This window comes from Uloborus diversus, chromosome 2 (genome assembly GCF_026930045.1).
Source record: "Uloborus diversus isolate 005 chromosome 2, Udiv.v.3.1, whole genome shotgun sequence".
Classification (NCBI taxonomy): domain Eukaryota; kingdom Metazoa; phylum Arthropoda; class Arachnida; order Araneae; family Uloboridae; genus Uloborus; species Uloborus diversus.
This window is the reverse complement of record NC_072732.1, coordinates 188,204,416-188,348,594: the sequence shown is the minus strand read 5'-3', so window position 1 is coordinate 188,348,594 and position 144,179 is coordinate 188,204,416. Positions and strand designations below refer to the sequence as shown.

At 34.0% G+C, this 144,179-nt stretch overlaps 2 protein-coding genes across 4 annotated transcripts in view; both read left to right on the top strand.

Moving 5' to 3' along the window:
- Nucleotides 1-27,473, top strand: part of LOC129217573 (calcium load-activated calcium channel-like) — a 46,925-nt gene extending 19,452 nt beyond the window's left edge. The window contains exons 4-7 of the mRNA XM_054851899.1: nt 1,020-1,066; nt 3,597-3,664; nt 4,746-4,890; nt 27,351-27,473. Of these exons, the coding sequence (XP_054707874.1) occupies nt 1,020-1,066; nt 3,597-3,664; nt 4,746-4,890; nt 27,351-27,443 (353 nt within the window). The 3' untranslated portion in view covers nt 27,444-27,473. The remainder of the gene's footprint in view (nt 1-1,019; nt 1,067-3,596; nt 3,665-4,745; nt 4,891-27,350) is intronic.
- Nucleotides 27,474-73,525: 46,052 nt separating this feature from the next.
- LOC129216208 (protein PRRC2C-like) lies at nt 73,526-138,904 on the top strand. Of its 3 annotated transcripts, XM_054850396.1 has the most exons (31): nt 73,526-73,692; nt 75,971-76,142; nt 76,224-76,474; nt 77,678-77,903; nt 82,732-83,057; nt 86,921-87,030; nt 87,151-87,303; nt 90,046-90,105; nt 90,864-91,068; nt 93,015-93,221; nt 93,404-93,625; nt 93,709-93,828; nt 93,901-94,195; nt 94,695-94,862; nt 95,231-95,354; nt 95,442-95,586; nt 96,175-96,326; nt 96,746-96,882; nt 96,970-99,034; nt 100,246-100,343; nt 102,329-102,471; nt 109,830-109,992; nt 125,939-126,276; nt 127,672-127,788; nt 128,357-128,485; nt 128,574-128,801; nt 128,882-129,072; nt 132,690-132,963; nt 134,206-134,496; nt 135,701-136,567; nt 137,062-138,904. In XM_054850396.1, the coding sequence occupies exons 2-31, from the start codon at nt 76,028-76,030 to the stop codon at nt 137,356-137,358; spliced, it is 8,217 nt and encodes a 2,738-aa protein (XP_054706371.1). In that variant the 5' UTR covers nt 73,526-73,692; nt 75,971-76,027; the 3' UTR covers nt 137,359-138,904. The 3 variants fall into 3 exon arrangements, with proteins under 3 accessions (XP_054706371.1, XP_054706373.1, XP_054706372.1); XM_054850398.1 differs by lacking the exon at nt 93,015-93,221; XM_054850397.1 differs by lacking the exon at nt 127,672-127,788 and having other exon boundaries at nt 73,576-73,692.
- Nucleotides 138,905-144,179: the final 5,275 nt, after the last annotated feature.

The window sequence follows — 144,179 nt, the reverse complement described above, 5'->3', positions numbered from 1 at the left end:
GAAAATGAACCCTTCACAAAAAAAAAATCACCATCCTAAAAAGGGGACTGTTTTTTTAATACAAATAGATGTAAAAATGTTTTGTTACTTCAATTGAAAATATTTGACCTGAAATGGTTGACCAAGAAAATGAACTGTACAAAAATCAATGGATTGAAAGCATGCTGCCGTAGGGCAATATTATTTTTTAACAAATAAAGAAATGCGTGGTAACTACTCTTGATGACTAGGACTTCGATTCTTTGGTAGCCATTTCCAGTGAAATTGTTACCCGTTGGCGACTGGCAACTGCTTAATCTAGAGCTTTACAACCCTTTATGAGTTTCAGGTACTTCAGTAGTTTTGCCCTGTGCTTGCTGCCTGGGGCTTTTTTAATTGAGGTTTTTGGGACGTAAATTACATTTTCTCGGGGGGAAAAAAAGATGAAAAATCATTGCATCAAAAAACGCGTCTTACTTAGCTTGCTTCATTCAAGATCAATTTTTTCCTGCCACCTACTGTGTTGCTTCCCCTTCAAGCTGAGAAGGAGAAAATGAAATTATTAGAAACTTGTCATTAGCAAAATATATGATTTCCTGGGAAGTAAGGAGGATAGAAAAGGGCATTTAATTAATATCTCCACTAATTAAAGTTGCAGAAAAACAAAAACCCGCCTAAGCATGATGTAGGAAAAACAACAAATTTAAGTATACCAGGTTCAATTGTCAATTCTCGGGCAGTCCTGAAAAGTTAAGTTGACTTACACACATAGATAGATACACTCGGATTTTAATAGTGTAGATTTGCCTGTGATGCATATGCACCCCCTCCTCCAACATTGTGCTCCAATTTCCTTGAAATTTGAGTTGCAGGAAATATTCAGAATTTATGTACCTTATTTGTGTTTTTCATCAACTCCATCTGAAGTGTGTCACCCAGGGCAGACTGCACCCTAATAGTGTCATTACTGATATACATCAATTGTATTTTTCTATTTTTAACAAGGTGATTTTTAATCCAACTTGTTTTTTATTTTGTAGAAAGAGAAGAAGAAAAGTTGAAAAATAACAACAGGGACTTGTCTTTGGTAAGATTGCTTACTTTTACAATTTGTATGGTCTTGTTCATATTATATTTATATATTAGCGTGGCCTATTTGCAGTGAGATATTTCTGTTGTATATAAATTTTAACTGTTATAATGTTTTTTTTAAACGTTCAAATACATATATTATAGACATATATAGAAGTCTCCAATTTAACAACAACACGGAGCTATTTAATTAAATTTTAAATTTTACCAATTTTATTCATAAGCAGTGTTCAAATATCCGTCTCTTTTATGAGTGGAGCATTCTCCACTTCATCCATAATGAAGGGGGCTCCACTGTGTAGCAACTTATTAAAATTATGAATAAGTAATTTTGAATGGATAAAATTGCAAAAAGTCTTTGCTCTACATCAAGAGTCATAATCTGTAATTGAAATTGATTTTTATGCACTAATAAAGGGGCCCACTGTAGTCTTGTGATTAGCTATTTGCAGTCTTTCTTGCCATAATTTGAGCTCTATTGTCCGACCCCGCAAAAGTTTGGGACCTGTTGGTCATCTGAGGAAATGAGTTTATTCCTTAAAATAGGAAGAGATGAAAGGAAGGGTGTGTGCCATATTTTAGAGTTCAGCAACAATTGGCGATATAAATGTTTTTAAACAAGTTTTATTAAAGAGGAATATAATTATTTGACCATATACAAAAACTCAACTGAGTTCTTGAGAGCTTTGTAGTAGTGATAATGTTCTCATTCACCATGTACTACCTCATGTTTTTTCTCCGGACATAGTTGTTCGTCTAAACAAGATGGAAAAAAAATCTTTGACTGATTTTTGCTGTAATCTTCCTGTTGAAACTGTATTAATCCTCCCTACCAATGAAGTGTGGACATGCTTTGTTGTTTGTGGATTATACTCATTTGCATATGAAGGCAAAAAAGGGGCAACATTGTAGCCAACCCTTCAAAATTGTAGTCATGGCCAATTAGCACCTTCACACTTATCATAAAGATTATATTTACACGATATACCATCGTGTTATTTTTATTTCTTATCAATCTTAAATGATGGGAAATAGTAATCTAAAAATTTTGTATTTAATTAAATTTTTGCTTTTTAAGTTCATCCATATACTGCCGTGCTAAGCTCAAAACTCTTATTTGCAGCTAAGTACCAAATGAGGCAGTGAGAAGCAAAGGGATGTAAATGGTCATTTTCAAGTTTTGAATAAAACAAGTTTAAAGATGAGGTTTTAGATAGACTTTCATCGATTTTTTTTTTTTTCTAAATCATACTGTGTAACTGCACCTACCAGGTCTACAAGTACTATCTCTTGCCCCAAGACAGAGGAGAGGTTCGCCTACTGTTTATACTAGTTATCTCCAAATTTTTAATTTTGCCATTTACATCCATTTGCTTCTCACCGCCTCAAATGAGAAATTGCAGTTTAAAGTTTTGTGTCTCCTTGCATTTGACTTCAATGTAACTTTTTCAAAATTTTTTTTTAAATATTTTCATTGACAAATGACCACAAAAAATTGTATTTAAGTGAAATGTCAGACAAAGAACCACTTTCTGACCATAACTCAATTTTTATACAAAGTGCAGATACGACGTTTTTTACTTAGCACAGCCGTAAAGGTGTTTTTCCTGAAAAAACATGATTTTACACAAAAAACCCCATTTTTCAACTTAAAATGTGCTTCAGTTAAATCTTGATTGAACTAACACCATAAGAGGATTTGTAACCATGAGTACAAAAATTAGTCTCTCTAAATAAATATAAAAAACAATGAGGTAGACTTATTCTCATCGTCGTGGTAATCTGAAAAATCAAAAGAGCATCAAAAACAGTCAAGTGAGGATAAATAGCAATTTGTCATTGCTCAAAAAAAAAAAAAAAAACTCCTAATATATTTTTATTATGTGATTATTTGGACCTGAAACATTTAAGTACACATGAGGCAGTGAGAAGCAAAGGGATGTTAGTGGCCTTTTTATAATTTTAAGTAAAACGCGATTAATGTTTGGATCCCGACTTCCATTGAAAAGTTTTTCTAGATCATGCTGTATGATCTAGAAATCGGTACCAGGGTTACTTAATACTCTCTCATGCCCTAAAACAGAGGAGAGGCTCACCACCATTTGTACTGGTTATCACCAAATTTTTAATTTTGGCACTTACATCCCTTTGCTTCTCACTGCCACACATATTAATTCACTAAAAAGTTTTTATCATATTTTTAATTTTTGTAGCCCTATTTTTGCTAAAAGGACCCAGATTTACAAGAATATCTGTTTGGGACCCAGATTGAATAAAACAATGACAGAACCTTGAAATACATATTTAAAATTGAGAAAGACTAAAAAGTTTTTATTTCTTACTATCAGTGTAGCTCTACTTTTTACTTTTAAATTTTAAGAAAGATGTACTTGAAATTTTTAATCTTTTTGCAGTGATTGTACTCTAACAGCTTACACAGTAAAGTTATTTTTCCTTTTCATTTTGATCGTAAAATACATTTACTAATTGCAATCTGATTTCACTCATTTGATGAATTTTTTCAGGTAAAAATGAAATCCATGTTTGCTATTGGCTTTGCCTTCACGGCTCTTCTTAGTATGTTCAATTCAATGTGAGTTTGTTTTGATTGTTTATTGCAAATATTTTTTTATCTTTTTTTAATGTCAAATATATTTTTCCTTGCTCTGTGTGTGTGTGATAGCATACGAGTTTTTGTATTTGTGCAACTTTTTTATATTATACCCTTAAATATTTCTGGTATTCTTACAAAAATTTGTTGAATTTTACATTTAAAAAAGCTTTTGTACTAACAATGCTTTCTTATATTGCTGCATTCTTTTTATTCACTGGAATATATATTTTGATACAAATTTCATTAGTTTGCTTCATGATAGTTTCCAATATTCATTTCAGTGTTACCTTTTTGCAAATAGTACATTATATTATGTTGTACACAAGATTTTAAAAACTATATAGTTTAACTAGCAAAAATACCCGGCATTGCATGGGTCAGTAATAATTGTAAGACGCTATTGCTACTTTCATTCATTTTCTATTTTAACTGAAAGAACTTAAAACACACTGCTTTGACGTGATTGAAAATTGAGCTTCCTCCTTACCCATAAAAGTAAAATAGTAATAAGTATAAAGAACGAAATAGTATTCAGTTAGAAGCGAAAGTACGACATTTAAGCATATAAAAATTTGAAGATTTTTTTAAAATATGAACTAACAAAAAACAAAGATCACTAAAAAACTGGGAGCTTTATTTATTAACAAAAATAGTACACACAAGCACACACACACAAAAAAAAAAGCTCGCAACTATGTTTCCCTAAGTGTGCAAAAAGTAGTTTCCAAATGTTTAAATGACTTTAAATTCATGTTTGCTCCTGAGAAGTCTTAATTCAAAATTTTCATTATGATTACTATTAATATTTCCGTTGTTAGGCTACGAATTTTTGTAACAATGGGTTTTATATTTAATCCTTTAATGGGAAAATTACATGAAACTTACTGTTTTTCATCATAACTTTTTTAAACTAAGTTTTTTAGGAATAAATTATAGCCTAAGTTGCTTCTTGCTAATGTAGCTATCTATGGTGAAAAAATGGTTAAAATCCATCCAGTAGTTTTGGAGATTATAATCATATTCTTGTTTTTATAAGTTAAATGTACTCTCATTTTCTCAGATTTGATGGTCGTGTTGTTGCCAAACTTCCTTTTATTCCCATTGGTTGGATTCAAGGACTTTCTCATAGAAATCTAATTGGAGACGATTATAGTGACTGCTCTTTTATTTTCCTATACATATTGTGTACAATGTCAATTAGACAGGTATGTTCACTAATTAAACTTTGTACTGATATTTTAGCAATTTTTTAACCCTTCGTGTACGGCCTTTTTGAACTAATAATACTTAATATAAATAACATGCATGAACTTTAGAGACATAACCAGTACTCGGTAACTACTCGGTACTCGGCTTACTCGCCCAAATTTTGATCAGATACTCGGCCAATACGAAGTAGTTGTAAAAAATTGAATATTGTTCAAGACATATTTTACAATTAATAAAAAATGTTAAGCATATAATTTACTGCAATCATTTATAATTCAAATTTACAAGTCAAACTTAAATTTCGAGAATAATGAAGTTTGTTATGCTTTAATGGTGTAAATATTTAATTTAATGTCCCCAAAGTTGATAAAACATATTTATTAAAAATGGGGGGAAAAAAATAAGTATAGAAAATATTAATTTTTTAATTATCAAATGAATTTTTGCTACAAACAAAAATTATTTATAAGAAATATAAAAATAACTTTGCTTGAAAAATAAAAGAAATAAAACAACGTTATAAGCACACATGTGCAGGAAGACTGCAGGCATGTGTTTTGGTGGTACAAGGAATGCCTTTTTCGATGCATAAAATTCGAGCTTATGGATTTAAAGACATCTGACAAAAGTTAGATTTTTTGTTGGATGTCTTTACGTTCATTAGCTCACACTTTATGCACTGAAAAAGATTCCTTATAACCCAGAAACACCTGTCTGCAGTGTTCCTGCACATTTGTGTTTTTAACATTTTTTTATTTGCTTTTAAAAATTATTTATGTTTGGCAGGCTAGAACTATAATAGATTGATATAATTTGTTTCAATTCCAACTTGATTAATCATACCTTATATTTATTTGTTTATTTTTAATTTTAAAAATAACTCTTTTGTAAAATTTTTGACACAAACAAAATCTTTTAAATAATGCGTAATTAAATTTCAGCTGGAATTTTGTTTTAAAAACTATTTATAGACATTGAGGTCTATACTACTATTCCAGTGAGTTCAAAATTCATCATGTGTGTGTCGGTGATTCTTCTTAAAACATAATTAGTACTCGATACTGGACCGAGTAGTGAAAGGCCAAGTATTCGGCTACTCGGTATGTCTCTAATAAACTTCTCATAAGAACAAAATAACAGAATTTTTTTTTAAAAATTCTAAGCATTTTTCTTAATGCACTCAAAAGGACAAATAACTTTTCTGGGACAAAATAGACTGTTTAAGTATTCCTATAGTTTTCAAAAATTCTAAGAAAATGACACTACAAACAAAAAATCCATTTCTAGTCATTTCAAAGCCAACTTTCCCTGAAAAATTTACATGTTTCAACATGTAAATTTTTCATTTCTCTCTCTCTCATCATTATCTAGTTTTCAATGTTATGATTGAAAACTAGATAATGATGAGAGAGAGAAATTTTCTACGTGACTTGAGCCGCGCTTTTCTTCGCTTGTGGTGCCATTTTCTTGGAATAATTGAAAACTACAGAAATACTCAAATTGTCCATTCTGCCCAGAAAAGTTATTTTGTCCTTTTGAGTGCATTGTGAAAAGTGATTGTTATTTTTTAAAAGATTCTGTTACTTTAATCTTTTTAGTGTAAATATATTTCAGAAATATAATGACGTTACCATCACGAAACGTCATCTTTTTTTTAAATATAAATGCTCCATACTAAAAAAAACCTATATACATGCCTAAAACTTTAAGCAATTTGTTTCCCAAACTAATTTATGGTTAACAACATACAAGCCCTCGTGAAAATGATCCTAATGTCTCTTTACTCAGTCTCGTTATCGATTATTGGCATGGATGAGGATGAAAATCCTAAGAAAGAATTGATAGTGAATAAATTTCATGCTTACTCCAGACCAACATTGATTCAAAATTTTTATTATGATTACTATTAATATTGCTGTTGTAAGGCAAATAGTCAGAGTTCGAAAATATCCGATATTTTGATATATATCAGATATTTTGATATATGTCCGATATTTTCAATTAGCACAAACTCAAGTCTTCGAAATAGTAAATTCATCCTCAAATCACTCTTTATTATCTTACATTATAATTACAATATGTAGACTTAAAATTAAGGTTTCTTTCATTATTTAAATCTAATATTTTGTTTTGCATTTCTATCAATTTTAATGGAATTAATTTAGCATTAGCTGTTTTACTCATTTCTCTTCTGTTAAATACTTTTACACAGTTATATAATTCATCAGAAACAAATAACATGCATTACTCAGATATTTTCTTCTTTACTGAGCAATGTTTAACTTTGAATTAGGCACTTTTAACATGAATTAAAATTGCTATATTGCTAATAATTTTATGGATAAAAAATACAAGTAAAAAAGCAATACGGAACTACTTAGTTATATAATTGATGTATTAATATATCATAAAATATTAAGTATTAATATATCATAAAATGTACTGTGCATACTACAAAACCTTTTGGATATTTTTAATAATAAATGAACAATATTACTATGACTAATGTACTGTAACGGATCCGCTGCGGCTTCCAACTTTCTCGAAAGGATGACACAGTTCTTGATTAAAAATACAGGAAATTTATTTACACTATGTACAGGAAATATCATCAACAACTGCTAAATTATTCATCAGCAATTAAGCAATTATCACACAACACCGTAAACTCAACGTTTACACACGTATTTACTTCCAAATACGAAAACAACACAGTGAAATGCCTCGCAATAAACAGAGCTAATACACTCTCAGAACAAATTCTCAATCGAAACTCCCTTTTTATCATCGCTAACGGCTTATATACACACCGAAAAGAAATCTCTCAAATATTCCACATGCTTCTGGAAAAAAGTAGACCGTTATCAAATTTTATCAATGAACAAAAAGGAAATAGGGGGGTCGTATACTTTAGCCATATGAAAAGGGGTTGTATATTCATTACGGGAAACTATTTACAGGTTACGTTACTACAATAATTACTATTTACAGGATTCGTAACACTGCCCCCTTCCTAAGGACTGCACGTCCCGGGCAGTACAATCCCCAGAAAGGGTGCCAAACTTCTATCACATGTTCACAAATACACACATTAAATAATAACCAATAGTGCAAAGGAAACACAATTATAACAAGAAATATTACTAAACATTAAAAGCAAAAAAAATTATTTACAACTTTATGTTATCAACCATGGTTGTTTATGTAATACTCATGAACTATGGCCATAGTATGGGGCTAACCGATCATAATGCACAACCCTAGGTTTTGCATTAGGTGATTTTTGGATCCTCACTACGACGTCATTTAGTCGGTTAAGGACTTTGTAGGGTCCATCCCAATGCGACTGCAATTTGGGTGACAGACCTTTCCGTCGGATGGGATTCCATAACCAAACTTTGTCGCCTTCGTTGAATTCATGTCCAGTAGACCTTGTGTCCTAACGGGTCTTCATCTTCTCCGCCGCGATGTTGATTCGCTCTCGTGCGAAGTTATGAACGTCTTCCAACCGGGCCTGGAGATCCTGGATGTATTCCTCAGGCGATGCAGGCGCATCCGGAGGACGACCGAAGACGAGATCACAAGGTAGCCGAAGCTCTCGTCTGAAGAGCATCTGAGATGGGGCATATCCGGTAGTCTCGTGGACAGCACTGCGGTAGGCTAGCAGGAACAAAGGTAGCTTCTTGTCCCAATCCTGTTGATTTCTGGATACCATAAGCGAGAGATTATTTAGGATTGTGCGGTTAAATCTCTCCACCATGCCGTCCGATTGTGGGTGTAGTGGTGTTGTCCTAGTTTTCTCAATTCCGAAAATTTGACATAGGCCCTTAAACACAGCAGAGATGAAATTCCTCCCTTGATCGGAATGAATCTGTAAAGGTGTTCCATATCTCAAGATCCAGTGTTGGACTAGAGTCTCTGCTACGGTGGTAGCTTCTTGATCTGGAATGGGATACGCTTCGGGCCATTTGGTGAAATAGTCGAGGGAAACAAGAATGTATTTGTTCCCATCAGCAGTTCTTGGTAGAGGACCCAGGATGTCGATCCCAATTCGTTCGAAAGGAGCTCCAACGTTGTACAGATGTAGCTTCCCTCTGCTTCTTTTCTTCGGTCCTTTACGAGCAGCACAGGCGTCACAAGAATGGCACCACTTCTCCACGTCATCCTTCGCCTTGCTCCAGAAGAAGCGCTCCCGAACTTTATTGAGTGTTTTCAACACACCAAAATGTCCTCCAGTCGCACTACTATGTATTTCTTTCAGAACATCTGAAATCCTTGATCGGGGAAGTAGTAACTGCCACCTAGACGTTTTGCCGTCATCAGATTCCCATTTTCAGTACAGTACGCCGTTCCGTAGATGGAGTGAATTCCATAAAGCCCAGTATCTTTTTGTTGCAGGACTAAAGATGGAAACGTCCTGCCAGCTAGGTCGCCGACTGTCACTTTCCATGAACTCCAAAATTGGTTTTATGTCGGGGTTTTCAAGTTGATCTTTTCGAAATTGGTCGTCACTCCATGGATCAGGTTCTGATGATATTGGAGTCACTGTCACCTGATAGGTGGTAGGGCTAGTCGTTCCATACTGTTTCTCGATTCGGGAACAATAATGGCAGTTCTCAGGACAGGGTCTCCTTGATAAAGTGTCAGCATTACCGTGGGATAACCCTTTTCGGTGTCCTTGATCTCCATGTCATATTCCTGGAGTCGCTGTATCCACCTGGCTATCTGGCCTTCCGGATTTTTGAAGTTCAAAAGCCAAGTTAACGAGGCATGATCTGTCCGAAGCAGAAACTTTCGGCCGTAGAGGTAATGATGGAAGTGTTCTACATGGCCAGTAACTCCTTTCTGGTGATGCAGTAATTTCACTCCGACTTTGATAAGCATTTGCTCCAGTAAGCGATGACATGTTCATTGCCGTCAATTTCTTGGGATAAAACAGCTCCAATGCCCTCGTTGCTCGCATCTGTGTCCAGGATGAAGGATTTTTCAGGCTGAGGATAGGCATTGATGTTAAAGCCTCCTTCAGTCGTAGAAATGCATCTTCGCATTCTTTGGACCATTCAAACTTTTGCTTGCTCTCCGTCAGTTTATGCAAAGGTCGTGCAATGTTGGAAAAACCCTTTACAAACTTCCTGTAGTACGTGCAGAGCCCCAGGAAACTTCGCAGCTGATGGATGTTTTCGGGACGACTCCAACTCTTGACTGCAGATACCTTTTCTGGATCGGTTTGTACACCTTCAGAAGAGATGATGTGACCAAGGTAGTTCACTTCCCGGCGGAACAAATTACATTTGGACGGGCTTAACTTCAGATTGGCTTCCTTAAGCTTCTGCAGCACCTTCCTAAGATTTGCCAGATGTTCTTCGAAACTGCGTCCGACGATGATGATATCGTCTAAGTAGACCAGACAGGATTCGTAGGAAAGTCCTCTTAACACTGTCTCCATAAGACGCTCGAACGTAGCTGGTGCATTGCAGAGGCCGAAGGGCATCACTTTGAACTGCCATAAGCCTTGTCCAGTTGTAAACGCTGTCTTCTCTTGGTCCTCAGGGTGTATCTCAACCTGCCAGTAGCCGCTCTTCAAGTCCAGGGTCGAAAACCACTTGTGTCCGGAAAGAGTGTCCAAGGTGTCGTCTATCCGTGGAAGAGGGTAACTGTCTTTCTTGGTGATTTCATTCATTCAGTCGTCAATAATCGACACAAAATCTGGTGGAGCCATCTTTCTTTCGGACCAAGACGATGGGAGAGGCCCAAGGACTGGATGAGGGTTCGATTACATCATTCTCCTTCATCTCTTTCAGGAGGGTCTCAACCTCTTCCTTCTTGGCAAACAATAGTCGTCTTGGATGCTGTTTAATAGGGGGGGGTGTTCTCCAGTGCAGATCCTATGCTGCGTTAAATTCGTCCGGCCCACATCCTCCGATATAGATGAAAACAGATGCTTGAAGTCGTCCACCAATTGTTCCGCAGCAGTTCTTTGATCTTTCGTTAATGTTGCACTCCCAATTAACTTCGATGTCAAGGACTCAGAAGACACAGTCTCGGGGGAATTGATTCTTCTAATGATGCAGTTTACTGGAGTACAAGTTGCTAACACTTCACCTTTCTGGATATTCCTTGGCCTTTCACTCACGTTGACGACTCTCACAGGAATTACATCCTTAGAAAGGTCCACAAGCGTAGATGCTACCAGCACTCCTTTTAGGTTATTGCTTAGGTTAGGGTATTCAATGAGTCCAAATCGAAAACTATTGCTTCCTTCAAGGGAGCCAGGTATTGTTGGCATAAATATTATTTTATTTTTATTCTCGGTCCACAGCCGATAATTTAAAGAAAATAATTTAAAGTTAAGTGTACCTACTTTAAGCCCAGTCTGGTAAAAGTAGAACTTGTCAACTAGTTGGTGCTAACACTTCAATCGACAATTCCCCCACGCCATAATTAATGGCGACTGTTTACTGAAATCATCGAAGATTGCATGTCTCGATGTGTCGATTCAGAAAAAGTTGAGTTGTCACCTAATTGATTCGAATTAATTCCACTTGTTGACCGCACGTGCTATGGAGAGGAGTACGAATATTCGCGGCAGTGGAATAAACAAATGAGTGATGGTCGAAGTAGAAGTTAGTGTGGTGACGTCATCGAGGCATGGAATCTCATTGGCTGATAAAACATATATATTGTGGCGAGTGGCAGCACTCGGGGAGCAGTCTCTCTTCTCTCAACGATCCCCAGTTGTTGTTTTGATCGTGAAGCCTAGTCCGGCTCACGTGTGGGGGGGGGGTTTTCCCCGCGATGATAGCGGGGTTTTTTTGTGGTGTGTAAATCTCTTCCATGTCCTGGAATTAGTATGAGTCCAGGTGAAGAAACACTTGTGTTGTGTCCGGCCAATTAATATTGCCGGGGAAGTGAGTTCCTATGTGTCTACCTGAGATGTTCACCGATCTACGAACTGTCTAAAGTTGCCTTCCATTACGGACATTCCTGAAGTGTGATCCGGGCGACCTTTTGTGTGTCTTCAAGTTGATCCTTTGGACTTGCCAGCGACTACATCGATATATTGGTGACATTTTTCCTTTATTTACTGGAACCACTTTTCTTATGATATTTTGGGGGTGTTATTTTATGGGGATGTTATAAAATTCTAGTCATATTTAATAAATGTATTTTTCTGAAACATGTTTTTTGCTTGTCTCCAACTTGACATTACACGGCCAGTTAATGTTGGCTTAGTTTAAATATCTTAACTTTTGGATTTTAAACTTAACTTTAAGTATGCCAACACAGTGGTAGCAGAGCGTGGTCGAATGTCTTTTTAGTTGGAGACAAATTTGCAAAAGTTTTCAGAATAATGGAACGGGATTATCGAAACATTAAGAAACTTAACTCCTGCAATTGGGCAACATGGTCGAAAAATATGAAAATGGTATTGATAGAAAGAGATTTATGGGAATTAACCCAAACAAAATTAGAAGCAGGTATTTCGGCAGAAATAAAGAAACGGAGGGGCCAAGCAGTGGCGATTATTTACCTCAACATAGAGGATGAGTTAAAACAACTAATTGATGATTTAGACGATCCATATGCAGTATGGACGTCATTAAAGTTGAATTTTGAACCTCCGTCTTTAGCCTGTGTTGCCGGATTGTGGGAGGAGTTTTTTTCTAGCAGAATTAATGAAAAAGAAACTATTGGAATGTTCGCGGCTCGATTGAAGTGTTTGCTCCCACAGTTGGAGGAGAATGGTTATAAAATGGATGAGAAATTAAAGGGATTTCAACTAATACGTAGTTTAGATCAAAATTTCAGGGGAATAGTACAAAATATTTATAGATGGGATGAAAGTAAATTTAACTTTTCAAATGTTTTGGATGAACTTTTGGCAGAAGAGGGGAGATTAAAATTTTTAGGAAATGAAAATTTTGGAAATAGTCGTTCAGGTGTTAATGCTTTTTCTGTTCAAAATAAACACCAGACTGGGCGGAAATTTGAAAATGTAAATAAATTTGAAATGAGCGTTTGCTTCACATGTGGCAAAAAGGGGCATATTTCGGCTCGGTGTTGGAGCAGAAAACCAAATAATCAAAATAAAGGTAATCGTAATTTTTTCAAACAAGGTAATCCCCCTAAGGCTGGAATGTTTTGCACCATCCTTAAAGTATCAGGAGTACAGGCCAAAAACACAAATTTGAAGGAGGAAATACCAGTATTTTTACTGGATACAGGTGCCACGGCACATTTCTGTAAAGATAGGGACCTATTTTGTGAATTGAGGCCTGTTAAAAATACAAAAATGGAGGTAGCTGTGGGCAATGTAAATAGTCAAGTCGAGGGGGTAGGGAAAATTGTTTTTGAAATTAAAACAGATGGTAAGCTAGTAACCATCACATTGAATGAGGTCTATTATGCTCCAACACTTAGACGAAATTTGCTTTCCGGATCCAGGATAGACAGTCTTGGTTTTTCTTTAAGGTGGTATCCTGGTAAAATATGTATTTTTAACAATGATGGTATCAAACTTTTTTCTGCATTTTTAATTGATAAATTGTATTTTGTAAAACCCACCTCATTTTTAAGTAATCAAAGTAGTGACTCACCACCAAATGTAAATGTAACCGAGGTCAAAGGATTAGACCTGGAGTTGTGGCATGAACGGTTTTGCCATATTAATTATGACAGTATCTTGGAAACTGAAAAGAAGAACTGTGTCAAAGGACTTAATATAAAAGGTAGAAACCGGCCAGACTGTGAGCCTTGTATTATTGCAAAGAAAAGAAGGTGTTCATTTAAGCCCACTCCAGGGATAAGGTCTAGAAGACAACTTGAGCTTCTTTTCATGGATCTAGCCGGGCCATTTCCGGTGGAGTCACTAGGGGGGGAAAGATATATTTTTTCCATAATTGATGATTTCTCAAGGAAGTCCACTATTTACTTTCTAAAGTCAAAAGATGAAGCTTTTGGATATTTCCTTAGATACCAGAGGCCTGTAGAGAGAGCCCTCAACAAGAAAATTTTGGCCATAAGGTCTGATAATGGGGGGGAATTTACAAATTCTAATTTTGAGACCCACTTAATTAAAGAAGGCATCAGCATAGAGAGAACCAACCCTTACACTCCCGAACAGAATGGAGTAGTAGAAAGATACAATTTGACCTTGATGAATGGGGTTAGGGCGATGCTGAAAGACTCTGGACTAAAGGAAGAATTTTGGGCGGAAGCCGCCTTATGCTTTAATTATGTCAGGAATAGAACAGTTCTAAAAGAAAGGGGGAAAACCCCATTTGAGCTGTTCTGGGGAAACAAGCCTTCAGTAAGGCATTTCCGGAAGTTTGGATGTATTGCCTACAGAGGCATGCCAAAACAAAATCTAAAGAAATTTGACTCAAGGAGTAAGAAGGGCATAATGGTGGGATACGCAACCCAAGCAAAAGGGTACAGAATTTGGGACCCAGAGCTAAAGAAAATTTTTGAAACTATCAATGTGGACTTCAGGGAAAATTTAATTTGGGGGAAATCAAACTTGAATGGGAATGTAGACAATGATGATGATTATTCTTTTATTAAACCTATGAGTGAAGTTCTCTTAAATAAAGAGATAGATGAAAGAAAGGCTCCCACCCCTTGTGAGGAAATTGAATGGGTAAGGGATGCAGTAAAAAGAAAGACAGGGGACCGTACTGATATCTACTACTATGAAAAGGGAAATAAAACAAGGTTGAGGTCACCCAATGATGTAGAAAAATATTGTAAGAAGAATAACATTGTTTACAATCCTGAGCTATTTGATTTCAAAAGTAAAAATGTACCTTATAATCCTTTGTTTGATATTTTTAATTCCTCTAAGGAACAAATGGAACCCGAGCCAGAGGCAAATTTGTCAGAAGTGCTAATTCCCCAAAACTATAATCAATGCTTGAAAACCCCAGAAGTAAAACATTGGCAAGAAGCCATGTCTGAAGAAATGAAAATGATTCAAGAAAGGGGGGTGTGGCAGTTAGTTCCCCAGCCAGTGGGTAAACCAGTACTTGGTAATAAGTGGGTCTATGACTTGAAGAGGAATGCTAAAGGGGAAATTGCCAGGTTTAAAAGCAGATTGGTTGCGATGGGAAACAGGCAGGTGGCAGGAGAATCGTATTCTCAGGTTTTCTCCCCAGTTATCAATTTCTCCCTGATCAGAATGTTTTTCTCAATTCTGGTGATATTCCTGGGTTGGAGCCATTTTCAATTAGACGTAAAAAACGCATACCTTTATGCTGATTTGCATGAAGAAATCTATATGCGACAACCACAGGGTTTTGTAATCCCGGGAAAAGAAGACTGGGTATGCCGTCTAAAGAAATCGCTATATGGTCTCCATCAATCGGGGAGAAATTGGTACCTGGAAATTGATAAGGTTCTCCAAGGTCTAAATTTTTTGAAATTTAAATGTAGTAACTGTGTCTATACAAGAAACAGAAATGTGTTTTTATTGATGTATGTAGATGATATAATAATTTTTGGAAAAAATGAAATCATAATTCAGGAAACAATTCAGGATTTATCAAAACATTACGATATTAAAGAATTAGGGAGAACTAAAAAATTATTAGGGGTAGAATTTGAAGAAATAAATGGGGGAATTTTTATACACCAAAATTCTTATATTAAGACAGTTTGTGAAAATTTTGAAAAGTATCAATACCCATACTCGACCCTCCCAATAGCGAAAGGTACAATTTTGTCTTTAAGTGATTGTCCAAAAACGGACCAAGAAATAAAAGAAATGGAGAAAGTACCTTATCGCAATTTATTGGGATGTTTGTCCTATATAGCAGGGAAAACTAGACCGGATATTGCCTATACAGTTAATCTATTATCTCAATTTCAAGCAAATCCGGGTAAAAAACATTGGCAGTGTTTATTAAGACTTTTAGGTTATTTAAAATATACAAACTATTATAAATTAAGTCTATCTGCAATAAATGAAATTAAAATCAATGGTTTTTCTGACTCAGACTATGCTGCTAATAGGGACGATAGGATTTCGATGGGGGGAATTATTATTTACATTGACAAAGTACCTATTATCTGGCGAACATTTAAACAAAAGTGTGTTTCATTGTCCACCATGGAAGCTGAGTATATCTCTTTGACAGAAGCTGCAAAAGAGGTGGTGTGGTTAAAAAGAATTTTAGAAGAAACATCACATTTTGAAATAGCTGGATATAAATTTAACGGGTCTGTAATTAATTGTGACAATATAGTTGCAAATGAATTTTCAAATTCCCCTATAGAAAATTCCAGAACAAAGCATATTGATGTCAGATATCATTTTTTGAGAAACTTAGTAGAGGAGAATACATTTGAATTAAAATATGTGAAAAGCACAGAAAATCCTGCGGATACGTTTACCAAGCCTCTGACTCGGGGTACATTGAAAAAAATGTGCAAACTCATTTTTGGTAATTATGAAAATGTAAAAGTTTAATATTCAAATGTGTAAAATATTCAATGTTTCTCAAAAGTGTTTAAAATTTTTTAAATTGTTGTTTGAAATATGTCAGTTTTCATGTCGTTTTGAAGTGTATCGTGCTGTGTGACCGAGAAGGGGGGAATTTGTTGGCATAAATATTATTTTATTTTTATTCTCGGTCCACAGCCGATAATTTAAAGAAAATAATTTAAAGTTAAGTGTACCTACTTTAAGCCCAGTCTGGTAAAAGTAGAACTTGTCAACTAGTTGGTGCTAACACTTCAATCGACAATTCCCCCACGCCATAATTAATGGCGACTGTTTACTGAAATCATCGAAGATTGCATGTCTCGATGTGTCGATTCAGAAAAAGTTGAGTTGTCACCTAATTGATTCGAATTAATTCCACTTGTTGACCGCACGTGCTATGGAGAGGAGTACGAATATTCGCGGCAGTGGAATAAACAAATGAGTGATGGTCGAAGTAGAAGTTAGTGTGGTGACGTCATCGAGGCATGGAATCTCATTGGCTGATAAAACATATATATTGTGGCGAGTGGCAGCACTCGGGGAGCAGTCTCTCTTCTCTCAACGATCCCCAGTTGTTGTTTTGATCGTGAAGCCTAGTCCGGCTCACGTGTGGGGGGGGGGGGGTTTCCCCGCGATGCTAGCGCGGGGTTTTTTTGTGGTGTGTAAATCTCTTCCAAGTCCTGGAATTAGTATGAGTCCAGGTGAAGAAACACTTGTGTTGTGTCCGGCCAATTAATATTGCCGGGGAAGTGAGTTCCTATGTGTCTGCCTGAGATGTTCACCGATCTACGAACTGTCTAAAGTTGCCTTCCATTACGGACATTCCTGAAGTGTGATCCGGGCGACCTTTTGTGTGTCTTCAAGTTGATCCTTTGAACTTGCCAGCGACTACATCGATATATTGGTGACATTTTTCCTTTATTTACTGGAACCACTTTTGTTATGATATTTTGGGGGTGTTATTTTATGGGGATGTTATAAAATTCTAGTCATTTTTAATAAATGTATTTTTCTGAAACATGTTTTTTGCTTGTCTCCAACTTGACATTACACGGCCAGTTAATGTTGGCTTAGTTTAAATATCTTAACTTTTGGATTTTAAACTTAACTTTAAGTATGCCAACAGGTATTAATGATTCTGACCTTGAGGGAATCGATAAATCTGTTTGGGCTATTATTTGATGAGCGGATTTTACATCACTTTCTGCAGGGAAAACGGCTATGTCTTCTCTCATCGAGTGCAGCTCATTAGTCTTGAAGTCGAGAGTGAAGTCATATTTCTTCAAAAAGTCCAATCCGAGAATGAAGGGGTCCATGATATTAGCGACGAATGCCGTATGATGGTAGGTGGCATTCCCAAACACTATTTCCAAGTCCACTTTACCGTCAATCTCGATTTTGTCACCTGTCACAGTCTGGAGACTTACGCGTGGCGATGTCCACAGCAGTTTCAATCCAAATTCACGAGCCACATCTGTCCTAATGATTGTCACATTGGCTCCAGTGTCGACAATCAGTCTGCAGGGGTTCCCATTTACATGTGCGTAAATGAAAAGTCCATCACTGCCACTGCTAGAAGAGGAAATCTGTAGAGCTCTGGTGGTGGTGATTTCCTTCCCTCGCGTAGCTTGGCGAGCCGGACAACTCCTTCGCAGGTGTCCTTCACTACCGCATTTCCAGCACTTCTGCTCTTGTTTCTTTTGGGCTGTTATGCTGCTCAGATGTCTTGCCAAGTCACCAAGTTGTCTCTCAAGTTCAGCGAGGTGGGACGACCTGGAATCAGACTCATCAGCTTCCTGAGTCCGGATTAGATGGCGATCCACACGGGTTGCTTCTTGGGCGGCCTCGTATCTCATCGCATACACAACAGCAGAATTCAGGTCTTTGACATCCGCCATCCGTAGAGCTTTCTGGATTTCCGGATCTCGAACTCCGTCGATGTAGTAGTTGAGTGCCAGGTTGTCTCGAACATCCGCAGGACAGTCGCAAAAAGCAAGATGAGACAGTCTCTCGACGTCCGCCGCTAGCTCTTGCAGGGTTTCCCCGGTTTTCTGGAAACGGGACTTCAACTGGAGTCGACTGAAATCTTTCTGGCACTTCTCACCGAAGCGAAGCTCCAACGCAGATGTGAGGGCGGCGAAATCCAGGCGCTGGCTGTCCGGAAGGGTCTGAAGAATGTCCGCTGCGTCACCTCTCAGGGATGCTGCAAGATGGCAGGCCTTGGTAGCAGAGTCCCATCCGTTCGCTTCCGCTACTATCATGAATTGGGTCTTGTACACCTGCCACGAACTTTTCCCATCAAATGTGGCCAGTTTAATGGACGGTCGAGCAACAGATGTGGGAGCGCCAAACTGTACAGAGCTGCTTTTCACGGTCGCCAATCTCCTTTCCATGTCTTTAATTATTTCTTCCTTAAATGAAGTAAATTTCTTGTCTTCTTCTTGCAACTTATTTTCCACATTGGCGATACGCTCTTCCGCAGTATCAAATTTTTCTTCCAGAGCATCAACTTTATCTCCCATGGTGATTAGTTATTCTCCATCATGGTTTTCATCGACGTTAGGTCACTTTTTATTTCATCTTGACTTGTAGTAATTTTAGCAGTTAAATCACTATTTAACTGTTCTTGGTTAGTCGCCAATTCATTTTTCAATTGTTCTTGGTTAGTCGCCAATTCATTTTTCAATTGTTCTTGGTTAGTCGCCAATTCATTTTTTAATTGTTCTTGGTTAGTCGCCAATTCATTTTCCAATTGTTCTTGATTAGCCGCCAATTCGTTTTTCAATTGTACTTGATTTGCAGTCAATTCATTTTTTAATTGGTCTTGATTAGCCGCCATATCATTTTTTAATTGTTCTTGATTAGCCGCCAAACTTTCGGTCAAGTCACTTTTCACAGCATTAATTGCTGCCAGAAGTTGATTTAATTGGTCATCCATTGCGCGAGTAATCACCATAAAAACAAAGTCTATAAATTCAAACAGTCTTTATGAAAAAAAATGTCCAAAGTCACACTTACTCCAAGAAAGTCCAGAAGAAGCCCCACGTTAGGCGCCAAATTGTAACGGATCCACTGCGGCTTCCAACTTTCTCGAAAGGATGACACAGTTCTTGATTAAAAATACAGGAAATTTATTTACACTATGTACAGGAAATATCGTCAACAACTGCTAAATTATTCATCAGCAATTAAGCAATTATCACACAACACTGTAAACTCAACGTTTACACACGTATTTACTTCCAAATACGAAAACAACACAGCGAAATGCCTCGCAATAAACAGAGCTAATACACTCTCAGAACAAATTCTCAATCGAAACTCCCTTTTTATCATCGCTAACGGCTTATATACACACCGAAAAGAAATCTCTCAAATATTCCACATGCTTCTGGAAAAAAGTAGACCGTTATCAAATTTTATCAATGAACAAAAAAGGAAATAGGGGATCGTATACTTTAGCCATATGAAAAGGGGTTGTGTATTCATTACGGGAAACTATTTGCAGGTTACGTTACTGCAATAATTACTATTTACAGGATTTGTAACAGTACTTTTTATATTGAAAGTACCCTAGTTGAAAAAATAAATATTGAAAGCATCAAAATATCACTATATTTGCAAAATAAATATAAGATATCAGGATTCGGGTTTACTCGCTATAGCTGGTTTTTTACGCAAATTCGCCTTAAAGAAACGCAACTTCTGCGAAAAATCGGGTCCCAGAGACCCAGAAAACCCAAAACATAAGAACCAGAAAAAAAATTGGAGAAAATGCTAAAGATCTATTTAATAAATGCTTTTAAGCTTCAATGACCAGATTCAACAGAAATGGATTAAAATGACCCTATCTCTTTATCAGCTATTCATACACACCCCTATTGTTGACCAGTCAATGGAAGTTTAGTGATAAGACTGGAGCTTACAGTGACCTCCTGGGCAGAGCTCTGGAAGCAAAATATTGCATGTTCATAAACAGTCAATTCTACTGTATTCTAGGATTTCAAGAATAAGCTCTCCCTCAACTTTTATCTTGAGGAAATTCCTGAAAACAGCAATAAAAACTAAAAGTAAGAGTGGTCTCAATGCAATATTCAGGATTAATATAAGACAACTGCACAGTAAAAATATAGCTATTTTGCATTCATGTAACCAGAATTACTTTTGAAAATCATTATTTTGCATCCCCAATTAAAGGAGGGGAGAAAAAAAATGGTGAACATTTTCCCAATTAAGATAAACACAAAGTTCTGAACTTCACATTTTTCTTGTTAAATACAAATACAAAAGTGATGACCAGCAACAGGCTCTGGGCCCAGCTAGACTCGTTCCTAGTCAATTTACAATCCCCAGTGAAGATCAATGGCCCTCTTAAAACTGTCTACTCCTTTGCTCATTACCACCTCTTCCGGTAAACTGTTCCAAGGTTCCACTACCCTGCTAAAATAATAATTTTTCCTAATATCCATGTTAGCCTGAGATTTAAATAGCTTACAACAATGACCCCTTGTCCTGTTTTCAGTGCTAAACTTTAGCCCCGTAACATCTTTCGTTTTAATAAATTTAAACAGCTGAATCATGTCCCCTCGGTCTCTTTTTTGCTCAAGACTGTACATTTTTAGCCTTCTAAGCCTGGAATCATAATCTAAGTGGGAAAGTCTACTTATTAGCCTTGTAGCCCGCCTTTGAACTCTTTCCAATACATTAATGTCTTTCTTAAGATAAGGAGACCAAAACTGAACAGCATACTCCAAAAGGGGTCTTACCAAACTTCTATATAAGGGCAGAAGAACTTCTTTAGATTTATTTGAAATAGATCTATTGATAAACCCAAGCATCTTATTGGCTTTGTTGCTAGCAATGCTGCACTGTTGGCTAAACTTTAAATCCTGACTTATTAAGACCCCCAGATCAGTAACTTTGTCTGCCTGACTAATGACTGAAACTTGCAAATAATAACTTGTACACTTATTTCCATGCCCTAAATGTAGCACTTGACATTTCCCAACATTAACAGCCATACCCCATTTATCAGCCCACTCCGTAATATGATCTAGATCCTCTTGCAGCTGATTTGCTTGTTCTTCATTTTCTACAGTCCCCATAACTTTGACATCATCAGCAAAACAATTCATGTTCCCAGAAATATTTTTGTGAATATCGTTCATAAAGACAATGAACAAAACAGGCCCTAACATTGATCCTTGAGGAACTCCGCTTAAGACCTCACTCCAATTAGAAAAATTACCCCTTACAACTACTCTTTGTTTCCTTCCGGTCAGCCAATTTTTTACCCAAATGAAAGTTTTCCCTCCTATTCCTATATCAGCTAATTTGCTAAGTAGAGCAACATGCGGTACCTTATCGAAAGCTTTTTGAAAATCAATGTAAACAACATCTACAGGCTTCTTATTGTCCAAAGCTTACAAATACTTAAATTGCTTACAAATACTTAAATTTGATACAAAAGCACTTTAACCTTGTTCTTTTCTAGTAATTCATCTCTTTCTGATGGGCTATTTTTATTTGGACTTGCAAAAGTCAGGTATTAATCGATCGCGCTATTTTAAAAATGCCGCGATTTTAAAAATAGCACAAAAGCCAAAACAGATATTTTGAACTAGTCAAAATATAGGGTCAAATATACTGATTTAAGATTGCAAATGAGCAACTTTCGCACTTATATGAGAAAATGTATTGTCTTTTCGATCACGATTTTTGCGTTGGGTCATTTGCTTGCGATTTTTTTTTATTATTATGTAATTGCTAATGATAATGGGAGGGGGGGGGACTGTTTCCATTTTTCAATAAGAAAAATTTCCAGGAAAACAAAGGTTAAGGGAGTGCTTTTTGCTTGATCAATTATAGGAACTTGTTTTTTATTTTATGGTAAAATCCATTTTTAAAGTAAATTTTGATTTAATCTCGTTGTAACGGACCAAATAGTTTCACACATAACTAAATCTTGCACATGTATTATTTGAAAATAATTTTACAAAAAAATAGGGCAAAATTAACCAATTTATTTTATTTCATGCCTTTTTTCCCCCCAAATATAAATTTTTTTTATATTCATTTATACGTTACGATTTTCTGTTTAAAATTTAAGGGACTCATTTTTTCCACCAAAGGACCCAAATCTATTTCAGTAATGGGTCCTTGGGACCCAGGTTACGGATAGTTAAGCGCGAACACTGGATATATATCGTGATATATATCATGATATATATATTGGCAAACCCTGCAAATAGTATTTGTTACAATGGGTTTTATATTCAATCATTTAATGGAGAAATTACATGAAATTTACTGTTTTCCATCCTAACCAAAATAATTTTATTTTAGAATTTGATTTTTTAGCGTTAAGTTGTACCTTAAGATTAAGTGAATCCTTTTGTGAAATCCTGAAATCTTAATGGTCTAGTTGCTGAAATATGAGCAAAAGCAGGCCTTTTATAGTTTTTGCTGTGTATTTCTAACTTCTGTCTAGGATCTTACCGAAATAATAGCTGTAAAGAGAGAGACATAGAGCAAAGTAACATCTTTTTAATTATTTTTTCTGCATACAGTCGACTTTTGGTATAAGGTCACCCCTTGGGACTTCTCGAAACTGACCTTATAAGTGTGGTGACCATATAACCGATTCAGATATATTTATTGATAAATAAGCATGTATATATATTAATTCTTTGCAAAATTTAATACATTCAAAACTATCAGTTAATTAGTTTATAATAGTTTAATCAATTTGAACCAATTTAGATTTTTAAAATATTTTTTAAAACTCTTATTTCGTATAAAGCTGCATACAAATATGCTCAAACAAAGTACTGATGTGTTACGTACCTTTCTTAAAATTATAATCAATGCAGGATTATATTTTTTTCTTTAATTTAAGCACAGTGGTTTCTACGTATTTTCTAAAAAATTTCTTTGGCTTCTCATGGCTGGTAAAATAGGGTATGTGCACGCTGGGTGCCCGCGTTACTGCTTCATATTTTAGTATCACTGTCATAATACTCACTTTCTACAGCATTCTGTGCACTACAAACTGCATGCCATGTTAATAGGAAAAATGATTTTTTTCTATTTAAGAACTGTATATTGCGAAAAATTCATTGATGTGAATAGTGATGTAAAATACACGGGTATTTATTTTTAGGGGTAAATACCCAGGGTATATACCCGGGTAAATACCCAAAATGGGTATTTACTCGGGTATTTATTTCAAAAATTTATATTCAACTAAAATACTTTTCTGTATGTATTCCACAATGTATATATATATAACCAACCCAGTGGTTGGAAAAACTACATTTTTTTTGTAGCGAACTACAACTACAACTACTTTATCACAAATGTAGTTAACTACAACTACTTTTTTCAAAATGTAGCAACTACAAACTACTACAAACTACTTTTAAAATGTAGTCGCTACTTCGCTACTTTTTAAAAAATAAATAAACAAATAACATCCACATACACACCATTTGAGGATTGAATAATAAAAATTAAAAAAATTGTTTAGATTGATATATAGGCTCATTTGAACATGGAATATTACTATAAATTATTTATTTTTTCTTTCCTTCATTGAAACGATTCCTCAATCCAAACATTTTTTACAATTTGCAAGAATATTTCCTGCAAGAAAGGGTTTAAAAGTGGAAGAAATTCAACCTTCAAATTTTTAATCTTTTCCTGGCAGTAAATATTTTATTTCAAGAAGTGTAACTCGGCTACTTGAAACTGAGATAAATCCAGTCATAATTTCATTTAAATTTTATATATACATACATATACATAAAATTGATTTAGATGGTGAAAAGCATATTTTAAACAAAAGAGAAAAATTTTTAACTTCCATTATAGGAGTTAATTGTAAAGGAAGTTATATTTCGTAAGAATTAATTGCTTTTGAGCTTCAAGCTGGGGGGGGGGGGGGCGGACCTGGACGCCATCTCTTTTCTTACGCCCCTGATAAAATGAAATAAAAGCATTTTTCAATTTTACCGAATAACCTCAAAAACTCACAACATTTAATAATTGAAATTTCAATATGTTAATATATCGACACTCAATCAGTAAAAAAGAAAAAATAAAGAAATAGGAAAAATATCCCAAACGGTACTACTGACTATCCGAAACATGAAACATAACTAAAAATGCTTACTTGACTTCAATGTACAATTTTTAACAACAGTGGACTCGGGATACAACGCAATTTGACAAACGCAAAATGGCTTTATAGCAAGTTTTACCCGAGAAACGAATTTTGCAGCTGACGCGAATTCCTCACCCGCAACACGAAAGTTTTCTTAGCGGAAGCGCAGGGCTTATATCACCTTCTTTCTGGGGTACTAAATATTAGTTTCGTGAATGGAATTTCCATTTAGCATCATTGAAAGTCAAAATTCTCCGCACCGTACTAGTCGAAACATTGGATTGTTAACGTACAAATCGCCGCCCCGCATCTTTTATGTTCTAAATATGAAGTTGATGAAACATAAGTGTGCTACTCATCTAAAGTTTGAAAATTGAGGGGAAAACAAAAAAATTCTGACAAATGAAGAAATGCACAGAGTTTCGATGTACTTTTTAGAATAAAATTACTGTATCTACTGTACAACAGTACTATTGTTGTGCTGCATTTTATTATTGCTACATACTATACGTAACGTACGTACTGTTTCATTTTATGCCATTTTCTTCCGTTGCTTTTGTGCATCCTAATCGTATTTTCATTCAATAACAAAGCTTTTTCTAAGAACAATGGGCTAAAACAGTTTGAGGGGTGTTTTCAAGAACTAAAAATAATTGGTATGTTCATAAAAATTCGCATAGATTACTTTTCCACAACGCGAACCTAGAAGTTTTGAAACACATCCCTAGCGTAAGTTGAGATTCGGCTGCATGTGCATATGGCATTGATATCGAAAGCTTTTTTCTTAATAGGCAAAGTTTGCATGAAACGGAAAAAATTCTTTTCTTTCTTTCTAAGCCATGCTATATTCAAGGCGAATATTGGGAAAATGTGAAAATTTATATGCCAAACAAACTAATGGCGTCAAACAGATAGAACGTATGGCGCCAAAATAATATGTCAGAGGTCAGTTCGTATTTTTCAGTCTTACGAATCTGATTGATGCAAGTTTTACTCTCTTAAGATTTGCACCAGTCAGATTCGTTTGAAAACGCGTTTTTCTTTCTTTCTTTTTTTATTTGAAACTTTGTACAAAAGTAGTTTCCAGAAATCGCTACAAACTACTTTTTTTTTTGTAACGAACTACTCGCTACTCTACTTTTTTTTTAAAGTAGTGCGCTATACTACAAACTACTAAAAAATGTAGCTACTACAGTAGCGCGCTACTTCCAACCACTGAACCAACCATATACAAAACAATAAATTTTTGCCCAAAATTGTATTTTGATCACATATTTAAAGAATTATTGTGTGAAACAACTTAGCAATCAAATATGATATTCACATTAAATGTGTTGGATATGCCTAATCAATGTTGATAACCAAATTTCAGAAATAAAAAGTCATTCTACAAAAAGTAAAAAGCTCAACTGGTTACAAGAAAAGAAAGAAACGTCAATTTTTTAAGGTCTTTTATAACAGAGTAATATGTCCCTGCATGACATCAAAATGTAACAAAATGTCGCTCAATTTATTATTACTATTTATTTACCTATATCTTTTACAGAAATTTCCTCCAAACCTATCTCAAGTGTTCAGGCGTATTCTGCTTATCATTTTTTTTATAAAGCCTTAGATTTCATTAGGCCTTTAATTTAAAAAATTATAATACATAATTTTTTAAATTTTTAATTTTTTTTTTTTTTTTTTTAAGAAACATCACATTTTGAAACCATTTAAGTTTTTTTTTGCAAAATGCTCAATTTCTAGGGGATTTACCCTGCCTTCGGATAAATACTAAAAAAAAAAGTTTATCTTCCCACCCTACATCACTAATTGGGTGCATTAAAAATAGTTTGAATAAATTTTCATCATGAAGTATCGGGGAGCAAATGCAAATAAGCAAGGCAACAGAAAACAATATTTTGATTTTTTGTTTTTTGCTTATTAATGTGAAAACTGTTTCTATATTTGCCACGTTATCACTTAAACAGCAATAAAATAAATAAATACCATCATAGTCTTAATAACTTCTCTTTTTATTCTTCCAAGTTCATCATTGAATTGCTTATACTTCTCCAATTATGACATTGAAAAGAAAAATTCTTTGGTTCACGATATGTTTCTTTCATAATTTCATCAAGTCTTTCAATTAAAAATATTATAAACTGTGTAATACATATGTATGTATCAGTTTTACCAATTATTTCATATTTAGATTCTGAAAAAAAAATTTCCCATTCACTTTTTGCTACATTTTTTTGTAAAATACCCAGTTTTTGGGTATTTACCCAGGCCTTGGGTAAATACCCAAAAAATATTTACCTACCCGCTGGGTATTTACCCGATCCACATCACTAGATGTGAATCTATTAAGTACTGAAATCATTCAAAGAAATCAGACCAAAAATGACCTTATAAGCAATTAATTTATTAAGACCTGACCATATATCCGATAATACATTTCCTTTAATGTAGTTTTAGCTCTCTTTGGAGTATTATTTGCACCTTAATACTTGCCAATTTTTAGATCTTAAATCAGACAGCAAAATTTTTTGGGAATATTGAGGAAATAATTATGATCAAATTCCATTATATATGTGTATTGAATTAATTAAAATGAAAAATAATAATAATAACAATATGGATATGATGAAAATTCTTACTCCAATCAAAAACGCATGAAATAGTAGACATGTACAATCATTTATTTTCATGCAATTTTCTGGTACTAGTTTATCATAAGTATAATAAATGCTTCTTTAGTGTGTTAATGTGCTGCAAATGTATGTAAGAAACTTATGTTTGTTGTATTTTTTTCTATTTTACAGAATATTCAAAAGTTACTAGGATTTGCACCTTCAAGAACAGCAAATAAACAAAGTGGCAATATATTTTCACCCACTGTTCAACCTATAAAATAAAATTTTAATAAATGTTTCTTTTACTGACTATTTCAGTTTTTTTTATTATTATTTGAAAACTAATTAATAAAATAAAAAAAATTAATATACCATGCTTTAAAAATGAACTAAAAAGTATAAAATAATTTTTTTTAACTTCATGTAGATTTAAAGCCCCACACATTTTCAGAATTTCTTACAGATTGTCTGTAAAATTTAATAATTGTGAGTTTTTAATGGATATCAAAATATTTGCAATCTCTAAAAGGAAAAATAGGAAGCACAAGCGACAAACAATTAATGGATTTATATTTCAACTAACAATTTTATCACTTTCAAAATAGTATAAACTGAGGTGTAAGTTTTTTCATTGACAACCTTTCTTTACATTTGAAGGTATATATTTTGCATTCGCCCATTTTTTTCCTTTTGAAGCTCACAAGTATTTTGATAGCTATTAAATACTCACAATGGCGAATTTTCCAGACAATCTGTAAGGGGCTTTAAATCTTATGAAGCTTAGAGAAATTATTTTATACTTGTTGGTTCGTTTTAGAAGCATGGTATATTTCTGTTATTTCATTAATTATTTTCTACTTTTCAGAATTGTGTGTGTGTGAAATGTTTCAATCGATTTTAAATACTTCGATCAGACAGTGACAGAGACGGTTAAATTAACGATGAGGAGTTCCATAAATTTATTTAGTCAATAAAATAACCAGCTTAAACAATAAACTGCACAACAGATAACATTGTAACACTAAAAAACATATATATTTATTTACATTTCTATGTACAACATAAGTTCAATGCAGGATATTTTTGATGTGGTAATTTTTACAGATATCATAAATATATCTGTCTCTGAATGATCTGGGAACACATAGTTAATTACTAATATAAACCAGAGATGAGCTAAACAGAAATAAAAACACATGTCTACTAAAAAGTTGCTACTCAACCTAAACATTTTATTTAAAAGTTTGCCAATCTGTAAAGTGTTTTGCATATACTAATTGTCATATTTATTGTGCTGTAAAAAAATTGAGATATCTTTACTAATAATAAAGCTGAAAGTCTCTCTGTCTGTCAGGATCTCTGACGCGCATAGCGCCTGGACCGTTCGGCCGATTTTCATGAAATTTGGCACAGAATTAGTTCGTAGCATGGGGGTGTGCACCTCGAAGCGATTTTCCGAAAATTCGATTTTGTTCTTTTTCTATTCCAATTTTAAGAACATTTTCCCGAGCAAAATTATCATAAGATGGACGAGTAAATTACCAAGTTATCATAACGTGGAACCGTCACATGGGCAAGCCAATTGGCGAGAAATTCATCATACATTATTTGTAAATATGCAGGCGAACCAAAAGACCTTTTAATTTTCTACTTAGTGTGTAGGGTCTTGTGTGTAGTGTCACGGGCAAAGCCGTAAGGTTGCCAGTAATGTTTTAATAAAAGTATTGTTCAACAGTGACTGTGATCAACAATGAATTTGCAATTGAAGGCTTACCTACATTTTTAGCATGAAATTAGTTTAAAACAATTATAATTCACGTTATGATTAACTTGGAACATTGGAACAAATTTTATCTGAGGTTAAAAAAAAAACATTCAGTTGTTTCTATGGATATTTAATTTTTATTTGCAGGCATCTAATTCAAATTTGTGTGAAACTTTTGCTCAACCTCATATTAGGGAAAATGCAAAAATGTTGATTAAAATAGGAACAATCTAATAATTAATAGTTAATTAGATTGTAGACTATTGCATTGTCATCGGGTCTGAGGTCGCTTATCAAAAGAATCCGAGCACAGAAAGTGGGTGAACATTGAGTGGCGTTCCCTGTAACGCCGAAACACATGTCTGCAGTAATCTGCAATTTGTGCTTTTTACTGTTCAGCACATTTATCTGAACTGAAAACTGTTAGGAGATTGCTGCTACTTATCGGAAACATTAGAAACCAATAGTGAAGAAATATAAACTAGTTCATTTGAATGGATCTATTGCCATAGCAACGCCTTCGTTGGATGGCAGCAGGGTAGCACTATTTTCCGGATTATTACCGTATATATGTAGGTAATTCACTTTCTTAGGCAAATACGATGGACATTTAAAAATAAGGGGGCATTGATTTTACTGAAGGTATTTCCTTCTTCATTGGATCCAACGGAGGAGTCGAAAAACATGACCCGCCTTTTAGTGAAAAAAGATAACCTTTAACTGCTTTTTGAGAACTTCCATTTTAAGGAATATCAGGAGCAAAGCTCAACAATGAATAGCATTACAATGAATACTTCCTCCAAAACTAGAAGCTGGATCTGCCTTTGATATGTTTTCCATGTTTTTATAATTTTTCGTCAGGGATGGGATAAATGTGCCAGTTGGTGGTTGCTGCAATTGTTCCTTAACTTTTTTTGTGCCAGCCTGCTCAAACAATAATTTTTCGATCAAATTGCGCCAGTTGAGCCCCTGCTCCCAAGTAGCGCAAAAATCTAAATCGACGTAGGACCAAAATAGGTCGACGTTTGAATTCCAAATAATAACGGATAAGGTTCTTCAACATAGGATTACGTCGGAGAATGTTTCTCGTCGACTAGATTTTAAAAAGTAGTTTCTACTTCTCATTTTTACGTTTGAAATCAATTAATCGTTATTAAAAGTATTTATGTATAGTAATATACTTATTTATATGTACATCAGAAGCAAATAGTAATTGCAAACATTAAAACACTTTTTTAAGAAAAATATTGAAACAGTATGGATAGATCTTTTAAATTGTTTTCTATCTGTATATTAGTGTGGAGTTGATGGCGGAGGGGAGGTTCTAGCGGAAACTGGTGTGATTAAAAAGCAAAACAGGGAGGATGGGAGTTTGGCAGATACTGGACGGGCAAACTAGATATATAGCCCGAGAGGCACCCACGAACTCAAATTTTTAGGAGGTCAGAAATTCTCAAGTTGCCGAATAGAACTCCAAACTTCGCCGAATGATGATAGTATTAGCCAATGTCGCAAACAAGATCTTTGGAAGATTGGCCAATATCCAGTAACGTTGGGTTGCCTGCCTAGAGTCCCTATATTTAAAGCGGCAAACTTCAATATTGATAGATACTTGCTGTGGTATTGGGCCAGTGCTGCCAGAACAAAATTGGCCAATGTTGCCAGCAATATTAAAAAAATGTTTTAAATATTTTAAAATGGAAAAAGAATATGAGTGCGTGTTGCGATGTTGTCCGAACTCTCAATTTGGGGGCGTCCCGGGGGGAATTTTTGGGAGGGTGGAAAGTCTCAATTTGGCAAATGGAAACTCCAAGTTTTGCCGAATGATGATAATTTTGTCGAATGAAATTCCAGATTCTGCCGAATAATTATAATTTTGCCGAATCGTCAGACAAAATTTGCTACATAAGGAAATTTTTGGGAGATCATTTTGTGATATTAATGGTATGTCATAGTGACAAGCCATATTTAAAGAAATCGTGGAAATTATTGCGTACAAAATTCATCAAGATATAAAAAGATGACATGAAAAAAACATGAGTTAAGTTCATGAAATATACCGCCAGCTCAGTCATTTCCTTGGCTGGAAATGACTAAACTGGCGGTGTATTTTCATGAATTTCTGCTTTAGCCCTAGCGAATGGACGATAATTTAAAGTTCTTAAGACTTGCGTCAATTGCTTCAATGCTCCAAAACCAACTCAACAAAATTTGTACTTTTCTTTTTTTTTTTTTTTTCATTTTTTGCTACCGCTGAAATGGCTTTTTTTTTGTGCGCCCTTCAACCTGCGCACCTTCGTTATTTTTTTTTTTTTTTTTTGCTGCACCGCCCCCCCCCCCCGTTTTTTGAACCCCCCCCCCTGAACGTGTGCGCCTTTGTTTTTCTTCTTTTTTTTGAGTCTTCGAACCTTTGCACTTTACCCAGAAAACCACAAATATCTCAAAGACGTCCAGACGTCTTTTAGGGCCGCCATTCACGGGCGCTCCATGCATCCGAATGGCGCGGCAATACTCCAAAATCCGCCCGTGAATGCCGAACCCCTCATCCATTTGGATGGCATGGCGCGGCTCGCTGGATATCCAACCGAGCCGGAATCCACCGCACCGCGCCGATTTTCGATCGCTCCATCGCATCGTGAATGTGATAACCCGTTGGAGTGGAGAGTCGAGATAGGAAATAGTAGGAAATAGTGGTTGATGATAATCTCATGTACCTGACGCGACTAACTAATATCAACCAATTAGAGTATTTGGTTTGAGCTCCCTGGGTTTGAGAGAGGGAGAGGGGTGAAAATCGTGATGCAATGTTTGTTTTCGGTAGTGAAATCATGTTTCCTCGCGTAATGGATGTAATTGTTTTTTTTTTTTTTTCAACTTTTCGCTCTACAATTGGAAAAGAAAGCAAATTGAATAAAAAAAAATGTTGCCGTTTAAGAAATGCATCATATATTCTACATGCATATTGTATTTGTTTCGAATAAAACGCATGATGTTTAAAGAAAAATGACAATTTGAGAATCATCGGTTAAGAATGAATCTCTGACAAGGCAAAGATTTTCCAATAATTTACTCACAACAACAACTGAATAATACTTAAGAGAATTTTGAATTTAAGTTGCAAAATAAAACAACAGTATTATTTAAACCAATTATTGTTTGAAAATGCGTTTCGTTAACAGAGAGGTAGGAGAACAAGAAATTGGAAATGAAAAAGATTAACTGGTGTGACTTCTACTAGCGAGCCGAATGGAGCCAAGCCATTAGGAGTCAATCCATTTGGAATGGGATAAAATTGTGACCGCATTCACGACACGACCGCACCGCGCCAATGTTTGTTTACAATTTGAAAATCGCTATTCGGGCATCTGTTTTTGTAATTATTTGGATATCATTGGTGAAATAACGTCAATTTAATGATAGCTAGTCCTCAAATAGGTTTGTATACGTTTATCTCCTGACTTTAGCAGACAAATTTGTTCATTTATAAGTTCTTATCGTGTGCGCTAACTTCATAAAAAAATTCATCTTTCTTTTATTATCCATTTGAAAAACCTGACACATATGTACATATATATTTACAATCACTCAAAAAAGCAAACAGCTTGTCACATTTGCTTTAATGCTGTAAAATATAAGTTGTTAATATTGAGTTACTCGACTAAAGTAAAAGTTTTTACTTCATTAAGTAATTATGATTTTTATTTCGTATTTTTAAAAATTCGAAAAGATAGATTAACCTTTCAAACTCTGACAACTTATTTCACAAATCGCAAAGATTTAAATTGTTTAAAAAGCTTTATTCTTGTAAACAAACTGAAAACGCAGGCTTTCTTGATTAAACCAGGTGTGCGCTCATTAATTTACAGCTACACGAATAAGAATGAATTCGGTTCAAGTTCAGGGGTTTGTTCTTCTCATTACTGTGAAAGGATTTATTTTCCTAAGCTGCAAATTTTTGTGGAAATGACGACGTGGGTGATTTCTTGAGATGAAAATGTTGCAAATTTATGTGAACAGAGCCTAAAGTCAACAAAGATATTTTGCCTTCCCGTCTGCAGCAGTAGGGTCAGGTGGGGTGAAATGGGTCATGGGGTGAAATGGGTCATGCTCTGTATTTTTATTAATAAAAATTTTTGGTCTGGCTGAATTTTTCCCAAACTTTACACAAGTTATGAGGGGCTTTTTGGCTACAGTTCTGATTTTTTTAAAAGTTTCTGTGTAAATTGCTGGGAGCACTACACTGACATTTTGTTTCTCAAGTCACATGTGGATTTTTAGAAAGCCTGACAAACTTCTTAAAATCTTGCTACACATTTTTTTTCAATTGAAATTCTCAAGTGTTACCAGTTAGAACAGACTTTCATCTACAATTTGCAAAGAACAGGCAGAAAAAGTATCAATTCTTTCTTTTTTTGTTGCTATTTTCATGTGGTGGGGTGAAATGGGGCACAGTTAGGCTTAGCAAATTTTAATTCATAATGAGAGTAAATTGACTTTTAAAATCTATAAATAGGTCTTAAACGGAAATTTAGAAGATTTTTACATGTAACAAAAATAAAGTATGTATTATTAATGTGTAGAGTTCAAAAGCTAAACTTGCCATCCATATTTACAACCTATTACCTACCTACTATTTCCTAATTCAAATTTTTTATTTATTCAATGAAAATGCCTGGGGTGTATGTAAGAAAAAGGGAAAAGAAAAATTCAGACTATGATTTAGAGACTGCACTAATTTTAAGTTGAAGGTGATTTAGCAATTCCTGCAGCTGCAAGGAAATATAATATGCCAAGAGAAACATCGAGGAGATGGGTCTCCGGCGCACGAAGTCGAAAAGTTTGGTTAGACGTACAATGCTAAGTGAAGAAGAAAAATGTATTGCTTCAGCTCTACAAAGTGCGATTCCCCATTTGATAGAAAGATACAATCATTGTTGCTAAGCTATTTATAAAGACTAATTCTGAAAAATGCAATTGTGGCACTCTTGGCATAGAGTGAGCCAGGAATTTTGAAAAAAGATCGGCATTCCACTTATGTAAGAGAAAGCAAGAATTGCTCACGAAAGCAAGAGCCTGGACATCTTCTAAAAAGCAGCAACCGAATGAAACCCAACTCTTGGATGAAGAAATGTCTGAGTTACTTATGCAAGAACTAACACCTGGTAAGTGGGTTCTTGTCTAATACACGGGCAAGAAATCATCAAAAGAATTTGTTGATCACTTGACATGAAGTCAATGACCAAGATTACAACAGCGTAAATTTTCTTAGAAAAGCCAACTCAGGCAAATACTACATCTTTCCTGAGTAGGGAGATACAGACATTGTTTCTAGAAGTCAAATTCTGAAGACATTGAATGAGCAGAATTCAATTGTTGCGGACATTATATTTTTGAGTTTTAGTTCAAAATATTTTAGTGTTGAATATGTTAAAATAAATAAATGGTTCTTTGGAAACAATTTCTCTCAGCTATTGTACGTGTTTTGGTAATAATTTCTTAGTTATTGTATGTTTCTATTGCAATGACCCATTTCACCCCATTAAAACCCATTTCACCCCACCGTGGGGTGGAATGGGTCAGATACTTTAATTGCAATTTTCAGATTGTCAATGACAACAAGATTCAATGAGGAGCAGCTTAAATTAAAGGGGAAGAATCAGATGTAAAGAAGAAATTTTAAAAAAAGTACAAAAAAAAGTTTATGGGTTTGCAAATGGCATCATTGTAAAAAATAGACAAAATCCGCCCCATTTCACCCCACCTGACCCTATTATGTTTTTAAGGACAATATTGTTCTCTGTGTGTATGTAACTTTAAATATACATAACACGTTTATAGTAAGTAACATAAAGGGAATTCGTCCCAATGGTCATACGAGGGTGATTGCCTGTTAATGTAAATTTGGCTTTCGCTTTTGTTGGCTTTTAGGATATATCCCTCAGTAGTGGAAGTAAAAAAAAGAAGAACGGTTTGTATAATTTTTGCATTGCAATAATTCCTTTGCTTTTATCATGTACTTTCATACTACTCTTATATTTAATATTTTGAAATGTTGAAGTTATGCAATTTTAATTTCCAGGAAAACAGTTTTTCTTCGTTTAATTATTTCTGCACATAAAATTATCTTTTATAATTTTATGTTTCCTTTAGTTTGTGGCAGGACTCTGATCACTTGTGATTGAAAATAGGATATTTACTAAAACTATTTTTATGCAATGCCAATTTTGGTTTTAATTTTTAAAAAAATTTAATTTAGTGTATGTACTTCATTATTTTTGTCTATGAAATTGTTTCATTTATTACGATCAGGAGGGGATGGGGAATTGTCATAAAATCCTGCTTTTCAACTCATGTAGATAATAAATATTTAAGACTTTCTTTAAAAACTTCACATATGTTTTGTTGTTTTGAAACATTGCATTAAGAACACATTCCATTAAGTTTTTGGAAGAAAAAAAATATTTTATTCTTTTTCTTTTTCATACGTAGTTATGACCACTTTACGCTAAGAAGTGGTACATTGGGCAAGGTGGTCATGTTAAACAATAGATGTACGCCTATTTTAAAGATCAATAAAAGTGAAAACACTCGACACTGCTAGTCCTTTGAAAGGAATCAACTTCATTTAATTAAATGATACATTTTTAATGCTCTATAGTCAAAAGTTGGCCCATTAAGGATTTATAGGTAGCTCATGCACCAAAATAGATACAGGAAGGGATGGTTAGGGGGAACTCTTCTATCATCAACTTTTAATAAAAATTAGGCTACGTTGGATTTTAACGTGATAATTACTTAAATGACCTCATACATTTGGGACATGATCTCAGAAATCGAGGCAGATGGCCGCAGTAGAGACTTCTTCCCTCCATTTCACAATTTGCATGAAATTACATGAGAAAAATATTAATCATATTTAGGTCGGATTTTTTTTCAGTAAACATGATAATCGATCTATACTATTATTTTATGATTAGTTGATATTTCTGAAGTTAGAAAAGTGGAGGGCAATGCCCCTTTACTTTTGAAATTATCGAAACAGTCCCCTCCTTTGAGACACCTGTGTAAGACAATAATAAAAAAGTAAATTAATTTGAATTCTGAAATTTTGAATTCAAATTATGTGTTTCACAATCACGAGTTGCGACAAGACCCTACCAAAGGTGCTCATATGCAAAATTTTAGGGGGGGGGGGGGTTCAAAAATTTGCCCCATGGTTTACAAAATATTTTCCCCATGGAAACCGATTTCAGTACAATTTTAATCCCCCCCCCCTATATGGTTGCCTTTGGGCCCTACTCATTGGAGTTATTGTTTCTAGAAAAGGCTCCTGTCCCCCCCAAGCCTGCCCCTGGGTGGTTACATGTGTATAGTTGTGTGTGTGCATAAACCTATGTGTATGCACGTATGTGTATGTGTACGAGTGTACGTGTGTGCAAGACATGGACGCCACCGACCAGAAGAAGCAGATTCTGAAGGACAGTGCTCAGGACCAGAGGAGCCGCGCCTGCAAAGGACGGTGGGTGGGAGTGCTGCAGAGGAAGGCGGGAGGAAAATAAAATCAGCGTAACGTCAAGGACAGTCAAATGAGAACAATTAGCAATCGTGATTGCCCCCCCCCCCCCAAAAAAAAAACAGTGAGTAGTAACTGATTATCTTGAGTATTTGCAGTTACATAATTAATGTTAAATAGAAACTTTTGCTCTCACGCAGTATTTAAGTCTTCCATATAGTGCTCACAAATATTGATTTCTGTAAGTTTCAGCTAATTTTTTCATTTTTAACATATTGTTTTTTATTATTCATTTGCAAATGTTGATTCGCAAGTTTGTTAGCTAATGTATTTTTCAACTTGATATTTTCTTTAGTATGTTTGATTTAAAAAAAAAGAAAAATAGGAAGAAATAATGTTTTGAAAGAAGATGATCAATTTTAGGCTTTGTGCGAGATGCCTAAATTTTTTTATTTTTTTGGATATTAATGATTTTGTAGTACATGCGGGGTTTATAAGGGTAACTTTTTATGCACTTTGAATTTTGAATCTTCAAAAAATTTTTTTTCGATTTGGCTTAGTATGCAAGGTTTACCCAAGGTTGGTGTAGTACATAAGGCATACTGGTTCATGCTTTTGGATGCAAGTTGGCACAGGTTGTCGTTGTTCAAATTACATAACATTTCTTTTCTTTGGATATCAAAGAAAAGAAAATAAGAGGGAATGCGACAAAAAAGATCTACTTTAATTTTTTTAGGACACCCTAGTTTTCCATCCCCCAAGGTCCTAAGTACCACGTGAAGCTTTCTACACATTCAATTTCATGAAAATTCTACAAAATTTGAGAGAAAATTATACCGTTCAGATTTTAAAATGTTGTATAAGTAAATAAAACCATTGCGTTCACTAAGTAAAGCATTGCCTGCAGTAAAATTTGGAATTTAAAATTTAATTCCTTATTGATAAACTCTAAATAAAAATTTTACATTTATTCCACTATTTATCTGTCAATAATATAATCTTCTATTTGATGTGCGCAAGTTAACACCACCTGCCCTTAATGTTCGCTTTTAAAATTGAATGTATATTAATGCTGTACAAATAAAGTTATTTTGTTGTTATGAGATGTTTTCTTATTTCAACTTTTTTCTAACAAGAGTGGTAGGTGTGAGCCGATAAGAATGAGACCACGTTGCATTTAAGCCGAAATAAAATGTGAAAAATTATTTCTTGCTTGTTCTGTCGCTATAGTAGTAGCTGCTACACCTGCTGACTAGAAATAATATTTCGGCACATAAATGCCGCTCTTCCATTCCTCTCGGCTTGCCCTTACTGACATAATTACACAGCCGAGAACATCTTTACAAAGGGTAATCAGAGAATTTAGCCTCAATTTTTCGAAGAATGCCTGGAAAAGACGAAAAGAGGAAGAATGCAATTCCTAAATCAATATTTAAAAAACATGCTTAAATGTTACCTTATAATTTCAAAAAAAAAAAAGTAAAGCTGATTTAAATTTAATTGTATGTAGTGGTGTAACTAGGGGTAAGCAGGAGTGGCTCTTGCCAGGGGGGCGGCATTTCAACTATTTAAAAAAAAAATTAAGAGGTTTTTTTTTTTTTTTTTTGACCAGAGAATTTGAAAAATGCTAAATAAAAAAAAAATAACCTCGCAAGAGCTAGAGTGGGTATATATATAAAGTAAAACCTCTCCTAACAAACACCCTTCAAGTGCGGACACCCCTCTTATACGGACATTTTTTAATTCCCCCCGATTCCAATGCGAATAACATTTAACCCCTGTCCTGCGGACACCCCTCTATTATGGATAAAAATATTTGTCCTGTTAGTATCGGCATTAGAGGGGTATACACATACATAACATCTACTGAGAATGAATATTGGGAATAATTGAAAACAATTCTAAAAAAGAAAATAGGAAAAAAAATTACAATGCTGCCTCCTACTTGTCAAATCAATATATCAATGTTCCAAAAAAAAATTCTTTTGGAGGTCACGGTGACTTCCCATGTGGGCCACCCTAGGGGGAGGGAGTGCAATTTCTTTAGTTCGCCTGGGGTGCTAGACCCCATAGTTACGTTACTGATTGTATGTTATTTTATAGCTATCCACATGTAGAATTTCAAATATGTAATAAGAGTTTATGACTAAAAATCCATTTAAGATCTACCATAATGATACGGATACAGATCTTTTTTCTTTCGGATCTATCTGCCACATCACTCTCAATCAAAGACAAATAGTTAGGGCAAACCTAACCTGGCAGCATTGTAAAGGCTACGCAAATCTCAATCCTACTATTACAATGCTGCCAGGTTAGGTTTGTCATAACTGTAGTGATGCAAAGAAAGTCGTGCCCCTTCTCCCCCCCCCCCCCCCCACAGGAACATATGGTTTTAATGTATATTGTCAATCCTAAACTGTTATGACCAAAAAAATGCCCGCAGAAGGTAAATTCTATCTGCACTAGTGCAAAATTTATAACATATGTATTTCTTAACATGAAAATATACACTTGATTATTCATTTAATTGCAAGAACCTGTTAAATAAAGTCTTTGTAGGAAAATTTAGCTGAGCGCTAAGAACCATCAATATTTGCTATTACTATTAATTTCAATGAAATCTTTCTATCACTAAGAAAAAAAGAATTCATATTGTTTTGTTTGGGTTCAAAATATTAGACTGACTTTCTTTTTTTTTTTTTTTTTGAATTGAAGAATTTAGGCATGTAGGATTTTTTTTTCTTTTTAAATTAATGAAACTGAAACATATCAGAATATGCAGTTTTTAGTGCTGCATTATGCTGCACTAAAAAATGCTTACATTACAGTTATGAAAAATATATTTAAAGTATGCTGTAAAAAAAGTCAGTTTAGTTATTACTAACTAAAGTTGATAAACAGATACGTACAAAATTTTTATTATTATTATTATTATTATTTTTTTTTTTGACAAGTATGAATAATGTGCTGCGCAATAAAGTTTTAGCCTTATAAAAAAACCCACACCTTCAATCTACTGAACCTAACAACTGTAAATAAAACCTATTAATATAAGTATTACTTTATTTTCTTACTTTTATAGGCTCTAATATTTGAGAGTAGAAGTCACACCAGTTAATCTTTTTCATTTCCAATTTTTTGTTCTCCTACCTCTCTGTTAACGAAACACATTTTCACAAACAATAATTGGTTTAAATAATACTGTTGTTTTATTTTGCAATTTAAATTCAAAATTCTCTTAAGTATTATTCAGTTGTTGTTGTGAGTAAATTATTGGAAAATCTTTGCCTTGTCAGAGATTCATTCTTAACCGATGATTCTCAAATTGTCATTTTTCTTTAAACATCATTCGTTTTATTCGAAACAAATACAATATGCATGTAGAACATATGATGCATTTCTTAAACGGCAACATTTTTTTTTTATTCAATTTGCTTTCTTTTCCAATTGTAGAGCTAAAAGTTGGAAAAAAACAAAAAAAAAAAACAATTACATCCATTACGCGAGGAAACATGATTTCACTACCGAAAACAAACATTGCATCACGATTTTCACCCCTCTCCCTCTCTCAAACCCAGGGAGCTCAAACCAAATACTCTAATTGGTTGATATTAGTTAGTCGCGTCAGGTACATGAGATTATCATCGACCACTAGTTCCTATCTCGACTCTCCACTCCAACGGGTTATCACATTCACGATGCGATGGAGCGGTCGAAAATCGGCGCGGTGCGGTGGATTTCGGCTCGGTTGGATATCCAGCGAGCCGCGCCATGCCATCCAAATGGATGAGGGGTTCGGCATTCACGGGCGGATTTTGGAGTGTTGCCGCGCCGTTCGGATGGATGGAGCGCCCGTGAATGGTGGCCCTTAGAGCCTATTCGCAACTCCAACGAACTATAGGGGGCACTGAAGTCACTGTCTAATGGCGGAATTGAAAACTAAAACAAACGCACATGGTAACGAAGAAAATGCTAAAAGTGTTGTGATTTTTCTTCGTACGTATGATTTTTTCGCTTTGTTCTTTTTAAATTAATTTTCAAAGTCTTGTGGATATTCTGGCCCACGTAGACAGAAATGAGAATTCAAGAAGCATTACTAAACGTCAAAGATTAATGCAAACTACGCAGTTCGTAGTTCTAAGCAGCTATTTCCACGATGTTGAATTCGATATTTATCAATTCTTGATAAAACTAAATAATAATTGTGGCCTGACAAGAATAACAATTAACGCTAGAAAATTCAATGTGACATTACAAATTGTTATCGAAAGAAGATGATACTTTTTTGCCTTGCTTGGCTAGCGCTTATTTTTTTTCCATTTGTAGCTGAGTTATTTCTTTCGAATTCCCGAATCGGTTAATTTAAAAATTTTCTGTTTCGATTTTTCTAATTTCTGAGTTACGATTTAATTGTGTCATGTTATGCAAATCATCAACAAAATTCTCACGGATGGTGGTAGTTTTCTTTTCAGTTGATTGACCATTATTTCTTTTCACTTATCGAATTCTGTAATCTTACTACCATTTTATTCCACTCATGATAAAAATTAAAAATGGTTTAACTAAAAACGCGAAATCTCGCCAAGGCTACTTTGCTCGCACAATTCCAAAACTATAACCCTAAACAAATTTGGCGAAACCTTTCAGCTGAGAATAAAAGGAATAAAGTAAATTCTTTCTCGGTTATTCATTTTGTTCTACGATAATAAATCAAAGAAAATATTTTGCATAGTGTCCATTCCAACTAAATGCTGCTGTAAAATATGATTAGTTAAATTAATTTAAGATTAAAAAAAACTCATATTCTTACAAATTCATACAAAACAATAAAATTTTTTACCTTGTATAACGTTATCCAAGTTTGTTATTCCAGAATTTTCGCTTTCACCAATTATTAAGGAAATAATGAAAACTAACATTATTTTGAGAAGCTCGAGAATACTACTAAGGGACGAATTAATTTCTGTAGCTGAAAGCAAACTAAGACTCATCGATTGCGTTAATAAATACTCAGAACAAACTGCCTGTGTTTACGTCAACAGACAAACGTGGAACGCAACGTGGCAATGTTTTAGTTTCATTTGCAGTTTTGTAAATCACCGCAAGGTAGCGTATTCGAGCGCTGGAGTTCCGAATAAAAGTAAGAAAATGAAGTAATTAGTAATAACTAAACTGACTTTTTTTACAGCATACTTTAAATATATTTTTCATAACTGTAATGTAAGCATTTTTTAGTGCAGCATAATGCAGCACTAAAAACTGCATATTCTGATATGTTTCAGTTTCATTCATTTAAAAAGAAAAAAAATCCTACATGCCTAAATTCTTCAATTCAAAAAAAAAAAAAAAAAAAAGAAAGAAAGAAAGAAAGTCAGTCTAATATTTTGAACCCAAACAAAACAATATGAATTCTTTTTTCTTAGTGATAGAAAGATTTCATTGAAATTAATAGTAATAGCAAATATTGATGGTTCTTAGCGCTCAGCTAAATTTTCCTACAAAGACTTTATTTAACAGATTCTTGCAATTAAATGAATAATCAAGTGTATATTTTCATGTTAAGAAATACATATGTTATAAATTTTGCACTAGTGCAGATAGAATTTACCTTCTGGGGGCATTTTTTTTGGTCATAACAGTTTAGGATTGACACAATATACATTAAAACCATATGTTCCTGTGTGTGGGGGGGAGGGGAGAAGGGGCACGACTTTCTTTGCATCACTACAGTTATGATAAACCTAACCTGGCAGCATTGTAATAGTAGGATTGAGATTTGCGTAGCCTTTACAATGCTGCCAGGTTAGGTTTGCCCTAACTATTTGTCTTTGATTGATAGTGATGTGGCAGATAGATCCGAAAGAAAAAAGATCTGTATCCGTATCATGATTGGTAGATCTTAAATGGATTTTTAGTCATAAACTCTTATTACATATTTGAAATTCTACATGTGGATAGCTATAAAATAACATACAATCAGTAACGTAACTATGGGGTCTAGCACCCCAGGCAAACTAAAGAAATTGCACTCCCTCTACCTAGGGTGGCCCACATGGGAAGTCACCATGACCTCCAAAAGAATTTTTTTTTTTTTTGGAACATTGATATATTGATTTGACAAGTAGAAGGCAGCATTGTAATTTTTTTTCTTACTTTCATTTTTAGAATTGTTTTCAATGATTCCCAATATTCATTCTCAGTAGATGTTATGTATGTGTATACCCCTCTAATGCCGATACTAACAGGACAAATATTTTTATCCATAATAGAGGGGTGTCCGCAGGACAGGGGTTTAATGTTATTCGCATTGGAATCGGGGGGGAATTAAAAAATGTCCGTATAAGAGGGGTCTCCGCACTTGAAGGGTGTTCGTTAGGAGAGGTTTTACTTTATATATATACCCACTCTAGCTCTTGTTTTTGCGAGGTTTTTTTTTTTTTAATTTTTTTATTTTTAATTAGCATTTTTCAAATTCTCTGGTCAAAAAAAAACCCTCTTAATTTTTTTTTAAATAGTTGAAATGCCGCACCCTGGCAAGAGCCACTCCTGCTTACCCCTAGTTACGCCACTACATATAATTAAATTTAAATCAGCTGTACTTTTTTTTTTTTGAAATTATAAGGTAACATTTAAGCATTTTTTTATATTGATTTAGGAATTGCATTCTTCCTCTTTTCGTCTTTTCCAGGCATTCTTCGAAAAATTGAGGCTAAATTCTCTGATTACCCTTTGTAAAGATGTTCTCGGCTGTGTAATTATGTCAGTAAGGGCAAGCCGAGAGGAATGGAAGAGCGGCATTTATGTGCCGAAATATTATTACTAGCCAGCAGGTGTAGCAGCTACTACTATAGCTACAAAACAAGCAAGAAATAATTTTTCACATTTTATTTCGGCTTAAATGCAACGTGGTCTCATTCTTATCGGCTCACACCTACTACTCTTGTTAGAAAAAAAATTGAAATAAGAAAACATCTCATAACAACAAAATAACTTTATTTGTACAGCATTTATATCAGTGGCGTACCAAGACGGATGGGGGCCTGGGGTGCTACTCGAAATGGGGGCCTATCTGGTATTGAAACTGAAGTTTCTCAAACTATGTGTACGTACCATATATTAAAGTAATTACTTTAAGTGGTACATTTTTACATATTTCAGGTAGTGTTGGTTTGATTTCGGACACTATTGTAAATACCACAGTAAAACACATGGTTTTTAGTGAAATTAAGTAAATACTATATTTTTAATAAAATTGTGCTTTGTCGAAAAATATCAAAAACAGAAAAAAGTCTTAAAATCATATTGTATCTTAAAAATTTATTGCATCTGAACATCCATATATATTTAAAAACATATAAAACAAATTAAAGCAGCTAATTCTAATCTAGTTGTATAGAAGTTGCAATTCTTCATTACAAAATTAAAGGTATTATGCAGTCAAGGTCAAAAGTCCCGATCAAGGCCGATCCTAGCAGGTGTGCAGAGTGTGCACCGCACACGGGCGGCCAAAGCAAGGGGCGGCCGCAGGCCGCGTATTATATAGTTCTTTTAATCAAGCAAAATTCCTCCAGAATTTCTCACAAGATAACATAATAAGTCGAATAAATAAGCTGAATTTTAAATGTTCAATTATCAAAATAAGGGCCAATTTTCCAACAGCATAGCATATTAAGAAAAATGGAATGTTAGAGCACATTGTGTTGCTCCATTATCCATTAATATCAACTCTTCACACACAGCTTCGGCCAAGATCGACGTCATCATTTCTATTGTTCCCCCGTACGCGAGTTTAGTCCAAGATTATAGCTTCCGAGCAATAAAGTTGGGTAGAGTTGGTCTTTCGACCAATAGGAAAGCATCTGAGTGCACGGGCAAATCCAACATGGCTGACTGCTTGAATCCGAAGTAGAAGACTAAGAAATTTATTAAATAATGGACTTTATTAGCGAGAAAAAATGTCTATGAGATGTTAAAAATCCCTTGTACTGCATGAAGATTTATAGGATATGGTTAATGAGGGAATATTTTCAAGGAATTGATTAATCAGCGATTTCCGAAAGCATGCATACTCCTTACATACGGTAAAGATATCCTTTTCGATGTTTATTTATTTGCTTGATATAGTGCGTGAAAGAAAAATCTTAAATGCTGTGATACCTTTAGTTTTATTGTTGTTCGTGCTGAAATTTCGCCTGTAAATTTGGCTAATTCTTATATTAATTCGTAGTTTTGGTTAAAGGTACATTGGCGACAGTACCGGTACATATCGACGCCAAATGATTGTTTACATTTTACTGAATCCTTGTCAAATTACTGGAAAAAGTAACAATCTTAATTTGATTATTTGCCGTATTATTTCTCATAGTGCGTATGTGCGAAATGTAAAACTGTTTACATAAAACAGTATCATATAAAAAGTAGGCTGATGCTTGATACATAATTTTTATATTAAATGTTTGTAAAATATTTTTTGAGGTGTTCTAGAATAGTGAAAATTCTTAATTCGCAACTCCAACGAACTATAGGGGGCACTGCAGTCACTGTCTAATGGCGGAATTAAAAACTAAAACAAACGCATGTGGTAACGAAGAAAATGCTAAAAGTGTTGTGATTTTTGTTGTTATGTATGATTTTTTCGCTTTATTCATTTGAAAAGATTTTTCAAAGTCTTTTGGTTATTCTGACCCATATAGAAAGAGATTAGAAACCAAAAAGTATTACGAAAGTAAACAATTAATGCAGAACACACAGTAAGTTGTTCTGAAGCAGCCATTTTCACGATGTTGAATTCGGAATTCATAAATTTTTGGTTTGCTTCGAACGGCATTTTCATTTTGTACCGTGTTTTCTATACATTAGTACATATTAAGTTCAGTTTCGTGACATTTCCGGCATTTGTTGACATTTTTGTCACATAGTGCACATACGTGGCAGACTGTCAAGAGTAACGTTTAACACTAGATAATTTATTTCTATGACTATATGATTGGATATCTAAAGAAATCATGCATTTAATTCATTCGTCATGGAAATGATTTACCTGATATGCGAAATCTTGTCAAGATACATTATTCTTTCACACAATTTTAAAACCATAACCCTATAAACAGATTTTTGGCGAACTTTTATTTTTTATTGTTCAAATTCTTAACGTTCTTTCTGGATTTTTTCAATCTGTTCTGCGATAAATATTTTCAAGAAAATTTATTTGCATACTTTCTATTTCAGTAGGATACTGTAGTAACAAAGGTTATTTAAATCATTTATGTGGAATTAGGTTAAGGAAAAGTGTCCAGTCAATAATGTTAAGTTCGTTTTTTTTTTAATCGAATTGAAAAACTGATATTTATTCAAATTCACTCAGAACAAAATAAATAAAATGTGTACTCACAGTTTATATATGGTGGTAGTTTTCTTTTCAGTTGATTGACCATTATTTCTTTTTACTTATCGAATTCTGTAATCTTACTATCATTTTATTCCACTCATGATAAAAAATTAAAAATGGTTTAACTAAAAACGCGAAATCTCGCCAAGGCTACTTTGCTCGCACAATTCCAAAACTATAACCCTAAACAAATTTGGCGAAACCTTTCAGCTGAGAATAAAAGGAATAAAGTAAATTCTTTCTCGGTTATTCATTTTGTTCTACGATAATAAATCAAAGAAAATATTTTGCATAGTGTCCATTCCAACTAAATGCTGCTGTAAAATATGATTAGTTAAATTAATTTAAGATTTAAAAAAACTCATATTCTTACAAATTCATACAAAACAATAAAAAATTTTACCTGGTATAACTTTTGTTAATCCAGAGTTTTCTTGTTTACGCTTCCACCATTTAATACTTTTTTGGTATAACTTTGATATACACCCCCCAAAAATTACGCGCCAGATCTGGCATTTCCTACGGACTTTTTAGGGTTGCTGTTTCTTATTTTGGTGTTGCCAATTTAGGTTTTTTCAGCTTTTAGGTTTTTGCTGTTGCCAAATTAAGTATTTTCTTGTATTTTGTACCATTTTTTGAGTTTTTTTTAAAGTTTTGTGGCAACAATTTTGTGGCAACGAAGTTTTGTGTGAACAAAAACAAAAAAAGTCGCCAAATTTCCGATTTGGGGGGGTATATCAAAGTAGTTCCACTTTTTTGAAAGAAATAAGGAAAACTAACATTATTTTGAGAAGCTCGAGAATACTACTAAGGGACGAATTAATTTCTGTTGTTGAAGGCGTTCTTAGACATGTTGAATGCGTTAAGGGGTGGTTTCCAAGGCTGCGTTTTCCAGCGGATTCGCATGCGCCACCGCTGTTCGTAACGGAGGTTCTTCTGCGCATGCGTGCACCGTAGCGTCCGCCACCATTTGCGCAGAGCGGCGAGATCCATACTTGTTTGGTTTGTCCGTCATCCGCTGTCTGCTCCGCTACCTCGCCATATTGTAGAGAGATAATTTGAACATGGCTGAATTTGTGGATGAAGAGCGATTAATTGAATTGATTCGAGCAAATCCAGTGATCCATACAGTGTCAAAGAAATCCTTCAAGGATGTCCAACTTAAAGAAAACTGTTGGAATGAGATTAGTGCCACCTTAAGTGTTCCAAGTAAGTTCTAACCACTTTTGTATTCTTAATTATTATCATTTTCAGTTTTTTATGTATCGATTTGATTTATACTACATGGGAAAGAAATCTATCAAGTTGTACTTGTATACAATTGCCTTCAATTGTACAACTGTTATTTATTGCAGATGTGACCTTAGTAAAACTTACTCGATTATTTAGCAAAGGGCATAAGTCCAACTAGTGCAACTTTTCAGGAATCAATAAAAAGTGATTATTTCAATCAGAAATGAACTAAATTCTGCGAAAATGTTTCTGACTAATCTAACCACAAGTAGGATCATTATCACACCTTAAATTACGTTTCATTTCATCACTGGAATTAATTACATTTTATAACACTATTTAATTAAAGTTAATTTAATAGTGTAAACAGTAAATTTGACAGAAATATTAATAAGTTTTCTTTCAATGCAAAATATCCATACTTGTCATTTTTTGAAAAAAGTAATAGGCTCTATTGTTAAATTGTTGCTCATTAATTTTTTTTATTATTCGATGTTTTTCAATGAAATCCATGTCGTCTACATCAGAAAAAAACCTCATCTCGGATTTTTTAAAAATATTTCATAATATTTCCCGCAACAGCCATAGTTCTTTCGCAAATTCTTTCTTGTATGTTTTCTCTGAGTATAATATTATACTCAGGCACCTGTGGTTGAACTTTGCTTCATAAGCATATTTTTTAGCAGTTTCTATTCCAGATACCTCCTCTGAATAGAAACTTTCTTTTTCCACTATTTTTTATATTCTTGTTTTTTAATTCATTATTTTTTTCACTTTCAACTCTTAGCCTTTCCAAAATATCCTTGTTAATACTTCCTGTAATCGGCCAGCATACATTTAAGTTGTTTTAAATAACTCGTGCAGGTAGTTGTCAAATCTGAAGCTCTTGGTGAAATTGCAGAGAATATTGCGCTTTTTCAAATCTTTATAAGGTGACGAAATCGTGCTGATGTATATTTTCAGATTGAAACTGGGGTGTGTTCTGAGAATTCAAAGGTTCATCAGAGAAATTGTGAGGCATAATAGCATCTGATTGCAATCGAATACAAATGTGAGGACCAGCAGTAGGCTGAGAAAATTGATATTTTTTTGCGCGAGTACACACAACTCTAGAATAAGTATACCGCTGACTTATTATTTTTTTTGATGGAGCAAAGTTTATTTTTTTGTCATGGTGAACTCATGTCTCATGGTAGTGATATGTTTCGCAATGTAAAAGCAAGAAAAATATGTACTCTTTGCCTTTGTTCCAATTGTCATTTAATTTGAAATAGATAGGTTCTATTGTATATAGATACTGTCAACCCCATTTAATCTGGTAACGGATAAACGAATACCCCGCTCATGCAAATAAAATCTCCCGGAACCGAATATTTCCCCATAGGTGTAATGTTAGAGATCCCCGCTTAATCAAATAATTTATCGAATAATAGTGATCAGCTTTCACATATATTTCTCCAGAGTCTTTCCTAGTCTTTTTAGCTTCAGTAAAAACCATTCAAGTTAAGTATATTGAATTTTTACTTTTCTCTCGATTATATTGTCAAAACGAAATTCCCCTAATGTTGCGGATCATGTTAATTGCAAAAGAATGAAGATGTATGACGGCGCAAAAATGCAATTTCTGTTAATTTTTTAATTATCAACTTTCATTTAATCCGATTCTCGTATAAATAGAAATTGGGTTTCAGTCACGAAAATTAGCTCAAATTTTAGTATTTTATTAGATTTGTACGATATTATAAGAATCGTTTCTATGTATATCGCAATTTCTATATATGGTAAATTCCATTTGTGACAGACATGACATGAGACAACTTGTTTGTTGATTTTCAAGTAGTAAATATTAATTGAGAAGGAAAAACTTGCCATGGGGTGATGTGAATACTGACCTCAGTTGTAATAAACACTAAAATTTCGACCTGATAAAAAATATTTGAAATTTATTGGGTTAAAACCTGCTGTGACAGACATGACAAAATTGCGACATAGATTTTGAGTGACCATATGTTATTATCATTTGCTCTTAATTGGTATGCATGTCAAGTCTAAATTTTTTTGGGAACCAAGGTTAGACTTGGAAATGTGAAGCAGAAAGAAAAATATTAAGAAATTTGTAATCAGTAAAATGATATTAATTATTTATCAGCGTGACAGACATGACAAGGTTTTGCTTGTTAAAAAATCTATGTGGTATTTATATGCATCAAGGAACATGAAACTAGAGGTTAAAATAACAGATTTTCAGTTTCTAAATAAGTCTTGAAATAATTAGTTCTAAATAATTATTTATACAATTATTTTATCATATATTGTTATTTTCTTAAAATTTGACTTCTTTTCTATCAACTAGAACAAAAAACAGTTGATTTAGTTTAAATTTAAAAAATGATGTCTGTGTCGCATTTTCATGGAATTTACCATATCGAATTTATTTCCGCCAATTTGCTACTTCGATATATGGAGGGTACTTAACAATTATACTATTTTGTTGATTACTTAGCTTATTTAAAATAAAATGCTTTTTAATAAAAAATATTTTTTCTTTCTATTACTTAGATATTGATTTATTATTAAGTTTTAAGACAGAAGTTGTCAACCATGAAAGGAAAATCAAATACCCCGCTTAATCTAATAATATTTCTTGGAACCAGCGGTATTCGTTTAAGCAGGGCCGACAGTATATGATTGGTTATTAGAGCAGAAATTCTTGTGGCATTGCTGAAGAGCACATGCTTTACGTTTTCATTTCAAATTTTCCAATGAGCATCGGATACAAAAAATTGATGCATAGGTATGCCAATTAATTGATGTCATGTGCACCATTCATTTTGTTGTTAAAACCTAAAATGTTCTATTGTCTTTCAGCGGAAGCTTGCAAGCAGAAGTGGCGATATTTGAGGGACTATTATACTAGAAGGAGAAAAAAACCAACTGGTACTGCCGCTACATATAAAACTCTCAAGGAAATCCAAAGGATGGAAGCACTTTCCTTTCTGGGGAACACATTGTGCATAGAGAGACCGTAAGTTTCAATACTTCTACATTCTTTAAAATGGGGGCATAAATATTTAGTAGAGGGGCTAATTTAAGTCTAGATTCTCGGTCTGCATTTTGTGGAGAAAGTTATTTTCAAGAACTTTTTTAATTTTTGTTATTTTAAACTGTTTTTAAATATTTTTGTTTTGTTTTTTTTTTGTATTTTTTCTGAAAAAGAAAGCTGTTTATGGCATAAAGAGAATTTTTTGCAATCATAGTCAGGGTTGGCTTCCACCTCAGTGTGCTTCCTTTGGATGGAAGCACTTTCCTTTCTGGGGAATACATTGTGCATAGTTCTATTCCTCTACTCCTGATCATAGTTCCATTAAGAGATCCCTTTGACTTCAAAAATTTTGCGGACTAGGTAGAATGCATTTATTACTGATTACATGTATGAGCACTTCTAAAAACTTTTTTTTCCTGAATGGTGCATAATTGATTTAATCCTTCAGAATTGAAAAAAAGAGGTTTTCTTTTGTATCTTTCTTTTTTAAATCAATGCAGCTTTCCTATTGGGGACATAAGTATACAAGGGAGACCAACTTAGTGTTTCTAAAATTACATGGAGAAAAAATCCACGTAGCTCTTTTTCTATTTATTCAATTCCTATTATCTTTTACATTTCAAAATATAGTTTGAAAAACACATTTCAACCAAATATTCATTTACTACCTAATTTGCTTGATTACTTAAGATTTATTGAGACATAAATTGTAACACAAGAGAAAAAAAAAAGCTTAGGAAGTCCAAGAACATTTATAGTAGGCATAAAATTCTGCTTATACCTGATTTAAAAAAAACTGTATTCTTAAATGTCTTAAACTTTTTTAAAGTTCTGTAATGTTACATTCCACTTGTGATTCATCTGTAGATACTGCAAAATAGTTTCCGTGTTTAAGAATGCGTGATTTTAACTTTACCTTTATTTTTTTATTCATCGTAGAAAGCTATGATTATGAGGAAATTAATTTATAGGAATTTATTCTTGGTTATTTGTAATAGTTAATAATGTCTGAACTATCACCGGAAATGAATTCTTTGATTATTTATATCAAAGCCCATTTATATCTAGGTATTGTATTTTTTATAATAGTTAAAGATTTTCAAACAGTATTCACCTACAGCAATCTCTACTTATGGGGAAATGAAATGATAATATTTTGCTCTTAGTTATGTAATTAATTACGTCGAAATTAGGTACAAATCTGAATATTGAACATACCTTAACAGTTAATTGATAAAATATTTATGATTTTCTTAGAATGAAATTGTTTTTCTTACAAATAGTGAAAAAACCAAATAATCCCAGTTTAAACCAAAAAAAGAATGGTATATACAAAAAAAAAAAAACTTTTTTTTTTTTTTCCAACCCTGCTCGTGGACATTCCAATTTACTCTGAGACAAAATTGTTATTTTTCCGTTACAATTTACTCTGTGAATCTCAATTATCATCTTCCTTCTTCAATATTATAGAAAATTTGAAATTTTGATAATTTCTTTCTAAACATTTAATTAGTATTATAAAAATGTCATACTAAGTAGGATTGTTTAGATTCTTCTTTTTTTTTATAGGACACTAACAAATGTCAAGTTGCTGAAGCCGGATTTGGATGAAAGTCCTAGCTTTGACAATACGGAATCATCGCAAGATGAAATTGAAATATGCATTCCGACCGAAGACATTTTGGTTATAGAGCAGGAGGAGAGTGACGAAGGTGATACTCCCTGCAAAAAAAGGAAGACGGTTGAAAGTCCGGCTCCTAGCTGCAGCAAAAAATTAACTGCACGGGAAAGAGTTTTAAAGGAACTCAAAGAAAATAGCCAGGAGAGAACAAAATGTATTAAATCTCTCTTGACTGAACAAAATGAAAAAAATCCAATTGACGATTTTTGTAGATCTGCGGCGTCAAGCCTCAAAACTTTGCCCCACCATCTGATGCTTGCAGCAAAGCATGAAATTTTTTCTGTGATTGCCAAGTATGAGATACAGGCCTTGAATGATAATAAATAATTTTTTTTCCTTGTTAAAATAACTTGTTTTATTTGCTTTAATAAGTTAGCTAACACACTATTATGTTTTCTGGGTTGTTTGGTGACCTAGTGATTCATTTGTTGGTACTGTAAAAAGACTTTTCATGCTTAAGAATACATCATTCTAACTTTACTTTCATTCGTGGTATTCTCATCAAGTCATTTTGAGCTTCTAAGTTAAAGAAGATAAAACCTTTTTATAAAGATCAATATATTTTAGTTTTCCCTCACTAATGAGAGTGACTAATTGATTCAAACTGTGTAGTTATGTTTAGCTCAAATACAAGAGTTTATTTGCATTCAAATATCCTCAAACATGGAGGTAGCTTATGGTTAATCAGTTTTCATGCATTATTGTCTTTATTTTTCTGTACAAACAGAAGTGTGGGAATGGCAGATTTCAATAAGCCCTCATAATGCTTAGTAGTAATTAATGAAATGCATGAAGTATGTTCATTACTATTTAACATTAACTGCTAACTTTTCATATAAAATATGCAGTGATAAATATAACAGGGAAAACTCTTGGATATTAAATATTGCCATACTTTATAATTATTCTTTCTTATAACACCATATGAAAATTTAAATATTGTTTAGAAACAACCTAATTAATATTAATCATTGTAATCAAACTCTCAGTATTTCAAATCCATACCTCAATTTTAATGATACTTGTGATTACTTAATGATACTTACAATTATTTACCAGTTTCCGAAGAGATCATACCAAAATCAGTGGTTTAAACAGCAGTTTCAATGATATTTTTAAGACATTTGGCTTGTATTTGTATATAAGATATGTGAAAGATGTTTTTATTCATGACATAACATGTTACCATTATTATAATTTAACAAATCATGCCAGAAATTATTTGCCGATCAAGTGTAAACCAAACGAAAAAATTATTTAAACAAATATTCGGTATTCAGCAACACTGCACAGAATACATTTCAACTATGTAAAACTGAAAATATTTATTTATATGTATTTTAAAATGTGTAAAGTTGTTGGTAGCTCAATGATCATTTCAATGCATAGGAACTAAGTATTTAATAAGCATAGACCAACTTTTAACCAGAAATATATATCTGAATAACACATAGAAAGGGTAGACAAAATACATTTTGAAGATACAGAAATTAAAAAGTAAAAAATGTTTTCACTTTTAAACAGTAAGTAGCACTAGTCTTGGATGCATTATTTAGATGCCTATTTATTGCATAATATAGATAAGTAAAATACTCAGAATTTAAGAATATATAAAGCACTGAGAAAAAAAAAGCAATAAAGGAAAAAAACGCTTGTTTGATGAAAGCATAGGATAAGCAGATAGATGGTTAATAACAAAATCACAATAGTAATTTTTTCAATGAATGATATTTTATATTTTTATAAGGTTAATGTGCCAAATGTACACGGTCCTCGGAAGAAAAACTAAAATTTTGCCAAGAAAGGGTAAATAAGACAATGAAAGAACTCAAAAAATAAAAAATTGCGAGATATTAACTTTGAAATAGATATTATTAGGCTGGTGTATATTTAAATAATATATTTTTTAATCTAGGTAATAATTTATTTTTATTATTATTTACATTTTGTCAATGATGATAAAGAATTTTACCAAAAGCAATTAAAATTTTAAATATTGAAAAAATATATGAAATTTTAAAAGTAATTGTTTTGAATTTGATACACATTTAAGCTGTTTTTTTATTCAGTCATGAGAATTTCTTTTTTAAAGATTAATTCCACATATTTTCATTCAATGGGCCATTCTACCTCATGGGTGGGAATGAAGTGGCTGAATTTCTATATTTTTCGTTTTCTATCATAGACATTTTCTAGTTCAACTTTTATGACTTTAAAGAGTTAGTTTATAGAAACAAAATAAGAAAAATTACAAACATTTTTGATTGAACATATTGCAAGAAAAGTTACCCTGTTCTATTGACATGGGCATCTTGCCAGGGCACCCGACCATGTTTGCTCATAAAATAATTGGAAAATACCTCCCTAACATTTGAGGGAGCAAAGCTGCTGCGTCTATTCTGTGTTGGAGCTATTCGCTTCATGTTTTTTGTTGGAAGCCTTAGTTTGCCTCCATCACAAGGTACTTTAATATTGTGGTCCCTCAGCATGTTATGCAGTATGCAGCATGCCATTATCAAAAGATCTGCAGTTGAGACTTTCAACGGTATGGGGGTGAAAAAAATACGAAAAACTTGACAAAGAATGCCAAAAGCATTCTCGGAGGTTCTTCTGGCCCTCGAAAGCCTGTAGTTGAACACAGCCATTTTCTTGTTTTTTTGTGCGGCAGCTACAGGATAGGGTTTCATCATCGTTTCAGTTAAGGCAAAAGCTGAATCTCCCAGCAATACATGGGGAAGTAGTTTATTTGAATGAGGAAGAAAACTTGGGAGCGGGAAGGGAAATTGGCCACTTATGATTTTCTGCCCCATCTTAGATTTAGGGAAAATTCCTGCATCTCCCTCTCTGCCATAGGACCCTACATCCACTGCAATAAACTTGTACTCTGGGCCTACAATTCCCAGAAGCACAACTGAAAAAAACCCCTTGTAGTTGTAAAAGCACGACCCGGATTTTTTGGGACATACAACTCTCATATGTTTGCCATCGATGGCACCGCAACAATTGGGGAAATTCCAGTTCCTATGGTACTTGGCAGCAGAATCTTCGAGTAGCTCCTGTGAAGGTTCCGGTAAGAATATGGGCATCAGCTTCAGTACTATTGCCTGAAGAACTTCTCTGACTATGTGGCTAATCCAGGAATGTTTGATCCTATATCCAAAAGCCAGAGACCGCAATGACTCCCCAGTAGAAATGTACCTAAAATGAAAATGTTTCATTTTTAATATAACAAATAAGAGAACAGCAAATTACACTGCTGCTCTGAGGCGGCAATATAATAAATGTTAGTTAAAAGTAACGCCTCAATTAAGTATATTAATATATATTTTATGATTAAAACCTGACGGCACAGACGCTATATTAGCTTTGGCACTCTTGGTTTCCTTAAGAGGTTTTCTATCTGTAGGTAATGTACACATACTTTTTAAAGAAGTTATTAGAAAAATTCAGAATGAAACTCAAATGTCAAAGAGAAGAAAAGGGACCCGATTTATATTTAAAAAAAAAAAAAATGAAAGGAACTAGGAATTAACAAATATATCACTTGGAAGCATTGCAGTTTGCATTGGCCTCTTTTATGCCAATATTTCTAAGTGCATAAAAAAGCATGCGCCCATAAGTATGATTACAACACCTGCTGTTGTACCTTTCATTGTGATATATGGAGATAATGTATCAAGTTTTGCACACTTGAAATATTTTTTGTAGTGTCCTGATTTTTTTTCAAAGCTATACTAGGCTGTAAAAAGCATTCAAGATATTAAAATTAAAAATTTTGCTGCTTTTCAAGTTTTCAACATCAACAGTACTATAACAAACTCATGTAAACAGAAAACCTGTAACCAGAAAGAAAATGAATAGTGTTGAGTATTTATAAAATATATAAAGTCAATTGATTGCGAATTCTTTTAAAAATATGCAGATGAAAAATAAAATATCATCACTTTACAAATTTAAAAGAGGTGATTAATAACAAAATATATAAAGGAAACTTTGAATATTAAATTTTGCAATTCTAAGCTATAGTGTTTTACACAATATGAAATATTAGTTGAGAACACTTTAATTAAATGTCAGCTAGTATTCAAAGTTTAATAGCAGTAGATTATAGTGTAAGGAACATTAGGGGTTCTACAAAATTCTGTCACAGAACATGATACCATGCTGATCTGTTATCAAAAATAATTTTTATATTATTAATGCACTAAATGATTATCGATAATTTAAATGGAAATAAATTTACGTTTAATAAAATTACCTTTTTTAAATTAGCATATAAAAAAATTCCAATATTATAGTTAAAATTGATCCTCAGATGTTATTCAAACGCATTGTACTTGAAATTATAAATGAAAAAAAAAATGCTTACCTGAGGGTCAGAGCAAGCTTTTCAGAGGGAGAAATCGGCTTTTTGTGTCTGTTGCACACTGTACTGGCAATTTCTGATGCTATATTATCGAGAACAAAATTGAAAAGTTCAGGAGTTAGTCTAAAATACTCTCTGAATTTAGTAGTATCGTTCCACAGATGTCGATCTATGAGAATATTATATGCCCCTTCACTTTCTCTATTCTGATAGATGGGATTTATTCTGTCACGAGGAAGTACCTCAATTTCCATGAGTTGATCACTTTCTTCCTCATCAAGGAGCAGACATATCAAAATACACCTTTTCGTTTGCGGATCCATGTTCGCGTCTGACTTGCTGAATGCAAAATGCAATCTCCCGCGCACCGGGAACCTTGTTTGGGCAGTTTTTCGCGTGCGTTTAAGCGCCGTCTTGGAAACCACCCCTGCGCTGCGAGACGCATTGATTCCCGTCGAAACGGACTCTGACGTCATCGACGCGAAGCGCAACGGAGAAAACGCAGTCTAGGAAACCAGAGCTTTACTCAGAACAAACCGACCGCGTTTACGTCAACAGATACACGTGGAGCGCAACGTGGCAATGTTTTAGTTGCATTCGCAGTTTTATAAATCACCGCAAGGTAGCGTATTCGAGCGCTGGAGTTCCGAATTTCATAAGATTCAAAAACAACTTTTCATTTTGCAGTGCTAATAAATCAGTATTAATCCTACTTGCAAATAATTATCATTTTGTCTTGCTTTTAGTGTTAAAAAAAATTAAAATTAATCTATGTTATTGCTTTATCATGATTTAAAAGTGAGTTTCTGAATCATTTTGTAAGAGAGCTGTACATAATTTTTGCTTCTCAGTTACAAGGATCCCTTTCAGCCATTCATCTGTGCAAATGAATGAAGAAGGATATGAGAAAGACCTTTCAGTGAAATCTTACCATTAAACGCTAGCTGGTTTGTCGATATTGACAGGTTAAATAAATTAAATTATCTGTCATATTGGTTAACTTGCTGGTTAATCTTTTCATCCTTTGCGTTCCGGTGCCAAAGTAATTGAAGAAAACCACAAGTCACTGAGGCATTTACAATTGTAATAGTTCAGTTGGTGATGGCTATGTTTTAATTCAAGAAAAAAAAACCAAGTTTTTCCCATTTGAAGAGAATTCATTGCATTTAACCAAGAAGAAATGAAGATTTGAACCCAAGCATCATTACTTTGAAAAACCTAGAAATGTATTCCCTCTACCAATTTTTATTACGATTTCATAGTATTTTTTTTTATTCTGTTCTTTTATTATAGTTTATGCTATTTTCTTAACGAATAGTTCTTACCTGAGTAAAGCATGATTGGAACATTTGCTATAGTTTTTATATTTAAAATAAACATTGTTATTCAATTTGGTGTACTTGCTGTTCATGTCATTACTTTGCGAATATGTTAACAATGTTGCACCAATTATTTGGGAACTATTCGGTTTCCGGCTATTTTTTTTAACAATCCGGTATCTGATCCAGCCAGCCCACACCGTACGGGATATCTGACAGATTTTTGCAGGATGTCCAGTAGTTAATCTGATATTGATATGGGGGTTATCCGGTATATATGTGGGGATTATCCGGTATGAAGTGGGGTTTGATGGAAAATTTTCAATTAAATGGGATGATGTAATAACTTTTCATGTTTCCTTCATCAAGTTTTGCCTTTAGTAGTTAAGATAATAATTTGCATTTTTTAAGACTCTACATGAATTTTTTGAACACAGTAAGATTTCTTAAAGTTGATTTTTTAATTATGAGTTTATTAATTTCTTTTTTAAAAAAATAAACATTTTTAGCACAACTCTTAATGATGTATTTTAGATGTTATTTTGCATTTTTTTATGACTATGTAGGGGAAAAAGGGGCACATTTGAACATGGATACTAAGATAACCTCAAGCAAAAAATATTTAAAATTCTCAAAATATGACAGTACCAGTCCTACCTCTTGGTGACAAAATCTTTGTTTTAGCGGGTGTTGTATATAATTTTACCAATATGTCCTTTCCTTGTAAAAACATATTTTAAACTAATTATGGAGCTAAACTTAGCTGTTGCAAACCATTATATGAACATGCAAGTGAATTTATGACATAACTTTTTAAATTGAATCAACTTCTTTTGAAAGTCAGCTGTAAGGTGGATAAGATGGGGTTACTTGTGAATATAACATCTTCCTGCATATGTGAACACTTTCCATACCTCTTCCATAATACTTGTACCTCAGAGCCAGACTGATGTAAGTCCAAAAATTGTGATTTTCAATTCGTTCATTATTATATTGTACGTAGAATCCTATTCATTCCGCATCGAGCCATGTGAATGCAATTCTAAAAAAAAAATTATATTAATTTGAATTTTTGGCATCTTGAATTCAAGTTATGTTTTTCGCAATCACAAGCGTGTGTGTGTATGAATGCGCGTGTGTGTTTGTGTAGGCGCATGTATGTGGGTGCGTGTATATGTGTATGTATGCATGTGTGTGCGTGTTGTGTATGCAGTGCTGTGTGTGTAGGAGTTCGTGTGTGTTTATGTAGGCATTTGTGTCTGTGTTGAGCGCATGTTCAATCTTTTGCATGCGGCAGACAAAAGTTTTTCCTCTCGCCTCTAAAGTTACAATTATATGACTTACGTTGTTCTGACCTGAGGTACAGATATTAATATTAGGGTAGTATTAGGGTTGAAAACACTACGTACTGGTGTCGGAGTACAACTAGTTTTGGGATACAGGAGTCAGAGGACCAAAAATGTTTTCAAAAAATTCTGTGTACAAGCATGGAGAAAGAAAATCATTGAATTAGTAATTTAAACTTTTTCATTTTGTAAAATTTTTGACCTGAATAGGGAAAAAATCTTTTACTAATAATAAAGATGAAAGTCTGTGTCTGTTTCTGGATCTCTGTACGTCTGTTACGCGCATAGTGCCTAGACCGCTCGGCTGATTTTTATGAAATTTGGCGCAGAATTAGTTTGTAGCATAGGGGTGAGCACCTCGAAGAAATTTTTCGAAAATTCCATTTTGTTCTTTTACTATTCCAATGTTAAGAATATTTTATCAAGGAAATTATCATAACCTGGACAAATAAATTTCCAATTTATCATAACATGGAACCGTAACATTTGAGAGCAAATGAACACAGGAAATTGGCAAGAAATTCATCATCCATTATTTGTAAATATACAGGCAAACCAAACCACCTTTTATTTTTCTACTACTGGCAAAGCCGTGCCAGTACCGGTACTCAATAAAGTAAGACAAAAGGGATGAAAATAAGGAATTTCTGCCGAAGCTGCAGAGTGGAAGTACGACTAATTTTGGGGATGCAGAAGTCGGAGTTGGAGGCCCTAAAATTTTCTCTAGCATTTCTTTGTACATGCATGGAGAAAGAAAATCATAGAACTAAATTATTCAAACAATTTTCCATAATGTACATTTTTAATTTTAATAGGGAAAATATAATAAATTAACTTATGAAGTAAAAAAAAAAAAAGATGGAAGTAATGAATTTCTGCCACAGCTGGGGAGTCGAATTACGACTAATTGTATGGTACAGGAGTCAGAATTGGTAGCTAGGCATTTCCCTTCAATTCCGCAGCATTAGTAAAACCATTTGCATTTCATATTCCTTTCATTTTGGTTCAGTCATGTTTATCTCTTGTGTCAATATTCGGTCTACGAGATATGGCATTTCAATTTTAGTGATAGCTTTTTTATCTACTCCTTGATACCAAAAATTGAGAATGTATTCAAAATCTGCACAAATCCCCCCCCCCTTAATTTTTTTTAGGTGATAAAAAATAATGTTTTCTGTCATTCTGAATGTTAAAAAATTTTCAGTTGTTCAAAAAATACTTTTAAAATAGTTAAATTGACAAATACCTTTTCTATATACATGTTCATCACCAAGAACTTTTTCCAACTGTTTGTTTGAAGCAAATTCACCTTTAAGTTAGGGATTTATCTTTGCCTTAAATTTTCCCTTAGAGGCTAATGTTACATTTCTTTGATGCGTAAAAAATGGAACAAAATATATTTCAAATCAAAAAGTAAAATCTGGAAATGAGGTGTGCTCGCTGAAATTTTTCAAACAGAAAGTTTGTTCAAATCTGACTATTCACTCAAAAGTTATGTGTGTGTGGGGGGGAGGGGGGCGGCAGATTTCTAAATGTATTCTATGGGAAAAAAAGCCTTTTTGTTATTATAAAATTGATATAAAATTAATTTTCTTCTGCTGTTAGTCTTTAGTTAATTAAACCTACATTAATAGCACTTTTTTAGGAAAATTTTAAATTCAATAAATTTCTTCTGCATTTCTGCGCACAAACGAGGTGAAAAAAAAAATCATTGAACTAAATTATAAAAGCCATTTTTCATAAGGCATTATTTTGAATCTGCATAGGGAAAAATTAATAACCAAACAAATGAAGACAAAAAAGACAATTTTTATGCAGTTAAAATTCAGCACCTTTTTTTACTTGAAAGTGAACAATGACAAGATTTTTATTGAAAAAAGGAAGGAAGTAAAAAAATAGCATACGGAACAAAAAAAACAATGTATCAAAATAAAGCCTTTTTTTTCAAACATTATTTACTAAAACTATCGGCGATGAAACAAGTAAAAAAAAAGCCCGCATGAAGAGATAAAAATTATTTTAGCAAACCAAGTATTTGTTTTGAGAGCAGACGATTCGAACTTTTACGGCAACCCACAATAGTAACGATGACGTCATGGTTTAGAAACAAGTCTGAGCTCTGCCAGTGTTGGCTGGTATAGAGGATAGCGCGAACTTCAGCGTTGCTTGGACTTGTCTCATGTTGGATCGTGTGATAAGCGCTTAAATTTGAGTTTTAAACTTCAATTTCGAAAACTTCTGACAGGAGACGACTGAAACTTAATCCCTCCAGCAATTTCAACAAAGATAAGGGTTTGTCACAATTCGACGCGACCGTTTCGGCGCGGCTGTTTCGGCGCTGACCGTTTCGGCGCCGGCCGTTTCGGCGGCAGATTTTGGCATTCTGAACTTTATGAATTTCAGAAATTTTAGTACAAAGAAGGAAAAAGATTTCTGGAAGAAGAATGTGAATTTAGCGCTCTAGAAGCTAGTTAAAATTTATTTTAAAATTTACAGTGGGGGAAAAGAGGGGGCATATGTGATCCACGTAATGTTTTACTGCGATAACATAAAAGAAAATATCTTGAAAAATTAGCAAATAATGCCAGTACCAGTCCTACCTCTTTGTCGAACACGTTTCAAACTAACGAAAAAGCTCAACTTAACTATTACAAACCCATGTATGGACATCAAGGTAAATTTAGGGCAATGTTTGATTTTTTTAATTGACTAAAAAATCATTTATTTTTTAAAGTTAGTTCTAAACACTATAATTTTTATGCAATAAATTTATAAATTTTTTGTAAATTACTTTTTTTAAAAAGAGTTTTATTACTATTATTATTTTTTATTATTGCCTTTTTTTACGAAATAGTCAGTCGACAGTTTAGTGCTATAGAACAGTTACAGGAACTAAAAAGACACAAAATATTTTATTTTTATCTAAAAAAAGTTTTAAATGTTTTTTGTTCATTATATTAGTCTTTATGAAACTTAAAAGCAATAAATAATAATAATCTTTACATAATAAAGTTTTTTCTTGTCTATCCTGTGTTTAAAGCACACTACACAACTTAACTTTGTAGAGAGCAGGGTTACGTGTGAGTTTCTCAACACGTTAACTTTTTCCAATAAAAAATATAAAAAAATCATCTTATTATTAGTTGACATTTTTTAATTTTTTACAGAAAAGATATTTAAGTAAGTGCACAAACTAATGATCAGCAACGGAAAAAAAAATCAATTTAAACTGAATGAGTTTTATATTTACATTTCATAGAAAAATGTCAATGCTGTTTCCTAACTTATCTACTTCGAAAAATTATGAAGATGTTTTTAAACTTACATGTTATCAACTAATAATAAAAAAGAAAACAAAATACACCTTTAAAAATTTTACTTCATAAAACTTTTTACAAAACTTTAAAAAAACAAAAGTTATCTTGAATTTTGAAGCAATGTTTGGCAGATTTACATGCTGACAATTTCAATTTTTGAACAGGTCGTATTGAAATGGGCCGCTCCGAAATGGGTTTCGCGCTGATATGGCCGCGCCAAAACGGCGGCGCCGAAACGGCCGCGCCGAATAGTTTCATTCCGACCTCGGGTGTTCCCGACTTCGTTGTCCGTGCAACCAAACACAACCAAAGGTAAATTACAGCTATTTTTCATACGCCAATTTCGTAAATTTTCTGGAGACGATCCCCCCCCCCCTTCCTCTGATGTCACCAAAGACAGACTATAAAATGCGTTGTTACGACTAGTAAATTTCGGTATCTTTTACTTTCTTCAAAGATATAAATTGTACCTAAGGAGTTTCTAATTTTTTACATAAATTCATCCTTCTTCTGTTTTTTTTTTTTTTTTTTTTTTTTTTTTTATGATTAGAACTTGATAGAGAAATTTGGAGAAAGATTTATATGGGCGTTAAGTATTAGTCGAAACATGCAAATTGCTCTTCAGGGGCGGCACATTAGGTCTTAGCTCACGGGCGACCGACACCCTAGGATCGGCCCTGGTCCCGAAGGATTGACCAATTAAACAGTTTTATGCTGTCGAAAGGGGCATAGCAAAAAGGAAGTCCCCTTTGCTTGAGTCAGAAGGGGTCCGTCCGATTTGCTCTTAGAAGTTATATATATAGCTTCGGACAGAAGACGAAACTTAAAACTACAGAAGTGCAGCTGGTAAAAAGAAAAATTTATCTGGCTGATTCTTCCAACGCCCCAAAGAATAGACAACTGCTCATTTAGGAATGGATTTTCTTGGTTATATGTTTGAATTTGGTTTCAAAAATAGTGTATGAATCAAGACTAGACCATCGTAGTCTTAATACACAAAACAAAACATAAAGCCGATATTTTAGCTGTATACTGTAATTATCAAAAATTATAAACGTGCATCTGTTATGCATTCGTTTTTTTTTTTTTTTTTTTATAAATTGTTTAAAAAAATGCATAAAACTTTGTTGAAAGCACTTAAGTAAATAAAAGCAAACGATTTTTATAGGTTTAGTTAATTTAAAAATTTGGGGCCCCCATTAAATTCGTGGCCCAAGCGCTCATGTGCCTTTGTACACTAGGACGGGTCACTGTGAAACAAAAAGTCATATTTAACAAAATTTATGATATATACTCGCATATATATAGGTAACTGATTAATATTTCTAATCATGATGTATATGACAGGTCTATTGGAAAAAAATAAGATACAATTTCGGGGCCTATGTCAAAGCGGGGCCTGTGGGATATAATTTGCCCTCTTTTTGTTTAGGCAAGAGGCACTGAGAAAATATTCATTCTACATAAAAAGACAACTTTTTATTTATCTAAACCATGACATAAGGCAGGTCTGGCGAAAAAAAACGAATTAAAATTTTGGGGCCTATGGGGGTTACGTTACTACAATAATTACTATTTACAGAATTCGTAACACTGCCCCCTTCCTAAGGACTGCACGTCCCGGGCAGTACAATCCCCAGAAAGGGTGCCAAACTTCTATCACAAGTTCACAAATACACACATTAAATAATAACCAGTAATGCATAGGAAACACAATAATAACAAGAAATATTACTAAACATTAAAAGCAAAAAAATTATCTACAACTTTTATGTTATCAAACATGGTTGTTTACGTAATACTCATGAGCTATGGCCATAATATGGGGCTAACCGATCATAATGTACAACCCTAGGTTTTGCATTAGGTGATTTTTGGATCCTCACTACGACGTCATTCACTCGGTTAAGAACTTTATAGGGTCCATCCCAATGCGACTGCAATTTGGGTGAAAGACCTTTCCGTCGGATGGGATTCCATAACCAAACCTTGTCGCCTTCGTTGAATTCATGTCCAGTAGACCTTGTGTCGTATCGGGTCTTCATCTTCTCCGCCGCGATGTTGATTCGCTCTCGTGCGAAGTTATGAACGTCTTCCAACCGGGCCTGGAGATCCTGGATGTACTCCTCAGGCGATGCAGGCGCATCCGGAGGACGACCGAAGACACGAGATCACAAGGTAGCCGAAGCTCTCGTCCAAAGAGCATCTGAGATGGGGCAAATCCGGTAGTCTCGTGGACAGCACTGCGGTAGGCCAGCAGGAACAAAGGTAGCTTCTTGTCCCAATCCTGTTGATTTCTGGATACCATAAGCGAGAGATTGTTCAGAATTGTGCGGTTAAATCTCTCCACCATGCCGTCCGATTGTGGGTGTAGTGGTGTTGTCCTAGTTTTCTCAATTCCGAAAATTTGACATAGGCCCTTAAACATAGCAGAGATGAAATTCCTCCCTTGATCGGAATGAATCTGCAAAGGTGTTCCATATCTCGAGATCCAATGTTGGACTAGAGTCTCTGCTACGGTGGTAGCTTCTTGATCTGGAATGGGATATGCTTCCGGCCGTTTGGTGAAGTAGTCGATGGAAACAAGAATGTATTTGTTCCCATCAGCAGTTCTTGGTAGAGGACCCAGGATGTCGATCCCAATTCGTTCGAAAGGAGCTCCAACGTTGTACAGATGTAGCTTCCCTCTGCTTCTCTTCTTCGGTCCTTTACGAGCAGCACAGGCGTCACAAGAATGGCACCACTTCTCCACGTCATCCTTCGCCTTGCTCCAGAAGAAGCGCTCCCGAACTTTATTGAGGGTTTTCAACACACCAAAATGTCCTCCAGTCGCACTACTATGTATTTCTTTCAGAATAGCTGAAATCCTTGATCGGGGAAGTAGTAACTGCCACCTAGATGTTTTGCCGTCGTCAGATTCCCATTTTCGGTGTAGCACGCCGTTCCGTAAATGGAGCGAGTTCCATAAAGCCCATTATCTTTTTGTTGCAGGACTGAAGATGGAAACGTCCTGCCAGCTAGGTCGCCGACTGTCACTTTCCATGAACTCCAAAATTGGTTTTATGTCGGGGTCTTCAAGTTGATCTTTTCGAACTTGGTCGTCTCTCCATGGATCAGGTTCTGATGATATTGGAGTCACTGTCACCTGATAGGCGTTAGGGCTAGTCGTTCCATACTGTTTCTCGATTCGGGAACAATAGTGGCAGTTCTCAGGACAGGGTCTCCTTGATAAAGCGTCAGCATTACCGTGAGATAACCCTTTTCGATGCTTGATCTCCATGTCGTATTCCTGGAGCCGCTGTATCCATCTGGCTATCTGGCCTTCCGGATTTTTGAAGTTCAAAAGCCAAGTTAATGAGGCATGATCTGTCCGAAGCAGAAATTTTCGGCCGTAGAGGTAATGATGGAAGTGTTCTACATGGCCAGTAACTCCTTTCTGGTGACGCAGTAATTTCGCTCCGACTTTGATAAGCATTTGCTCCAGTAAGCGATGACATGTTCATTTCCGTCAATTTCTTGGGATAAAACAGCTCCGATGCCCCACGTTGGGCGCCAAATTGTAACGGATTCGGTGCGACTTCCACTTTCTTGAAATGAAGACACAGTTCTTGATAAAAACACAGGAAATTTATTTACACTATGTACAGGAAAGATCGTCAACAACTGCTAAATTATTCATCAGCAGTTAAGCAATTATCACACAACACCGTAAACTCAACGTTTACACACGTACTTCCAAATACGAAAACAACACAGCGAAATGCCTCGCAATAAACAGAGCAAAAACGCTCTCAGTTCGAAATCTCAATCGAAACTCTCCTTTTTATCACGCAGGACGCTATAAACATCGAAGAATTTTCCACAACATTCTTACCTCTTCTCGAAATGCGTAGACCGTTATCAAATTTTATCAATGAAAAGAAAAGAAAATAGGGGATCGTATACTTTAGCCGAATGAAAAGGGGTTGTATATTCATTACGGGAAACAATTTACAGGTTACGTTACTACAATAATTACTATTTACAGGATTTGTAACAAATATGAATATCAACCCCTTCTGCAAGTTTTCCGGATTTTTCGCATGCAATGAATGTAAGGGAAAAAAACGGAAACGAACAAGTTCACACTAGCCAAGGGCACTCACTTTGGCTCCCTCCCCCCTCTAACTTAACTATCACAGGTGCTATGAATTCAAAGTCAATTATACATTATTTGCTGTAAACTTCTTTGATAGGGAACATTTTAATATAATTAAGATTTTGATGCAATCTGCAAATTGTTATCAATTATTAGTTCATTCAGGCAAAATTAAAAAGGCCAAAAAAAAAAAAAAAAAAAATTAGAGCTCTGAATATATTATTATCATTAGCATACAAATGAACTCACACCTATTAGACTATAAAGATTTAGTACAGTTAAGGAGTGACACAAGCTAGGAGCATAAAACAATCGAAATGGAAAAGCTTACAGTTCCTGGAGCCGAAGACTACTGATTGCGAGTAGTTGGTGGTAGCCAAACGTATCATTTTAATTTTTTTCTAGGAAATGGGGGGGGGGAGTGTGCAAAGGCTGAAACTGGTCGCTCAAATTCTCACGAGCCCCACAGAGCATAGGAGCAGTGACTCAACATCTTTCCACCCATCTTTTCCCCTTTTTATTTTATTTTTTTTATAAAACTAAAAACTGAGACAGATGAAGGTGAAATTAAATTAAATGAAAAGGATTATAAAATCTTCAACATATTGTTCAGAGAAAACCAATAAATTAAAACATCAACAACATAAGAGAAGCGCACTCAGATTGTATTTCATTTACTATTCTCAAGAATATAAAAAAAAAATCAACAGTCAAAGAAACTCATTTTGAAACAACATGTATTATCTACCATGTTAAAATCTGTCCTGCGTCTCTTTCAATGTGAATTTATTGCGAATGTTTACAGCAAGCAGAATTTTCCAAACATAACAACAATACAGACGTAAATTAAGATTCAGAAGAAACCCTACGAAAACGGAAAAAACAGTAAATCGTGAAATTAAAACGAACTAAAACTTTAAACAGCAATATTTCGCATTGCAATTTCTACCTCACCATTTAGTCCAGTCAATAGGTAGAAAAAAACGGGCTTGCCTTACAAAAAATCGGGTCAAAGATTTTATTTTTTAAATTTGTGTATACTAGTGCCAATATGAAAAAACCAAGTTATCCAACACGAAAGACCTCGGGAGAACTTTTGAGGGCCGAAACCCCCCAAAAATTTGTGACTTTTTGTAGTATTTTCAAAATATCTCAAAAATGGTTAAAATTACAAAAAAACTTCCAATGCAAATGTTAAAGAGGATTAAATTTCCTTCAACTTTTGTCATTACAACATTTTTGTAGCATGAAAAGCAAGCGAGTTAGAGCTTCTTGAAAGTCATACTTTTTCTGAACCCCTTCAGCGAAGTGCGTGAAAGCGCATCGGATAACGGAGGAAAAAAGGAGAAACGCCGGCAGTCTGACCTTGGAAATCATTTGTCTTTCACAGCTGAGGGTAAATGCCTTGTTCCCTTTAATTTAAACAAAACACCCCCATTCCATCCCCCCCCCTTTTTTTTTCTCCAAATGAGATGAATCGACTCAATAGCTACTCATGTTGGTCACTTCAGGGTTTGAGCGAGAGTATGTTTTATCAATTTGTGTGTTCTGAATTACAATTTTTTTCCTAGAAATGATTACGCCTGACCAAGGTGTTTTTTTTTATTATTATTATTATCATTATTATTTGCGAAATCAGTTTGCATGAATGCGAAATAAAGATTGTGAAGGAGAAAGGAACAGAAAATCTTCAAAGATGCAGCGCAAAACGGCAAAATGAAGAACATCAGCGTTTTTTGAAGTTCTTAAAAGAAGTGACAATTCACACTGCCTGTCACAAATGCCATATCAATGAGCAATCAATCTCTTCCCTTGAAGTAATGGTTGAACCTAACATGTTAACTAAATTCCTTAAGAAAGATTTCTGGCAAATTATAACAAAAAGAATTGTCTTATTCTACTTCTTGAGACATATTTCGAAGAGTGTGGCATTGAAGTCAGGCAGACTCAAGATGATGCCGACTCACTCACTTACTGCTTTTTCAAAGGCAAAAGAAATTGAAAAGGTTTTTATAGTGAGCGAGAGGACTGATGACAGCTTTAGGACAGCCTTTCAGCAACTTGTTCTTTTTAAAACCTGGAAGAGGGAATGCTTGTGATTTGTTTTTTCCCCACTAAATCTTCCTAAAGTTTGACCCCAGCAATATTCTTTTCATCCATGCGTCTAGTGAGTGTGATACGACTTCGGCAATCTTTGGCCAAGGCAAAATTAAGTTGTACAAAATAGTCAAAAAAAAAAAAAAAAAAAAAAAAAAAGAAAAAAAGAAAAAAAACCTCCTGAAATTAAGGAAGCTATTGAAGTATTTATGGACCCAATCTGTCATCATGATGCCTTCCTTAGCTGCAGCTGGAGAAAACATTTTGCAAATATTATACACAGGTGACGTAAAGTATTTGAACCTATCTTTGGATACTTTGCAATTTAATCTTTTTATAAAACTAGTATACAGGGCTAAGATAAATCTCTGCAGGGCTACCTCCAACGTGCGGGGAGGGGGGGGATGCTGGACGTTATCACTCATATCGGTTCTACCACCAAATTCAAAGTTGGTTGGGCAACATAATTGATCCAGAGAAATGGGGTTGGGAACGCAGGACGCAAGGTCTAATGCATGTTGACACGAAAAGAGATTCAGTTACTCAGAATCTTTTGAAGATTGTACCTTGTACCTGCAAGAAAAATTTTACTGTAGCCTGTTCTTGTCACAAGGCAGGTTTAAAATGCTCCAGCACGTGCAAACACTGCAGTGGCACAAATTGTGAAAATGTTGCAGAAATTTCATCTTTGGATGAGACTGCTGAAGAAGATAATTTGTTCCAGGAGCTTTTGACCGCAACAAGGAGATGAACAATTAAAGGACCAAAGCTTTTTTCTACCCCCTACAGATTCTGGGAGGGGGCCGTTTTGAAGGTTCAGGGAGAACCTGAACCTTCAAAACGGCTTCGAAGAAGATAAACAGCGTATTTTGTTATTATTTCTCTATTTGCTTTAAGGTCGAATGAATCTCTCTGTAATTTAGATGTATGTATTAATCTTCTACAGTTGGATTTTCATTTTGTAAGGTAATTCTTTTGGGTTTTTCATGCCTCAAAAAGTCAGTTTCTGCAGAATTTTTTCAAAGTGTTCATTTACGTATTACTATTGTACCTTTCTTTATTCATTTTTATGTCTATTGTTTGCTTATTATCACCCTAATATTTATTCATTCACATTTATATTCGAATATTGCATTTTCGCTTGTAATAGAATAGATGGTACGAATTATGTGCTTTAAATGAATGAGAAGATTTTGTAATTCAATTACAAACTGCAATATAAATCATATGTTATTGGAGTCTGACTGAAGACTACCTCTGTCAGGCTAGAAATATTAGTTCGTGAGCGGTGGGGGAGGGTTTATTATTATTATTGTATCAGAGCATAGGATGCATGACTGTGTTGATTGTTTGCTTATTAGCTGCCTAATATTCATTCCTTCACATTAATGTTTAAAAATCGCGTCTTTGTTTGCAATAATTAGATTAGAATGTACGAATTATATCCCTCAAATGAATGTATATATTGTGTAATCCAGTTACAAACAACAATATATCATCTATTATTGGAGTCTGATGAAGACTACCTTTGTCAGATCAGAAAAATTAGTTCGTGAGCAGTGGGGTAGGTTTTTTTTAAAATTATTATTGCATCGTCGTATGAGCTTTAAATGAATGCGTATATATGTATTTCAGTTTCATAATACATCGTTTGTTTTTGGAGTCTAGTGGGAACTAATCTGTCAGCCAGAATTGCTACTGTGTCCAGCGCGAGGGGGGGGGGTGAGCAAGAAACTCAAACTACTCAAGATGTCGATAAACTCTCCTGAAACTTAAGTTTCTATTCAAGTTCTAATAATTACGACGCCTTGCTTTCGCTGTGAAAGCTTTTTTTTTTCGGAGTAAAGAAAAATGACCTATTTTCAAAGAGCTATAGCAAGCTTGTAATTTGTGCTACAAAAAAGTTGTAAATACAAAAGTTGTAGGAAATTTTATGTTCTTTAAACTTTATATTTAAAACTTTTTTCTAAGTTGAACCATTTCAGAGATATTTTGGAAAAAACAAAAATCATAAATTTTTGTGGTTTTTCGGCCCCCAAAAGTTCTCCCGGGATCTTTCGTGTTGGATAACTTGGTTTTTCCATGTCGGCACAAATATGTACAAATTAAAAAAATAAAATCTTTGACCCCATTTTTTGCAAGGTAAAATGTATCTATTGACTGGACTAATTTAAAGGGGCGGCTCTGTTTACATTTTACTCGGGGTTGCTATAATGTCTCCAGGTTACCATGCTGTTTAATAGAACGCGCTCGTTTTCATTTCTCATTTCGCCAATAATTGGTTTTGTTCGGCGATCCTAACCGGTCGACCACTGAGTAACCGGTTGCTAACCGCTGCGTTCTATCATCACCGGTTACCGTATTAATATGAAGCACGTGATCATTAGATGTCACGTGATCGATTAACCGGTAGCTACCAGTTGAGCTCGACGAACGCAAGCATTCCCTGCGTTCGACGAACCTCACCGGTCGACCGGTTACTAACCACAGCGTTCTATGATCAACCGGTTACCATTCTAAGCAGTTGAATGGAGCACGTGATCATTAGCTGTCACGTGGTTAACTAACCGGTAGCTACCGTAACGTAAGCGTTGAGAGCGTTTCAAAATTCGCCGCCGGGGAACATTGGGCGCCGAGCATTTTGGACGCCGGTAACATTGGGCGCCGAGCATTTTAGGCCCCAGGAATACTGGGCACAATATGCTTGGCGCCCAAAGTTCCCGGTGCCCAAAGTGCTGGGCGCCCAAAGTTCCCGGCGCCCAAAGTTTCCGGCGCCCAAAATGCTCGGCGCCCAAAGTTTCCGGCGCCCAAAATGCTCGGCGCCCAAAGTTCCCGGCGCCCAAAGTGCTCGGCGCCCAAAGTACTCGGCGCCCAAAGTTCCCGGCGCCCAAAATGCTCGGCGCCCAAAGTTCCCGGCGCCCAATATGCGGCGTCCAATAGTTGGCGCCCAATCTGCGGTGCCCAATCTTCCTAGACCGTGTTAATTTTGCCTGAATGAACTGATAATTGATAATAATTTGCAGAATGGACCAAAATCTTAATTATATTAAAATGTTCCCTACCAAAGAAGTTTACAGCAAATATTGTATAATTGACTTTGAATTCATAGCACCTGTGATAGTTAAATTAGAGGGGGGAGGGGAGCCAAAGTGAGTGCCCTTGGTTAGTGCATTCTTGCACCCTTTGAACTTGTTCGTTTCCGTTTTTTTCCCTTACATTCATGGCATGCGAAAAATCCGGAAAACTTGCAGAAGGGGTTGCTATTCATATTGTATTGTAATTAACTCTGAATTTGGAGCACTTCAGAAGCGATTGGTAGTTGTGGGAAAGGGTTCCAAACATAACAACAATACAGACGTAAATTAAGATTCAGAAGAAACCCTACGAAAACGGAAATATTTCACAACACAAAAAACAGTAAATCGTGAAATTAAAACGAACTAAAACTTTAAACAGCAATATTTCGCATTGCAATTTCTACCTCACAATTTAAAGGGGCGGCTCTGTTTGCATTTTACTCGGAGTTGCTTTAATGTATCCAGGTCACCATGCTGTTTAATAGAACGAGCTCGTTTTTATTTCTCATTTCGCCAATGTACTCTAATTAGTTTTGTTCGGCGATCCTAACCGGTCGACCACTGAGTAACCGGTTGCTAACCGCTGCGTGATCATTAGATGTCACGTGATCGATTAACCGGTAGCTACCAGTTGAGCTCGACGAACGCAAGCATTCCTTGCGTTCGACGAACCTCACCGGTCGACCGGTTACAGACCGCAACGTTCTATGATCAACCGGTTCTTTTCTAAGCAGTTGATTGGAGCACGTGATCATTAGCTGTCACGTGGTTAACGAACCGGTAGATACCGTAACGTAAGCATTCAGAGCGTTTCAAAATTCGCCACCGGGAAAATTGGGCGCGAGCATTTTAGGCCCCAGGAATACTGGGCACAATATGCTCGGCGCCCAAAATTCCCGGCGCCCAAAGTTCCCGGCGCCCAAAATGCTCGGCGCCCAATAGTCGGCGCCCAATCTTCCCATTTCGGCTGCACCTCTAGCGAAAACCGTCTCCAGGTTTCGTCAATATCCTACACTTACACGCGTACATACACGCACCTACACACATACACATATACACACATACGTACACATACACAAACATCACACACACCTACACACTCACATACGCACAACTACCCACACACTCATGCCTGCACACCAGACACAAAAACATATGCCTACACACACATACACATAACCCCCCCCCCACACACACACCTACACACAACTACCCAGACACTTATGCCTGCACACAGACACAAACACACATGCCTACACACACACACATACCCCCACACACAAATACACACGCTTACGTATACACACACACTCGTGTTTGCGAAAAATATCAATTGAATTCAAGATGACAAAATTCAAATTAATTTTTTTAATTTTTTTTTCTTTTTGCGCCGTTCGGGAGTCAAGGTTGGCTTCCTTTTGGGGGACCCAGAGTCCGCCCCTGATGAGAGCAGAGACTACACAGTTTCATTTGTTGAAAGCCAGGTCTTCTCTTTTTTTGTTTTGCTTTGAATTTAATAACAAAAGTATTTTGATAGTTTGCTGTCTCCAAAGTTTTACTGATTTCCCCCTTTTTTTGCTGCTCAACGGTGCAACAAATGCAGTATGCTAGACGTTACAGATTGCATGTGCTCTAAAATGTCGATAAAGAAGATAAAGGGGAGAAAAATTAATTTAAAAAAATTAAATTCATTTTTTTTTCATTATTTTTCTCTCCCCCTCTTTTTTTGGTGATGTGCGGGAAAACAGGACTGTGGAATAATTGAAAAGAAAAAAAATAAAGTTTTTTTTTTTTCCAGTGCGAATTAAAAGCAGATTATTAATTTTTAATTGAGCATTAATGATTCATAACCTTTCTCAAGTTCTACTTTGCTACATGGAAAATTAAGTATTAATTTTACGACAAATTTTTCCAACAGTTCTATTGCTGCTTTTTCCAGTGACATAAAATTCATCGAAAAGAAATAAATTTAAGAGAAAATGAAATTTCTATTCAATTTTAAATTTGCGGAGATCCCATTGAAGATTTCAAGGGCTTATGGGAAGGGCTCTTCCCATGACGTCATCTCACAGGTTATTAAACGCTTACGGGAGAAAAGAGAGTTGTTGTTCGCCATTTTTGAGAGGTCCTCGGAAATTGGACCTATTTCACATACTTGTCACAATCTGCCGCCATCCATCCCTTGCACCTCTTTCAAAACATTACCGTTCTTAATTTATTAAATAACCCATTTGGACGGACCGAGGTAGGTGCCTATTTTTATATTTTTGAGAAATATTAAACTGCTTATGTAAATTATATTGCGGCTTCAAGCTGAGTTGAAAATACTTATGCACCAACTTTTTTTTTGTTTTTGTTTTGATTTTTCCTCTATTTTTAAATATTAGTTGAGTACAGTTATGTTGATACAGCTCTTATTTATTGCCAGAAATTGTTTAAGCAGTCAAATACTTTTGTGTTAACAAAGCTTCATACTGCGCAATTCAAGCTTTGTTTTCATCCGCTCTTTTGTTTTTGTTATTATTTGAGATAGAGTATGAAAGTGCATTCGCATGCTCGGACTACCGAAATTATTTGATTTTCTGCTATAAATACTTCATGTCTTGTACTTCAGTACGTGCGATCTTCAGTTTGTTGTGTTTTCATTGTATGATCCTTTCACCATATTAGGCTTACGTTGTCATTGAAATCCTCATATAGTGAAACGAGAAATAATTCGAATTTCAAGTTAGTACACATTTGATGATACATTTTTATGAAGGTTATTATATTTTTTTGATTGATTATGTTGTAATTATAATGCTATAAAACTTTAAACTCGTTTCGAAGATCTTCACACGCCCATCAGATTAGTTGGCATTTGTGTTAAAAATGCTTTGCGTGGTGCATTTTTATTTGAACGAAGAATTTACCTATTGTATTGCTTAAACGACTTTTGAAAAGATCCGATAAAGTGAAATTTATTTCCGGCGTGATGTGTTTGTTCACTTAAATTTTTGATTTTTGTTAACGATTTCAAATTTTCGTACGTTTTGTGATCAAGTAAGTTATTGTAGTCGATATTTTATCAATTCACGACATCGCATTTTCAATCTATGTGTTTTTGTAATATGTGAACAAAACTATTGGTTTGTGTTGACAGATGGTAAATACTGCATGATAATTCTACTGTGTTGCCTAATCTGTGTTTAATGTAATACTGAAAATAAAATGTTAATTGCATCAATGTAACGCTTCTAGAAATTTTAATTCTTAATTTCAAATGGTTTATTTATCAGATGAAGTATAATTTAATTCAGGTGGTGAAATTTTTGCAATGTGAAAAGCTTGAACAATATATAGCAAATGCAATAGTGAAATTATTTGCATACTATTAAACTTTTTATAAATGTTTCCCTAATATTTAATATCTATATTTTTGAAGTAATTTAATTTTTGATGATCCATTTGCAATTATAAAAATGATTAGATTTTCCTGGACTAATCCTTTCCCTTGCAAATGTTCAACAATCACAGACCAAAATAAACTGAAACTTTTTTGCAAACTAAAATAATCTCTTTAACATTTTCTGCAATAAGTGCTGTACTCAAGTTTTATGAAAATAAAATGTAAATGTCACTAAGTGTTCAGCGAGATTTCCGAAAGATTGTTGGATATCTGTTTCATACAGATCAAAACAAAACATAGTACTGTGACAAAACTTGGCAATTTGTAATGAAAAAAAAATCAGAATAGTCTGCTAACTTGGGAAAACATCTAAAATTAGGATTACAGACTTCCGGTCTGTAGGATTACTGTATACCATAAAGTTCATCCTTATTAAAAGAATAAAGTGCTGTTTTGCAGTTGAAATATTCAGAAACGGGTACTTTTTGTGGTGTTGTGTACAGGACTGTAGAGTCGGAGGGAAAATGACATACTCCAACTCCAGAAATTTTGGAACTTTCAACTCTGACGGACTTGCTCCTTCACCCCAAAATCAGCTGGACTCCAGCTCTGCTGCCCTGGTTGTGTATTGAACCTTTGAATGATTGCAAATGTTCTTACTTAAGCTCATATCACTTTCGCCACATTAAGCGGACAGACATGCGTTTTCTGAAAAGGGAGAAGCATTCATATATAGGGAATTCGAGTAAAGCAGTTATCAGTACTCTCATCCAATAGAGAAAGCGCACTTTTTTTATTGGTCTCGTGGAGACCAATGAAATTAGACTCCCAACTATACGGACGACGGATATCTAGCTTCTCGTCACATTGACGGGTCCCGTACAATAAGGCTTCAACGCTGACCCAAAACTGGTTTTAGGGAGCTCACTCGCTGTACTGACCATGTGTGAATGTTGCTTTGCCCTCCTTGAAAATGTTTTGTTAAAAAGTATGGCATTTTTTTCTCATCTGTACCTCAGGCTTTTCTTTGGTTTGTGTAACATCAGAAACAGGTTGAACAGAAATTGTTTTGCATCACAAATTGTATACTTTGCCATATGTGATGCATATTTTATTAATGGAGTTTCTTTTGCAGGGAGCGGACCGTTCCCTGGGTGCAGTGCTCTGTACTCAATGACTTCTTCTGATCAGCATGTCTGCAGTTTCGGGGCTAAATGCAAAGGCGGAGAAAGGAAGGTCGAAGTATGTTGCGTTAGACATAAATAGCCTTTATAAAGGAAAAAGTCTAGAAAACCCCAAAGCAACTGGTAAGAATGCTTTTTGACAAGGGATAATTCTTTTGATTCTGAATAACGTTGTTTTTGAATACAGGATTTTTAAATTTTCAGTTCAACCTAAACATGGATTACAATCACTGGGTAAAGTCGGCACTGGTCGCCGTATGCCTCCTCCTGCTAATTTACCAAGTCTAAAAAGTGAAAATAGTGGCAACAATCCTAATATAAGTTTAGTACCAAGTGGAGGTCAAGGATGGGGCAGTACCACCAAAGAAAAAGGCAAAGCAGAAGAGACCAATGGAAATCAGCAGCAATCACCGCAATCGCAGCCAGCCTCTTCACTATCACAACCTACTCAGAAAGTAAAGTTTATTTTTGAATTTTATGACAGTTTCCCAAACTTTTCCTGTTTACCGTACACTTTTAAAGAACTAGAATTTTCTCATGCCCCCCCTCCCCCCCCCAATCTATATCGTGAATAAATATTTTCACACTGGACACTTTGCAGCACTTCTCGCCTTTCTCTCTGGCACCTTTTCTGAGATCACCTGTGTTATGATATTTGCTTGAACTTTTTCATTTTATTTTTTAGCTAGAGCATTATGAAAGCAAAACAAAATAGGATTGAGTGCTTGCAAATTGTGCAATGTTACATTAGTTGTAGAAAAGTGCAGGCTAGCCTCTCTGCAGTGTATGCTTCTGATTGTGTATTGATATATATATGGCAATTTTCTTTGTGGTAATTGATAGGGATGCACCAATTGGCCGATTACTGTTTAATTGGGAAAAGATAATCAACTGATCGATTATTGTAACAACTTTTACTTTTGAGAATTAGTAAATAGTTTATTTCTGTGGAGATTATTTTTCTCAATTTTTGTAATTAAAAAAAAGATACACCAGAATGCTATGAGCTAAATTTCTTATCTAAGAAAAATTATTCTATTTTGTAAACTGGACATGAAAATTCAAATATTTAGTTAGTGGATGGTCTGTGAACACTTTTAAAGTTGAACATTTAGTAGAGTTTAAAGCTATATTATTATTTATTTCACAATCCCTTCTTTTTTAAAACATGCATTAAGTCTATTAATATCTTTCAAAATATTTTTATCCCTAGTTCTATTTCATTATTTGTATATTACATGTCATCTTATGTTGTAGATTTGTTCAGCATAGTTTCTTGTTCTAGGCATAATTCAAGTAATTTTTTATTTAAAAAAAATAGCCCATTCGGTATGTAATATAATCGACTAAAATGGACAGTACCTTTTCCCGTTGACTAATCAGTGCATTCTTAGTAGTTAAGCTGTTTACTGGATTTGATTGTGAGTAAACAAATAAGTTGCTAAGTTTTAACATAAATCTCCAAAAGTGGTGCTTTGCAACTTCCACAAAGCTTGGAACAACTGTTGTCCCTTTCGGCTATGTTTTTCAAATACTAGGAAAGTGCTTTTTACCATTCAAAGATTTATACATGTTCAATTAGTACATCATGATCAATTGTAAAATCAAATTTTATTTTTTTTAAAGAAAAGTTTAATTAAGTAAATGTAATTTTATAGACAAGTACAACAAACACAGTTGCAACATCTGGAGTAAACAAAACATGGAGCAGTGTCACATCAAACCAAGAGGATGGTGGTCGAGAACAGAACTTCTTGGGCCAGCAGTCGCCATTTTTTCCTCAGGAATTCCCCAAGTTAGCTGGTGGAGATGTACCAACAGAAGGCAACCAGAAATCCAGTGCAGATACTCAATATGGACCAGGACCAAGTCTAAGACCTCAAAGTACGTTAATACCTCCAATAATCTGCATTTTAAAACTTGGCCAATTGTCATTAAAAATAGCTTGCTTTTAAAAGGTTAAAATTTCTGTAAATCTCATACGTTTTTATTTTTTTCCTGCCAGGTTCATGTATTAACTTGTCAAAAAAAAGTTAAATGTTGATAAAGAATTTATAAAGCAGTGTAATTGATTTGAGTTAGCTATCATGAGCATATTCATTAGGGTGCATCATACGCCCCATCAATTTTTTTTTTTCGTTTACAAATGCTTTGTCCCTAAGCTACTTTTATTCTACATACAAAATTAATAATTTGTGTGAAATTTTTCCCATTTTGAACAATATCTATGTGTGCCACCTGACAATTGAAAGTTATGAAAACTCAGAAAAATAACACACTAAGCAATTTTTTACATTTATTTAATTATTGAAAGAATTATTTGATTTATTGAAGCCAATTTATTGTATATTTCATAATATTACTTTGTTAAATATTAGAGTTTGGCTTAAAAGTTTGTTTTTAATCAATTTTTTTACTCAATTTTCCTCCTTTTGCGAAGATTTGGCAGTTGTTTTCGATCATGCTCAACTACTTGTAATATATTCTGGTAAGGATCTTCAGTTTTGACTGCCATTAAAAAGTCATTGGTCAGCTTTATTCCTCACTCAGCACAATCGTTTACTACATTTATTCCTTTCAAATTTGTTTTTGAAGTCTGATATGAAATACAATTTGGCCACTGTTTAACATCTTCCACCATGAATTCTGAATCTAACTTCAAAATTAAAAATAAAAACCAGGAATCAATGCCAACAAAATCAGACAGTGTTGAAGAAAAATGAATTTCTGTTGGAAACTGTGGTTTTCCAAATCCCATACCAAATCTGTGTTTTGGATTAGAAAGATTAGCTGGTCTAATGGCTAATATACTGTCAGCAAGAGCACGTCGGTCTGCTTCAGGCACTTTATCACTCCATAGTGCTAGAGGTACAGTTTCTTCTGTCAGATACCAAAGGTGATTTTAAAAATATTAATTGCACTTCCAGAAATTTCCGAATTAATAATACTATATTTTATAAGTAAAATAAAGAATTGCAAGTCATTCCATGGTGCATCGAAGACAGAAGTGCACATCATCCACCATGAACTATATACCAAAGTGACAAAATTAACAAAATTTTAAAACTTGTTGATGTGTAGTTATTGTTCCAGTTGGTGGTTCTTGGATTTGATGTTGAAATAAGCAAATTTTGATTAAATAAATTAATTTTGCCATCTGCTTTATATAAAGCTCCTAGACATTTAAAGTCTGCTGCAGTTATCTCATTTGGATCGTTTACTGAGAATAAAAGACAAAGTTAAACAAATGCTAAGTAGTCACCTCTGCAAAACACAACATTTGATTTAGCTAAGTTGATAACATTGTTTTTGCACTCGTGTGCTGGCGTCATTTTAAACGTGTTGCTAATGATATAACATCAGGTCGTTTTATAATATCATGTGGAATAAAAGCATATGTACCAGTTCGTATTGTACGATGATGATTTCTGGTATTATGAGCATTATAAATCTGATCTCTCGGATCTGTCTCATCACTTGTATCACTTACATCACTATTTTCATCTCTTTCAATTTCATCAATAATAGCTGAATTAAAACTTGTATTGAAGTTCCTTGTTTCCTTGGCTATTTTTTCACAAAATGCTGCTTTTGATATTTCACGCATTTCCTGACACTTAATGTTTCAGTGTAATATTTTATCGTGTGAGCTAAAGGTTGCTAGATGATCACTTTTCATAGATTGAAGAAAAGCTAAATCTTCTGGATTTTTTATAAGGCATTCTACATTTTTAGGCCATAATGAAAATGTTTTAGCTAATTCTTCTTCCATTTTCTTTACTTTATTAATGGAATTTGTTGTATTTCTTCTTTGAAGAGGAATTGCTTTTAGTTTTGTGTTGTCTTCACGAAGTTTTAGTATTTTCTCACAGGATTTACTTTTAGTAATCATTGGAATGTTTGCTTTTGCATAGAAATCAGATATTTTTGACAAGGCAAGTTTTGAAGACTCCCATTTGGTAAGATTCTGATCGGCACCTTTCTCAATATGACACATCAAGCAGCGAAGCACTTGCAAGCTAGTGGGGGAACGTGAGCCCTTAAATTCCGAGTCCTCTTGAGTTATTCCAAGTCCAAATAAAATTGAAGATTGTCTGGTTTTGACTTTTACCTTTTGTACAGATGAACAAGGCTTTGTTTGTGGAGAAAATGTCACTGATTCAACAGCAGCTGATTTACTCATGTTTATTGAAAAATTTCACAATATGTTACTTTCGAAAATTCATGGACCTTATGAATTAAAATAGTATAGATCAACTTATTTAAGTGGTGTTTACAACACATTTGCATAGAATAACAAGAAGAAAACTTAAAGAACTGGCATTAGCAGTTGTGTGATAGAAGAAAATGGTAGAAAGTTGAAAACAAATAGTGAATCTAAACTAACAGTTACAAAAGATGTTATGGAAAGTTACTGTAAAAATGTTAACAGTTGAAGTTAACACAGGTAAAATGTAAATGAAATAATTTAAAAATTATTTCTCAGTATTGCACTTTGAGTCACTTTTGATGTTATAACTGTTCATTTACCTTAAAAAAGAAACTTTTTGCTTGAGGTGGGATACCTAAATCAATTTTGATTTTCATAAAAATTCACAGGAATACTATCTAGTGGTATGAGAACATTTTTAAATTAGGGACAAAACAATTTTAGACTAGTCGGGCAAATGATGCACCCTAATATTCATTGTAACAATCGATAATGTTCAATTCGATAAAATTCTCTCTATCAATAAGTGCAGCCAGAAATGATTTTCTCCTGTCTCCCAGAAAGTAAATTCTCACTGTGCTGTACTCTTGCTGGTAGATAGAACTCGATAGTGTTAAATATGAGTATGCCCTTTAATTGCTTCTACATAGTGTCCGGTGAGCTTAGGTTAATCAGTTTGGCTTATTCAAATGCAATCTTTGATTTTTACTCTGCAAATACTGTACGCTCTCTGAATGAATTCTCAGGTGGAAGAAACGAAAAAGAAATTTTTTTTTGTTCTGCTTCTTAGACTGATATAACACGGTTTTACACAAATCCTAGGAATCTGTCAATAGGCTGTCCATATATGACGTCATGCTTTAAAGAGAAGGAGATTTAAAATTGACAAGGGGCTAGGGTGGGGTAACACGAAGTGACATCACGTATGCTATGCGAGTTTATGATGAAATGTGACACGAATAAGGCTAAAATCATAAGTAAAAAATACTTCCTTTGTTTTATTTTGCTCTAAAATGTTTTACAAAAGGTGTTAACTTTCCGAATAACAATTTACACAATCCTACTTTCTACGGATTTCATTTTTAAATGGGAAAAAGTTTTATTTAGTTATAATCCCAAAAGAGAAAACACAAGTGAAGAACTCTTCACTTTATATAGACCACATTCCGACTTGATTCTGACTGCTAATCTCATAGCCTTTGAAGAACACTTTCTAATTCCTTTCTATGCATTAAGGTTGTGTCTTCCTACTCATTCTAATACAAGGTTCAGTAATGTTTTCTTTCTCCCATGAGGGGGGGGGACTTGTAATGATCTACTACAGCTGAAAGTAGCTATAGTGCTGCTTTTCTTTTTCTACTTCGTTAAGTCAGTTTAGCAGGTAGCATGTGTAAAAAAAAAAAAAACCCAAGTTTCTCGTCTTTTGTCAAAAATATCAACGTCAAATTCTTCCAGATGTTTTCATTATTTTATTGAAAATATTTCAATAGTAAAGGAATATTCTATCTTATCTGAGCAGCTCAAAGTGTCGTGGTTACCGGATCTTCATATTAAATCACTGGTGGGAGAACTTGAAGCCACTTAACATTGAGATTATATGCCATAAGTTCGGGACTTTGGAAAAGAGATGTGACGCCCAGAGTGTCCTGAAATCCGGGTTTTGTGTTACAACGTTCGACTGTACTTACTCAGTTTACTGTTGGTTCAAAATTTAACTGCAAAAAAATTCTTAGTTTAAATGGATACTTTATTGGGCATTCAAGAAGATTACTTATTGTTCTCACTTTGACCTATACATTTTTAAGATGGCAAACTGTACTGTACCTTTTGGCACAGCCTGCCTGTCACATGACCTTTTTTTTTTGAATGTCTACTTGTAAAGTAGCAACGAAATTTTGATTTTCATGTAAACATTTATCAGAAATTGAACTTGTTTTTTTGAGAAAAGGTTAAAAACTCGATTTTTGGCCAAATTTTCTAAACTTAGATGAAGGAGGTCAGGTGCTGTCCGCTAAAAATATTTCAAAGAACTGAAAATGCTACTTTGGGAGATCTGTAGGTGATTTAAGGGGGAGAAGAAAGTCATAATTCATTCATCCCCATTTAGTGGGAGAAAGTCATTCATTTCTCCCTAACATCCTCCCTAACAATCAGTCCTAAAATGTTTTGAGTTTTTAGAAAGCTTGGTGCATGCAGGCATTGTAGACTTATAATGAGGAAAGAATGAGAAATCGAGTTGAAAGAGAAGTCTGGGGAAAATGTTTAACTGGACAGGGAAAAGTTATATTGCTCTAACTAATGCCTGCTGCTAAAAAAAAAAAGAAAACAATCTGGCCATTACCAAACTGTCATGACATTCCACATTAATCTAAAGCATAACTAGATGCTCTAAAATTTGTTGAAACTTTTAATGCAAATTAACTTGGATACAATTATTGATTATGATAACTAATAAAGTGTTTGAAACAAATTTTAAGTTTAATTGATTTATTTTTTAAATAGCGGAAGGCAGCTGGGGACGAGGGACACTTCAGCAACAGCCACCTGCTGGACAGGCAGGAGGCCAGCAACAGAGCAGTGGCAGTGGCGTGAACGGTCCCCAGGCTTCGTCGGAAGCACAGCCTCTCCCTTCACGAGACCAGCGTCCTTATTCAGCCTCTCGAGGGGGAAATATTCCATCTGGCAGCGTTTCATCAACCTCATCACCCGGTGGTCCCCCCATGGGTCCTGTGCCATCCCTCGGCCATGGTCCAGGTATTGGTGCGCAGATGGGGCCTGGATCTAACATTCATCCTCCGCCGCAGTTTCGTGGGATGATGCCTTCATTTGTAAGTACCACTCCCTTACCTTCACTTTTTTTTTTTTCTGTCTCTTTCATAGTTAGACAATATGAGGCAGTGAGAAGGAAAGTGATGTAAGTAAATTTTGTGCAATCTGGAGCTCAAAACGGAGGTTTTCTTATCAGTTATACTAGTTATTTTGAAAATTTTAATTTTGCCACTTACATCCCTTTGTTTTCCATTGTTTTGTATGGATGCGCATGATGTGTGCAGATACATTTGCTTCGAGTATGTACAACGTTGCATTGTCCAATTATTGCTAATTAGTATTTCTGTTAAACATTACCTTCATAATCTGTTGATAAATTAATGAAAAAAGTTCACTTCTTGCTTTCATGGATATTTGTAAAAAGGCATTGAATTACAAAAATTTTGCCTACGAACTATGCATTGTCTTTCGTACCTGCAGGCTGCATGCAGATACTTATTCTTATTTTGATTTCTGAAATAATGGTTCAGTTGGTACCTAAGTCTATTTTTCTCCATGGGGGGGGGGGTGGACTTGCAGGATTTTATTAATTTAAAGTTAACCTTTAGCCAACGGCGGTACATATGCTGTACCGACAAAAAGTGCTCTCTTCCTACGGCTGTGGTACAACGTCTGTACCAGTCCTTCCCTTCCCCCTCCAGTTACTTCCCGCAGTTGATAATCCTTTCACACACGCCTACACTGGGAGAAAATGAATGAAACGCACTACACCCCTTTTGGGGGTCTGTCAATCAGAGGCGTTTGGCATAGTTTTGTTCCCAGTGAAGGAATGTGTGGCGAAGTTTCGAAAAAGAGGGGAGAAAGTTAAGCAGAAGTAAAATACTTGAAGGAAAGAAAAATTTTTGATAGCCTTTTTCTGTTGAATAACCCAATAGTAAGGCTTCCTATAATTAATAACAGCATATTTTACTGAGTACAAAACACCTATTTAGTTTAAGCAGTGTAGATATTTAGGGAGCAGAGCGCAAGAAACATCATTCTCCAAAATATTTCTTTTGTTGTGGTTTTATAAAAATAATTAAACACTTGAAAAGCATATCTTATCTTGCTAACTTTTCGAAAATGAATATCATGCTGAATAAGAAACAACTTATCAATTTGCGATTTGCCACGTTTCATTTATTTCTTTATTTACATTTTAACTGAAAATTATTTGTAATACCGTTTCAACAAAACATGGAAAACATTCTAAAATCAATAAATTTGAAAGAGAGATTCAATTAAGAATCTGTGTCGTGAATCTTTTGGTTTGAAAATTGAAAGTTAGACTAAACGTTTTTTTTTTTCTTTTTTTTTTTTTTTTATAAAAAGAGTCACTAGCACAGCCAGAATTATCTTCTGGATGGGTTTTTCTGTTCAAAACGAGCCTTTTCATATGTAAAAGTTATTGCACTAGGGATGGTAAGAATGTTAAAATCAAGGGCTCTGAGGGGTGTTTTTACCCCCCCCCCCCCTTCGCTACGCCTCAAAATCTATCTAATTGATCACTTATTGAGTGAAAAGCATAAAAACTTAATTTTGATATTTTAGAAAATATAAATGTATTTCCTTGATATTTTGTCTATAGCGAATATTATTTCAGTAGAAAGTCAAAAGGACTAAGGATATGCTGAATGAAACAAAATAAGTATGGTACACCGGGGCACGTTTACGAGGATTTTTTTTTCGCTGAATTTTTTAATTTTATGGTTCAACTTGGGAATTCTTAAACGTTATGGCCTTATAAAGCAGTTAATAAAGTATAAATTTGTGCATTCAGTTTTCCCCCTGTTTGTATTTGAGGGGCTTAAAATGTTAATTTTTAAGTCAAAGTCGGTTGCTCCTCTTTCTTCCTTGTGCAAAAAAAAAGAGGTTAAGTGAAAAAATTTATAAGAGCACCTGATATATCTTACTCAGTTTTCAATGAGAGTCTAATGTCTGTTTATTTTTTTGTTTTTTTTTCTGTTAATTAATTCTTACATTTGGAACTGTTTATGCCAGTAAAAAATGGAAGAAAGAGGTTGGTTTTCTGTTTACTCATGCGTATTTTTTTTTTTTTTTACTTATCTTCTCTTACTCACAAATAACAACGTACTGGGTAGTGAAAATGTATTATAAAGATAGTACATAAATAGGAAATGTTGAAAAGAGGAAAGACTTGGAATCTAAAACAAATTTGCCCAGATATTTTTCTTGTGCATTGTGAAGGGAGCGGAACTTAATCCTTCAACAATTACTAGAGGTATTTCAACCACAATTAGAAGAAAGAGTGAATGGGGATATCAGGGGATTTGTAGGCTGTCTCTCCATATTATCTCACTCGACAGTGATTGACTTTGAAACGCCAGCTTCATATACAAAAAAGGGTGCCTTGCATGCTCTAAAAGATAGATAAGCGCTAACGTTCTTTATGTAAATGAATACGGTGTTCAAGCATATTCCGCTTGCACCTGCTCAGAAAAGCAAAGCAAGGAATTGTTCGCTATTATTGTGGATTCTTTCTTGGACACACGTATTAGTGTCATTTTTCTGAATAGCCAAGCTGAAAAGCAAAGTTGCCTCCCTTGAATCTAAGGTATTCTACATTGTATTTACAATGGCTTTGGTCTCAGTTGAACGCTATTTACCTCCATATTTTAGCGCATAGATAAGGACATCTGTCATTTATTGAATCCAGTGGTCTACCTCACAAATAGAGTTTGATATTTATTATTTTGTTGTCGTTAGCCTTAGGTTAGACGAGAAGCGTTATTTCAGTGATTTCAATTTTAAAACTGAACCAAATATACTTACAGAAAATCTAAACCTAGAGAACCCCATAAGGAACAAGGAGGGAAAAAAATTATTTTCAAACCATTGAATAAGTGATGACTAGCCAAGTATAGTGTCCCACTATAGTAACCCTGTATTGCGGAGAGCTCAGCGGTCGAAGTGGACATCGCCCCCTTTATGCTGTCCTATTCGGGGGGAAGGAACTAAGAAAGCTTTGAGCCGTAGGGAGAGGGAAAAGATAATTGTATAGTTGCCGTAGCCTAAAGGTTAAGTTTCTAAAAAACATAGTTAAAAGTGAAATGAATTTTATTTAATGGTTTAAAATGCATTATTTTAGAGCATTCTTGTCCATTGAATCCCCCGCCCTTTTTTTTTTTGAATCATTTAGTTCTAAATGCCTTGTATGTATCTTTTTTGCTTAGAAATGTCTTGCTGTGAGTGAAATTTTCTATGCTGTATGTAAAGTAATTAACTTTTTTCATTGATTGCTTTTGTTCTGTCTGTATATGTTCATTTTTTCCCACATGTAGACCTACCATTGTTTTATGATCTTAATACATGTTTTGGTTTCCTTTTTGAAAAGCAGAAAATTTTAAGAGAAAATTAAAACTAGACTTTCTAATGAAGTTACAGGTTTTGTTTGCATTAGTTTGTTTAGTAAAGTGCTAGAAACTTTAAAAATGGGTATCATCAAATTCCTTCGTGGTTACAAAAATATTGCCTAGTTTAAAATATACTTTTTAAGGAAAAATAATTTTTAATGAAATTTTTAATCTGCTGTACTGATTAGTATTAATATTGTAATTGATTGATTACAAGCAGATTTATAACAAGTTGTCCTTTGAAAAAATATATATATACATGCGAAGCAGCGTTTTTGGTTTCCTGAACAGTGATTTTCTCCTGTGTTTTTTTTTTTTTTTTTTTTTTTTTTTTTTTTTTTTTTTCCGAGCAACTTCTGTCATTAGTGAACAGTTTGGCAAGTCTGCATGTGTAGAGACTAATAAGAAATCATAGGCAAAATGTTATCCCCATGATCTCTTATTTGACCATGCTATAATAACATAGTATAATAACTATTACGTTCTAAACACATATATCTTAATTTCAGATGTTTGGAAGAAATAACTACCCTTCAGGTTATCCTTCAAATTATCCTAATGTTCCTCCACCCTCTCAGCAGCAGAATGCTCGTCAGCCATATCCGTATTCCGAAAATAGGCAAGTATTAAGTTAATTTATGTAAAATCAAAATGGCCTTGCATAGAAAAATTCCAATAACAGCTGTACTAGAAATACTATTCTTCTGAGGATTTATTGCTATTTCCATTTTTACTGTAGGCGATCTCAGCCTGTTAGACCACTTGCAGAAGAGGAAGCTTATCAGCGTCCTGCAGCAATCATTACTGAGAAAGCTTTGAAAGGATTCGATGAAATCCTACAAAATGATACTACAGACACTTGGGCCACCTCTCATGGAGAAATAGATTACAAGTTAGTTTCTTCTATTGTTAAAGTTTTTTTTTTTGTAATATATAGAAATTAATTCAGTATATTTGAAATTGTGAAGCTATCAATAATATCATTATCTTGCACAAAATGCTACTAAAACCGATCTTAAAGACACATAGATTTCAACCTTTACTTATAATCTGAGATATTTATTAAATTACTAAAATAGTAGAAAGTATTGATTTGCTATTATTTTGCAGCTTGCCATATTTATGTTCATTTTCTCATTGTGTACGAAACAAATGTTTTCTAGCTATAAAATTTTATGTAATTAAATTTTCAAAGTTAAGTGTTGTCTGCCAAATGATGTTACTTATGAAATGAGTATTAATGATTACTCCTTATCTACAACCCACTTTTCTGAGGCAGCAGTTTTGAATGTATGTATATTATTACTACTCATTGAAATTGTAATTGCATATTTCCATGAAGAAACTGAATTAATTATAAGAATATTGAAAGCCTCGGCATTTTGCGATCAAAGAACGCTACAGGCTATTCAAACATGGGCAAATACATTTAGTTATCATTCAAAGAGAAAGGAGAACTTAGTTCGGTTTTTGCTCAAGGGGGGGGGGGGGGGGCCCAGTTGGGTATTAAAAGCATTCTTTTCATATTTTCCAGTTTCTTTATTGAACAGTATGGATTTATAAGGACCTATAATGAAATAAGATTGCTAAGTTTACTGCTGAAAAATGAGCTCTCTTGTGTCTTAGCATTATAGTTCAATAGGCATTCAGCTATAAAAAGACATACGTACATTAGAGAACAATGTATTCTAACGTCCTGTAGGTTATTGAAACTGGTATTTGTAATCAGCTTTACTTGAATGCAACAGTTTATGTTTGAGATAATTATTAATAATTTCTAAATGAGTGTTTGATATTAGAAATTTCTTTATCCACTTTTCTAATTTAATATTTTTGTGTGTAAATTATTTACATTTGTTTGTGGAAATTGTCTCAGAATCATTAAATAATAAATAATGGAGTGGAAGATTAAGATTAGGCATGATACCAACATAAATATATTGATTTGATAGTAACAATGTGCCCATCAGTTTCAAGTCGTTGGCACTCTTTCATTGCAGAATCTATATTGCTGCTATTGAAAAGAAAATAAGGTTAACATCAGTAATTCAACTTTAAATGCAACCTAACAAAATATAATAATCAAATAGCGCTGCTTTTTCCCCCTTCCTCCAAAAAACCTATCCTCTTCGTAGATTTTGAGAGGACCCCAAGCCTCCACTCAAATTTGAATTTTAGCCCTTTAATATCACAATATTAAGTTGCAGCTATATTGGTTTAAAAAAAAAATTTGCCCTCACTTAGATTCAACAGTGGTAATTTTTAACTGAGAAGTGATTATATCTAGAGATGAAAATTGCTGATTACTACTATCTCACAACCCACTTTTCTGAACCCTCAGTTTAATTATATTTTGTAAATGCATGTGTTATTTGATTTTTTGATATTCTCTGATTTTATCCCTTTAATATCAGTGTTAAAAACAGCTCCTATCGATTTTAAAAATTTTGCGCTGAGGGAATTAACTGTGGTAATTTTTAAAATTTGTCAAATTAACTGAGAAATGATGATATCTAAAGATGAAAATTGCTGATTACAACTATCTCACAACCCACTTTTCTGAACCCTCAGTTTAATTATATTTTGTAAATGCATGTGTTTGATTTCTTGATATTCTTTGATTTTTATCCCTTTAATATCGCAGTATTAAATAACAGCTCCTATTGATTTTAAAAACTTTGTCCTCGGGGGAATTTTCTAACAGTGGTAATTTTTAAAATTTGTCAAATTAACTGAGAAATGATGATATCTAAAGATGAAAATTGCTGATTACAACTGTCTCACAACCCACTTTTCTGAACCCTCAGTTCAATTATATTTTGTAAATGCACGTGTTATTTATTCTTTGATTTTAGTCCTTTAATATCAAAGCATTAAATAACAGCTCCTATCGGTTTAAAAAATGTTGCCCTCACTTGGGGGAATTTTTCAACAGTGTGGTAATTTTTAAAATGTGTCAAATTAACTGAGAAATGATGATATCTAAAGATGAAAATTGCTGATTACAACTGTCTCACAACCCACTTTTCTGAGCCCTCAGTATAATTATATTTTGTAAATGCACGTGTTATTTATTTTTTGATTTCTAATAATAAAAATTAAAGTTATTAGCTGCAAAATGATGGTACTAATGAAATAATGGAGTGATTACTTGAATTTTAAAACTCTCATAATAACCCTGTAGGCAATAATTTCCTTTGTATGACTGCAATTCTTGAATGTATGTTACGTACATTTTTTGTGATAAAAGTACCCAGCTCAAAATGTTTATTGCCAAATGATGAAACCAAGAGAATGAATAATAATGCTTACTATATGTCACAACCCACTTTTCTGAGGCATTACTTTGTTAACATTATATTTTATGCAGAATATTAACTGCAAATATTTAATTAGTTATTCTAAAAAATCAAGGAAGTAGTGAAACATGTTTTCTTTGTCAATAATTCAGGGATGAAATGTTTTACTGTCATATTTTTAGCTATATCAATTTAATCTCTTGTATGAGATAAGTGGTGCACCACTGGTGTATCAAAAAAAAAAAAAAAAAAAAAATGCCAATGATGTTGCAATTTGTTTAAAGAATATATTGTTGAATTATTGTGATTTCATCGTTCTGAATTTTGTATTATAGTGCAAAATTAGTCTTCAGTGATGATGAAGAATCTCCTGTTAGTCAGAAAAAAGATAAAAGGTATGCTATTTTTTAAATTTCTTTTTTTTTTTTCGTATTTTTTAAAATTAAAATTGAGGGTATGTTTTCAGAATTCATAGGCATGAGAAATCACTTACATTGCTTAGATTTTGGGTAATCAATTTGAATTAATTGAGCGTATGTTATAAGTAAATTAATTGCAATAAATGTAAGGTACAAGGGTGTGACTTATTGATGTGTATGGGCCTATTGCCTGTCATTTCACGCCAATGTGCTCAAAGAGTGAAGTAGGCTGTTCTGCTACAGACCTAAAACATTTTGGTGAAAATCCTACCATGCTGCTCCAGATTAGTTTTCTGTATGTTACTGGAATGGAAGTTTCCCATCAAGCGGCACTAATTCTTAGAAATGTTCCCAGACTAAAAATTAAATATTTTGCCATTCAATCTGTTTGCCAAAATTTCATTTAAATTTTGCATTACAATGAAGAAATCTTAAATACGTAAAAACTTGACAGTTTATCTTCATATTATTGTAGAATTAATGAAAAGAAAATGAAAGAAATTTATCTGTTAGGATGTCTTGAACCGTCCAACACCGTTTCATAAAGTATTTCTATAATACTATTTTGAATCTTTCAATATGCATTTATGATATGTGAGCATATGTTATTATTAAAAGGCTCTGTATAATAGCTCAGCTCAAATCTATTATATTGTATAAGTGATTTACTTTTGTTAACTAGTCAATTTTGTCAGTTCTTTATATTTCTTGATGGTATATCCTCTTTCCTTTAGCCGCGATAATGATGAAAAAAATGCCAAGGTTCCAAAAAATGATAAAGAGCGAGATAGAAAGTTAGAACGTGAAAGAAGTGTTTCTGATCGTGAGCGCGATAACAGAAGAGAAACAGATTGGTCACGAGAAGGAAGATGTGAAAAGAAAAACGAGCCTGAAACGGATTGGAATATTGATCGTGCAGATGGCTTTGAACGTGACAGGGTAAGTTAAACTTAGAGATAAAGCATGTGTTCCACAGATATTTCTACTTATTCATTTCCTGTATATTTTACAGGTAATATAATATTTTTATTTTCAACTGGTTTATATGCCTTGTTTACCATGTACAAGTTTGTTTAAATTAAGCTCTCCCAACTGTGAGGGTCTTGCATGGTGTTGTATGGTGGAGAGCAACAAGAAATTTGAATGAAATTTTCCTGGCCATACATTCAAGATTCATGGAAGAAAAAAATGTGATACAAAAAGTTGATAGTGGTGTTATAATGCATGGGGAAAAAAAACACCTTATGTTAGTTTCTGTGTTATTCTTGCGGTTCTAAACATGTACATAATTGTTTCCATTCAAAGTTAAAAGTTTCGCAACAGAGTAATAAATCTCGACTGATTTCAAACTTGCTCTGTAATGTTAATGATCCTGTGTGTAAATAATAAATTCATAAAGTTTTTACCATAATTTTCCTTTTTGGTATGACAAGAGAAAATTGGAATTTTAATACATATTTTTTATTCTTCATATATTATTTTTCTCTTTAAAATGTTATTCCACAGGAAATAGCTGATACAGCAAAATAGCACTTACACTGTAGACCTCGCAAGCTGCAACTTTAAAGTGAAGGCATAAAATGAGTCTTTTTGTTGGAAGTGGGTTCTAGAAAACCATTACTATTAATTTATTAAAAGATTTCAAGCAAAATCAGTCTTAAAGACGTCTGCTTTTGGGGCTGTGTTTTTCTCCCTTCTTAAAACTTAAATATTGTCGCCTCTGAGTAACACTGACATCTAATCCTTTGAGTACCACTAAGATATCCTACTGTTGCTCTGAGGTGATGCTATAGACAATTAAAAGCTCAAATAGTAAGAGCAGTACAAAGGGAAATTGAAATCTAAAATTAAGTTGATTGAATTTTTGCTTATGAGACTAACTCCATCAATTTAACCGAAGATTGAAATTTACGTTAGCTACACTTTAAAACAAAATTAAATCCAAGCTATGCCACTGACCACCGTATATTATCACAAAGGTGCTTATATAGATGCAAAATCTTGGTGGCAAATGTTTTCTCAATATGTTAGCTTCATTCAGTAAATTACCGCCCATTAGCCAGGGCTAGAGCAGAAATACATGAAATACACCGCCAGCTCAGTCATTTCCAGCCGAGAACTGCCGTTTCGTGCCTGTCACTTTCCTGTGCCGGGCTGATGAGTGCTTATAAGCACGAAACTGCAGTCCTCGGCTGGAAATGACTGAGCTGGCGGTGTATTTCATGTTAGCTACAGCTTTTGGTGAATTTTTTTTTCCCCACTTTTTTAATTCCATTTATGCAGAATGATCTGAGGTATTTATCAACTTTCCAAATTTTATTCCCAATCAATAAACTTTTCTGGCAACCCTCCCAGTGTGGAAGTTTAATTTCGACAACCCCGTGCAAATTTTGTTTTCTGAAAAGTACTTTATATCCTTCTCATAGTTGTGTAAGGCTATGTAAAATATTGGTAATCAGTCTTAATTTAAATGTTAATTTGAATTTTTGTAATTAAGTTGGAATCATGTGCACATGAAAACTAATAGAAATGTTGGAGATGCATAAATATAGAAAATATGCATATGGTTGCAGTTAGCACTATCTGTTTATATTATTCTTAAAATCTTTTTACAGAATAAAAAATAATTATATATTTTAAAACCCGTTTCTTTGGTATTAAAATCTGTTAATTATCAAACTTTAATTGTGAAGCCTACCTTTGATACCTTCTTTAGTTATTCATTTAGTAAATTCTTGATGTTTTTATTCCTCTTGATAGTTACTTATAAAAGAAACATGCAATATATTCTTATGCATGGGAACATATCTTATGAAAGATAGTTCATTTGTAGAATTTGCTTTTGTTTGGGTTATTTTGAGCACCCAACCCCCTATTTCAATTAGGAGGAAAGATGGAAAACATGGCCTCAACCCCCACAAGGGAGGTCACCATCTATGGGTGGTGGTATGGAAATGCAGCGGCAGTGGCAGCCCGCTCAACAGCCTCCACAGAGGCCTTTTGACTACAGAGGGCCACCACCTCAGCCACCTGGGTCTGCCTATGCCTCTCCCCATGCAAGAATGGCAGCTGGTCCTGTTCCCCTGATGCAAGTAAGGACTTGGTCCTTAACATTGCCCACATTCATTGTCTTGTGTTAACAGAATGCATGCATCCCAATATAAGTAACACTTAATATTTGATGTTTTCCTTATGTGTACTTAGATGACTAATACAATCAGTTAATGATATTTATTCTACACCCAAATCATTTCTTATCTTTTTTCCCCCAAAGCATGGTAATTATCCTCCACCGAGACCTTCTCGTCCTGGACAGCGCTCGTCCTCTGTTGCTGATGATGATGAACTGTGGAGGCAAAGAAGAAAGCAGCATACTGAGGAAATGACAATGACAGTTGAACGAGCAAGACAGAGGAGGGCCGAAGAAGAAAAACATTATGAACAGAGTAAACAAAGTGCCCAAGAAAAAGCCAAAACCTTTGAGAAGAATGATAAGGTTTGCTAGTTTAAAAGTTTTATTGACATGCTTTGTCGCCGATTTGTGGTTTTTCATTTGAATAATTTGTAATTTTATCTTAGGAAAAAGAACACAGTGAAATTGAAGAACCAAGTAGGTCGCGGAATAGCAGTGAAAGCAGGGAAGATAAACCTCCCAGCAGAGATGGTAGGGACAGAGACCGATCTCAGCCTAATTATCAGGTAAGGTTGGAAAATGAAGCTAATTGTTTAACTTATTTTGGTTTATTTGAGTAACCCTTTTTTTTTTTGTAGGGATATAATTTTTCCAGACAATTCCAAAAGAATGTTCCTCCTCGCTTTCAAAAGCAAGCTGCTGAGTATATGCGACAACAAACACAGCAACCAATTCCTCTTGTTTCACAAAGCAATCAAGCTCATTTCCTGCGTTCTCAATCTGCGGGGCAGACTGGGAATCAGTCATCAACAGCTCTACCTGTATCAGCTTTGAGTCCTGGAGGAGGAGTCCCATCTGGAGCTCCATTATCTTTAAATGTTAACTATGAAGCAGGTTGGGGCTCACATCCCCCGTATATTAGTCAAATACCAAGTAAGTGTGTGGCCTACTTAATTTTTATTCCGGAAAGAGTAACATCAATATTTTTGATAACATCATATATATTCCCTATACAATTTTTGAAAGACCATGAAGCAACAAATTTTGACTGGCTTTATGCTTAAACATAAATATAAAACAATTGCTAAATAATGTTAATGTATACAAAAATTCAAAACCAAATAATTCTCATCAGACCAAACTTGCTATGGTTTCATTTTTGTGTGCAAACAATCCCTACAACTTACTAGACAATGTTTTTTTACTTAGTAGTTCATGTAGTAACATAAAAAGTATTAACGCAGGCTGAATATCATCACTTTTTTCCTTACTAATTAAGAAGAATAGGTGTGCAACTCATAATGTATGCCCTAGTGTGGCATTTGGTTATGTCAGTTATTGTAGTTGTCTCTGTAAAATGATATGTAAGCATGTAGTAATATGAAATTAAATTGGTTGTAAATGTTCTGTTTTATACTTAATTTTTCTACAGCAACTTCGCCGTCTGTGACGAAAGGTATTCCCCATCAGAGGTCAAATAGTCAAGGCTCTGCTTCAGATAGTTATGAAAGTGATACTTGTATTCCTGAGCAGCCTCCCTCTTATGAAAGAGATTCTAGAGAAAGCTATTGGAATCGAGAAAGGAGACAAAATGTTGGGGGTATGAATTTGTTTGTTTTAATTTTTTTTTTTTTAACAATGTCATTATAAAAAAGTTTTTCTCTTTTGTGTTAAAATTTAAACAAAACATACTAGTTCTCATTGAGAATGGTCTAATCTTCCATTGTATCTCAGAATATCTCCCTTAAGTTTGAGTAATAAAATCTCATACATTGAGGAGTTCACTTATTTGTAGCCTCAACACTTTCTACACCTTAAGTGCACTTTTAAAAAAAGAAAAAAAGTCCTTAATTTTATTGCTTTCATCTTAACCTTGAACGTGGGACAGCTCAAATTCAAATTGTACTTATAAGTTTAAATTTGGAGAGCAATTATACCCTTGTTAATGTCATAACTTTTATTTTATAGGTTATGATAGCTGGAATGCACCTGGTTCGAATGAGGCCTATTATGACCAACGACAGGATTTCAAAAGAGTGGCATCAGAAAAAGATGAAAAATCTTTTGATCACATAAGGGAACCTGATCGAAGGTATTTAAGGCAAAATTGGCATCATTTTTTTTTGCCTAGTTTGTTCTACAATGTCATGTGAAATTACAAGTTTGTAAATTTTTTTAGGGAAAAGGAATTTGAAACTCAAGATTTCAGATACAAAGGAAGGGACTCTTTTAAAGAAAAACAAAGTGATGTTCGGGAAAGTAAGGAGAAGAGTTCAAAATCTAACTCTTGGTCCAATGCTCATGAGTATGAGGAAAGAGTTTCAGTAAGTTGATGTTAGCTCTTGATGATTATCTTGTAAAAGACAAGAGATAAATATGTAGGCTAATTAATAAATAGTTATTTATAAATGACCGGGGAAAAAAATTAGATACTGAATAAATTAATTCTCAAGAATTGACTAATGAATAAAGCAATGACTATGAAAATGAATTTATAATTGAATGAATAAACACTAAAAAAAAATAGAACTTGTTTAGAAGGCAGAAAATTTGGGGGAAATTATCACTTTGATCCATATAATGGGGCAAAGTAGCTGATTATTTTTCTGATAAAATATGTTAAATTGCTTCAAATAGGAATATTATTTCTGAAAAAGTGCGTGTTTACTAATTTAAGCTTTCAGTTGGGCAAGTTATTTTATCCGAATTCCATTTGATACACAACATCTTGGTAATAGTCTCTTTTTCGTAATTTACCTTTAAAGTTTAAAAGTATCCATGAAGGAAAGAAAGGAAGAGATAAAAAAAATAAATGTTAAGATTTTGAATTCCAAAGAATAATTTTCTTGCTTTTTAGATTACAGATTAGATTCACCAAGTTATACAACATGAATATTTATTTACTTTTTAAGGATCCATTTGATGAACCGCAAGAAACTAACAGAGAAAAAATTCCAAAAGACAGACCTGATCGATATGAAAAGGAAAGATGGGATAAGGAGAGGCCAGCACGCCCTGATAGCAGAGATTCCAGAGCTAGCAGAGACTCGATGAAGGAGGAAAGGTAGTTAGATACAGCAAAATATTTTGGCAAAAAAGGATTAGCTTTTTTATTTATTTTCTTTGCATTGTGTGAATGTGTGCCATTGTGTGCTTAATTAAATTACAGTTCTTTGACAGGATTCCAACTATTATTTAGAAGCATTACTTAGGGGGATTAGGTTATTTTGAGTGTAATTTTAGTTGCTGAATCTTTGATTATGTGGAAGAAAACTACTTCAAACTCCTTTATTCCATTTTTCTGCATATGTTAGTAAAATATACCAAGAGTTGGCACATTTTACTGCATATGTGTTCCAAATTCCACATTTAATTGTAGCACCCTTTTTAGTCCCTTCTGATAAAGGTTTTTTTTCTTAGAAAAATTCACTTTGATTTTTAAAAAAAATTTTAAATCAAATCTCGTCTTTTTTCTTGTTATAGGCATACTGTGGAACGTCATGAAACTGGAAATTCTCAATCAGAGAGGGAGAGGAAAAGTTGCAACTCACGGGAAGAGAAAAAGGAAAAATCTCTGTCTCTTGATTGGGGGGATTCTCCTTATCCAGTTGAGACAAAAAGTAAGTGTTTGTTGTTGAGTGAATTGTTTACTTAAAATTCATTTTAAGCTGCCATGCTTTATTTCTAAAAAATGTGTTCTCTTTCAGGACGTGAATGGCATCACCATCCTCCACCAATTACTCCAAAGCAGTTTGAAAGCATTGGACCTCCGAAGAAAAATCTTACTCCATTAAGAAGATCAAATGCTGCTGTGGGTTCATCGACCATTCCAGAGAAAAAAATTGAATCATCTAAAGATGATAACTGCAGTAAACAGTCTCAAGATTCATCTTTGAAGAAGGACAAAGAAGCGAAAGAAGAAAAAAATGAAAAAATTAAGAATGAAATTTCTTCAAAAGAAAATGAAAAATCTACAGAAAAATTTGAACAATCTCATTTTGAAAAGCCTAAAACTTATGTCAAAGAAACAAAAAAAAGTGAGGTTGGTGATAGTACGATAGAAAATAAAAAAGACATTGCATCTTCAACAGAAAAAGAAAAACTTCGCTCTGATAAAGATAAGCATGAACATTCAAGGAATGAACAGAATAGAGATAGGCGTCGTGATAATAGAGACAGGGGTGGTGTAAATTCTCGTTCTAGAGGAGGTAATGCCCTTGTCACAAATAGCCAAACTCTAATTACAAATAACACTTCTGTTCGCTACGACTCTTCTCGAGGTCGTGGAAGTAACAATGGGAGAAATGGTCCTTACAGTGGCTCTAATGTGCAAACGGGAAACATGACCAGTGGAACTGCTGCTTATCGTGGGAAAAGGGAATACAGGAGATCAAAAGTGGAAAGAGGTCCTCGCTTTGATCGCCAAAAAGAAAAGGACAAGGGTAAAGATGACAAGAAAGAAAAGCATAGTGATGATACATCTGGTTCTGAAATTGATGATGTAAAGCTAGGGCATTTAAGGCAGAAAGATGAAGATAGTGAAGTGTCTGTTGATGAAGCAAGTGCGTCTACTACAGAGAGTGCTCAGGCTGAGAAATACCAAGGCTCTGAAATAGTACTTGAAGAAGAAAAAAACTTCATTTCTGACTCTTCTAATATTGTGAAAGATTCTAATATTAAGAGTGATAAATACAAAAAAGAAAAAAAGGAGAATTCAAGGATTGAGGGTAAGACATACGATTCTGAAAAACCCAAAGAGGAAAGAGGTGGGTTTGCACCACGTGGAGAACCTTCAAGAAGAGGAAGAGGTGGTGGTGGTACATTGTCTTTTCGGAATTCAAGAGGAGGATCTAGACACGGTCCAAGCAGCTATGGCCCTCCTCCTTCAAGGGCGGGGTTTGGTTGTAATAAACAAGAAAAATTAGAGGAACAAAAGATAGTTGAAGAAAATTTTACTGAGAATAACCAAGTTGATTTTAAATCTAATATGTGTACTATAGAAAATATAAATGCTTTTCCTAAAGACTCTAATAAATCTAGATCTCTTGAAAGACCTCCCCAAAGACGACCTGGACGATTTGACCATTTGCCTCCGCGTTTTCAAAAAAGGAATCATGATCGAAGGTACGATAAATTTGACCAGTCGTTTCGTGGGAGAGGCAGAGGTCGAAGTGGATATCAGAGCACTGGAAATCAAATTTTAAATAAAATTGGTCAAGGTGGAAAGGAAAATTTATCGGATGTTGCAAATGAAGAGTGGGAAACTGCTTCAGAAAGCAGTGATATTGCTGATAGAAGAGAAAGAAGGGATGAAAAGGATGAGTCTAGGAAAAAAGATTCTCGTGAAAAAGGATCATCTGCATCTAGAAAAAGTTTTTCTAGTCAACGTCCAGTTAACGAAAGTACCCAAGGACGGCGTATGAATACTGAAACTCGTAGAAGTACCTGTCCTAATAATGTTGACAGAAATAAAACTAGAGACAGTTTTCCTCGTGAAACTCGCCCTAGAGACTCTGGTCGAGGTCGGCAGAATTACAACAATAATGGTGATAGAAGATTATTGGCAAATAACGGTAACAATTCACGACCTTCTAGTAGTGCTGGTCACCCTGGTAGTGTCAGTGGAAGAAACAGTAATCGTAATAATAACCCATCGTCTAAATCGGGTACCTTCCAACCTAAAAGTGAAACTGCTGCTGTGTACAGAGTTGATGAAATTAAGTTGCAGGATCCAAATAGTGTCCAGGCTGCCTTGACTGATCTCACAAATAGGTATTTCGGAATGCTTTTATGGTTTTTAAAAAAATATCTTTAAAAGTATATATTCATTGTATTTTGAAGTATAAAGTTATAAGAAAAATTTTTTTTTGAAATGGTTCTGATTGAAAGTTTTGCCAAGAGAACAAAAATCAGGAGTAAGTATTGTGATTGGAAATTTTAAAACCGTTAGAAGTTGGCACCAGGTGGGAAGTGATATTTATTTTTATAGTACTTGTATTGTGGTCTCTGGTCTTTAGCTTTACTAGTTAACCGGAGTAAAATTAAATTTGGTGGCCAATATAGGGAGATCATCTGACATTACTGTGAACAAAACCTTGTCGGGACCAAAAAAAAAAACAAAGACTTAAACGGAGTGACCGCTTTTACAGTTTACCTTTTATCGAGGGTGTACTGTAATTCATTTGCACCTTTGAATGCCTTATGTAGTTTACAGGGAGATTTTTGATGATTAGCAAAAAGTATCAAATTATCTGATTAAAAAGTCAAGTGCATAGTAAATTTTAGACTTGCACTTAACTTTAAATCCCTCCATATTAAGGATATTTCTTCATCCTTCCTTGTAATTCACTTCGATGAAACAACAAGGCAAGTAAAGAAGCAATTGGACCTACATTTATCATACTGGTCGGAAAGTAGAGATTAAGTAGTGCTTTCATATTGTTAGTAACACTTTTAGGGCAAGCAAGTGCTGAAGAAATATTTGAACTCACTCTGCAATTTATTAAGGGTTGTTTCTTTCGCTCACTATGTTGAAGAATAAAAGATTGAATGTATTCTATTGTAGTTTTCAAGATTGAATTTGAAATGTTCGATCATCCAATACAAAAATCAAGCTTATAAATTAGGTTTTAGCTATCAAAACTTGATATTTGTTGTCCTAAAATTTTTGAAACCACCGCTCAGACCCCTGCTAATGTATAAAAGATTATTCAACCAGTCTGCAATTTTTTTTCCTTTTCTTTTTTCCGAAATTTGTTATGCCTTGTTCTTCAGATCTGTATGATAATCCTGATTAGTATAAAAGAAAGGAAGTTTTGTTATCACTCTTTTTTTTCTCACATTCCACACACACAAGCCCTATTTCTATGCTTCAAAAGCTATTTTGTTGAATTGTGAAGCTAAATTGCAAATTTATTACATTGATTATTTTTGTTTGTATCCAAGTAAAAATGTAAATAGAAAAAATATTACTATTTTTTCAGAAGGAACATGAAAGCAGAAGTTGCTGTGTCTAAAGTTCCGAAAAGTGATAAAGATAAATCTGGTGGCTTGGAAGGCTACGATTTAAACAATTATGCCAGTAAGTTTTTCTATTTTAAAACTGATTTAGTTTTCTTAAATGTTGACTCGTTCCGTATTATGCATGGATTTTCTTTTTTCGACGCAGACAATAAGATAAACGCCTAATCCATAAAAGTTCGTGAATTTTCAAGGATGTATCCATCTCAAAATGGAAGGTGAGGCAGACTCATTATTTGTTCGATTAAGGGGGTATTTGGCCCTCCCCGCAGTACGAAAAAATATAAATTTAGAAAAGTCCTCCTAGGTCCATTATTTTTAACATTTTCCAGCGGGAGGGGGCAATTGTCCCCGACCAAGCGATCTTGAGCCTGCCTGCACATTTCATTACGATAAGTTAAGAAATTGAATTATTTTTTTCATCATTACATTTTAAACATAATAAAGTTCTTTAAAAATAAAAAAAAAATAAAGTTTTGATGAGATGTGGGTATTTTAGGATTGAAAGTACTCCTTTTACTGTTAGCTAAAGTGCACGGAACAATTTTGCAAGGACATGAAAAGAGCAAATGCTAGCTAAAGTGACCAATCTTCATGCCAACAAGTCTGCAAAACACCAGGGCAGACTTGCGGCTATTCATGTGATGTTGATCTGTGGTCAACTCCTGTCTAGTCCATGAAGGAAAAAATGGATATCCGTAGTAAAAGAAAGAAATTAGGGGGTCAATCAAGGGGTCCCCCTTGAGAACAGGGGTATAACTTGGATAATTCTTCACATCTTTAGGAAATAAGCATTTGAAACTCCTTCCAGTGGCCAACACTCATCCAGTGGTCAACACTACTTCCAGTGGTTATTGCCAACAACTGGCAAGTTGGCCCTATTACCAACTCTGCTGGTTTTCCCAGTTGTTTCCCGAGCTTTGAGCATTTTTCACGGTCTCTCGATTTTTTTAAAAAAAATCTTATTTTATAGGTCTTAAAGATTCCTTTTAGTTAGGAAATTTTGTGAAAAAATCCCGGTAAAATTGTTTGAAGATTGACCATCTTCAAACCTATGTACTCCATAGCTTGAAAGCTTCTTGTTATAGCTGAAATTTCTTCTGTTGTGTTTCATTTAATTATTTTATACAAGTATGAAGTAAAGAACTTCCATATAATTAAAAAGTCTACTGGATTTTTTCCTTGGAAGGTTGGCAGGTATTATGCCATTGAAAGAAAGAAATTCAAGGAGATGGCTAATAGACCTTTGAGGACCTCTGGTTCTAATCCTTTCAGGAGGAAAAGAATTCCATTCTGCTCTGGTTTAACTTTCAAGAACTCTTAAAACCGAAACCTAGAGGGGAAAAAGTGCATTCTTTAGAACGCATTGTGTTTGCATCCACTATAACACGTCAGCAGGGTACCCTTAAAAAGTCTCATACCTGCCAACCCTTCCGGATTTCCCGGAAGTTTTACGGATTTTTATGTCCTTTTCCGGTTATGAGCAAAATCTTCCGGATTTTTCACGTTTTGTAGGAAAACTAATTATCTCGCCAATTTTGGCGCTAACGATACTTTTGTGGAACGCGGCACCGCGTTTTAGGCCAAGTAGCCGAGGAAAGGTTGCCGTAAGAGAATGGCACGAGAAGAAGCGAGGCAAGATTATGACGTCACTGAGTGATACAGCGCATGACTTCATCGGGATCCAATCAAAGCAAGTGTCGCGGCGGGCAACTAGGGGCACAATTTCGGCGCCAATTATCTTCTCATTCTCTCAATTCGAGCTGTTTTTGCTTCGTTCTTTTTTTAAGATGAGTAACAAATGTTATTTCCAAACTTTTAAAGAAAGCAATAAAAGTAATATTTACTAAAAGAAAGTAATTTCAATTGATATGAAATTCATAACTAATATATTGTTAAATGTAAAGAGGGTAGGTGTCCTGTTTGATTTTATTTTGCGTTAAAATCTTGTGGATAAAAATAAAAAAATCTTCCGGATTTTTTTTCTCTGAGGTTGGCAGGTATGGAGTCTTCTTTTTTCTAATCATAAATGTGTTTTATTTACAGGTGTTGTTATTATTGATGATCATCCTGAAGTTGGAGATGATTCAAATTTGTTATGTGGTACTGATGATGGTTTTCAAGAAGTAACATCAAAAAAACGGCATAAAGTAATGATAGAAAATGAAGTCAAGAAAATGAAAAAAGAAGTATGTTTTGATTTTTTCCCTCTTCACTTTTCTCACTTTGAATTTACAGGAAATTTTATGATGCAAGATATAAAATAAATAATAAATTATGCAGTAATGTGTGTGTGGGGGGGGGAGGTATGTGAGTTTATAATAACAAGCTCTAAATCCTTCCAAATTCCTTGTCATCACTCTGCTCGATTTATCTTGAAAACTGTTTTACTCCATATATTTAAAGACACTTGTATGTTCCGTCTGTTAAATTCTAATATATTTTTTCATTTAGTCTGTCTTAAATGTAGGATTTGTTAATTTTCCTGTGTTTTCATTAATGTGCAATATGTAACATGTTATGTGCACCAAACTTTTTGCTTCTATAGAAAGTATAACATCAATTGTAAGCACATTTTCAGTGATGAAAATTTCTTTCCCCAACTGACACTCTAATAAAATAAAAATCTGAGGAGATGTTATTAAAAAAAAATTTTTTTTTTGGTTATGTATATTTAATGTACGATCAATTTAATTGAATGTAGTAATTTGTACTATTATGAGGAAATTTAATCTGTCAATCCGTTGAATATAATGAAATTATTTCTATTCTGAGTCAATAGTACAAATATACAGAAAGAATGCATGTTTTAATTTTGAAACTGCGATAATCTGTGCTAAAGTATTGAAATATGTAATTTTTCAATTAAGTAAAATAAATAATTTTATATAACATGAGAATTAAGTTTTCTCTCCATTAAAAGATCATATGATATTGGTGTGCTGTATTCTCAGCAATTTCAATCATGTAAATTTCTTATTTCAATTCATTATATTCTATAAAGATTAAGTACAAAACGCCAGAAAATGCAATCACCTGCATGATATCTTTAATCAACTGTTTCAGATGTAGTAATGTTTAATTTCTGTAAATAAATCTTATTCCCTAGGTCTGAATCTTTTGTATTATGACCTTATTTTCTGATTGTAGTTGTCATTACCATGAGCAATAGATAAAGTTTCTTTTTCATGTGTAAAATCATGCAATTTTATAATTGCCCAATTAAACCATGAATGCTCGCAATTTTATAATTGCCCAGTTAAACCATGAATGCTCAATATTTTCAATGGTGAAAAAATTCTTTCCCTGACTAATTTTCTGATGAAAACAAATCTGAGAAATGTGATGCACTGCATTTATTATGTATATTCTATTGCTGAAATTTAGTTATGCATTAGGGATGCATCTATAAGCAAATAGGTCGATTACAGAATCAATGAGCTGTTCATAATCAGCAGCACCAATTGATCATTTTTTGTCTCATTTGTATAATTTTGTCTTTAGAAATAGTTAGAGACGTACCGAGTACTCGGTAACTACTCGGTACTTGGCCAAGTTCTGATGAGATACTCGGCCAATACCAGTAATTGCAAAAAATTGAATATTGTTCAAGGCTACTAATATGTCCACTTAAATTTATAAAGAAAAGAGCAAGCATTATATTCTGCAATCATTTACAATTAAAATTTATAAATCAAATTTAAATTTTGAGAATAATGAAGTTTGTAATGTTTCAGTGGAATAAATTTTTATTTCAAGTCCCCAAAGTTAATAAAACTTATTTATTAAAAATTATGCAAAAAAGGTAAGTATAGAAAATATGGAATTTTTATATTAATAATGGATTTTTGCTACAAACAAATATTAGTTATAAAAAATATAAAAATACCTTTGCTTAAAAAATAAAAGAAAATAAAACAACGTTAAAAGCACAGTGCAGGAACACTGCAGACACGTGTTTTGGCATTACAAGGAATTCCTTTTTCAATGCACAAAATGGTAGCTCGTGGATTTAAAGGCATCGGACAAAAGTCTGATTTTTTTGTCGAAAGTCTTTACATTCTTTAGCTCACATGTTATTCACAGAAAAAGACGTTCCTTGTAAGGGGGGGGGGGCAGAAACACATGTCTGCAGTGTTCCTGCACATTTGTTGTATTAAAATTATTTATGTTTGGCGGACTAAAACTATAATTGATTGGTATACAGTGAAACCTCTCTTATGCGGACAATTTTTAATTCTCCAGTTCCAAAGCAAATAACATTATTAAACCCCTGTCCTGCGGACACCTCTCTATTGCGGACAAAAAGAATTGTCCTGTTAGTGTCCGCATTAGAGGGATTTTACTGTAATTTGTTTTAATTCCAACTTGATAAATCATACCTTTTATTTATTTTTAATTAAAAAAAAATTTTTGAAAAATTTTTGACACAAAATTGTTTATATAATGCGTAATTGAATTTCAACTGGAATTTAGTTTTAAAAACTATTATATGGACAACGAGGTCTATACTACTATTCCAATAAGTTCAAAATTCTTCACATGTACGTCAGTGGTTCTTCTTAAAACATAATTGGTACTTGGTAACTCGGCCGAGTAGTGAAAGGCCGAGTACTTGATAACTCAGCTACTCGGCCAAAGTGCTACTCGGTACGTCTCTTTTATTAACTAGAAATGAAACATTAAAAGTACTTCACAGGGGAAAAAAGCTTTTGAAAAATGCTAATATGTTAAAGTTTAATGAATATGAAAACATTTTAAATGCCTCAATGGGCTTTATTTCCAGTTCAGAACCAAATTCAAAATTCAGACATGACATTTTTAAAGAAATATATCCTTTCTTTAAAAAAAAAAATTGAATTATGAGTGCACCTATCATTGATTTTAAAAATGGTACTAGTCCTTCGCTTACTGTAAATTCAATAATTCAAATTGCTGTATTTATTTATTTTTACCCATTCTTTTAGCTTTCTTTTGTGGACTCTAGCTACGATATGTTTCACTGTAGTTTTTATTAGCACAAATTATCAGTTCAAATTTTCTAATTTGTTATTCAAGTTCATGCATTAAATATGCCATTTAGAATGCTCACCATAGTTTCAATGATTAAATGTTTCTTTCCCCAACTGATATTTTGATGACTATTCAAAACTGAGAAACGTTTAGCAACTGCAAATGTTATTTAAGTTCGAATTTTATTCCATCATTACTGAAATGTTTTATGCACAATGGGGTGATTGAAAGCTCAAACTCATTTCTGCAGAAACTGCCGTTTACGTGCCCACGGCAGTGTACTACACTATATCGACTACCAAAGGCTCTGGCCACACCTCTCAGCAGGAGACTTGACTTATTAATCAATCACCCACTAGTATGAGGAAGACTTTAATATTTTCGGTCGTAGTGAATATGAGTTTCATGTTTATATATAAAATATTTAATTTTATAATTTAATTGTATTTTATGTATGAATACTGGATCTATTTAATTTTCAATGATGAAAAATTCTTTCCCCGACTGATTATGATGAAAACGAATCTGAGAAATATAAAATTGCTCCAATGCTTACACTGTTTCACTTGTGTTATATTTCTTATGTGTGTTTTTTTTTTTTGGATATAATTACTATTGTACTATTGTTGTGATGAAATTATCTGTCAATCCACTGATTTCAATGATTTGAATTTTTAGCTGAATCAATAGTGCAATTGCTTGAATTTTAATTGTAGTTTTAATCATTTTTTGTTATTTCATTTGGATTTTTTCTTTATACACTTGAAAATCACTTTCAACCTGTTATTTAATAACCCTCTAGATTTATCACTTTCAGAAGGAAAAATATATATATATATATATATTTTTTTTTTTTTTTCAATTCCTTCTACGTACTGTCATAGATACTTTTCATACTTTCTTAATTTGTAAATGATTGCGCATTTAATCAGTACTTAATGTGATAGTTTTTTTTTTTTTTTTGATCATGATAATATTTCTTGTCTTGCGTATTAAATTAGTGTGAAAGATGTATTTTTTTTTTTAAATTTATTTTTTATTAGGTTTAATGACATAATTTCCCTTTTTCAAAACAAGTAAGCTAATAAAATACAGTCTGAGTAAAAACTTAAAGTCCAGTGCACTTTTTTGAGAAATTGAACACACCTTAATCTTAGGATCAAAAAGTCATATGAGTGATAAATACTAACCTTAAATACAAGTAAAAAAAAAACAAAGAAATAATAATAATTGTAAGTGTTTCATAATCAGAAAATATTACAGATCAATATTTGAACCTGAGTAAAATCTTTAATTTCAACATAGAAAAAAGCATATGAGGACAAAAATTCAAATATTTATAAGCTTGTGTGGGAGCCATTCCTTCAAATATTCTTGTTTTAATGAATGAAACTAGTTTTTGACAAAATTTGGGATGTATTTTTTACCATTTATCTTCGATGGTAGATTTCAGCTCTATTGATGAAGTAAAATGTTTCTCCTTTGCATTAACTCTTCTTGCTAAGTCACCCAATAAGTTCTCTATTGGGTTAAGATCTAGAGACTTGGTCATTTCAAAGTTTCCTTTCAACATTGGTTACTTAGAGCCTATTTTTCGCACTGTTACTCGGATGGATAGATGCATTGTTTTGCTGATATTTTCAATTTTCTCCAGCAATAAATTCAGCATTTGGTAAAAGATGACTTGGGAGGACTTTTGATATGCTTGTAAGTTCATTTTACCAGAAACAAATGCAACTGAGCACACACCATTGTAAGCAAAGCACTCTCAAGTTCTGACAGAGCCTCCATCTGATTGGCGCTTGTAGAATATTTCTTTTTCTTTTCGTAAATCATGCCAATAGTACTTCTGTCCGTTTGTATTCATTGTTTGTCCCAGGTCATGATTTCCTAGCTAAAGTAGAAACTCTCTATATTGTGCACTTTCAATAAATGAGGTTTAAGCAATTTTACAGCATTAATAAAATTTCCACACCTTCTAATTGTGTTATATATCGTTTTTGACAAACATTTAAACCTATCATCTGAATAATTTTCCTAGTTGAGTACTTTTCAGGTAATGTAATAATTTCCAAACACTTCTTCCGTGACGCGAGGACGAAGCTTTAAGTTTTCCCGGATTTTGTTTTTACCCTAATTGTGTTTAAATCTAAGAAAAATGTTGACTTCAGTCTTCGATCTTCCTATTTATTCGCAATATTACGCCTACTTATCCTTGTTGAAGAAAAAGCTTCAATCTGCCCTCTTTCTTGAACAGTTAACTTTTTACCTTACGATATCGTCACAAGTAGGAGAAAAACTTAGAAGAAATTAATCACAAAACTGCAAGTTGAAGGGTTTCCACAATCTTGTTAACTGAGGGGATATTTATTACAGTATAAGTACTTGCTGTTTTTTAAAAATTCTAGTGGCTTTAAAGTTTTTACTCAAGCTAAAATGCTAACTTTGAATAAACCACTGCTTTTCTGGTTATTGCGTGCTTTACAAATTCTGTCTGTTGCGTTATTTCTGACCAATGAACATTAATAATTAATAATACAATAATATTACAATCCCTTCAATTTCATTTTCCTTTTTTCAAAGAAAATTTTACTGGCCTTAAAGTTTTTACTCAGGCTGTATTACAAATTTTGCATGTGTAGATTTAAAGCATTTTTTAGTGAGCCGCCTTGCAAGATGACTAAATAGAGTTCATTAAGGGGCACCTAAGGGATTGGAAAAATTCTTTCCCCGACTTATGTTTTGATGAAAAACAAATCTGAGAAATGTTGAGTATTTATTGATGTGTTACTTTCATTTTGTGACAAAAATTCTTCATATAGATACGATAACCCCATTGGCTTACTAGGTGATTTTTGTTTTAGCAGTTTAAAAAATACCATTTTTCTCTATACAAATGCTCCACTTGGTTTCAAGGATGAAAAATTTCTTTCCCCGACTGATGTTATGATGAAAAACAAATCTGAGAAATGTTGAGTATTTACTGATGTGCTTGCTACTTTCATTTTGTGACAAATTGGCTTACTAGGTTATTTTAGTTTTTGCAGTTTTATAATTACTATTTTTCTGAATACGAATGCTCAACTTGGTTTCAAGGATGAAAAATTTCTTTCCCCGACTGATGTTATGATGAAAAACAAATCTGAGAACTGTTGAGTATTTATTGATGTGTTACTTTTTTTTGTAACAAACTTCATATAGATTTGATAACCTCATTGGCTTTCTAGTTTTTGGACTAGATGTTTTTAGTTTTCGCAGTTTTATAACTACTATTTTTCTGAATACGAATGCTCAACTTGGTTTCAAGGATAAAAAATTTCCATCCATTCATCCAACACTGCCTAAGATCTGTAATTAAGTCAAAGGTTGTGATGAAACTTATTTCATTGGTTCGTACTATTTTGTTACCCAACTGTGTATGAACAATGAGAAATATATTTAGCACTTAGTGGCTGGTTTTATTGTTGTATGATTTATATGTTATGGTGCAGTTTTTTTAGGCTAAGCAAATTGGTACTATTGTTATGATGAAACTAAATCTGTCAATCCATTGAATATAATGATAAGAATTTTGTACTGAATCAATAGTACAATTGAATTTATTCTATATTAATGTATCTCTATATTTTTCCTCCTTTTAAGTATGTAAAGAAAAAATCGATTACTTTGCCCATCACTGCTTCAGTTGCATGTTGGAGAACATTTATTGGTCATATTCAGCTGAATATATGTATTTTTGCATGGTATTCTACAAGCCCAAAGTTTTTTTTAGAATTTTTTTTTTTTTTAATTTGATAGTGGGTGTATCATCTTTCCTTATTTAAAATAAGTTTGAATTTTTAAAAATGTTGTGACTTGTGTGTGTTTTCATCATTAGAGTTTATGCGCAGTAATTCTTTCACTTTTCGGAATGATTAAGCTTATAAAATATTATTCAGTGTAAATGAACAATCTATTTCTTTCATGTACATTGCTATCCTTTCTGCTTAACAGTCTAGTTCACAATGAGCTTTTTTTACGTCATAATTGTCCACTCGTTTGCATAAGAATGCTCAAAATATTTTCAAGGATGACAATTTCTTTCCCCAACTGATGATTTGATGAAAAGATATCTGAGAAATGTTTAATGGCATTCATTTTATTTTGCTACTAAGATTCTTTGCATGTAATGCATTTTTGTTCATGTGCTAACATTTCAGTTATTATACTGTTCAATTATAATAGGCATTTTTATAACTGCATTTTTTTAATACAATTGCTCAGCAAACATTTTCAAGGATGAAAAATGTCTTTCCTCAATTGATTTCTGATGTAAACAAATTTGAGAAATGTAAAATGCTTGCAATCTTGCTCATTTTGTTTTATTTTGGACATGTGCGTTGTTGTCGTCATATGCCAGCTAGCTTCAAGTTAGTATTAGACACGTTACAAATCAGCTTTTAGTAGCTTATTCTAAATGTATGAGTATGGGACCCATAGAATGCAAGATGATATGTTTATCATTTGATGTGAAATTTTACATTTTATGTTTTAGCCTCATGCACGCAATAAGAGTGGATCTCGGTCAAGACAGAGTAGACTTCCTCCTAGATTTGCAAAGCAGAGAGAAAATTTTGTTAAATCCAGTTTAACCAATGGTGCAACTTGGGATCTAAATGTCGACTTATCTTCGAAGCAGGCCTCTAGTTCCTTAAAAGGTAATTAGCTGAAAATTTTGACATAGCTTATTTCTGTTTTTGTCTTTTATTTCTGTGTTTTCCATGATCTTTCATTCTTTGCTTTTTCTTTTGGGAAATGATTTTTGTACCAACTGCCATTTTTGTAAAATTAACCAATGGCTGGCCTAGCCTGTGGATTTTTTACTCATTTAATGTGTAATATGATAGATATTTAATTGATAAATTGCGTAATTACCTCATTAATATATTGTAACAAAAAACAGTCGTCATCAAAATGGCTCGTAACGCTCTGGGAAAACCTGGAATTGTCAGGAAAAATATCGGGGAGTTCTCCGAATTTGCCCCCAAAAAAAATTTCCCAGGGAGTTTTGTATTATGAGATCTAATCAACTTTTTTATTGATGTTTCCTGAAAAAAATTGCAAAACTTTGAGGCAAATTGTTTTTTGATCGGAAAATCTTTTCAGCTACGTGTGAAACGTAGTCGCCATATTAACTGCAAACTAATGAAAATGACACAAAATTTTCTTACAAATGTTGGGTTTAGTTTCCATAATTCCACTCGGATCCTTATTTGATCCAAGCCAACACATACGCGTCTTAACTACACGCAGTGTCCATTTCATCTGATTGGAATTCCCCTTCGGATAGGGAAGATGCCCTTCAAATCCCCTGCGTAGGGATTATCCCTTTTCCTGTGGCTTAAGTTGCCACATCCTCCCGCCCCGAAATGAGGAATCCAGCCATTAAACAATACATGACGTATTTAAAATTTCAAAACCTTGAACCTAAATGTCACAAATTAAATCACTTAATATATATTACCATTTTGAAAATACAACACTAACTATTTAACATTAAACTATCATTTACTAAACAACAACAATATTAAATTTAACACAACCACACAACCATTTACTCACAATGTATTCATTCATTGGCTTCGATTTCCAAATTATACAACAGTTGAATTGGGCATCTGATTATCCCAGAAGATGTTTGTCACTGATCTTACCTTCTTGTCACGCCCCTTGTGAACTTCAATGACTCTTCCAAGCTTCCATAACTGCCTGGGTGTTTTCTCTTCCCGTATTAACACTACATCATCAATATTAAATTCAGTTTTAACATTTATTGGTTTACAAATATTTGCACCCCTTAACTGAAGAAGATATTCCCTTTGAAGTCTTTTCTAAAAGTTATTTAATATTTTTTCTCTATATAGAAATCTTTGATTAGCTCTTTTTTACCTTTAACTAATTCAAATTTTGCATTGCCGGACCAATCTGGCAATGCAGTCAATCTTCTTCCAGTTAAGAAGTTAGCAGGAGTGAGAGGGAATGGTTCATGAGGTTCGTTCTAAACATATGTTAATGGTCTCAAATTAATTATAGATTCGATTTCTGCTAAAATAGTTTGCAATTCCTCGAATAAAACCAACGCTCTTCCCAAAATTTTTCTCAACGTGATCTTAGTGATACGAACCATTCTCTCCCAGTATCCTCCCCACCATGCAGCCCGTTCAACTATATATTGCCATGTGATTCCCTTTTTTCCAAAATAATTTTGCACCATAGGATCAGTTATGTTCGAATACAGTTTTTTCAGTTCTATTTCTGCACTCTTGAAAGTTAGTGCATTGTCCGAGTTCACAATTCTACATACACCTCTTCGGGATATGAACCGTCTGAATGCGAGTAGAAAATGTTCCGTGCTTAAGCTGGACACTACTTCAAGGTGTATTGCTCGCGTAACAGCGCACGTGAATAAGGCAATGTAATTTTTATCATGGTCCTTTGTATACAGTGGTCCCGCGAAATCTATTCCCACGATTTCGAAGGCATTTGAGGCAATTGTTCGATTGAGTGGCAATGGAGCTGTTACCTGGTTTGACTTTAAACCGTTTACACTTCATGCATTTATTCAAGGTTGATTTCACAGCTTGCCTTCCACGTAAAATCCAGAATTGCTCTCTTATCTGTGTGAGCGTATCTGAAACACCAGAGTGAAACAAGTTTTTGTGCTCATTAAATATCAAAAGTTCCGTAAATTTGGTTTTGTTGGGAATAATTATGGGATGTCTTGACTGAAAATCAATGTCCGAGTTCTGAAGCCTACCTCTGACAGCGATTAAATCATCTGACGTCAAAATCGGATTAAAACAATAGCTTGGAACTAGGACTAATCGGTTCTTTATTCTTCAGCTGAGAATATTCTTTCTCAAATTCACTTTGCTGAACAGTTCGAATCCAATACCTTTCTGCGTCCGTCATTTCGTTGGCCGTAATACTTCCCATTTTCATTTCGTTAGTAGCTCTACAGTTTTTGATGAATCTCATGACGTAACTTGTTATTCTTAATACTTTATTTAAGTCATTGTAATTTTCCAGATTCAGCAAAGGTTGAGAGGATTCAATGTTCGTTTGTAAGGTTACAACGCTTCGATTCCTCTCTTCAGCACAATGAACATCAATGTCAACATTAGCACTTTCCATGTTACATGACATGTCTAGCTCACTGAGCCAAGCCGGTCCATAGAACCACACTTTATCATTGACTAAGGCTTGAACTCTGATTCCTTTCGTAAGTTTGTCAGATGGATTATCTTTTCCGTTGCAAAAAAACCAATTCGATGGATTTGTTTTTGTTTGAATCTCCTTTACACGGTTTCTAACAAACTGCTTTCACTCATCAGCATTTCCCTTGATCCAATGGAGACATATCTGCGAATCAGTCCAATAGAAAATCTTCTGTTTAGCTTGTGGAACGTATCTTGCAAGTAAGATCCCAACCTTGAAGAAATTAATGCACCCATTAATTCCAATCGTGGGAGAGTCAACCCTTTTAATGGGGCTACTCGAGACTTCGCTATCATAAATTTTGTTAAATATCCATCCCCGTGTTTCATTCGAAAGTAAGCCACGCATCCATAGCACTTTGGGCTTACGTCTGAAAATATATGAACTTCTGATGCTCCCCACTCAAAATCTGTGAAATATAACCTGGGAATTTTAATGTTTTCTATTTCGTCTATTTCACTTAGCCATTCCATAAACGTACACTTTATTTCAAAAGAAACGCTTTCATCCCATGATATACCACTTTCCCATATCGCTTGCAATAACAGCTTTATTCGTACTGTAAACGGATTCAACATGCCTATAGGATCAAAAAGCGTACCACATGCTGCTGAAATGACTCGTTTTGTTATCCGTTTAGTGTCTTTAAATTTCTCAAATTGATGAATGTCTAATTTCAAATTATCTTCTATGTTGTCCCATATTAGACCCAGAATTTTAACCGTTTACCCGCCAATGTTCCAAAAATGGAACATCATATTTAACTGAAAATTTTCCCAAGAAATAACGTTAAAATAAACACGTTTTTTTTTTTTTTTAACACAGTTTAGTCTTATTTCAAAATATTTTTTGATTTCCTGCTTGATTGTTTATATATTTTCAATTATTTATTGCGATTTTTCAAAGATGCGTGTTTTTTTGATTTTTTGCAACGTTTTCTTATCAAATTTACCAAAAATCAGAAAATGTGATGATGTTTATTATAGTTGTGAAAAATACTTCAATGTATGAGTTTAAAATGCTTGTAGAAATGTACAATGATATATCCAAAAGGTGTACCCCTTCAAAATAGCATGTTCCAATTTTGGAACATTAGCGCTTTTAGGGTGTCAAATTTCCAAGAAGTAAATCGTTCGACTTCAAAAGGTAAATTTCATTTTTCGTTATATATGTTTCTTTTTTCTTCTCATTTTGAATGTACTCTGATGTAGATGTTGGCAAAACCAAGTAAGTTTATATTTTAAAAGGATATGACGTTTCGTTAGCAAAGAAAATAAGTCTACTGTTTGACGGACTATATGGCTCCGAATCTACACCTGCTCGGACAGCTGCATTGTGACGTGATAATAAAAAATAATATTAGTGAGCGTTTTATTCTTCATATTTTAAATGCAGTTCAATAATTCGCTAGCTTTGTTTTTGAGCGAAACGAAATTCTGTTTGAAGTATACCAATTGTTCATAAATGTTAAAAAATGTCTACAAGATTTCTTACTGTAGAACAAGCTGTGGCTTATTTAGAGACATTGTCAGGTTTGGATTTGTCAGATGTAGATATATGCCAATTACCCCCTGATGAACCAGGTAATATCACTGAGGAAGAAGACATTCTAGAAGACGAGTTACAACCTATTACACCAATTGATGTATGTGGACAGGTGGACATTTTTTCCGTCAACTCTCGTGAAAATTTAACAAAAAAATCGGAGGAAGAACAAAGTCTGAGATCATTAGATAATAAAAGTAAAAAGCGAATGAAAACGGGAAAAAAAGAAAAAGTTGGAATTATCAGGAAATAAAAGTAGAGAAAGAATGAAAATGGATTTAACTTGGGAGAAGAAAGCTAATTTTCAGAAACTGATTTCGTCGGAAAGTATTGAGCCGCTTCGACACGCATTTCCGAATATGGTGGATTTATCTCCAATTGATTTATTTTTTAAAATTTTACCTTTGCAGTATGTTGAACACTTAGCAAATATGACAAACTTGTATGCATTGCAAAAAGGAGAATCAATAGATGTTGACAGAGATGAAATCCTACAATTTTTTGGTTTGCTGCTATTGAGTGGGTACCATTCCGTTCCTTCTGAAGATATATATTGGAGCAGTGCAGAAGATACATCTGTGCCAATTGTACCAACAGTTATGCCTCGAAATCGTTTTCGAAAAATAAAAAAACAACTTTCATTTGATGGACAACCATGAATTAAAACAAAATGACAAACTTGGAAAAGTATACCCTATTTACAAGAATTGTATAAAAACCTTCAACAATTTGGTGTATTTCATGAAAAATTGAGCATAGATGAATCTATGTTTCCCTACTACGGTCGGCATTCATGTAAAATGTTTATTAGAGGAAAACCAATAAGATTCGGCTTCAAAATTTGGATGCTGTGCTCTTCAAGTGGATACCCATATTCCATGGAGATTTATTCAGGCAAAAAAGAAGGATCCCCTGATGTGCAATTAGGATCCAGAGTTGTAAATGATCCATTATCAGTTTTGACTGACACGTCTAAGCATGAAGTATACTTTGATAACTTTTTTATATCATATGACTTAATTTCCCAGCTATCAAAAAAAGGTGTACGAGCAACAAAAAAAATTCGTGAAAACCGAACTGGCCATTGTCCACTGAAATCCAAAAAAGCCCTTTCTAAAGAAGATCGAGGAAATTTTGACTATCGATCTGATGGATGAGTGTACATGTGCAGCTGGAATGATAATGTAGTGGTTACGGTAGCATCTAATTATTATACACATGAGCCACTTGCATCTGTAAAACGTTACTCAAATGAGCAGAAATGCAAGATAGATGTGCCACAACCTCATCTTATCAAGAGATACAATAAAGGAATGGGGGGTGTGGACGTCTTGGATAAACTTTTAGGGAGCTACAGACCTCATTTGAGGAGTAAAAAATGGTGGTGGAATCTTTTTAGTAATGCTCTGAATATTTCAGTTGTAGCTAGTTGGTTAATTCATTGTGAGTTAAACGAAGTCAAGATGAAGCATTTAGAGTTCCGAAGAGAAATAACAACTCACCTCCTAAGAGGGAAAAGTACGAGTGGAAAGTCATCCAGGTCCTCGTTGTCATTTACATAAACAATCAAGAATGTCTGACGGACATTATATTGTATCTGCATCCAAGGACGTTGTGTGGTGTGCAAAAAAAAAATACGACTAAGAAATGTTTCCATTGCGACAAATGACTTCACCAGCAATGCTTCCTTTCATATCATGGGCATTAGATATTTCTGTATTGGATTTTCTGAATTCTGGTATGTACATAAATGCAATTTAAAATATTATTTTTTCCATAATAAAGTATGCTAAAATAAAAACCGCATTCAAAACCTCTTAGTTTAAAAAAATTCTCTGAAAAAAAAAAAAAAAAACTTCATGCAAAGCGCCAATGTTCCAAAAATGGAACACACTGAAAAACATAGTTAAAAAAATTTTTCTGGAAATTTTATTTTATTTCTGTATTTACTAGACATAAATAGACATAATTTCAAAAAATTACTCAAATTTGATCTTCCGTCAATAGTTCGGCGGTTAAACGGTTAAGAGGTTCTCCTCGTTCTTCGGAAGTATTTCAAAAGTCTATGTGTTCGTTTTTCCACGCTTCATTGGAGAATTGACGAATTGGAAACCCATCTTCGTAAGTTCATGCTAGCTTGGCTTAGTATAAATATCATATCTTTACTTAATTTCAAAGCATCCTCTGGGTCTGAAGATCCGTTGATGAGATCGTCTACGTAAAGATTGCGGAGCATCTCACACGCGCGTGGGTACTCTTCATATTTACGCAAGTGCAGCCGCAAAATTCCTGCCAACAAAAATGAACTGCACTTTACGCCAAAGGTTACTCTTACATATTTCAGAACCTCGATATTACTAGGGCTGAGATCGATGATAGGACCATTTTTCTTTACCCATAAAAACTTTAAGAACTCCCTATCTTCCTCAGCTATTCCTATCTCTAAAAATGCGCGCTGAATGTCCGCACAAAATGCTATCTTGTGTAATCTAAATCATAATATAATACTAAGCAAATCGGGATTTAAATTCGGCCCGCTTTCTAGACAATCATTCAACGATGATTCTCCCTTGCGTTTAGACGAAGCGTCAAATACTATCCTAACCTTCGAAGTATCCTTCTGTTCGCGTACTACTGCGTGATGCGGAAGAAAATATCCTGTGCTTGTACTTTGATCTAAGTTCTTTTCTACGCGTTCAACGATATCGTCCCTTATGTGTTCTTCAATAATTTCATTGTACCTGGAACACAGTTCCTTATTTTTTCTTAATGTGTTTCCTAAACTAAACAAACGACGTTTAGCAATTTCAAAATTACTGCTTAATTGTGTACAGTTCCCTTTCCATAACAGCCGAGTTTCATATCTTTTGTTTGTATAAGTCGTGTTTCGCTCAAATGATTCTAAAACGTCTTTATCCGACAGACTTGCCTCCTTTTCCATATTTATCCCAATTGCTTCCATTGACCATAATTTTTCAATTCTATCACTATCCAAATCCTCATTTTTCGCGAATAAATGATTCACCATTGATATCTGACGATTTCATTCCTCATCTTTTCCCTGAAGCAAAAATCCAAAAATGCTATCAACCTCCTACTAATTCTTATGTTCCTTTCCCCCAAAATTTCAGCAATGTAATCCGAAATGCCTTTTGCCAAAGCGGTGTTCTTTGCCCATTGAGAAGGAATTTTAATATGTGCTAATGTAATGCAATCAATCACTACTGCTCTGATTTTTATTTTCCGATTATTATCCTTCACGTTTCTCAAAGTTACTTCCACAATATCATAACTGCGCGTTTTCGAGTTTTCATTTCCAAATGTGTGAATGCTTAACGATTCTTTATTTACCACCATGGGTGCAAGACCTTCCGTCTCAGGACGGATTTCCGTCTTGGACAAATTTCCGAGACGGAGATCGGGACGGAAAGAAATTCGACGACTTTCTTTCAGTTTTTACTTAAAAAAGAAAAACTGAGTGCTTGAAAAATATGCTTTAATTACCGGACCGTTTCATAACCACGAATTGACATCGACATTCTCTCGGTTTTCCGCCATGGGCTTGTTTTGTTTGCAACGTGCTTTTGGAGGAGTGGCTTTTCGACTCGCGCTGTTTGACTTTTTTAGGTACAGCTCTGTTATTTCCAACTCACTGCATTGCAGACCGAGGAGTTGCTCGCTATTATCCCTGATTTTTCGAAATAATCGGCTGTAATTGAAAATTTATCCTTTTCTCACTCTATTTTCGATCATTCTTACGTTTTTTTCATTTGCGGGTTTTTTTTTTGCAAACTTTACACGCATAAATGAAAATTATGTACAGTCTTAAAATGTCTTAGAGTTGAATCTGAATCACTGATTGAGAGTGATTGCTGACTAGATGAAATGTTTTCGCCACAGCAAAGGGCGTCCATATACCAGGTAAAACGGAAACTATCAGGGATTTTGAATATTTCAATGAAAATGGGAATTTTGGGTATAAACGAGGGGAAATTTCAAGCTGGTTGGAAACACCGATGGGCAACCGTTCCTGCATTTTTGACAAAGACTCTAGGAATCGCTAAATTCCAATGTCATTGAATCTAACACTCGCTAGAATGGAAATATGGGGGTGGGGTAGAGAAAGGAAAGGAGAAAAAAAAAATAAGGGCAGCACGAATTTGCGAAAAAACGCTGCTCTTGCAAAAAGGGTAATCAGTTCGCAAATTAACCCATGATACTGAGGTCTTAAAACGTTGATATCTTGGACAATCTAAGGGGGGGGGGGGAGGTGTTACTCAAGGGTTACAGTATAAAATATCAAAAAACTGAATTGAAAGCCATTTTTGAAGCTAGGAGTGGTTCGGTATTTCTCCTCTGCAAACTCTTAAAAATTTAAAAGTCAGTTTTAGGCTGTCTTTAATGATGTAAAAGGGGAGGGGGGGAGGTTTTAAAAAAAATCAAAAATTGGATTCTTAAAAACACTAATTTAGGCAATCTTTGGTGAATTTATGAGAGGTGGTTTTGGTGGTTTAACATAAAAATGTTTTGTAGCTGATGTATTAAAAACTATTTGAGGCTATACTTAAATGGACTTGAGTGAAATGGCATTTGGGACCCTCCCCCGAAAAGTGTTTGTAATTGAAGTCTTAAAACTTTTAGGCTGTCTTTGGCAATGTCAAGAGGGAGGGAAGGGGCTCTCTTTAGACGAAATTCCGACACTGGAGTCTTAAAAGAGACCGTCTTGGGGTTCGGGGTTCCCCTTTCCCAAAAAATATTCAAAGCTGAAGTATTCAGAACTCAGTTTTAGGTAATTTTTAAAAGACTTAAGAGGAGGGAATTCGAAGGCTTTCTCTCAATAAGTTTTAGAATTTAAATTCTTAAAGCTTCGGCAATGGAAAGGGGAAACCGCAAATTTAAGTCAGATTTAGTGAACTTAGGGGAAGGAGTTTGGGGGGGGGGGGGTCTCTCTCCCAGAAAATTTCTCAAAGCTGAAGTATTGAAATGCTATTTTGGCTATGTTTGAGTGAGTTAAGAGTTGGGGAATTCAGAGTTCTTTCTCGAAACATTTTCGAAATTTTAGTCAAAACTTTGGGTTGTCTTTGGCGATGTGTGGAGGGAAGTTTCTCTCCACAGAAAAATAAATCTTAAACAAAAACTTACACTGCGTTTAGCAAACACAATGAGGGGGGGGGGCTATCTTCTGGATGACTTAAGGGGGAAGGGTGTAGGAAGGTTCTTTCAAAAAGTTTCCAAAATTAAAGTATTAAAACTTTTAGGCTGTCATAAATCATGTTTATAGGTAAGAAGGGTACTATTCCTACAAAACAATTTAGAAACTGAAGCCTTAAAAATTGAAATTTAGGACATTTGTGGTGAATTCAGAGGAAGGGTTTCATGAGTTCTCTTCCGAAAATGTTTTGATGCTGAAAATTTAAAGCGCTACTTTAGGCTATATTTGAGTGCCTTAAGAGGGATGTGATTCGGGAGCCCTGCCTGGGGTTAGGATTCAGTTCCCCCTATTTCTTTTTTTAATTAATGAATATTGGAAAGCATACCTTCTTTAAAAAATATATCTACTTCACTGAAGCGATTTTTTATTGTTAATTTCACCACCTGCTATCTTATAAAAGAATTCTTTTTCAAATGAAGACTGTGCGGGAATGGTACCAATTCATTATCATTTAGTTGACCATACCCTTCCCTCACCTTTCCTTCAATTCTGGTTTGTTGGCGCTACCTTATGTAGACATTCCGATCAGAACTGATTTATGTTGCAAAAGTGAAAACCTTATGTCCTAAGTGATTTTATTGCTACAATAAAAATGTTTACGATCGACAAAAACTAATGGTGCGGCGCTGCGAACCCTTTTACCCCTAAAATTATCCAACATCGTCTAAAATTGCGTTTTTGGAACTTCAATTTCGAAATATTGCCGAAGGAGGGTTCCTGAACTCCATCCCTTCCATAGTGCATTCAAAAAGCGTATAAACGTTATGAAAGATGGAGAACAATTTCATTTTTAAAACTTCAAATTCTGGGAGACCCCAGAGCACCTCCCCCCCCCCCCCTTTCTCTAATGTTTTTGAAGTTGCTCAATATTGTTATTTTGGGACTATCAATCGGTTTGAAATAATTAAAGTAAGAGTCCCTGAACCCCTCCTTTCCCAAAACGGCCTACCATAGCATTTTTTGGACTTCAATTTGAAAAAATTTCTAGGGAGAGTCCCCCTGCTCCCACCTCCACTTATTGCCGGATTTTAGATTTTATGGAGTTACGATGTCAAAACGCTTAAATATTACAAATTTAAATCAAACACAGATTCAAAAACTAGCATTGTTAAAATCTACAACGTTAATACACATAAATTTTTCCTTAAGCCTGCATGCGGGGGGGGGGGGGGGGGAGCTGAAAATATTTTCCGTCTTAAACACATCACCAAACTTGCACCCATGTTTACCGCCTTTAAACCCAATGCCCTCGTAACTTCACTCAAGATGAAGGACATATTAGCACCAGAGTCCACCATACATCGTAATAAATGACTATTAGTTCCTGGTTCTGTTTTAACCATAGCCGAAAAGTTCTGCAACAAGATCGAATTGCTAGTCTTTTTTATTTCGTTTTTACTAGACGAGAATGATACCATTGAGGCAATGTGGTTTTCCCCCTGTCCCTCTTGATGGTGCGGTACTTCTCCCGTTGACTGGGGTGATCTATCTATTATTCCATTCTGCTTCTCGCAGATGAGAGAGTTATGGTAAAAGGAATTACAGTGCTTACACTTCAGAAATTTACGATCGCAGAATCTTCTCAAGTGATTTTGAAAACAGATAAAACATAGACCCTTAGTCATTAATGCCTTTTTCTTCTCACTAACACCCAATGCGCAATCATGATTCATATGATTTTGAAGGCAGAATATGCATTTCTGACTACACAAGTACCCATTAAACGATGATGAATTAAAGTTCCGTCTCTGATTGAAACTACCCCTGGTATCATGTTCGAATTTCCGAGGACAAGGCTGATTATCATTAACATGAGTAGCTAAAACTTCAGCAGTAGATTTATGGGTAGAATATTCATTTCGTTTCGAATTCGAATAAAATGTCTTATTCGGAGAGCCTGTGTCGTTAATTTTGTTCTGTGATGGATATTCCTTCATATTGGCATTTTTTGGATTAGCTAATATTAGCGCAGTTTCCCTACATTCTACTTCCATTCTCATAAATTCCACTAAATCCGTAATGTCAAATAATTCGTTTGTTTTGCGATTCCTATTGTAACTTAAATTTAATTCTTCTGGCAATTTCTGCAGAATTACTGGACATAATAAATTCCCGTACGTTCCTGTAGCAACGCCTAACGATTTTAGTGATCTTATTTGCACTTCTATTGCGTCATACATTTTTCGCAACCCTGTTACATTAGCACATGATTTAACTGAATCTACAAGCAAAAGCTTATGCATATGAGATGACATTATTATGTCTGAGCGCCCAAACCGTTCCTTTAACAAGTTTATTGATTCATCGTAGTTTTGATTTGTCAGAGAAAAACCTGATACCGCACTACGCGCAACACCTCCCAAATACGGTTTAAGATACGTAAATTTTTCCACCTTTGACAATGCGTCGTTATTATGAACCGCGACTTCAAAAGAATTCCAAAAATTCTAGGAAATAACTACAATCTCCATAAAATGTTCGGATAGTTAATTTCTTAAGTTTAACTACGTTTCTGGTTTCACTTCTGAACGACACATTATTAAGTGCCGCAGCCGCCGTTTGAACATTTTCCTCCGCATCAACAGTTACCTGTTCAATCCTCCTATTCATCTGAATTCCCACTCCCGCTCGTGGTCTATCACATAAAATGTCCAAGTGCCTTTCAATTTTGGATTTCATTTCGTTTACTTTATCTTTATATTCTTCACTCGTCTCTATATCTGCTAGCATATCCTCAATTTCAATTTTTGATTGTATTTCTTCATCACGAGTAATTACAGCTTTTAATTTTTCTAAGAGCTGAGATTTTAGGCTCAAAAGCTCATCAATCTTATCTTCCTTCGAATAATCATCCGAAGTGATTTCTATTTCTAATGTGGTCTCTATTTTTGTCAAATGTTTTGTTAAGGAAATTCTTAGCCCTTTACGGAGCTCTTTTAATCTAGCAAGATCCATGATAAATTTAAACAATATTAGCAATTTAAATTGGGAAAAAATGGGCCTACCTCAATCTCAGCGTATTCGTGTATCCAACTCGAATTTGTTGGAATCCAATGCTAAGTTTTGTCCTTTTATGTCCAAAATTACTTATATAATCACGTCCGGGTCACCATAGGTTTGTCGCAACACTTATGTTACGCCTTGTTGCGTGTTTTCTTACAAGTCCAGTAACTTCAACCAATTTCATTTTTTCTATTTTATTCACAATCACAACACTAATATTATATACCACAACAAACAATACTACTAACACATATATACAACTATTTACAAATGTTGGGTTTAGTTTCCATAATTCCACTCGGATCCTTATTTGATCCAAGCCCACACATACACGTCTTAACTACACGCAGTGTTCATTTCATCTGATTGGAATTCCCCTTCGGATAGGGAAGATGCCCTTCAAATCCCCTGCGTAGGGATTATCCCTCTTCCTGTGGCTTAAGTTGCCACAAAGTGCCTAAGTTTCCAAAAATGGAATTGGCTATTAATTAATGAAAATAACATAAAACGTGGCTTTTTTTTTTTTTTTCGAAATTTTTCTTAATTTTTTTTGAAAAATGTAATATTTTATCTTAAGAATATTTTATTCTAATTGATTTAGAAACTTGAGCTAAAAACTGGCAATTTTGTCCTTATTTCAGTTTTTTAAGCATTAATTGTTTATAACTACTTTTATGCGACAAGTTCAATTACTCCATTATCTTAAATTTTTAACTCTTTCCCCATATTTGGTCATTGTACGACGGAAGTAAAGGCGAATTTTCAAAAAGAGATTGAATGTTTATCTCAATGTAAACGATTGAAAATAACGTAAAATGTGCAATAAATTATGAATTTTTTAAAAGTTAATTATTTTCTAGAAAGAAAAATTTTGATTTTAATGTAAGTATCCTTTAATATGCAAAAGGGGAAAAAAATGATTATTGGCATTGGCCTATAATCAGCATTTTGTTGATTTTTATTATGCATTATATGGTATGGCCAATTGATGCAATAAGTTAATCATATTGAAGTTTAAAAATAGCTTGATATTTTGCTTAATATGTTTTGTGTTATGTACTAGTAAGAAATTAAAAAGTATTGTAAACGAAAAGCGAATGCTAAAAGATTGCTGCGCGATTACAACAAAAAGCTAAAATCAGCTGAAAGTACTTTGTTTTAAACAACTAGTAAGCAAATTAAAACGATTTTGGACAAAATGTTTAAAAATAAAATTTTTGAGAGGGGAAAAAAAAGGAAAAGTAATTCAAGGGTTTTTTTTTTTAATCTGAGGGGAAAAGTTTCAGTTTTTTTCCATGTTGCTACTTGAAACAATTTTAATTATTTAGAAAATATTGTTATTTCAACTTAATTTTGAATGAAACGAGTAACCTGGAATTTTCTAAAAAACAACCTGGAAAAGTCAGAGATTTTTTTTTAACCACAAGTGTATTAACCCTGCAAAAGTTTAGAGACAAAAAAAAACCCCTTAAGTTACTCAATATTCAGTAAATTACCACCCATTAGCCAGGGCGAAAGCAGAAATACGTGAAATACACCGCCAACTCAGTCATTTCCAGCCAAGGACTGCAGTTTCGTGCCTCTTGGCTTCCTTAAGAGGTTTTCCATCTCCAGCTCTCACTTTCCTATGCCGGGCTGATGAGTGCTAATAAGCACGAAACTGCAGTCCTCGGCTGGAAATGACTGAGCTGGCGGTGTATTCCACGTACTCAATATTCGTCTGACATGTTGGGCTTTTTTGTACTGTAAAATATGGCTGTTTACTTTTATTCGTCACTTCTATCGCCTTTCTTGTTTAAGAAACAAAATTAATCAAAAACTTAGTTTTAGACAAAAACATTTTTATATGTTTTTCATTACTTGAACAAGAGAAAATATTAATTTCTGTTTAAAAACTCAAAAAAGCTTATAGGTATATATATATATATATATATATATATATATATATATATATATTTTACGAATTTAATAAATAGTAGGTATTTCTGTACTGTTCTGTAACTTCTTCATAGTGTATTATGTATTTTGGAGTTGATTGTTAGAACTTGTATAATTGATCACTCGGCAAAGTCCAAAGTGACACCATTTTGACATTGCATTGGTTCAAAAGTAGTATTCAAGCTGGAATTAAACATTTTTATAGGCCGGAAAATATACATAAAATATAAGGTAGATTTACTTCCTTCCGAGTATAGAATTTCCCCTTGTTTGCGATTTGCAAGCTTTGTAAACTGTTGCTTTCAAGAGGGTTTTTTGCAAAGGGTTCGAATTACCGATTGCATACTTTGCTTTTATTTAGAAACAACATTTCAACCAGTTTCCTACTAAATAAACTTACCGTATTACCCTGCATTATCTGGCATGCTGCAAAATTCGAGGGTCGCCAGATTTTCAATGACACTTGCCTGGTCCTTTCCAGCATACTGGAAAAATTGAGGCTAGGGGAAAAAAATACTATTAAAAATATATGTTCAGCTTAAAAAATAATATAAGTTCTATATATATATATATTTATATCTTATTAGTATTAATAAACAGTTTAATTTTGTAAAATATCAACTAACAATGTCATTTGTCATTTTAACAAGAAAAATATTAAATAACGAATAATTTTATAAAAACTAAATTAAAATTAAACAAACATTTAAGCAGTAAGTTACTCTCCCTAAGCCAGTGATAAAGAATTTTTTATAGCTATTCAATAAATAAAAACTAAACTCGCCTCTCTAAAAAGAACCTAAAATAATTTATTTAAAAAATTATGAACAAATCACAAAACAATGATTGCTTCTGAATTGATTACTTTATTGGCATGTAATGAAATCCGTTAATAATGACCTACCATTAATTAAAATATTATATGCAAAACAGAATTGGAACTGTATGGGGAAATTTGCTTTTGTTTTGTTGCAAAATAAACCTCAAATTAGCTGTCATGCCGGAAAATTCGAGTTTCCCGGCATGCTGGTCAACCTCGCTTTTTTCTGGCATGCCGGATAATGCAGGGTAATACAATATAATCTTACATAACTTCTTTAAAATGCCTTTATTTCAAGTCAAAACTTTTCCTTTGAATTAGCAAAGTTCTTAAAATTGTTACCATTTTAGAAATGTTTTAATACTTGCCCGAAACTCATAAAAAATTGTTTTAAAAAGACAAGTTAGTTATTGACTAAATACACATTTTTATTGTTATATATCATTTACTTAATCATGTAATAATGAGATTTCTTGCTTTAGCAATCCACAAGTCCTGTAAAGCGTCTTTTTTTAAATTGCGATTCCCTGTAAAACCCCTTAAATTTGAACCCGTTTTCAAACAGTGAGGTATATTGTTCGAGTCCTTTTGTTACAGCACAAGTCCTCTTTTAGAATATTGTATGTTTTAAAACTAAGTAGATTTTCAGGCTAAAAGATGTCCATATCAATTGAACTAAAAAGTAAAGTAATCTTGACTTGATTTAAATTTTTAAAAAATAGTGGAGATGGGTGACTTTCAGACTCAATTATTCATGTATATATGTATGTGTATTTATGTAAAAACTTTGCTCTCAGTACAGTTTGAAGAAACAGGTATATTTTCTAAAAATTAGCTGTTTTAATTTTAAAAAAAATTTTCCCTTCAGATACCTCGCCTGCACCACCTTCAGTTAATGCTTGGGAGAAGCCTATCAATCATTCCTTGCGCTCCCACTCTCCCGTAATAACAGCTAATGTACCTACTTCAAGTACTTCTAATACTGTTGTAAGCTCTTGTGCTCCAACTGTATCTGAAGTTCAAGTCCTTGCTAATACATCAAAATCGAGTAGCTTTGATCGCAGTGACCAACATGATAGTGGAATAGATGTAAGTGATCAGCCTGCATCTGCAGCATCATCGCAACGATCATCTCCCAGTAATGACTGCAAGATACTTGCCTCGACTGGTTCTGTAAAGAGCACAGTAACTGAACCATCCGACTTGGTAAGTATCTATAGTAAAATAAGTCTTAGTACAATCAACTATCTAAGTGTGTATTTTCTATCATTTTATTACAGGGGTTATTGTGTTCTGTATCTAATTTTCGATTTTTGTATCTGTAATTTCATTAGCCATTCTAGTGGCAGTATCACAACCTCTCAATGTTAAAATCCGTAGAACTGCACAACTAAACTCAGGCTTGGCATAAATATGGTTGATAATATTCATTGTGTAGACCTGTTAAAATGCAATTCTAAAATAATTTTGCTTTAACAAATTATTTCCAATTTTTGTATTTTTGTTGCTTTTATTTTCAAATATGCAATCTCTTTGCCACTGATATTTTCCTCATTTTCGATGCTTATTGCATTTTGTTTAGAGGCAAGTAAATTGAATTTTCATTTATTTTTATAAAGATCAAACGAAATATTGTGCTCTTTATGAATTTTGAATGCTGGTTTCAAAATATTTAAGGTAATAAAGATCTTAGTTTTACAAAAGTCTCCCCACCCACTGTTCTTTTTAAAAGTGTTGGGTATTTTTCCATGAACTTAAAATAACCCCTGTTACTGCACTGCAGTTCTCATTTTCCCCTAATTGTATGTTATTTTACGGTAAGATGAGATTTAAATAGTATTTACGAAGGAACCGGATAAGATGTTCGAGAAACCTTGCAGCTCTTTTAAGAGTTTGGGACCCAATGAAAACTGAATATGCAAAGACTTACTCAACCATTTCATGTTGGTCTGAAGCAATTTTCACAAGCATAGAACCAGCGGATGTTGTAAGATTTTGGATGGTGTTTCGTAATATGAATATGCAAAATCCACTGCTAAATCTGACCTAAAAGATGTTACTTTTTTGCATTTATTAAAGATTGGGTAATTTGTCACTTAAAAGTATATTTTGGGAGGAAAAAAAACATGAAATATAAGTTTATATGCATTCTATATTTTTAAGAAAAATCATCTTTTTTTCCCGGAAACAAAAACAAGTCTTAAATTTTCTACCAGTTTCCCTGACCTTCATTTACTAAAAGTGTTAATTAACTTACCTAATCATGGTGTATTCTCTTATGAATAATCCTTTGTAAATGTACTATTTCTCTATAAAACTGAATTTTGACCTGAAGTTTAAATTGATTCCGTTTAATATTCATATTTTGCAAAGAATTAAATTCTCTTTTAAAAAAAAATATCTCAGCCTTTAAGTAATTAGCTGTGTGAGTGTGTTGTTCTCCATTGATTAATGTATTAATTCTTGAAGAATATGTTTAAAGAACTAAAACCACTGTTTTTCTGCCATTTCTTTGTCTGAGCAAGGGCAATAAAACATGGGGCATTTTAGTTAATTTTTATTATTCACTTAAAAGCATACTCAGTATGAACTGTTCTTCAGGTGACTGAAATTGATACTTGCAAACCAATGTGTACTGTAGTGTTTGAAAATAAGAATTTCAAAGCTGAAAATGCTGTTCTCGATAAATTTGGGCTGACAAAAGTACCGACTGTTAAGGTAAGTAACTCTGAAAATAAGGCAGTACTACAATAAACTATTTTCTTGAAATTACTTTTTTGCATTGTACAATCTGCTTTCGTGTCTAAGTCATGTTTTCAAATTGAGTCTCAGATATCATGGCATAAAAGCAGTTGTTCATGTGTTCTTGGCATCTGTTTTATAATTTTGCATTCTTCTATTGTTCTGTGATTCAGTCCATCACATTGGTGATGAATTTATGTCTCAATAGCAAGGGATACCCTAGACTAGGGGCTCCGAGGGAGATTACAAAATTGTGTTTGATAAATGTTTTAAGTGGTTCTGTGACAGCCAAAGGGGTCTCCAAAAATGTATGGCGACGGTTCCCAAACGTGAGATCTGGTAGTGCAGATCTTTCCTCATTTATTGCATTGTCACACAACTGCCACCTCCTGTATCAATGAATGTGTTACCCCTTTGCTTTTCACTGTTGCCTTGTTTTGTCTTGTGAAATTTCTGTCATCAGAACAATATTATGAATTCTATGTCAAACTCAATGTTGAAACATTTGTCCCTAAATTGTGATAAATTTTCCTTTTTTACATAGGATATAACATGTGATACTATTCCCCCTGTTGGCAGTTCAATGCCTAAATCAAAAGAACCTTCGCCTGAAACTGATGAAAAAAAACACTGTATTTCTGTACCATTTTCATCTAAAGATTCGTTTGGTAAAGTAAGTATTTTTTTTCTCTTATTTTACTTTTCAATATGTTTAAATTTTTCAAAACATTCTAATTGATTTTTTGTTTTTTTCTATTTAGACAGATGAATCATCTGAGGTAAAATTAGACTTCAATTTTGAATCAAAAATAGACCAACTAACAAATGATAAGTCCAGAAGTGCAAATAGTAGTAATCATCTGTCTAGCAAAACAATGAACATTGGGCGGACGATAGACGTGTCAAGTAATAGTGCCCCTGTGAATGTTCAATCTCCTATATCCCCATCTGATGACGAATTAAACTTGAAAATTCAGTCGGTCAAAAAAGTAAGACTTTCACCAATAGAATTATCTCTTTTAAAGTGTTAGATGTGTAAATTTATTTTGTCTCTTTGTTCTTTGCACAGGTATGGGAAAATGATCCTCCTCTTCCTTCTGTAATAGAGCATACACAACCTACTTCTGAAGAAAAATCCTGTCCAACTTCTTATAGTTCCTTTTCCAGTAATTCTGATCCTTCGAATGTATACAATCCAGCAGTTGATTCTGGCTCTCAGACAAGAAAAGAAGTTGTCGACTCAGTTGAAATATCATTTAGGTATATTTTAAAGTTACAAATCAAGACTCCTATTTTTTTATGATTTATTGATTTGAATGTGATCTAATTCTTGTTCTGATTGACCTCGTTCTGATGTAAATCAGTGTCGGGTCCTTTAGTCTTTTAAATTCTTTTTGAAATGTAATGTAGTCGAACCTCGTTATCCTGACACCTTTGGGGTTGTCTGCTAAGTGTCATGGAAGCAAGAGAGATGTCATTACCGGAGCAGTTAAAAAACTCATTAAGTACTAGTTTATAATAAAACTACACAGTTAAAAATAATGAATAGTTTGTTATTAATTGAATTCAATTAATGCAGTTTTGAATTATTGACAGACGAAGAAGTCATGAGAAAAAAATACTTATGTTTTTTTTCATTTAGAAATACTTATTAATATGGGTGTGCTTATTTTTCGAATAGCAATTTAAACACTTGTTCTTTCTACTAATTTGATTTTTAAGGGAAGGGGGGGGGATGCAGTAATTATCAGCGAAGAAGAAACCATTTGTAGAACTCTCACTCTTGACCTGAATTTCCTTCACTTTTATTTGTTTTCTTTTCAAATTATTTGGCTTTATGCAAATATCAGACAGTGTTCTCCAACTCACGATGCTTTTCCTCTACAATTTTTCAAGTAATTAATTGCTGAATATTATCTTGTCAGGAGTACCGCTAAATAGCGGAACATAGCAACAACCAAAACTGGTGGCAACAAATTACCATTTGCTATATTATCGGAACAGTAAAGGTTTATCCTGAAATCCAGACATATTTAAAAAGGTAACAAAATGTTGTTGCAATAAATGGTTAGAGTAGACTATTCATAGCACAAATATCTTTGTAATTACACTTAAAATTAACTTTTGCAAAAATACAAGTGCATGGTTAAGGAAGTGAAGGAAATAAAAATAAAATTTGCATAATCGTACAAAAATGCAATTCATCACACCATCTATTGATAAAAATATAATTTGGAATTTCACTGATTTATATTCTATTCGAGTTTTAAGGCCACATTTTTAAATCATATTGATTTTTGGTGTAGTCTCATTGTAACAGACATGCACATTTAACATCAAGGTAAATTAAAAACTATTTATTCCTTGCCGAAAGTACCAGTATTTCACCTCCGCAAATATTGGTTATTACCAAATTCCAAAATAGCTGGAAATACCTGTATTTGTTACACTAGTGTTACAGTCACTAGTGGTGTGGCCAGAGCCTAGCTGTCATGCAAATGCGTTTTGAGCACCTTAGTGTAGCGGCGTTCGACGAAAATATAGATAAAAGCGTTGTGGACAAAAATACGTTTGGCGTTTATTCAAAATGTGTCTTTAAATACATTTATTAAAACCTAAGTTTTTATGTTTTGAAAGCAAAATTATGTTGATGTATATTCAGGGCGACCAAATGGTCCACTTTTCCCGCCTAAATCCGTTTTTTATGGTAAAATCCGCTTTAGACCGCTTTTTAACATTTTGGTCCGATTAGTTTGCTTTTATATTGTTTTTACTTAAATATCAGATTTTAAAAGTTTTTCATTTCGTTAAAAGTTACTGTACACCCAAACACGCCACCCCAGCCCGTGTTAAACCAAGGTTCGTTCGCTTATGAAAATCCTTAAAAAGTGTTTGGGAGAGGGACCCCCCCCCCTCCAAGTGCTTGAAATCCTTGAAAAAAATATGAAAAGTTTCTTTATTGCTTAAATTCTTTCAAAAATCATTGGATTGTGCTTGTAATTCTTTAAAAAGTATTTCATTAGTTCAATTTTCTGAACATATTTGATACGATTTATTGCGAAAAATTGCTTTCGTGTTTGAGGTTTCAATCCTTTTGCATCTTGTTAATATTTTGATGCTTTTTACAATCTGAAGTGATTTTGACATGTGCTACCTTAGCTTAGCTTATTTTTCGTTTGATTTCAATAATTAATGAAGGAATTATTTTGGAAACCATGGCAATATTGAACTTACTCGGACTTTGCGAAAAAATGCTTCTCGCGTTTGAAATTTCAATCCTTTTGCATCTTGTAAACATTTTGATGTTTTTGACAGTTGGAAGTTATTTTGACATATGCTACTTTAGTTAGCTTATTTTTCATTTAATTTCAATAATTAACTAATGAATTATTTTGGAAACTAGGGCAACATTGAACTTACTCGGACTTCGCGAAAAATTTCTTTTAGTGTTTGAAATTTCAATCTTTATGAATCGTGTAAATATTAAAATATTTTACCCAATCGAATTTTATTTTCCCATGTGCCACCTCAGATTAGCATGTTTTATGTTTAATTTAGTAAAAAATAAATTAATATATTTTCTGGGAAACATGCCAGCATTGAACTTGGTTCGTGAAAATTTGCTTCTCCGAGCCTTCAATCGTTTTGCATCTTATAAATATTTTTGTATTTGCGGCAATTAGAAGTTATTTTGACATGCTACGTTAGATTAACTCGATTTAATTTTTATTTAAATAACTGAAAAATTAATAATTTTTGTGATTAATTTAAGTTTATTTAGTTTTACGAACTTAATTTTGATTATTATTAGTTTATTTTTCGGTTATTACTGGGGGGATTTTTTTGGGGGGGGGATATTAAAATTGAACAATTGAGCACATAACATTTTAAAGAAGCATTTGTATTTGAAAGAAAGTTGAATTTATACTTTTATGAAGTTAAATTTGTGCACATCATTTCATTGTCATGATGCCTGCCAAAGGGGGGAATTTTTTTCCCCTCCATAAAATTTCCAAGCACTCATGGCCCTGCAATCGTGAAGTTTTTTTTTTTTTTTAATGTGAGCTATATGATTCTCGAAAATATACTTTGAATATGAAAATTGCAAAACTAAGCCTCATGTGATCTGCTTCCCTTTTTTGATTGAGCATTTCAGACATTTTTAAGAAAACTTTCAATACAGTAGATCTGGTGTGTGGTTCATATCGGTTGAGAAGGGATATAACACTATTAAGAAGCATTACAAGACAAAAAAACACAAAAATAATTTTAAACTGAAGAAAAATAAAGCACAGCTTCATCTATCCTTCAGTGAGACTATAAGCATCCCTGGTTCAATTCAAAATGTATCATTACCCCTATTTAGTTCTAAGGAGGCTGCCTTAAGTGCTGAGCTAAGTGCCTTCCATCCAAATGTTTGTTTAAACAATATTATTATTCAATGGATAAAAAGATTAATTGTGCAGAAGGTGATGAAGGAATTGTATCATTAAAAATCAGTATTATGGTTGATTAACGAATCATCTTCACAGATTTAGCAACAGGCAGCTAATTTCCCTTTTGGTGCTTCTTTGGGTTTAAATGAATGGTCCTCCCAAGGTCCTCTTTTTGTATCCTAACTCGTCCTCTTTAGTCCTCTTTTTGATTAAAAATGTATCTCTTTTACCCTTTTCTAAAGCTGAAATGTGTTGGGGGCCCTGTATATTGCATACTGAACACATCTTATATTAAATAAACTGATTTGACACTATCAACTTATAGTTAGGAACAACTAGTTTAATATGTAATATTTTAGTATATTCATTTAGATCAGATTTCAATACTATTTTGAGATTAATAATATGTGCATAAATTTTAAACAAGATTTTTTTTTCCAGGGAAAATTCACCTTTGCAGCAATCATGTACGAGCTCCAGCCTTGCTAAATCCATTGAACACAGTTCTTCTGGTAAAGCTCATATGCAAATAACAGCGCAACATAATGCTATTTCAGGGCCTCATTGTACTGGTCCTTTGAGCCCTCCTTTAATGGCTGGACTAGAAGCTATGCCTGGTATTAGAACAATTACTGGTCTAGCAAGTTCTGTTCAAGTTGCCGGTATACCTGCTATTCCAAGTCCACCAACTGTACTCTTCAATTCATCTCAACCGGTGAGCAATTTCTTTCTTTCTTTCTATGGGGCTGTCCGTAACTTGAAACTTTTAACTGTCCCAAATGATGTAAATATAAGGTTGGTATGCATTCAGAGAATTCAATTTATCCTCAAAAAACTGCTAAAAGTCGAAATTTTACCTACCTGAAAAACTAAATAAATGACCTTGAAAATTGTGCAGAGAGCATCTGTTCTCTCAGTTTCTTTCAGTTCTCCGAGTTCTGAACAACAGAACTGTTTCCATAGGCGCATAAAACTAGGAAGGGCAATAAGTAGCTAATGAAATGCTCCTTCATTTAGCCATGCCTCTCAGTCTAGTCTAGCATTTATTAAATTGAATCCCAGGGTTCAGTGGAGATCAATCTTGCAAAACTTCAACTCAAGTTCTGCAAAACTTGCATTTTCGCTTTTTAATGTGTTACTTAAAATGATTAAAATGTCAATAAAAATAAGTTGAACAGAAGCTTTCAATCAGAATTTCCGGAATAAATAGTACAGAAGATATAGAAAAGAATTTTAAGCTATAAATTTAATTTTGTTTGTTTTAAATCAGCATCACATTTTGTTTTGTGCAAAAATGCCTTCAGTTGGGTGCAAATCTTATCTGGCAGCGTTGTAATGCTGTGCTTAGGATCTGCGTAGCCCTCACCATGCTGTACATAGTTTAAGTAGCCAAATTTGGTCGAGATTGGATGTAAACAATGGTTATGTATTGGGAACATACAAAAAATATATACATACATTTTTTGTTTACGTTATATAGATGATTCTTTTTGTCACTACAGTGAACTCTCTGTATCCGAACTCTCCCTAATGTGAATGCCCCAATATTGTAAACACATTTTGATGCTGCCAGCTATTGGTATGCATTATCCAATCTGCCCCTATAATGAACACCTCCATAATAGGAGCATTTTTGCTCCGTCTAAAGAGTTCCGAAAAGAGATTCTAAATTATATTTTCTGTACAAAATTAAATATTATCCTTGAAAAAAAAAATGGAAAGTTAATACGAGTATTTGAAATATTTTCTATTTGTATAAAAAACAAAAAATATTGATGGTTTTTTTTTCTCCCAAAATTTTTAATCTATTGTTAGCATTCCAGTTCTTCTAATAAAATGTGTAGAAATTTGGAAATATTCTTAAAATAGACATATTAAATTTTTAGTTTTGGAGGGAAGTAATGTTTAAATGGATGTTATGGTGGTCAAGTTATTAATTATAATATTTATCCTGTAGATGGCACAAACTGGCATGTATCAGCCCTTACAAATGGATCGACAAACACCAGCTGCTGCTGTTGCTGCAGCGATGGTTCAATTTTCACAATCTCCACATGGGTATGCTCCTTTGGGAACTTACGGTCTTTCTCACCAACCACCGCCAAACCCTCAACTTTCAAATGCTTATGGTCAACAAAGTCTGTTTGTTCAACCACCAGCTACGCATCAAGGACAAGACTTATATTCATCTAATCAGTATAGAGTACAGCCTCCTTATGCTCAGAGTCAACATGTTTCCTCTAATCAGGTATGCTTTTTGTGTGATGTGTGAATTAAGTTATTAACCCTAGAACTACAAACCCATTTTTTGTACCTAACTTCAAACCCGGGTATAAATTTACCCCATGTGTTAATTGCTCATAAAATCATACTGAAAGCTGTCATCTGACTCATAAGTGCATGAATGTTTTTTTCTTTTCATGCTAAAGAGATTGGTAAAAAGCATGTTCAATTTTATCAAGTTTTAGTTGGTGAAAATACAAATTTTATAGCTAAAAAAACTGAAAACCTAGTAAAAAGTGCTGAAAACACAGCTTACTGGGGTAGACATCTACCCCAGTTTGTAATTCTAGGGTTGATATTGCTGCCAAGTTCTGCTGTGGCCTTCCTTTTAAACCCATTTGCTCCAACATACTGCTGCTGCTGCTAAAGTGTACAGTGTCTCTCGGCTGTTTTTGTTTCTACGATCTGTACGCAAGTATTGCGCAAAATTTCACACTGGTAGCCAGAAGTGAAATATTTTTGTCGCCAACTCCATGGACAGATTTGAGGTCATAAGTGTTACAACAAGCGTAGTAATTGAAGTAATCAAATGACTTGCCTGCATTGCACAAACTTGTGTTTTAGATTATTTTTGTGCTGTAGTTAGATAGTTGTTGAAAATTATTCTTTTCTGCTGTATGAAATAGTGTTCTTTACAGAAGTTCCAACCATGGGTGCAAGACCTTCCGTCTCAGGACGGATTTCCGTCTTAGACAAAATTTTCGAGACGGAGGTCGGGACGAAAAGAAATTAGATGACTCCTCCAGTTTTTACTCAAAAAAAAAAAAAAAAATGTGTGTTTGAAAAATATTCTTTAATATTACTCTACCGTTCCATGAACACATCACCAAACTTGCACCCATGGTTCCAACAGACTGCAGCTTTTCTTAGTTATAAATAAAGCCTCCCTACAGTTTAATCTTCCAAGAATAGATGCCAACCCGTGTAATAAAACATTCCTGTGATTATGTTTAATTTTTGACTCATATTTAATGTTAATGGTAAGCACTCTGTTGAAAGCTAAATCCCTAAATTTTTGAACTTTTTCATTAGAAATATGTGTTAACTTTTTTTTTTTTTTTTTTTTTTTTTTTTTTTTTTTTGTATTTGTGATTTGAATACCAGTTTGATTGTTTTTCTCTTTTTGATATGAGGCATGGCTATATTTTGGGACATTTTTTTCCCCTTAGGTTTTGAGTGCACAACAAAATCTTGCCAATTCCCATTTGCTTGGTTCTCAATTAGTGCAGACTAGACCGACTCCAGGTCCCTCTCCAGCTGCTCCACATCTCCAGAGCCTTCATGGATTACAAGCTGTTCAACCCACACCTCAGACATCATATTTTTCTACTTCTGCTCAACCACAAACAGCTAATTATTATCATCAGCCTCCAACAACTCCTGGTTCACCTATGCAACAACAACCTCAGTACCCATCTCATCAGAGTTATGGCTCTCAGTCTGCATTAAACGTACTTCCTCAAACAGCTGGTGTAACCCCAAATTTTCGAAACTTTGGAAGTCATCAGTATAAAGCTCCAAGCAGTGTAATGAGCAACATTGTGCCTGAAGGGGCTTCTTTAAGGTCTACAACTCGGTCTCCAACTATTGACGTATCTGCCAGCAGGAATATGTTCAATGTCAGTTCCGCTGTATCTTCTTCTATGAGCACAACATCTATTGCAGTTCCTTCAATGTCAAATTCTAATGTAGTTGGCAAGATTGGCCAGCCTCAAAGCAATGCTATCCAAAGCAATCGTATTGGCTCATCAACTGGAAAAACTTCTCAGTATTCATTGGCCCAAACACAGCAGCATTATTATCCATTTGGACAGCAGAAGTTCAGTCATGTTCAGTCGAACACTGTTAGACCTCAAGTATTATTTCAAAATGTAGTGAGGAATCCTCCTCATCAGCAACTTCCTGCTGTTGCTGCTGCTGCTACTAACTTGCACTATCCTCCACCCATTCAAAGACCAGGACCAACAACTGCTGTGGCCCAAGCAACACCACAGCCACCACAGAAATTGGGAATCCGGCCGCAGGCTAATGTTTTGGTATGTGATTTTCAATTTGGTTTGCATAGTTATGCAAATGCTAATTGGAACTGTTAATATTTAAAAGCATAAAAGAAAAAACATTCCTTTTATTTAATCAATATTTTGTAATTATTTAAATTGGCTCTAGCAGTTTTTATTTTTTTGGTTTTACATTGTAATTCTGTGTGTAGTCAAAATAAAAAGGATTTTTTGATAAATTGTTAAGTTTTTTCCCCCCATGTTCATAAATTTCCGTGCCTCACAGTATATTGTGTAATTGAACATTTAGCAGAAAATTATTTAAATTCATAAAATATTTTATGATTTTTTAAGTCATAATGTTTTAGTGGTATTATGTGGTGAGTGAAGTAATTGAATAAAGATAGCCCAGCCAAAGGATTTTCATACTTATTAAGGTAATAAATAGTACTAGTAATGAATAAATGTATTTAGTAAAATGAATGATCTGATTCTGTAACTTTTATGTGTTGATTAAGAAAATGATCTTTCAGGTTCATGGAGGAAAACTAACCTCTGCACAGCAGGCAAAGCTGCGAGCCGAAGCTGTGCAACAAACCCAGATGTTCTTTGCACATTCTAAAAATGGCAAACATGATGAAAATGTGTCAAACATGCTTTCTTCTCAAGATAAAAGCGGTATGCAGGCAGGATCAGTGCAGAAGTTGGGCATATCGAATTTAGTAAGCGAAGATGAAAAGGATAAGCCCTGCCTTTCTTCTGGAGAGTCTGTAGCGCCTTGCGAAAGCCAAGAAATTGAAGGAAAAGATCTGCCTCCTGGTGAAGAATGAAGGATTGAAACTTAATTGATCTGGTTTAAAAATTCTTCACATAAGATTACAGCATGTGCTGGAGCAAGGTGTAAGGCTCACTCATACTTCTGTGTAGCTGCCTACATCTTGGAATTTCATTCACTTGTTAACATTTAACTCCCGTGACATTGCATGTAATGTCTAACCACACCAGTGGACATGCTTTGAAATCAACACTTTTTCTGTATTTCTCTTTCAAATCGAAGAAAAGGGACTCTCCTGTTTTATCTACCAGTGGCATATCTAGTAACTTGTTTCTCTGCAAAGACTGATAGCATCTCAGAATTGGTAGTTAGTCTTTTCATTGGACAGTTTAATTTTTCTAAGAAATGGTACTTTTTTAGTTTCATGGCGGTAAGTTATGAATGAATGTTTTTAATGTCAATAAAGATTACTTATCATGAGGAAGTGAGAGTTTGAAGGGAATAGGTACAGTTAAGGATGGAGTTTAGGCCCATATTATGTATAAATACCCTTCTGGTTCTAATACCAGCTTGAGATATTGATATTTTGATGTTGGGATGGGATAATGGAGTTTAAAAAGTATATATGTATATTGTGCGTGCGTGTATGTGGATAATCTTTGAATTCTAATGCTACTGCAGTGGCCGGGCTAATTGCTTATTATACTTACTCAATATTGAAATATTGTTTGCTTTTGGCACAAGTGATGTATGGCGGTATACAGGTTGTTTAATAGGTACCAATAATATATTTTCATGAAGTGGACCAAAATGGCGAACAAAAGTACAATCTTTACTTGCGAAGCACTTAAATGCTATTTATTATTTTTTCTTTTTTTTTTTCTGTTTAATGAATGTTGTGATTAACTGTCTTCTAGTTTGCATGTTGTGAGAGGAGTACTGTTGTGGCCAGAGACTGCTTGTATGGTCTGGCAGGCAGTTCTTGCAACAAAGTGGGGAAGAAACTTCCAGTATTTTATTTTTAATCTTGTACTTTAATTATAAAATGGTTGAAGAGATGAGTGAATGCACTTGTGCCCTTTAATGTATAGAATGAATAAGGGTATTCATATTTAACTTTATTTCTTAAACGAGTACTCAGTCTCGTGAAGATGCTTGTGAGCACTCTCAGGTAGAGGTGCTCAAAATTTTTTAATGGGAACTGCTAGGGACGGTTTAAAATCTTTGTTCACTTTCTGTACAATATAAAGTGAAGCACGGCCAATTTCGACAGTGCTTTACTGCAGTGGTACTGCTTAGAGCCATGAACTGTAACGCCAGCTTCAAATTTCATGTATACATACCACATTGTGAGACACTGCCGGCCAAGTTAATCTGCGGGGTTTAGTTATTCATTTTTTATGTTAAATCATTACACAGATGCATGCTTTTAATGTTGACTGTAATGTGCTTTAAGAACTGTACACTAATGTCACTTCGTGGTGAACAACAAAAACTAAATAAAAATTTCCCCTCTTCAATGGAGATCAAAATGTTGCTTTCCCCATCAGAAGACTGTTGTATGTAGTTGACTTTTGCTGCAATAAAGCACTGTAAAGTATGTATATGATGTACTTTTTATTTCAATCTGTCATTAACAAATTTTACAGATCCCGTGACTTCAGTGGGTTCGTACCTGTGTAAAATACAGTCATACATATGTAAAATATAAAATTTAGAGCTGCTATTGTTTTTGAAGAATGGAACTTAGCTGGGTTATAGTAATTTAATTTCACTTTGAAAAAAATTTTCAAAGCTTTAATAAAAAAATAATCATATTTTCTTTTGTCCAAACTGAAAATTATAAGTTGATTTGCTTGATAACATCTTAATTGCAATTTCACTCCGGTTTATCCTCTCTCACTTTGAAAGCTATGTGATAAACCATGAAAATAATTTGTAATGTTTAAGTCTTAAATATTTAATAAAAGCATCTAAAAAATAGTTTTTAAAGAAATTTATTTTGTCATTGCTGTTCACACATAAAAGTTAAAGTGACATTTAATGTAATATTTTGCTGTAAGTTAACTCGCATTGTTCCTCGAAGGCATTTTTCAATAAGTTACCTACCTGTCTGCTCTTGTCTTTCAGAGATAGTAACAATTCATGCAGTGTGTGGTACAATTAATTAAAATACCTGCTGTTGCGATTCGTGGTTTAATTTAGCAAGTGGGCCCGCTGTGTAAAGTTTTCACAATAATATTTATACAGATAAAATGAAGAGAACTATACTGCCGCTTGCATGTAAAGGGCAGTATCTACAGAAATGAGTTTTCGAGAAATTTGTGACAGATTTAATATTAACCATAGTGAAATCTTAAAATTAAACGTTTTTTCACACCTTTTTTCCAGCGGAAACCAAATAAGCAAGCTTGTACAATAAAGCTAACTTACAATAGATGACTAAATTGAAAATTATGCAGCTACTGCCCTTTACCTGCACACGACAGTATAGTTAATAATGCTGTAACAACAAAATAGTCCTTTTGCAGTTTCTTTATTTTGAACTTCTCTTTATGCAACAAAGTTGAAATAGGTGGTTTTAGAAAATAATCTACTTGATTATTTTTTTTTTATTAAATTTCCCGGTAAACAATCAAAATTTCAAGATACCCAACCCATGCAACTAATAATAAACAATACACAGCAAACTACACTTACATTCTAAAATCAAACTACAATTACACTCTTGATCTTGATAGCAAGATGATCAGTTTGATCACGCAGCAGCATTAATTTCAATTTAGCCATGCTTCCTTATATCAAATTTTACGAAATTGGTAACTATTTTTTCTAGAAATACAGTTTCATTAATTGCCAATATATTCTTCTTTTTCAAAATTAGAATAACCTTTAATTTATTGAATGAAAGAAACCACATCACAACACCTAGGGGTCATATCACATTCATAATTTGATTCTTTTATTTATTTTTTACAATTAAATAAAATGTAATTCTTTGAAATCTTTGTATGCATTTACTTATTAACCAATAATTTTTTATGCCATTAAAAAAAATTCAAAACACTTAAGAATGTTTCAATTCTGTAAAAAAAAATTTTTTTTTTTTTTTTTCGTTTTTGCGCATATTTCAGAATTTTTTTTTTTCCTAAATGATCATTATAGTTATTTTGAAAAAGCTAGGCATTCGTTTGCTTATTCTGCAGTTGTGCAAAAAATCATAACTTCCATAGTAAATTTTGTTTATAAGAATATAACAAACTCTCAACATTTTATTAATTTATAAAACTGCTTATCCAATGCACAATTTTGTTAAATATATTTTACTGACTGCAAAACGTATTACTTTGAAGCTGCATCTTCAATATGGAAAAATCCTTAGCTGTTCTAATAACATGGAAACACACACAACAAAATAGTTTGAATCTTGAGTTCTCAAATTATGTTTTTTTTTTTGTATTCGCGAATTGCGATAGGACCTTAATCGTTGGCTTTCTTGTTTCTGCTAATGGCTTTTATCGCAACCATAATTTGAATTCAAGACGTCAAAATTCAAATGAATGTCAGGGGCTGGGATACTGATACATGTAAAAAGGATTGTGTGAAGTCGATAAAATTCGTAATTAGCAAAAATATCCGGCATTGCCTGGGTCAGAAATAGCTGCGAGAAACAATCGCTACTTTCATTCATTTTCTGTTTTAACTGAAAGAACTTAAAACGCACCGCTTTGACGTGATTAAAAATAGAGCTTCTTCCTTACCCATAAAAGTAAAATAGCAACAAGTATTAAGAACAGTATTCAGTTATAAATGAAGTTTATTCCTTGCCGAGCGGGAAGAAACTCGAAATAAATTATACCCTTGCAATCCCACAGTGGCGCCGACTCCATAGGGCCTGAGCCCCCTCAAAAATATTTTTGAGGGGACAGAGCCCCCCAATAAATCAAGAAAATTATTAGTCATTATGCTTTCAAAACTCATAAATTTATCTTTTATTTTCCTTGTTTGAAGATAGTTTACCTTGTAAAATACATTCAGTAATGAGTTAAAACAAATAATTATTATGGTAGTAAGCAGGTTAACTGAAAACGAGTGGTGTGAATAATGATGGTGTTACGGTGCTGCAAGCACACTAAGAATTTGTCCCTGTGCGCGAACTTACGGGTCAAGTCTGTTGCTAGTGGGCAGCGCTGCGGCGCGCTCTTCTAAGTGTTGCTGATCTGGGAAAAGTATATGAGGGATTGATTTGTATATTAAATGGGAGGCGTGATAGTTTTGAATGCTTTTGTGAATTGTGTTTAAAAGAGAAACTTTCACAAAATGATGATCCTTCGCTTCCTCGGAATCAACATATACCAAAGAAGTATAAAAACAACGAAGTCAGCTCACCGCACACTTACAAAATCCAAAGGGCAAGGCATTGGTACATTGAGTTTGTGAAATAGTGCAATCTTGCATTATTGGGAGGTTTACATCAACTGGACTCGCACATATTATTGCAGTTAAACAAGAGCAGGGCTGCGGAGTCGGAAGGAAAATGGTCGACTCCGACTCCTGGATTTTGAAACGCCCGACTCCGACTCCGGATTTTTTTTAATTGTATTTTTTAAACTCCCTCTCTCCCTTCAAGGGAAGAGGGAAAACCTCTTAACAGAGATTGAAATATTAATTCCTTTTTATGAAAATTTAGCATTTTGTTTTTTATTGTAAACCCAAGACGTCATACAACGTTAGAAATTCAATTTAAAAATAAAACTTTCCAATAGTTACGAGTTAAAAAGTGAGATGACTTAAAAATCCCTTTTAAAAATTTTGAAAATGATTATCTGTAATTTGCCCCCCTTTAATGTTTAACAAATATATATTGATCAAATCGTGTGCTTTCAATTTTTGAAAGCTGAAACTTGAGAGAAAAAAAATTTTTTTTCTAAATCAAGTTCTTGAGAGGGAGTGGTTTGCCCCTGGTGACATCCATCTAGTAGATGACACCCAAAGTTAATTTCAGAGTTTATAAAAAATATAAATACTTTAATTCTGAAAATTTTCACGAATATATTTTAAATTATATTTCATCAATAAAATTTCAACGAAAATAGGACACATATGCGTCAGGAGCTAATTTTACACAAAACGCGGCGGTATACAAATTTGTACGAATAACTTTTACTATACCTATATTTCTTCTTCGCTAAATTTTTAATTTAAATTTTATTGGCTGCTTTAGAATTAACCTAAATATGAAGATTTTAAGATTAACTGCAATTCTTGAGTGTTGTAATCAAGAAATTTTTTACACTTATTTTGTTCCATACTTTTTAGTGAGAACCAAGCTTACAGAAATAGTCTTAATAAAGAAAAAAACATTAGATTATTCATCGAATCTTTTGGATTCGTGCTTTCGAGCCAGAACTTCTTTGAATTTGCCGATCACACTTAAACGTTCCAACCTTAGCTACAGGCGTCGACTTACTAATTTGTTACGTTTCTTTTACTATTTTAAACTGAGATAGAACAAAACACTATATTTCTATTTTTATTTGAAAGTGATTACTTGAAAATGTTATTCAACAAAACCGTTTGCTGACAGTTGCTATTAGTTAAGTTAAAAAGCAAGCAAACTAGGGCACGGCTACAGAAAGTTCGGTAAGCATTCAAGCTAGCTGATTGCCATAATGGCAGTTATTTTCTCATTAGTCTCTTTTTATACATGTAATCGAATCAATTTTTAAAAAATGCAAGGAGAGTCAGTGAAAAGGAAAGAAAAAAAGAAGCCCGGAGTCGGAGTCGGAATGTTTTCCAACGACTCCGACTCCTTTATTCCAAAATCAGTCCGACTCCGACTCCACAGCCCTGAACAAGAGTGCTTGCTTTTATTAGACAGGTGTAGACAAATTTTGAAAAATCAACTAAGTTTTTCAAAAATTACCTAGACATTGAGAGACTGCATTTACACTTGAATATGTTAGCTGCTATCCCTAATGAAAAAACAACTGGTCTTAAAAAACATGCGTAAATTAAATTACCTTTTTACAAAAATACTGTGCGTGTTTGTATTTATTTTTTCCTTAATATGTTTCAGGCTTGTCGAGTTTTCGGGATTCTAATGTTGATTATATGACTTTAAAATACAGTAAAACCTGTAAAGTTGACTACCTGCTTATGTTGACCGTTTTTATCGGGAACGGAATTAGTCCAATCTTATATAATGGAAAACCTCTGTAACTTGACCACCTGTCTATCCTGACCACTAATGTACACCAAATTTAGTTTGGAGTATTGTAAAAAACCCTATGTAAGTTGGCCACTTGGTTTATTTGTTAAAACTTAACTAAGAAAATTATTTTATTATTATTTTTTTTTTATAGCTTTTCATGAAAAATTTTAATGCTTTGATGCACAGTTGCCATCTGCTCCGCATCTTGCGGAGTTGCTCCGCAAAAATAGCTAGACTCCGCAGCTCTGCAAAAAATTATCTTGCTCCGCAATTCCCGGTCAAGCGTTTTCAAGCATGACATAGTAAAGATGTTTTTCTTCTGTTGTTCTATTTGAGATAGCCTTTTGTGCCTTCAATGAAAACAGGTGTCAGTAGTACAAAGACTTTTCTTTCAGTTGCAATATTTTGTGGCAACACTGGAATTGTGCTTAAGAGTAAAGTTATTTATTTCTGGTACAAAGGGATTAAGAAATAGAACATTTTCATTTTCAACTGCCTTGATGAACTAAGAGAGTTCAGCTTGGTGCTCTTTGTGTAATGAGTTTTACATAAACTGGTTTCAAAAAGAAAGTTAGTTGAACTTGAGATTGATAAAAAGCATGAAACATTAAAATTAATTGAAAAGGGGGGAAGCAAGAGAAAATTAGCTGACCACATATGGA

Bases quoted from the DNA above. Each gene is read 5' to 3' on its own strand.
- LOC129216208 (XM_054850396.1), top strand. From the start codon at position 76,028: ATGTCTGCAGTTTCGGGGCTAAATGCAAAGGCGGAGAAAGGAAGGTCG. The intron at 93,222-93,403 runs GTAAGGACTTGG...TTTCCCCCAAAG, and splicing joins GTCCTGTTCCCCTGATGCAA to CATGGTAATTATCCTCCACC. The intron at 126,277-127,671 runs GTAAGTATCTAT...ACTGTTCTTCAG, and splicing joins TAACTGAACCATCCGACTTG to GTGACTGAAATTGATACTTG.